Source organism: Varanus komodoensis, unplaced genomic scaffold (genome assembly GCF_004798865.1).
Source record: "Varanus komodoensis strain SLA01 unplaced genomic scaffold, ASM479886v1 scaffold29_1, whole genome shotgun sequence".
Lineage (NCBI taxonomy): Eukaryota > Metazoa > Chordata > Lepidosauria > Squamata > Varanidae > Varanus > Varanus komodoensis.
The window spans coordinates 7,541,007-7,649,427 of NW_025335759.1; the positions used below are offsets into that span (position 1 = coordinate 7,541,007).

The window sequence follows — 108,421 nt, forward strand, 5'->3', positions numbered from 1 at the left end:
ATGGTCCCTGACTACAGTCCCCAGAGTAAGGAAACTGCTCCATGGCGGTGGACAGACGTGTATCTCCACCTTGTGACTTACTGACCTCCCCTGACTTCGCCATGTGTGTGCCAAGAGTCGGGTGTCTAGGTTCCACTGTCTTGGCACAATGGAGCTGATGGCCAGTCCGTCAGACACCCTTTTGTTGTTATAGCTGTGTCCGGATTGCCTTTCCACAAAAAGTGTCAGAGACAATATAAAATATGTAAATAACACACTCTGGATTCCAGACACCCTGTTGTGTTCCCTGCCCTTCCCAGCATCTGTCCATCCCTCCCCAGCATTCAGACAGCATTCCATAGCCATTGAACATTGTCCGCACAGAGTCCTCACTGGGCTGTTTGGGATGGAGACTTTCTCTTCCTCTCCCCATCCCAAAGAATACTTGTAGTTGTGTGAACAGCACTCCCACAAGCCTGCATGGATGGAACTGTTTTGTCTGTGCAAGCCATGAAACTCACAGAACATGAACTGTAACATTTACCGATTTCTGTTGCCTCCAGCTTGCAGAAATTTCCTTTCCCTCCAGCCGAACATGTGTGGCTGGATGAGATTTGCAGTTACTGTTTTTTGTTTTGCTTTGTTTTTCTTTCTGCTTCATCAATCAATGCACATGGTGTTTTACATCAGCAAAAGCAGCAATGAAAAGAGGTCCTTGCCCCAGGGGCTGTGCCAACTGCAGATATAATACAGTGTTGGTTTTTTGAAGATGTTCTCACTGATTAATGTCTCTGCATATAAGGAAAGCAATAATTCCAGGAGGCAGGGGCATCATTCTGTTGGTCCCTCTAAACCAATATGGGGAACTCTGAGAAGCAGCAGTCAAGTGAAGCGCATCCTGATTGATTAACTTCTGACATGGAAAGAAAGGCAGCATAAGCTAAAGGTCACACATGCTGGGGATGGGTGAAAACTTTGGTTTGGGCTGTTTGATAAGAACCTACAAAAATGTACGCATTCTTCATCAATGGCCAAAAGGAACTTGAGATGTTAAAAATCTGAGGGGTTTTTTAAAAAACAGATTTTAAAAAACTGAGAAAGCAAACCTGACAGCTTGGTGTGCTTAGCTCTTCAACGATTTGCATCCATCTGGGTTTATCCATGTTTGAAGTGCAGAATTAGAGTTCCACCACTGTTTTTCTGACAGCTGCATGGCAGGCTGAAACAGCAGGGTCCATTTCCATGTTGCAAATAGCTGTACCTATTAAATTTGGCTGCTGTAGATGTGTTAGAATTTTATTTGGGTTCTTTTTGTATGTGATTTCACCATATATGAAATGGAAAAACGTTGTGATCTAACAACTTCAGATGTGGGAGAAAATTTGGAAATGTGGGTGCATGCCACACAGCCTTCACCCAACCCACTCCCTTCAGATGCCTTGGACTACGAATCCATTCCACAAGGACGGAAGAACAAGAACGCTTTGGCTCACCACAGCACCCTGAACACTGCCGTTCCCGGCGCAATCCAGCCCTTGTGGGAGATGCCAGCGTGGTTAGGTGGTTTCAGGAAGCAGATATGGATTCCTGCATCTAGGTCGTGGCTGTCAGGGTGGGACAAAGAAATAGCCGCTGCTCAGTGAAGTACTCATGATCGCGTTACTGCACTAGGCTGGGAAAAATCAATAATACATTTACAGACAGGCATCTGTCATTAGCCAAGGGGAGGGGGGCTGTGCCGAGGCAGGCTGGCCTATGGAAAGACGCCTGCCTGCCTCCTCTGCAACAACCGGGGCATGGTGCAGAGGCACAGCAAGCAGGAGAGCCCCTTCACTCTGCCTGAAATGTGCTGGAAGAAGGCTTGCCTTCGTGTGAGGAAGGGAGAGGTGCAGCGCGCTCTGTCTAGCACAGAAACCAAATCCATCAAGCAGAAGACCCGGGTCTCTGAGGCCATCAGTCCTGCGAAATAATTTAGCTGCCAGGCGCTATTTTGAGCCTGTTGCCGAGCTACCATGTTCTTAGGAGAGATCAGTTACAGGGTGCAGACAATGGAGCGTAATGCAAGACCTTAGCAGGGACAACATGAAGCTTTCCTCAGGACTCCAGAGTGGGAGACGAAGCCCAGGCTGGGACGGTGTGTGGACAGCTCTTCCCTGAAGATGAGGGGCTTCTCCCCAGAAGGTGGGCACAGCGGGCACAGTGGACCTGAATGGGCGACTGACTAGCTGGCATCCTGCAAGGTGGGGAGAAAAAGGCTGTTTGTGTGACTCTCTGGAGATAGGGATGCTCAAAGAGGCCAAGGAGGCCTGGAGAGTTCCCATTGGATCCAGCGTCCTTTGTTGGTGGAATCCATTGGTATTCTGGGCCAGCCATGGATCCAATTCCTCTTTGTTCTTTGAGATGTCCATTGGAAGCTCCTTAAATTTTAATGAAGACATCAGATCCGAGAAGAAGGCCGCCAGCGACAGGTGTGAATTTGCAGGACGAGCAAGCATTTGCCTGAGCTGTGCCGGGCTCCTTGCAGAGTCTCTGAAGCAGCTGGGAGCAGAGGCCCAGTGGCAGCTGGAACAAGCCCACCTGGAATTGGGCACAGAGAACCTGTGGAGGTGATTGCTGAGGCTTCAAGCCCCCCAGCTGTGGTGGGACCCTCCTGCTTCCAGGAGAAGGACTTGAGAGCTGGGGAGCCGTGCGAGCTTTTGCCAGGATGACTCAGGGATTCTGGAAGATTTATAAGGCCAAAGTACTGCAGACCCTTGGTGGAGAAGCACAGGAAGATGATCTCCAGGATGAGGTAGAGCCATTCTCAACTGGGCCCAGTTTCCTCTCTTGGTCAGTGAGCAAAGGGCAATGGTGGAAGATGGGTTTCTTTCACTCTCCCTCCCATAGGGAAGAAGCTTTTTATCATAGTCCAGACGAGGGCAGAAGGTCGATTTCCAGATGTTTATGGCTTCAACTTCCAGAAGCTCCTGCTGGCATGGCCAGGGGTGAAAAATGCTGGGAATTAAAGTCTCAAGCATGCAGAGATCTCTTTTGCCCATTTGTGAGCCCTAAACTATAGCCCAGGGCCAAGCCTGCCTCCTAGTTAAAAAAAATTAACAGATTGATCCATTAAGCTATTTAAATCTGAATAAACTTGCATGTGAGAGAAAAAGTAAGTCTGAAAAATTAGAACATATGCATTGTTTTGAGGTGTTGCACGTGTGTGTGTGTGTTGTAGCAAAGATAGCCTTCAAAGAGGCGTTCCCTTCTCAGAGGACTGCTTTCTCTTTCACATAAGGGACTGCCATCTATACTTCTTATAAGTGATTGTATTAAAAACAAACTTTAAAAAACCATGTGCCAGCATTTAGCAAGGGGGTTAGGGAGGGAGGCTGGTCAAAATATTTTAGAAGATTGATCAGTGCACAGCTGCATGTAGAAGGAAGACTGAGGGAAGAACATGAGGGTCTGAGGGTTGTAAATATTATGAATGAATGGAGTGAGTTCAAGAAAGAGGGCAGGGTGGGAAAAACCGGAGCTAATCCGTCTTTGGCTTCAAACCCTCCCTCTTTCTGCAGGAACCAGTGTGCAATCCATACTTCTGGAATCTGGACTTATTTAAGTGTTACCTATGTTATCAAACAAGAAGGAATGTACCTCACGCACTCCAAAAAAGGACAAAACAAAACCCAACTTGCTTATGTTAGTACATATGTCCAGCCACAAGTTTAGCTCAAAAATCCATCATTTAAATGGAAGTGCAATATATCTGGCTGTGAGTGATCTGGCTACTGACTGAGTGCTGGGGGCAACTTCAGGGGTCCCATGCACTCTCCACCCTTCTAGGTCTTTGCCCCAGGTTCAAACAGAGGGTGCCTTCAAAGAGAGGACTGTTCTCTGCAAAAGAGGACACATTGTCATCATGGCCTTTCCCCCTTCAGATTAGGTACCTCCATGGTGCCCATGAAGCACTCCCCGCCCTGCTCCTTCAAAAAATAGTTCAACTATAATCTTGCAAATGGTAGGCAGTCTTCTTTCTCTCCCTTTCTAGCTCTAAGCTTGCCCTTTCTCTCCCCTCTGCCCCTTTGCCTTGTAATTCCCCCTTCCTGCCTGCCCACCTGCCACCCAACTGCTCGGTAGCTCATGTGTGACCAGCCAGGCACATCTGGGGTGCAGGCACATCTGGGGATTTGACCCACGACAGTCATTACGTTACTAGCCACGTCCTTTGTGGGAGCCACTTTGCAGAGGTGGCGGCCACGGTAGTGTCTCAAATCCCCAGATGTGCCTGAAGGCCCCAAAAGGGGTTGGGACCCCACCTTTGCAGGCCACGCTTCACCTGGGAGCCCTCCTGGTGTCCTGCTTCAAGGAGCCCTGACCGTGTGCCTCAAAGTTCTGCCCTGAGATAACTCTGCTGTTCGGAACAGAACGAGCTCCTACACCAGGCCGGATGATTTCTCTGGCTAGTCCGATACTGTCTGTCCGCCTAGCTTATGTTCCAGGAGGACACACGCCGGAGCCCGATGACTCCAAGAGGGCCACAGGGCACCCATTCCTGCGGCCACCAGTCCAAGCACCTCCTCACTACTGCTGAAGCTGTTTCTTGTTTCAGAGAGAGAATCCCGAGCTGATGGAAGCCACAGGCTCCACCCTGCTGGCAGAAGAGGGCTCGAACCCTGTTTCGCAGCTGGCACGGCGGGTAAGGACGAGATGTTTTTCCCATTCAAGCCTTCAGAGCTGCCCTTCCCAGCCTAGGGCCCTCCAGGCATGCTGGGCTGCAGTCTGCAGCATCCCCTGCCACCATGGGTGAGGATGATGTGGGTTGTAGCCCAGCGCATCTCGCGGACAGAGGAGGGAGGCTGGAGCTGCAGCGGAAGTCCGCACGGGAGCCTGCAGAGGTGGGTGGCTGGCTGACGGATCGTCTGAGCCCCCAAGCGTGTGACAGCCAGCATGGCATCACGGGGAGCACTGGACTGGGATCCGAGAGATCCCGGTTCCAGTCCCCGCTTGGCACAACACTCACTGGGTGGCTTGGGCCAGCCACAGGCCCTCCGCCTAGCCTACCTCACAGGGTTGTGTGGTGAGGATAAAACAGAGTGAAGGAGGGTTACGTAAGTTGTTTTGAGTCCCTCAAAGGAAAACAAGGTGGGGCATCAATCTAATCAATGGAGGGACTGCAGTGCTGGAGAGGAGCCAAGAATGAAGCGGGGAGGGGGCAAGGGGGCCCTCCCCTCATGATTTTTGTGAGGGTGGAGGATTTGGAGAAACTTCCCATGTTTTTTCAGGCTGGCAGAATTCCTGTATTCAGTACAAAGTGACTCAGAGCATCACGCTTTCCTTTAATTTTGAAACAAAATCTTCGAGGGCAGCCACCTTTTCTTTTAAGCCCGGAATGCAGCCACATCATGCGCTGCGTCCTGACAAGGCACGATGCCCCATGGCGGAAGAGCGTGGTCACTCTCGTGTCAGCGGGACTCCTTATCCATTGCAGCTTTTATCCTGAGCTTTACTGAAGCTGTGTGTGGTGCAGAACTCCGTCGTCCAACTAGGTTCCCCTCCATGAGGCATGATGGACGGCTCCTAATTTCCACCTAAGGAAAAAAGGCATGAGAGAGAGATGCCCCGCAAAGCTTTCGATGTGGATTGCTTTCAAAGATGCCCTAGGTTTCCTAGAGATGTGCAGGCCCAGGAAGGGAGGGGAATAGCTGGGCACCGTTGGTCTCCCTTTCCTTCTTCTGACTTCGGCTTTCCAAGCGTGATGGTCTGCTCCAACGTGCCTCTCCTCCTGACGTGCCCCAAGTAGTACAGCCTCCATTTTGTCTTTCTCTCTCGACTTGATCCAGGACCTGCTTGCTCATTGTCCTGTTGGTCCCGGGTCTTCACAAAGCTGCCTTCACAAGCACATGCTGCTTGACAGATGGGTGCAGGAGGCATGGGTAGCGGCAGGGAGCATGGCGGCCGGGGCACCCCCAGCTCCTGCTCCATCCCAGAGCTGCTGCAGGGGCTGAGCAAGCCGCTCGTGACGCTGAAGAGGAGCAGAGGTGCTTCTCCAGGGGCCCGACGGGTGCCGCCCCGCCAACAGTGCAGAGACGTGCCTTTTGTTTCCCAGTGAAAAGCTGACTATTTCTGACCTGCCTTCCTCTCAATTCTCCCTCTTGTGCTGCAGGTCCAGGGCGCCGGAGCCAAAGGCTGGAGGACAATGTCGTCTTTGTTCAGCCGGGAAGACGAGCATCAGCTGCTGCCCTCCGAGCCGTCTGCTGACCAGTAAGAGAAAGCTTCCCCACTTCCCTTCTCCCTCACTGTTGCTCTGCCACAAGACCGGCAGACTCACGGGACTGTTGATTGTGCACGTGAGAATGGTTGCCCTCAAATGCTCGCTTGTGAGAAAGGAAGAAATTGGCTGCCCAGTTGATAAGGACAGGCCGGGTGCATTGTACTTACGTGTTGATTTCCGTTCTCTACCAATAAAAATTAAAACATACAATGCAGCATGAGAAAATGTTAATAAAACAGAACTAGACCAGAATAAAATCCAGCAACGTTGCTAATGAGTTTAATTCTGGTTTATGATGGTTATAATTATATTCATTCCTGCTTTTTCCATTTGGAAGGGACCCAAGGTGGCTTCCGCAGGCTCTGGGATTGAACCCCACCCAAGGCAGCAGTCTAAGTTCCTAATATGATCCTAAGCCTTCTTGGAACTTGTGGCGACTGCAGCCCTGTGCCCCCCAACCCTTCCCTGAAGTCTCCTCTTCTCTCACTTTCAGCCCGTTAGCAGCTACGCCAGCGGAGGAGCCCCACTCTGAGAAGAAGGTGGCGGGGCTCTGGGATGTCTTTGCCACCAAGTGGCAGCAGACCTCAGCCTTAGAAAAGATGGCCTCGACGGCCGACTCCAGAGAGCAAGTAGCCGAGAGCAGCGGCCCCCCCGGGGAAATGGCGGACGAGGATGCCAGCAGCACCGGTCATGACAATGACCTTCGAGAGGCCGAAGGGGTGGCCTTCAAGTGGAGCTTCCTGACCAACAAACTGGCTGAGATGAAGAACAAAAGCACCTCCAAGAGCAATTAGCACGGGCAGGGAAGGGATGGACAGCGGCTCTGTGCTGGTAGGGCCACTTTCCACGGGGGAACAAGCGCTTTCACTTTTTCCCAGCAACTCTCAGGCAGAAAAGTCAGGCATGAGGAGGTGGGTGTCATGAACCATCACGATGTTAGGATGCCCCACGCTGCCCTGCGATCTGTGTCTTAACTGAATGCATCCCATCTCTCCCCATCCCTCCTTTCCTTCTTGAAAGAGGAGACAGTCTGCAACCCCTCCCCTGCCTGGGGTTATTACTCATGTTCTGTGCATTTTCTAAGGAAGCCACCTTCTCAGTGGTGGTCCATCCATGCATTCACTCCACGGGTGGAGAAGGAAGAAGAGGCTGCAGGCTGATCCTTCACCCATGTGCTGTAGTAGGTAGATTTGGACTGAGAAGATGTGGCTGCAAATCCTGGCTCTGCCTTGAAGCCCATTGGATGGGTCTTAGGAAATGACCAATTCTCAGCCTAGCCTACCTCATAGGGTCATCATAAGAATAAATCCCCAAGCTCCTTGGAGAAAGCGTAGAATGCACAGGCTACTGGTGGAAATAGAGGCAACTTTGCATGGAGAACCACCTCAATGGGGCAGGAATGGCACTCTGACACTGTCAAGTGGACCCCATGGCTAGAGAATTACTCGCCGCATTTGCAGTGCAGGCTGTAGGACTGGGACCACCTTCTCTTGGGCTGTTGCTTAGCAGAAGAGAATTATATGCACAAGGTCCAAGGTTCAATCACCAGCATCTCTAGGTGTGGCTGCAAAAAGATTCCTACTCGACGCTGCAGAGGTTCCTGCAATTCAGGGCCAGCAATAATGAGCTAAAGTCAAATTGGTAAGGGTGGTCAAAATGAAAAGGAGTGTGAGGAGTTCCAAAAGGATTTCTCCTAGCTGGGAGGACTGTCATCCAAATGGTAAATATGCTTCAGTGTAAACAAGGGCAAAGCCATGCACATTGGAGCAAAGAAGTCCAACTTCAAGGATGTGGTGATGGGATCTGAGCTGGCACTGACTGACCAGGGAAGGGATCTTCTCATTATGGTGGACAGCTAGATAGAATGCCAGGCCAGCATGCAGCTGCTGTGAAAAGGGCAAACTCCGTGCAAAGCCTAATTAGGACAGGCACTGAAAATAAAACTCCCAAGATAATGCTGGCTTTGTACAAATCTTTGGGCAAGCACAGCGCTCATACTCTGTACAGCTCTAGTTCCCACAACCAAGAAAATAAACTCTGGAAGTGGAAAAAGTGCAGAAAGGGACAGCTAAAACATTTAAGGGGCTGCAGCAGGTCTCCGTGAGGAAAGTTACAACAGCTGGAATTGTTTAGCTTAGCAAAGTTGTGGGGGGGGGGCAAATCAGGAGTGTACAAAATTATGCATGAAGCAGAGAAAGTGAGAGGGACACGCTTTTTTCCTCTCTCTGGAACCCACAGGGGTCATCCCAGGAAGCTGATTGATGGAAGATTCAAGACAGGTAAAAGGAAGGACTTTAACATAATTAAGCTGTGGCATTTGCCTGCACAAGATGTCGTGATGGCCACTCACCAGGATGGCTTTCAAGGGCGCTTGTGTCGAGGTCCAGAGCATGGGCAGCAAGAGTCAAGGCAAAAGCTCCAAGACCAGGCAACAGGACCTAAGGCAAAGCCAGGTCCAGACACAATTCACAGCCCAGTAAGATTACAGAACAATCCTGGGCCAAGAACCAGGAGTGTCTGGTGCAGACAGGCAAGGGCGTGGCCACAAAGAAGCCCAAAGTCAACCATGGGTAAAACAGAGCAGGTACCTTGGGGCAGGATCACTGGAGAGAATTCAGGAGCAGCAAGACTTGGTGAGTAGGGCAGGAATTCAGGCAGGCTGCAGGCACTGGAGCCCCGTAACAGCAATCGAGACCTGGGATGCTGAGAGCTTACAGAGGCAAGAGCTTGCTATTGTATAGTTCATTCTTCCAGCTGGGGCTCATCCAGGCCCTGAGAGCTCCAGCAGGGCATGGACCAATCCTGCAACTACCAGAGTGGCTGTTCTGGTGCTTGACCAGCAGATGGAGTCCTGGAGCAGCCCAGGTCCTGACATTCCAGATGTAGTCATGGTTGCTTGTTCTGGTGGCTCTGTGCTCCCTCCAGGATCAGAAGCACTATGACTAGCTACACCAGTTGCTGGGGAACATGGGTGGGAGGGTGCTGTGGCATGCAAGCCCCACCTGTGGGTTTCTGTGGGAAGCTGGCTGGCCACTGTGTGGAATGGACCTTGGGCTGGTCCAGCAGGCCTCCTCTGATCTTAGATTGACTGATGGCCTGGCTGCATCTCCACCAGCTTCCTGTGCACTTAATTTGTGGTATCTGTTGGCCCACGCAAGCCAGAAGCACCACTGTGGTTCACAAGGAGTCTGAGCAGACTGACTGGAGACCAGCCATCGGAGCCCCAGCGGGTGGCAATAGGGGTGAGACTCCTACTCCAGAACTGCCTTATATCAGGCACACTCTTGCCCTTTAAAATGAGAGTGGATTAAGGATGCGGAGCTTCCTGCGGTGGATGGTACCCTGTTATTCCATCGTCTATGGACACCGGAGTTCCACCCCCACCCCCACCTTGGAATCAAGGCTTACTTGTACCTGGGGTTTAGTCATACTGGCAGGGAAGATTTTCCTTCCCCAGGAACAGAAATTCACCAACAGAAAGGCTATTGCTGTCCCATTACTGAGACTGCTGCTGGAGAAGCTCCACAGCAGCCCAACACAGGTCTGATTCCTGAAGCATTTCTGGCAGTCCTGGCACTGCTTTCCAGCAAGGAGGTGCCTCTGGAGAGGAGGGGCTTTACGACCCGCTTAAGACTGCATCAGCACAAAAGGTTTGGCAAACTTCCCCGGAACTTTCCACTCGTGATGGTGGACACGGGCATACCTACCTCGACCTTATTTGCAGTGCATTTCTTGGGATCTTTGTTGACAACGATAATTAAACAAAAACAGAAAACCACGGACCATCCTGATCCATTCCATGCCGAACCCATTTCTTCATTGCTTGAGAAGAGTTCAGTGCGCCGTGACTAGTTTGTTCTCCCACCCTGCCTCCCTCCTCCCCCAATATTCAGCCACGACTACAGTTGTAGCTAAGAGATGTGTTGAGCATTAAAAACTTATTTTTACATCCACAAATAGCTTCAGACTCATTATTGACTTTTACATGTGAGGGAATTTCTGCTCCTAGCAGATGCATTTACAGTGTGGTCTTGTGCACATCTATTCAGAAGCATGTCCCACTCTGCTCAGGGAGATTTATCCGGAATGTAGAGTGCATGGAATATCTTCAAAACAGGCAAAGTGCACAGCCAAGGCTGCAGTTACAACTCTGTGGTTAACCCAAATTCCACTCCAGTAAGGAAAGCCAACAGAAGTCTTAAATTCTGCCCACAAGCAGCTTTCCTAATTGTGCCATTTTCAGTATTCTACTTAATTTATTCTGCCTTTGCTGGGGATGGATTGAAGTTGGGCCTGAAAGCCCCCTGGAATTGCAATTCAACAATCCCTTTTCCTTTTTTTTAGGATGTACACTTAATATTTGCATGTGTGTGCACACACATACACACAGAGTCAAGTGTGTCTTTGCAATCACGGGGTAGTAATTTACCTACTTAAAAATGAAAACTTATTCTCAGGAAGTTGGCCTAGAATACTCTCTCTCTGCCAAGGCAGGGCAACTTTTTGGCCTACCACTTTAGTCATTCCTCACATTGGTGCTGTTAGCTTGGGGTGGTGAGTGGTAGGCAAAAACATCTGGAAAACAGGTACTGTATACAAGAAAGCAGATGCAGTCTTGACCTAAGGGGACTGTCTTGTGTTCCTGCTACCACAAGGGGGCAGTGTATGTACTGGCTTAGGAAATAAAGGGCTCCTGAACCCTTTCTTTTGAACCTTCCATATTAGGAGCAAACAGAAGGTGGATCTAACTCTGCCAGCAGGTACAGTGGCCACTTGTGAATCACTTATTGGCATAAGTTTGCATATGCCAATGTATACGTATAAATGCGAATTCAGAAATGCTGTATTTTAAATCAGAATATATCTCTCCATGTAGTAGGTGTGACCAGGTGACTGGGATGCCTTGCTCAGTCTACTATCCAGGTGCTGTTGATGGGCAATGCCCAGGTGCAGCTCTTCCTTTGGGTGGTGTTTAACTTCAGCTGGGTTTGGGCTGGACAGTTCTCCAAACAGAAGTCTCCTTCAAAACAGATGGCAGTCCCTTGGCGGTGCTTCAAATAGAGAATTGTCCCTTGTAAAAGAGGACACATGGACACTGCATGGTGCGCTTCGCTAAAGGAGGCATTTAACCCAGTGCTTTCCTGAGTACCTTCCTTGTGAAAGCATCAGAACACAAGCGATTAAGAAAAGATTTAGAGAAGAACTACTCATACAGTATTCACTACCACGGGAAATAGAAATGGCCACCAATTTGGATGGCTTAAAAGGGGCATTGGATGAATTCCTGGAGGAGGAGGAGGAGGAGGAGGAGGAGGAGGAGGAGGAGGAGGAGGAGGAGGAGGAGGAGGCTATATAAAGGCTACTGGGTGACATTCAACACTATTATCAGCTGAGGAACTTGGGCAGATGGAGGTCTTGTACTCATTCTGCTTGAAGGATCCATGGTGGTTTGCCACCATGTGAATGAAGCGCTGGACTGGATGGACCACTGATTCAGCATGTTTTCATGTTCTAACAAGCTTCACACAAGGGATTTTCTTCCATGGGAGTTTCCCCCTCTCCTTTTCCATATGTTCCATTAAATAACACAAAGGTGGTGCTGTGGTGCAGAGCAGAATTGCGGATTTACAGGCGTCCTCTGCAGCCAACAATGCTAGCATCAGAGGAAATCCTCTTCTGGTGAAGCCCTCAGACAGAGAACAATTGATTTTTGCTGGTCATTTCCCTTCAGCTACCAGAAGCTCAGAGAGAAAAGGGAAACCTCATGAGGGTGCCAGATTCCATCAGCGCCCTTGCTAAGAAAAAGGAAGCAACAGTCCTGCTGCAAGGATTGGAACTATTTCTCCTGTCCAAGAGCCTTCAAAGGTTGTGGATACGGATTCTGACTCTGATGAAACGCACAAGACTTTGCAGCTGAAACAGCAAGGCTAGAGACAAGTCAAGAATAAGCCAGGTGGCTGCTGAGAGTCAGTCCTCAATTCTGTGGGAAAGTCTAGTGAGCACACTAGTGTGGAAGGGGGCAGGCCTTGCACCATTAATCGAGCCAGCTCAGTTGAGAGCATCAGATGCTCCAGGCAACTGCCCATTAAAACAAGGAGCCCCATCTCGAAGGCATGGTCTGCTCTTTTCAGTTTTATAAGGAAGGAGGGTATTCTGTGTGGAATCCGCTTCCCGTCACCAAGCCCCATTTAAGCTTCTGTCTTTCGATATGGACTTTCTTGGGCATACAAAGCCAGCATTCCTGGTCAGCTTTAACAAAATGAAGCCTTTCCTTAGAAAGCCTTTGCCCTGTTCTGCTGGGAGAAGGGGAGGAGAAGGGCCAGGACAAGCACAGTCCTGGGAGACCCGCTACTGCCCATGCCCCAGAGATTCCCCTCCCTGGTCACAGTCCACAGACACAGGATAAGGTTACAAACATGTTCCTTTTTAGTATTAACACATGGAAACATAACCTTGCAGTAGCAAAGCAGAGCAGCTGATGCAGACTTCCACATGCATCAATAAACAGGCAGAGAAGATGGAACAAAACCAGAGCTTTCCCCGCTGGACTGAATCATGACAGGAATTTCTCAAAGGGGAAATTGGATCATTCTGTTTCAGGCCCAGTAAGACAAGCTTAAGGGAACTGCTGACAGGGCAGGGGGTTCCCCAGTGTTGTTCATCGCTCCCTCGGGGTTAGCACAGATGGGCTGAGCCCGACAAGGGCTTAGTAGTGCTAATTATCCTTCTCACATTCATAGCCTTCCACTAGGGGACCCAGGCGTTAGCCGATGGAGCGAATCAGGTTTTATTTCCACAACGGCCCTGCACAGTAGCACATGACTCAGAGACCTTCACAACCCCGCGGGCATTTGGACCCAAGTTTCCAACACAACCTGGCACACTGCCCTGACTTTCCAGCAAGCGCAGAAGGATCAAGTGCCCACCATTTGGTGGCCTCTGTCTCATGCCACCATGGAGGACAGCGAGGCGCCAGAGCTCTTGTCACAAACCGCACGTGCCTTCAGGCATAGGCCTCAGCACATCCTCACCCGCAGCCCTCCCGCCACTCTGGCTGACGGCCTGTGTGGGCCCAGGCAGGGCTATTTTGGATGGCAGCACACGGGCTCCAACGGTCTGTCCGCTTCCATGCTGAGAGGAGTGCCTGCTGAAGCCGCACCATCTCCTCCTGCCAAGCAGGGATGCTCCAACACCTTCAGACAGAACCGGGGCCCCAAGGAGGCCCACCGGGCCCTGACAAGCTTCTGGGAACCCAACTGCCCGGCTCTCCGCCTCCTTATGACAGGAGCCACTTGTGGCCATGGGCTGTGCTCATACTGTGGACTCCTTGGCCACAGTCCGGGCCTGCTGGCAGCTGTACAGCCATTTAATGACCCGGGCGTTTCTCTCGACAACGGAGACCAGGGCGGGCAGCTTCTCGCTCAGCTCTTCAGTGGACAGGTCCTCTCCATTGTGCGAGGGGCCTGCATGCTCGGAAGTGGCCGACCCCACGCTCCCTACGAGCAGGCAGGACGAGCCGGCTTCCCAGCTGCCGGGCTTGAACCGCTCCTCTCCCAGCACCTCCACCAGGTTCCGGTCCAGGCCGCAGTAGTTAAAGAACCGCTCCTTCTCCGAGAGAGGAAGGGAATAGCTCAGCCCCAGCTCCCTCTTGGAGTCTTTCAGGCCAGGGCCGGAGGAGGGAGAAACAGCGTCCGTTTCCAGCTGGGCGGTGGGCAGGGGTGTCCGGCTTGGCCCACAGCTGGAGTTGGCCAGGATGCCTACAGAACGCATGACTCGTGTCTTCTCCCTTTCTGCTGGAGCCCAGACCATGGAGGCCTCCCGCTGTTCCCCTTGCAGCTGACCATCTCCCAACACGCCCCTCGGGGAAGGGTGGCTGCTAAGGCCCTCCCTCAGCGGGCCCTGAAAGAGGCGCCGGACAAGCCCGTAGCCTTTGCCGTTCTCCTTGTTGACAGCCGAGCAGTCCTTCTTTTGCCGGTAGATGACCAGCGAGTCGGGCCGCAGCATGCGCCGGCTGCCCGCCCTCCGCGCTATGGGCGACTGAGGAGGAGGAGAAGGAGGAGGCAGCTTCTTGGGCCCGAGGCTGTCTTGGCCTACCACCAAGCCTTGTGAGAACTCACTGTGTTGGTGCAGAGTCAGCGGCCTCCGGCAGCAAGGAGAAGCCTGGAGGCTGGGGCTGAGCAACACCGGCTCTTGACGGCTGTTGATCACCTGCTGGGATTTGACGTATTTGGCTTTGTCTGCTTCCAGCCTTTCCACGGCACTCAAGGTCCGTCCCCCGCTGCTCACCTCCAGCTGCTTACGCAGGTAGTCTGGTCCTCGGAGGAGCAACCCGAGTTGGGAAGCTCCATCTCCTGGAGAAAGAGGCCTCATCTGCCACACCTTCCAGAGTTCACCAGCAGGATGTCATGCAACTGCCAAAACCTCCTTTGGAGGGACGCTTCTGGCAAAGGGGTAAAGATGTGAGGGTAAAGGCGTTACCAGTAGATAGAGATGGATGGATGGCAGAGTTTTGTCCAAAGTAGGCACTAAGGAAAGATGTTACGGTTTTGCCATGCGAGGTTGTGACTTCCCCTTCAAAATTCACTGTAGAAGTCTGGTTTTGCAGTGCTGGAAAAATTACTTATAGCTTCCTGTCAAAGTTCAGCCCCTGGAAAGACAAGCAAAAATTCTTTTTTTATGAGCAGAGAAGCAGTTGGTTGCCAAGAGTTGAGTGGTAGCCCTGGAAACAAAAAAGGTGGTTGATTAATAAAATAATACAAACCCAGAAGGATATCTATGGTAGGAAATGACTCTCAGGAACGGTTGGCGAATTCAGACAAGCAGTAATAATGCCAGCAGTGCTGAGCCGTGTGTCTTTTCCTCTTTTTAATGATCTGAGCTCCCAAATGCTTTGACACACTACAGACAGATGACTGGGCCAGGAAATTGCCGTGGTCTGACTCACTTGCATGAGCCGTGCCATGCCAAGCTGGCAAGCCATTCCTTGGAAGGAAGGCAACCCTGCTTGGTTCCTGCTATTGCACCTGCTTGGGATCATGCAGTACACCTCTGTTAGCTCAGTGTGATGTGCACTACCGCTCCCCTTTTCCCAAGCCCGCTGTGCAAGGCAGTGCACACGTCTTCCTTGCACATGGTCCCGGATTCAGCACTTCATAGCTCTAATTAAAAGAACTGGCTTGGAGGAGCACCAGAGCAAAAAAAAATTTAAAAAATTAGAAAGCTGCAAGCCTCTAAATGAAAAGTAGAGGGAACTTCCATAAAAGAGGAAATTGCCCCAGACACGTTTCAGTAGAACTGTTCCTCAGGGGTACAAGAATTCAACTTGTATCCAAAGACTTTGGGAACTTTACTCTTACTGAAGTTCTCTACATTTTTCAGTCCTAATCTGGGGCCGTCCTCTTTCTTCTTTTTCTTCCTCATTCATGTTTGGTGCCAACTCCATTTTTCCCCCTGCCTGAAAAAACACTCCCACAACTCCAGTGCTTCCTGCCCCCCCTAAAAAGCGGGGAGAAGATAGCTTTGTCATGGCTTCCACACACCAGATGCCACACCCCCATGTCTTGGGGCTGCTACATTTAGGGTGTGCTTTTCAATGTAGTACTTCACAGGGTAAATACTGTCCATATAGTCTGTGCTAATACAGTTGTAGTTCAACACAATTCACATCATTTGCTGTAAGCATTGTCTACAAAGTATGCACCAGCCAAATTTCAGTCTGCGATATTTTTTCCACAGGACAAGAATGTTTTTCTTCTTTTTCTTTATGAAATGCTTTTGTCATTACAGCCAAGGAAGGGTGCCTTAACCTTCATCTTAAAAGTGGAATGTAATGTGATTAAATTAGTGGAGGCATTTTGTTTTCTATTATTTTATTAATAAAATAAATAAACTGTATGGATATTTATACTGTCATTGTCATTCTTTTATTCCTGCCTTGGTTTTATTAATGCAAAAGATCTTAATTCAAGTAGAATGTAAATATATGTGTTATCTTGCTGGTCATATGATCTTATAAGCCTTTGATCTTGTAATGGTTGGCATTGGGGCAGAATCTGAGTATCTCCAGAGCATTTTATTTGTGTTAAGATGGTTTGGAGCAACACTAAATATTGACAGGGACGTGTGCTTTAATTTTCATTGCCATCTGCAACAAAGGAAAAAATGTTGTCCAAGCCACTTAAGACAAAAGGTTTTTAGCCCTTGAGATGTCCTCCCTCCTGGTTTCTGTTTTCCACATCCCAGGTGCCACATTTTCCTGGTTGTCTGGATCCAGATTAATGAGTGCCAAGCAGAAAGGGTCAGGTTCAAACACATCTGATGAAATGCAGGGGGCATGGTGTTATGGCAACTGAGGAATTGTATCTTTTTCAGGCAGATTGCTGATTAATAGCCCAAAACGGCCAGCTGATGAGGGCAAAAGGTGAGACTACACAGTCAACCTGAATTTCAGTTAATTGCACTTGACCCGAAACTTCTCCCCACATCTAAAATGGCATGTCTATTTTTATTTTTAACATTAAAAGTGGTTATGCAAGCATCTTATCACCCTTTGGAAGAACAACAGGATTACATTTTTGCTATTACACTGCATTTCTCTCCTACTTTTTCTCCTCTTCTGAGGGACTCAAGGCAGCTTGCCAAGCTCCCTTTTATCCTCACAACAAGAACCCTGTGAGGTAAGCTGGGCTGAGAAAGAGTGACTGGCCCAAAGTCCTACACTGAGCTTCATGGCCAAGAGGGAATTAGAACCCAGATCTCCCAGCTCCCAGTCTGACCACCACACCACACTGGCTTTCAATGCAGATTGTGGAGTCCCAGTGTGAAGGAGCTGGATGCATTTAGCCTGTGCAAAAGACTAGTAGGACCCCAAACCATAGCCAGCTTCAGATATTTGGAAGGCTGGTAAATGGGTGGCGGTGCACATTTTTCAGCATTGCTCCAGAGGCCCAAACCACAGTCAAGAAATGGCAAGGAAACAGATTTAGGCTAAACATTGGGATGAACTTCCTGATAGTGCAATATATTTGAGGGCAGAGCAGAGGCCTGGGGTGGGGGTGTGAGGTGGCAGACTGCCTTGCCTGGAGGTTTTAAGCAGCAGCTGGATAGCCACTTATCAAGGCTGCTGCAGCCATGGGTCCACTACTGTGGCAGGGGCTAGACTAGAAGACCTCTGGGGTACCCTTCCACCTCCATGATCCTGTGACCAGCTCCCCAAGCCATTCCATGCCAAAAGCACCCAATGTTCTCTTGGTCATATGGTCACCTAGATCCTGTCAAAGACTTGGAAGTGGCCAGCAGGGAAGATAAATTAATTTTAGTCCTTCAACACAGAAAGAGCCGGCATTTGAAATCAGGCTGGTATGCCTGCCCCAGGATGCAGGCGAGGGCCAAGAAGGCAGACTCCAGACAGCAGCGCCTGAAGTGGGAACAATTGCACCAGCAAAGGAAACACTGCTGGGCATATTGTCAGATGGACTCTCATTTTTGCACTGCTGAGGTTCCAAGAGGAAGCCAAGCAGGAAAAAATAGAGGAGCCAGTCAGCTTATCTTTATGTATCCAGCCATCTCCAGAACAAAGCAAATTCGATCTGCAACGGGAGAGCAGCACTGCACCCTCCAGGCAGTCAGCTGCGAGAGAGAAGCAATGCCAGGGAAAGCCGGCCTGGTGCGGGAGGAAGGAGACGGCCGCAGGAGGCTGGAAAAAGCACCGGGGGTGTCCTGCACTCTCCTTCCCTTCCGTGTGGCTTGGAATAAATCACAAAACCTCTTGAAGATGTTGTTGTTCTTTGCATGGGCTGAACCACATGGTTGGCTTCCCTCTCATAAAGGACAGCCAAGAAACTTGGGGGATGCTTTTGGAGACGATGGACAGTTTCTGATCTCAGGGAGGGATCCATTGGGTCTAGAGGGCAGGGAAGAAATACGGCAGGTCCCTCCTGGGGCCTGAGAAACGATCTGGCAGAATCCAGCATTCCCACAACCTGAACCTGGAGGAACTTGGAGTTGAAGGGATCTGAAGTCCCAGTCCTGTTACTGGAGGCTCAGTCAGCAACACAGAATGGAACGGACCACTGGGCCTTGAACTGGGCCTTGCTTCTGCGGTGGCTGCCCTGTGTGGTGAACTAGCAGATCCACAATCTGCTAACTCTTCCCGGCAGTGAGAACTTCCGAGGATCTGGTTTGGATCCACCCAGCATGGCTGCTGGTTTGGCCCTCTGGGACAGGAAGTGCTATAAAAAGGCATCCTGTTTTGAGGAGGGGCCTTCCCTGAGCAGCAGTGGGTGGTCTTTCCGGCTCCGTCTTGTCGCAGAGTGTCCTTCTGCTCTGCCTACTGTGCTGCCACACTGGCCCGCCTCTGGCAGCCTGCAGGTCTTGAGCAGGGCCAATGTCAAAGGCAGTGCGGCGCATACCCCACAAGGACCCAGTGGCAATGACCCACAACCTTGGGACTCCTCTTCCTCCCTGCAGCTTGCTGGACACTCACTGAGGTGACCATGTGGGTCTTAAGGTGGGACACGCAGGCTGTACCATGCCACAGAGGCCTGCATGAATCATCATCATCTAGTTGCAACATGAGCTGCAGGGGCCTTCAACCTTCAGCTTCCTATTCCTCCTTCCCAAAACATCACCTCCAGCTAATTTCGGAGGGTGCAACTAAGCCCTAAGCAATCCCATGTGTACAAAGAACAGGGCTGTGACCAAAAGGAGCTCTGAAAGGACAAGCCCCCCCCCACCCCACAATCTGTTTTTGCCTAGTTAATAATTCCCTACACTCAGGAAGGCCCTAAATGAGGCTGGTCACAAGGGGCCAGGCATCTTTAAAGTTAAAGGGGCCCCTCACAGTGCACTTTCTTCACTTTCCTGCTCTCTATAAGCCATTGATCTTCTTTTCAGCTGAGAACAGAAGGGACAATTGAGAACAGAATCATCCCCTAACTTAAGGGCACAAATGGGAGGACTTGAGAAGGAGAAGGACTTGATCCAAGATCCAAGAATGGCTCGACTGTGTGAGAGGGCCCGGGAGTTACAAAATGGAGGTGGTAAATGCCTCCCCCATTTTCCACACTCTGCAGAACGCACAGATGGGGAGTTTTATATTAGAACGTGAGATACAAATGGTTTTGTGACGGCCACCGAGTCACTGCAGTGGGGAGCAGTCAAAAGCCAGGAGAGTGTTAAATTGGATTCCCACCAAATTTTGGCTAAAGCTAAGCCATTTGTCTTTGGGAAATGTGACTCGCATGTCTTTGCTAACCCAAACAAATGGAAGAGTTCTTAGCAGCACACACAGGCCCCAACTAAGTGTGTATGGCCACTTGCTCATGTGCAAATAATTTGTGCGTGGTGTGAGTAGTTGTAGTAATGCTTTTGCAAGTACTCACAGCCTTATAGACTGTGAGTCCATCTGGCCTTGTCTGTATTTTGACTGGGATTTCGTCTCCAGGTTTTAAGAAGCCATCTTCTCGCTACCTGATACCAGAGGTATTTTACACTGGAGATTCTGGGCATCAGACATGAGACCAGCTGCATATAAAGTGAGTGCTCCAGCAACTGAGCAAACATGTTCCTTCCAAAGCTGCAGCTTTCCCCCATTGCATGGGCTTGTCTAGAAGTGAACCCAACCTCTCTTACACCCAGAATGAGAATCCTGCCTTTGGATCCACATGCCTTGTTGACCTTGGCTTGGCATCTCCTTCTCTTCCTTCGGCCATGCTCATGTGATGCGTCTTCATACATTGCTGGTCCTTACTTTAAAGAAAAGATCTGAAGAAATATTATGGAACAAAGGCATATCTGATCACCCGTGTGCACCCACTGCAGAGCAACTGCAGTTGAACCCTTCGCCTCCTTCCAGAGGGGATGGTGGGGCTCCCATGCTTAACCGCAAGCCCCAGAATATATCCTTCTCACAGTTTAGCTTTGCCAGTCGAAGCTTAGAATGGCACTCCGTTTGCACTAGGAAGTCTTAGGTAGGCACTTGCTTTTCTGATCTTATCCACTGTTTCATATGTATCTGTGTGTGTGAAAGCGGGGGGGGGCTCTTTTTTTTTAATTATTATTATTTTATTCATCCTGCCTTTTTCCTACAAAGGGCTCAAGGCAGCTTACATCTCCTCCTCCATCTTATCCTCACAACAACCCTGTGAGGTAGGTTGGGCTGAGAGTCTGTGACTGGCCCAGAGTCACCCAGTTGGCTCCATGGCTGAGCGGGGACTCGAACCCAAATCGTCTGAGTCCCAGTCCCACGCTCTTCACCACTACGCCACACTGGCTCTTGTGAAATTGAGTAACAGGGCTGGAATGATGGCAGGAGGAGCACAGTCCCTCAACCCTCCATCGTTAAGGAGATCGTCACAAATGCAACGCGGGGCTCCTTTGCCCTTCCCCCTTTGCACTTCCTCATTTTGCCCCTTGTGTCTTAGAAATACTTTGAATCAAGAAAGAGACTCCTTGCATCAGCTTAAAACACAAAGAAAGTGAACCAGCGGGATGTAGTGGTGGGTGCTGGACTTGCTTTTGAAATCACCGTTCTAGTTGCCGCTCAGCCATGGACCCCCTGGGTGACTTTGGACCAGTCACTGACTCTCAGCCTAACCTCTCTCATAGGGTTGTCATGAGGATAAAGCAGAGATGAGGAAGACCAAGCAAACTGCTTTGTGTTCTTTGCAAAGGGGGAAAAGGCTGGATATCAATGTAGTAACAATCACAATTAATTTTTAAAAATTAGACACCCGAGACTGGATTAAACATGTAGAAAAGGCATTGCATTTGGACAAGGATTCTGCCCTTGGATTCCTTCCAAAATGATGCCTCCTGCATCTCTCTCCATACCAACACACACCGCATGCATGCAAACAGCAAACTCCACATGTGCTAGACAGCACAGAGCCAAAACAATGCCATCTGTGAATGCAAGGGGAGGTTTCAGCAGCCGGAGGGGAGGCCCACAATTTCCATTACAAAAAAACTTCAGTGTGGGGGAAATATAAGGCGGGGCACCCAAAATACAGCCCAACAAAAACCACCTGATCAGGGGCAGCAAAATCCTTGATGCCCATCGGAGTGGGTGGTGAAACATCAGATGGCAAGGGAACAGAAGGAAGCCCCTGGAACCGTGAATAGAAGCACTCCATGCTGCAACATTTCGCTGCAGTTCTCTCTTGTAACAGAGCACAAGAGCACATGGAGCACCTCCATGTTCCTTACTTAAAACAGGAGTAGGGAAAACACAAGCACCATTGGATCCCCTCCGTTTTCCGTAACCTAGTATCCTGTTGACCAACTGGCTCAGTGACATCAGTCTCCACCCGAGTCTTTCCTGCTATAATGCCCATCTAGTGCAATGTCAGTAGGACTGACACTAATTAATTAATTAATGTAAATGACTGGTGTCACTTATGCAAATATAACCAATGCCCCCATTAATCCAAGAATCTCAGACTGTCTTCCAGGATCTTCAGAGCATCACCCGTTCCACTCAGTATTGGTCTGTTGTGCCCATACCAAATCCAAGTCAGCCAGCATTTAAGTTTGATTTTAAAAACCCATCTTCAGTCCCCAAGGAACACGGGGAAGGCAAAAGACTCTTTTCAGGGCAAGGTGTGAATTGACTCCGGGCCGGATGAGTGGCACATCTGACCCCGCTTAGTCACCCCAGATGTGATGCGGTTCTCAGAATGCAGCTCCGGCAGACGGGTGGAGCAACAGCCTGGCCGCTTGACACATCGAAATGTGCAAACCGCTGCTTGCTCCTTGTGCAACCACGCTTGAGCCAGCCGTGTTGCCAAGAGGAAGGAGACCACGTGCTGCCTGCCTGCGTTGCCTCACCTCTTTCAAGAAGCAGAGTTGCCTCTTGCCACCCCACCACGGGACGCCCTTTCCTTTCAGGAGGTTGGATGGCCTTGGGCCATCGTTTTCATGGGCAGAAGGCTGCCTCTCAGATTCTTCAGAACCAGAAAGTGAAGGAGCTGACAGTGGGGCTGTGGAGGATGGGCTAGGTCGAGATTTTGAGATGGGGAGGTGATTCTCTCCCAGCCAGTCACTTTGCCTAGCCGGACAGTTCCTCAGAATGGCCAAGAAGTGTTGGGAGGGGCTGAATGAGAAACTCTCAGGTGCAGACCAGCTCCCCCACCCCAAGATACCTCGGGGAGGATCATAACAAGCAGGGAAGTGTTGAAAAGGTGTACTGCGAATTCTGAGTTCAACTCTTAAAATCGAGAGGATTACATGGTTAAGGGGTAAACGTCATTCTCAGCCACTGCTGGTGCATTTCTGTTGCGGCTCTCCCTGTGTGCTGGACTTTCCAACTGACGCGCAGGCACGTTACGTATCTCCAGAAACTCTGTACAGATTAGTCAGTATGTTGCCTGGCTGGTACTCCATTTAACAGCTGAAACTGATGAGGAAAGTGACTGGGCAAGACTATGCTGTCACAGGTGAAGGTTCCCCCCTGCCACACACACACACACTTCCTAAACAACACACAAAAAGCTCTTTCTTCTCCAGGGTGCTTCCAGTAAGCACAACCAACAAAGAATGAGTCTCTGAGCATGCATAGAGCAGTTCGTTGAACCCCGTCTAGCAACTACTCCTGAGAAAGTCTGGGCCCCTTCCCTCTGGGACTGGCCCCCTTGGAGGCAGGCTAGCCTCTTCCTTGCATGCCATCCCTCTACTGGGTGGGCCCTTCTCTCCTAGTGCCATGTCTTGGTGTCAAGAGTTGCCCCAGCCTTGCTACCCCAAGCCCTCTCCTGATAGTTGAAAATCCTGGTTATTCTCAGAATCTGCCTGAACACCTGAAGAGAGTGGCTTGAGAGAAGCTCTCTGGAGCACCAGCTCCCCAGTCCCCCTCCTCCTCTGACAAGCTTTGATCAGTGTGACCTGGAAACACACACCAGGAACAACGGTTCCTCTGCTTCCCAGCATCTACATATCAGATAGCAGCTGGTGTGCACTCAGACACCTGCAAGAGACTGACAAAAGTAATAATAAAAATTATGACCTCGGATATGCATTTGGAGTTCCACCCTCCTAAAGTGCCATTTCAGCATAGGCGGAAAGGCAGTTGCTGGCAGTTTCTCTGAGAAAGTAGCTCTGTAGCCTTTCCTGACAACCCGCCGCAAAGCTGCCCTGCTTGGTTCAGATGATGCAACAAGCCATCATGGAGAAAAATGACTGTAAAACAAGCTATGGGTGGGTTGTGTGTGAAAAACAGGCCATCCAGCACAAATTGCATCAAGTCTGGATGACACAATAACCTACCATGGCTACTTATCCATGACGAATTGTTGCATCATGCAAACAGCTCATAAGTCTAACTGTTCTGGGAGACCCTTGCTCAAACTGAAGGAAGTGCTAATTGGCTTTTGCTTTAGAGCTGTAGCCAAAAAGGCTCCCCACTGACCCTAAACCCACCAACAGCAAGACCTGGATTCAGATACCCAGGGACTGTTTCCTCTTGTACCAAAATTAACAGCCACTTCACACATCATGTTTTGGCAATGTCCGAGTGGGGTGACCAAGGAGTCAGCATGGCTCCATGGTATAATGAAGAATTATTATATAATATAATATTATATTATATTATAATTATATATTATATATAATTATAATAATATAATTATATAATTATAATGCTTTGCTCTCAAGACATTTCCAGGACCAGCCCTGGTATCTCCACTTGGAAAAGGACCTCATGGAACACAATGTAGAAACCGGCCTCTGACTGAGACCTTTGAGCAGATCAAGCACAAACTCTATGGCCAGCCCAGGCCATTCCTGGGATCACAACACACCGGTGGGGCCCCTGCTAACCCTTATCCTGGACACCTTTGATAGCTGCATTAAAGTTGCTCCTTGTAGGATGTCCTCCTTCACAGAGGGTGGCCTTCACCTTGAAGGGCCATCATGCTCAAGCCCAATAATCACCCAAAGCATGATAAAGGCTTGGCATTCTAAGAAAATTGAGTGCCTGGACAGCAGGTGGGGCAGCAACCACAGGGCTCAACCGTGCGATGTTCTGAGTTCTTCCTTAAGTTATCATAATTATTTGTCAAATGGCATCTATTCACAGAAATCAGAATATGCACATCTTATGCAAATTGGTATACTCTTTTGTTATGTTTTATTATTTCAATTTTGGGATGGGTTCACTCTTTTCTGGCAACTTTAAAGTGGCCAGTCTAAGGAGATGGGCCATTGGGGGGCACGTTGCCATAATGCCTCCCCCCCCCCCTCCCATATTGTGGCTAGCCCTGGATTTTTAAGTTCGTAACTGTTCACATAAGAACACAGGAGCAGCCCGGCTGGATCATACCAAAGAGCCATCCAGTCCAGCATTCTGTGTACATCATTGCCAACTAGTTGTGCGTGAGAAACGCACAAGCAGCACAGCTGTGCCACAGCACTCTCTTGCTTTATGGGATCACCCCTTTGGGCTCTGGTATCACCAGAGAGGGTGGGAAATGCCTCCCCTCCACTTTTTCCACACAGCACATGATTTTGTACGCTCTGTCATGTCTCTCCTTACTTGCCCCTTTCTCTAACCTAAGCAGTCCCAGGCATTGCTGTCTTTCCTCACTGCAGCGTTTAACACCTCCAAGTGTTAAGAAAGGCAAGCATCTAAAAACATATCAATGGGATAAACACATGTTAGGAAAGACAGAGCCAGACATGCCGGGAGGGAGGGTTTCTCATTGCCCCCCTCAGAGGCAGAGTCACATCCACTGCCACAGAGGATGTGGAATGGCCCTGAAAAGAGACCCAGGTCCTGCTCCCACAAGGGTCAGACAGAGGGCATATTCTAGGGCAGCAAACAATTCCTCCTCCAAGCTACAAAGCGAGTCCCAAATTACAGCTGAACTTTTGCCTCTGCAGCTATAAATAAGCTCGCCTGGGGCAAGCCATCGTCCTCCTCCCTGGGACGCACCCTCCAAAGACGGGTCTTAACTACCGGGCAGAGTAGGCCAAATGGGATACCTACGTGCAGAGTTCAACCACCACACTAGCCGGAAAAGACTCCAAAAAGCCACATCCCAGACTCTGGGCTGCTGCTAACAATGGGAAAGGCGAACCAGCTCAGGAAAAGGTCCATAGAATTGGATTCTGGGGGTGGGGGCTATACTAGCCTGTAACAGCAAGACAACAACACACGACTGCCCAGCACTTTAAATTGACACACATATTATGATGGGCAGATGCATCTGTGTGTTAAAGTCCATTTTGTCACACAGGACAAAAGTGTCCCTTGGTCCAGTTCTGTTGACACTCCCTGCCATGGCTACCCAGGTTGCAAGCAGGATCCTTTCCAAAAATGCATACAAAGCAGTGCAGTCCCTCCCCGGGGGCAGGGTAGCAATTTTAAAATAATTTTTATTGGGAGTTTCAAAAGATCAAAACAAAAACAAAACTAGAATAAAAATGGAGGAATAAAACAAAACTGTTGCAGTTTTCTTACACAAATAGGAATGTCTGTATTACAAGGTAAACGCACATACTCTGTGCCCCTGCTTGTTTTATGTATAGAAAAATATACTGGGATTTGTGAGGACAATTAATGCATAGGCTTCAACAAATGCAGTCCAGTGCATTTGGCCATCAGGATGTCTACAAGTTTATGATGCATACATCAAGTTTATGATGTGGGATCTGTCGTGCTTCCAGCCAGATGGGCCCCAGACTCCTGGCACTACCAGCCTGAAGGCAGGTGCACCTTTTCTGTCCTTTCCGCCTGTATGGAGGGAGGATCCAGATGAGACCCTCGGGCACCATGACTCTACCTTATTCACACAATTTTACAAGGCGGTGTGGGGGAAGGGGGGATCCAGACATGGTTGTTTTCAGCCTATAACCTTCCCATGGTGTTGTCCAGCTCTGCTTCCATCTTTTCTTGTTCAGCAAAACATCCAGTAAGAAAGGAAAGACACAATAGCTGTACTGTGTCTTCTCATGAGTAGCACTAGATGCCCTTTGGCTGGAAGCACCTGGATTTTCTGCAGCAAGGAAAAAGACAGAAAAAGCCATGGGAAAACATGGGAGGGTCTTGAGGGGAAAAAACCCAGTGTCTGAACACACACAAATTCTGTGAATAAGGCTAGAGGATGCTGTGATTGATGAGAGCCGCACCTGGAAGCTCCCCCTCCCCCAGCCCATGAATATTTCCGCCAAAATGCATCTGTTAGCAGCTTTTCTCAAGCTGAGGACGTCTGGGTGTTTTGGATCACAACCGCCAGCATCCCCGACCATTGGCCATGCTTGCCGCCTCCTCAGGAAGCGGAAGCCCACAGGCTCTTTCACTGCCGCGAAGGAGGCATCCCAAGGACCACAGGTCCCCAGAAGTGGAAAGCCTGCGACCCGACCAGAGTCACACGACACACGCTCTGGAAGTGGGAAGAGGCATGCCCTGCTGCCTGCTCTCGGCTCTCCCTCTCGTGCCCGTGCGTCGGATCCCGATGCAGCAGGGCAGGCCGGCCGGCCGGCCAGCAGGCAGCCTCCCCGCGCCCCCGCACGCCCTCCAGATGTGCTGGCCCGGAGGCAGGCACGACCTTCCCCAGCGAGGTACTCACCGCCCTGCCTGGCCGAAGGCACCCAGGCTGCGCCGCAGCACCGCCTCCCGCTCAGCAAAAGGGCTCCCAGACAGACAAGCAAAGTCGCAGCCCTTCGGCTTATATATAGAATACGGGCTGTCAGGTCAGGAAGACAAGGCCCGACTCCCTCCCCTGCCTTAACCCTTTCTGAGCTGGGCGGCCCTTGCCTGCTGCAGATAACACGCTGCAGCCTCAGCATCTCCCCCAGCACTACATTCTCCCCACATGTCAGCCGGCAGCATTAACCGTTGGCTTCCCACACTCCTTTGAGCGGCGCTAGTGTCGCCCAGAACCCCAAGTGGGTTTTGTGGGTATGTTTTGTGTGCAGCGGTGTGGGGTTGTTTTGGCTTTTGCATTTCCTGTGCTGCAGTTTGGATGCAAAACTCATTTAGTCCGTTACAAGTCCATTATGCCAACTGGGAATCCCCTCAGCTCTGCCATGACCTCGCTGGGGGCCCAGGGGTCTTTAGAAGACCATCTTCAGTCCCCTACTCTGAGAGGTGGAGATAAAAATTGGCTCTTCTTGGGAGGTATTCAGGGTGATTAGGCCCAGAATCACTTTGCACTTTTTGAGGTGGGCTGTACCTGACTCCAATGCAAATTTGGGTGGTGGGTGCCCACAGAACCAAAGATAAAAGGGGTGGGGGGTACGATCAGCTTGCTCAGTGGGAAGCCCAGAACTCCAAGGCTTGCAGAAGGGCAATTAAAAAAAAAGGGGGGGGAGGAGGAGATCACCACCCCAAAGTATGATGATAATTGGAGAAAACCAGCAAACTGGGGAGGATGGAATGGCATGTTTTGGAAGCGGGCATGGCTGGCTGCTGTCCTGAACAAGAGCACTGCAGTTGCAGGGAGTAAAAGATGCTATTTATACTAATACTTGTGATGTGATTTGGAAGTGCCCATCTTCTAATCTCAAGTGCTGTCTTTAGAAAAGTCACCAGTGTTACTGGTAGCAAAGAAGCCACAGCTGGGTCTTTATTCTTCTCACAATAAAAGGAGCCAAATGGACCTCCTGTGCCAGTATGACCCAAACCCAGAACTGCCCACTGCCGTGCTCATGAACAGTCCACTTGGGGTTCAGTTCCCAGCTCATCATTAACAAGATTTCCATGGTTACTGGGTTACTTTTCTGCGGTCACACTATAAACTAGCCTTCCCCACCCTGGGCCCCTCCAGATTGTACTCCAGCTCCCAGCATCCCCCAAGCAAGTGAAAGGGGGAAAAACTGACCTTATCTGACTTAGCATGAGCAAGTGTTCAACTTTAACAAGGACCTTCCCCTCTTCGAAAGTGTCCCTGGACTGAAGGACTGTACAGTGCAAAGCCTGTTTAAAGATAAAGACGCATAAGAGGAGAGGGCATGGTGGCTCCCCCAGAGCGAAACTGCATCCCTAAAAGAGGACACCCGTTTGCAGATGCAAGTGGCGGTGTGTACAGGCACATCTGGCCACTGTGGGGGAACATCTGCAAGGCTCTGTCCTCCGTTGTGCAGAGCCATCCCTGACCTGTCCCCTTCCTTCTGGTCCTTTGACTTTATGCCAGACTTGGACTGGACTCCCCTTCAAACAGACAACAACCTCAAAAAGAGGGCTCATCTTCCATCAGCTCTCCAAAAAAAACAACAACTGTCTTTTGTAAAATAGGACACCTGATCATCACAAAATGTGCTTTCTTGATGCTCTTCTATCTTGTGGGTGTTTCCAAGCTAAGATAACCAGTCACAAGCCACTGGATACTTGCCCGTCTTTCCCACATTAGTTTAGAATGGAATAGCAGTAGAACTGGAAGGGGCCTAGCCCCCAAGTCCAGCACCCTGCTCCACTTCCGCATGTGGTCACCCCTCCAGCTGCAGGCCCACACCTTTCTTGCTTAGTAAAGGTGATACAACATGCTAGCTACCGGCAGAGCTCTGCAGGCAGGCAGTTTGTGCAGGTGGGAGGTGTAAAGAAACATAAAGGTGAAAGAAGTGGTGGGAAAACACAGGAAGGCGCCAAGTTGACCCTCCTGTGACATTCTGTGAATGAGGGGTGGGTGCTGGCACAAAAACCCCACCTCTGGAGGGACTCAGAAATCTCTTAAGGCAGAGAAAAAGTCAGAATAGCTGCCCATGTCTTTGCTTGGTGGTGCTGACAGTCCGCTTGTCTGGAGGTGCCTTCAGCCTGCAGGGATCCCTCAGAAACACAAGGCGTTCGCTTTGGCTTGTTCCTTCATCAGATGTGTAGATTTGTTCTGGCACTAGGGGGTTAAGCGCCAGAGTCTGCTCCCCCCTCGGCATCCTCCTAGTCAAGAGGAAGTTTGGGCCGTACTCTTTCCTGGGGAGATTTAAATTGCAGGAAGCCGCAGCAGAACCAACAGTAGTTGAGGGGTTATTTTGGGGCTGATCTTTGAACTGCTCTGAGGGATGCTCCTTTTGGGAGGGGGGAAATGGGAGGGCTCCCCCCCCCCCTCCTCTCCCATGTGCAGCAAGACTGATCTTGCAGGAAAGGCAGAGAGGGGTCTGCTTGGAAAATAAGTTCTTAGCCAGCAGGCTGGGAGGAGAAACAGAAGTTTAGGAAGGCTGCAGCAGCTTAGGTCACAAATCAGTCTCTTCTGCTGTTCATTCATAGAACTTTGATAGAAATATAAACAAATGATATAAATAAATTACTCAACTGTGAGCTATACGTCCATGAAAGCTTATGCCAACATTAGTTAGTCTTTCAGGAAGCCTCCCCCAACCTGAGGCTCTTTTGATATCCAGGACTACAACACCCAACACTCCCAAATCAGCATGGGAATACTGGGAGTTGAAGCTCAACACATCTGCATAGAGAGTCTCTGGCCAGGGAAGTCTGCCTCAGTTTGCCATGATATGGTGTTTTATCCTCATCATCCAGAATTCCAGTTCTGCAATTTATCCAGGACTTTGTAAAATCCCCAACATCATGCCTTGCTATAGCTGATGGATGGGGCAGGCGAGAGTTGCAGCTTCTTTGCTGTGATGGAATGCTGGAAATTCATCCCCATCGCCAACTCGGCTTCGGCAAATGGGGCGGCATAAACATATTTTAATAAATAAATAAATAAATAAACTCCTCATAGCTAACTGATTCTCTGAGCGTGGGCCCTTATGGACAAAATAAAGAAAATGTTTGTGGCAAGGGACTCTTGCTCTGTCCAGTAAGGACTGAGAAGGCTCAGTGGACATGGGATGCTGCGTGATGGCAGAGAACCTGCACAGGAAAGCCAGGTGAAAGAGTGCTTGTCAACGTGGAGGTGGAAGGGGGGCAGCCAAAAATCAGGGAGTTGTTTTCATGTATTCAGAGGATACTTTTGGTTAGCTGAAATAGCTTGTTTCTTGTAAGCCATCCAGAGACGTTTAGTACTGGGGAAGCCAGCCTGAGATGCCATGCATAACAGACTGCATATATAAGTTCTAAATAAATAAATACCCCCCAATAAATAAATAATAAATAGCATGGAGAAAGGGAACCCCAAGCCAGGCTGAAGGGCTTCTTCTCAGTGTCGTTTTGGAATTGGTAAGAATTTTTTCGAACATGTTAATAGGAAGGTTTCCCATTTCAAGACTTAATAGCTTACACGATTACTTGGTGGTGGGCATTAGTGTCACAAGGAATGCACAACGTAAGGAGGTTAAAAAATTACCCTTCCTTCACAACATGAGATTTCAGAAGGGAAGAAAGGGAGGAGGATATATTTTCCCTTTCCTGATCTTCAAAAACTTCTCCACAAGCTAAAATCAAGAGCAATGAAGTACTCCAATTTAAAGTTTGAACTTGGACTAAGGTGGGTATTCCTTTGCCAAAAAGGTATCCCCAAAAGAGACCACAGAAGAGGATAGAAATGTGCATATTCTAATTCATAGACAGCGATGCATATTCAGAAATAATTACAAGAATTTAAATAGAAACATAATACACCAAAATATTCTGAGGATAACTGCGACCAGCCATGTGCCCGTTGCTCAGGCTGCTGTCTGAGTGCTAAGAGTTGGGGGAACATCTTCACGGTCCCAATCTTTTCTCCCTTCTTAGGGTTCTTTACCTTTCCAGTGAACCCCGGGTGGGGCAGAGGACATCATCAGAGGACCACAGTTGAAAGAGGACAATGAAAGAAAGAGTCTGCTTGAGCACACTTGCTGATCAAACCAGGTGGACACATGCTCCGTCTGTTCAAAAGCACCGACTCAGCTGGAGATGGCAAGGGGGCCCAGAACTCAGCTATGCCGCAGTCCTTACGTAGATGGAAGCCCTTGATCTTCAGATGTGATAGCCCTAAATGCCTGGGCTCTCGTATTTACTTTTTCCTGTATTTTATCCTGACAATTATTGCATCCCAAAGTGGCTCGCTTCAGAATGACCCAGCGCACAGTCTTACAGACTAAAATAACATGGCCCATAAAGGAAGGGGAGCAGAAGGAGAAGGAAGTGGAGAGAGATCATTTGGCCAAGGTCAGAACAAATGGGCCAGCTCTTGCAGGCCTTTCAGTGCAGCTTGGGTCAGATTGACCTTCCCTTCCTAATGTGCTCACTTGCAGTTGTGGCTTTTTGACCAGTGCATAGGACCAGGTGTGCCTCCTCCTTGCTTCTGTACTCGCAGGGCAACAGACTGCTGCAGCTGAGCGTTCCTCTGGGCAGGGAAGCTCTCCGCAACTGCCCTGCTTGGGCTTACGGGTGGGCCAGGCTGATCACCCTCTTGAACCGATGTTGTTCCTGAGGCAGGGGAGGGAACAGTCCTTCACTGGCCCTCAAGTCCCCTGGCTCATGCCAGAAGCCAGAGTGTGCTGCCCTTCCGCTCTCCAGGCCCAGGGCGACCCAGGGATTTACAAGGTGTGACATGACTGGCATCTTGCTTCTTCACATCCAAAGATCCTGAACACATGTCAGTGGAGCTGGGGCCTCTGGGATGCTTCTCCTTCGCTTTCTCTCCTAAGCGGAAGATTCCACGGTGGCCATCTGAAATAATAAGACCAGAGCAGGCAGGGTGGGAAGTTTTGTGCTCAGAAACGATTGCAAAGGCAGCATGAGTGACACAGCCAGATGCCGCCTGGACAGCAGCTGTCCAGATAAGAAGGGCAAAGGGTAGGGAAAATAACCAACGGCCACCAGCCATCAAGAAGGCCACCCAGACAGGCAGCTCAGGGAAAGAAGAAAAACCAGGCAATGCATTTGCTATAATCATGGTAACTTCACAGAGAACAGCTGACTTGGGACAAGAAGGATATTCTGGGACTTGCCACCCCACCATTCATAACATTTGGAGCACATATAGCAACATGAGAGACTGCACTTATAAATAGCATCGCTTGGGTGACAGACCTCTCCTTGAAGGGCTGCCCAGTCCGATTCCCCACTCAGGAGCAGCCCATCTGCGCTTAGCAGCTGAACAGCAGGCGGCCCAGGAAGGCACCCACGTGGCTTGCTCAGAGGCGTTCACACGGCAGGGAGATGTGTTGTCTTGCTATTTAAATCATAATGACAATTTATACATTTGAATCTATACCTATAAATTGGCACGTGCACATTTTAGGCGAATCCTCACCATCTTTTGTCCTCTTTTTTGGTGATTCATAAATGGCCCTCTGAATCCCTATCAGCCAAGCAACCAGTTTCCATCTGTAGCAGCACAGATCTTTTGTAAAGCTCCCATGACTTCACTGCCCACTGCCCATACCGGCTGTACTGAACCGGTGCCTGGCCGAGGTAATGGGCTGGATGAGGGCCAATAAGCTGAAGCTCAATCCAGACAAGACGGAGGTCCTGTTGGTTGGCAGATCGGGCTTCGGAGAGGGTGAATTGAACCTAGTCCTGAATGGGGTTGCACTCCCTCTTAGGGACAAAGTCCGCAGCTTGGGAGTGCTCCTCGACCCAGAGCTTTCATTGGAAGCTCAGGTGACAGCAGTTGCGAGGAGCGCTTTCCCTCAGCTTCGGCTGATCCATCAGCTGCACCCCTACCTGGAGAACGACTGCCTGGAGACAGTGACACACGCATTGGTGACTTACCAACTTGACTTCTGTAATGCACTCTATGTGGGCCTGCCCTTGAAGATGGTCCGAATACTTCAATTGGTTCAAAATAGAGCTGCCAGGCTGCTGACGGGGACTGGGCGTTATGTTCACATGACTCCAGTCCTCCGTCAGCTTCACTGGCTTCCCATTGAAGTCCGGGCCCAATTCAAGGTGTTGGTGATGACCTATAAAGCCCTAAACGGCTTGGGTCCTGGTTACCTGAAGGAGCGCTTACATCCATATACGCCCGCCCGCCCCTTGAGATCTACGGGAGAGGCCCTTCTCAGGGAACCCTCCGTGAAGGAAATTAGGAGGGTAGGTACTTGGAGGAGGGCTTTCTCTGCGGTGGCGCCCAATCTATGGAATGCGCTCCCCAGAGAGATCCGCCTGGCGCTGTCGTTATTTGTTTTTTGGCACCAGGCGAAGACCTTTTTATTTAAACGTCATTTTAATTGTTAATATTATTTGCTTATTGTATCTGGCCAGGGCGACTTATTTTATATTGTTAATTCGTTTTACATTTTTAATGTATTATATTTTAATTTATGTTGTGAGCCGCCCCGAGGCTTTGGCGAATGGGGTGGCATAGAAATGTTTTAAATAAATAAATAAATAAAATAAAGACCAAACCACCACAAAATACTTTGCATTGTACATACATTGATGCTACAGCCCAGCTACTGTGAAGATTACAGCTACACTCCCAGGGAAAGCTTCGTTTGGGATGGCAGATTATATCATTGTCCTAGGTAATCAAAAAGTTGGCCGCTTCACCCCTACAGGCTCTGGCTCCACCAAAACACTGTCTCATGCCAACGTTGGTGTTCACTGTTCAAGGAGCGGAAGACATACTGCGCTAGACATCAACTCAGATATCTGACCACTGGTGCATATGTCCAGCAGGGGCACAGCTGGGTTGCTCCAGGAGTCTGGAGTCAGCACCAGGCACTCTTGGTCAGCCAGCATGGACCCCCAACAGGGCCCGTTTCTCATGCCAGGTCGCTGGCTCTCCTCACAATGCCCTAAAACAATGCTACACCCAGAAGCATGAGAAATTTGAACGGGTAGCTTACAACCGCCTGCCCTGCAGTCAGTAGGCATCTGGCTGGACTGGCTAGTAATGCAGGAGAGATTCCTCTGCCAAGAGCTACCAGGAGCCAGACCGGGGCAGCATGACAGCAGTGCAGACACAAGCCAGCCTGGGTGCGAACAGTCCTGCAAATTGTTTCACACCTAGACATTCTTCCGAGTGGCTGCTCCCTAAACCAAACAAAGCAAAGCAAACTTGTAGAAGAAAGTCACGAAGAGGGAAATGAGGCATCCCGGTGTGCACAGCAAACATGTTTGGCAAACTCAGCTTCTGGAAAGTGAGGCGCTGTGCTGGAAATGGTAAACCAGAGAAAAATAAACAAGGATTTAAAATAACTTGACTCTCTTTCAGTGTGAATCATCTTGGTTTCCAATTGTGTGTTTTTTTTTCAATATGGAAAACACTTCAAGCCAGAAATGAATAACATCTGGGTAACTGGATTCCCATCAAAGGAATTAAGGAATAGGTCTTGCACTTATGGTCAGGTTCAATATAACAATGGAAATTTGATGGTACTATTTGGGAATTTAAAATAAATTAAATATCAAAAAGTTAACTACATTTTAATATGAAATTCAAAAATAATGTAAGTAAATTATAAAATAAGCAGATTTTTATTCTGAAAAAGAATGCAAAAGCTATAACAATGAAAATAAGGTTTAGTAGGATAATATATGCTGTTCTAAAATTTTACATATGAACACCTATTTAAACACAAAGGTGTTTGATGGAGATCTATACACAACAGATTTTGTTAGAATTGCAAATGTTCCAGATTCTGCCATGTAATTCTGAGGCCAAAGAAGAAAATGCTATTCACTCCCACCCAGTGGCTGGCACACTTTGAAGGCAGCAAGCAAATTTACAGTTGCTCTCAAGACCACAATCCAAAAAGAAAAAAGGCCTAGTCAAATGGCGCATGCTACACATTGTAGGCCAGATTTTCTGCCTAAACATGCATAGGATTGTGCCCTAAATATTCTATCAGATTTATTTATTTATTTATTTAGAAAATTTCTATGCCGCCCCATTTGCCGAAGCCTCGGGGCGGCTCACAAAGATATCAATTAAAATATAATACAATAAAAATATAAAACAAGTTAACAATATAAAATAAAATAAGTCGCCCTGGCCGAAGAATAAAATAAATAAATAGTATTAACAGTTAAAATGACGTTTGAATAAAAAGGTCTTCGCCTGGCGCCAAAAAACAAATAACAACAGCGCCAGGTGGACCTCTCTGGGGAGCGCATTCCATAGATTGGGTGCCACCACAGAGAAAACCCTCCTCCGAGTACCTACCTTCCTAATTTCCTTCACGGAGGGTTCCCGGAGAAGGGCCTCTCCCGCAGATCTCAGGGGGCGGGCAGGCGTATATGGACGTAAGCGCTCCTTCAGGTAGCCAAAACCCAAGCCGTTTAGGGCCTTATAGGTCATCACTAACACCTTGAATTGGGCCCGGACTTCAATGGGAAGCCAGTGAAGCTGACAGAGTACTGGAGTCATGTGAACAGAACGCCCAGTCCCCGTCAGCAGCCTGGCAGCTCTATTTTGAACCAAATGAAGTATCCGGACCGTCTTCAAGGGTAGCCCCACGTAGAGCGCGTTACAGAAGTCAAGGCGGGAAGTCACCAACGCGTGTGTCACAGTTGCCAGGCAGTCGTACTCCAGGTAGGGGCGCAGCTGATGGATCAGCCGAAGCTGAAGGAAAGCGCTCCTTGCCACCACTGTCACCTGAGCTTCCAATGAAAGCTCCGGGTCAAGGAGCACTCCCAGGCTGCGGACCTTGTCCCTAAGAGGGAGTGCAACCCCATTCAGGACTAGGTTCAATTCACCCTCTCCAAAGCCCGATCCGCCAACCAACAGGACCTCCGTCTTGTCTGGACTGAGCTTCAGTTTATTGGCCCTCATCCAGCCCATTACCTCGGCCAGGCACCGGTTCAGCACAGCCACCGCCTCACCTGGATTGGTGGATCCAGTCAGCACTCCTACATCCCTCTGTGCATCTTAGAGATCACACAGGTGAGCAACATCTAGCCTGCAGGCTCAGGTGCCCTGTTGTGGTCCTTTGCGAAGCCCCAGCTGGCTCCTGCTGCAGGTACCCCTCTAATCGCAGTGATGCCAAGTCTGAACCTATCCCAGCTGGACTCCAAGCAGCCTAGCAGGAAGGGTAATCCAAGACATCTGGAGGGCCCCAGATTGGGGGAGGGCTGCAAGGCGGTCCCTGGATCAGGCCCTGAGTTCTTAGCACACTCACGGAAGGGCAGTGCTGGCTGTGGGTGTTCAGTGCCCTTCAGAGGACTATCTTCTCGCTGCCACTGTCACCAGGTGCTGCCGCTGCTCAGCCTCTTTCTCCTCGCATATTTCCACCTGCTGGTATGAAAGGCAGAGAACCTGGGAGCAAACGGGCTGCAGCCTCTCCCACATCTCCGTCTCACCAGCCAGAGCTACAGGCTGGGGAACAAGTGAGCGGCCACAGGGTAAGGAGAAGCAGGTCCGGGGGCTCTTGTTAGTGGGCCCCTCCTTGGTGGGGCTCTGGACACCTGCCCCCCATGCCTGCCAACCGCAGGGAGAGGAGCCAGCTTTTTGTTTTTGAGCAGCTGGCATGCATATTCTGTACATGTCTGTGTTCAGCATGCTCTTTTTATCAAAAGTTTCTGAGGTCAGTTGGCTTTGCAATGGACACAATAACCAGCCAGTCAAGGCACTGACAATCCAGTTTTTGCTGAAAACAGTTTCTCTTGATTTCAATGTGGGAGGAAGAAGGGAATTGCAAGGGTGCTCAAAACTGAATTAGTGGAGTTTTACAGCTGGCTCTCCACTCAAATAATGTCTTTTGGAACTGGATTTGCCCCATGGCCAGCTAAAGTGGGGTGCACAAACAGTGGCCTTCCAGATTTTGTGGTCTCCAGGAGTCTCCTGGCTTCACGACTGGTCAGGCTGACTAGAAAGGCTTGGCTCCCTATGGGTACCTTCCTGGAGCCAGAAGGCAGAGTGCCAATCTCCTCCTATCCTAATACGTAGAACACAGGAAGGTTGCATTCCGGCCTTTGTGTCCCTGGACAGTGCTGAAGATGAATGGCAGGGCCATCTATTTTATTCCAAGACTATTTTCCAAACAACATACCTGCAAGCGTGCTGTGAGCTGGCATGGCACCGTTTCCTCCTTTTCGCTTTGATTGGCTTTCCCCACAGAACAGGGAAAGGCCAGCCACATAGTCCCTCTGTGTCGGTCCTACAGCCTGTTCCCACACTCCATTGTTGTACAAAAACAAAAGACACAAGGCTGAAGGGTGTGTGCGACCTTTTAAAATGGTCATCGTAGAACAACATTACAGAGGATTTTCATTTGGCTTGTCCCATAGCAGGCATGTGGCCATGTGGTCCATCTGTGCTGCCCCATTTCCCCATGCCAAGGCCAATTTGCTGCAGTGGAAAACGCTGCAGCAAAAACAAGTTGATTTGCTGCTGAAATTTAGCATGCGGTCATGGGAGGAAGGGCCTGTTTTGCTGTAATACAAATTAAATAGATAGTTCTTCTACTGTTGTCTTTTAGCCGCAAGTCACTTGATTTTTCCTATCCCCATTGCTGCATTGCCAAATTTTGATGGCAAAGAGTGGGAGTGTGGCCTGGGGTGTGTGTGTCTAAATTAGCTCGCAGACCTTGAAAGCTTCTCTATAATTTTATCTTATATTCATATCCCACCAAACAATATTTCTTTCCAAGGAACTCAAGGTGGCTTACATCATTCTCTTCCTCCTGCTCTCAGTCTTCTGCCCACAACAACAACCCTGTGAGGTAGGTTGGGCTAAGAGTCTGTGACTGGCCCAAAGTCTCCCAGTTAGCTCCATGGTGGGGTGGGAACAAGATCCCAGATCACCTGAGTCCCAACCCCATGCTCTTAACCAGTACACCCCACTGACTCTCAATACAACATGCCCAAGAACTCAAAACTGGCCAAAAGCAAGATAATTTTCTAGGATGGAGGAGGTGGAAGAAAACATGGGAGTGTTACAAACCGGAGACAATGTACTCCCCACTCCCCGCAAATGCTGTGTTTGTGGTAGGGTGTTTACACAATAAAAATTCTATCTGGAAATGAAGGGCATCGTTCCGGTGTTTTCCAAGCAATGCTTCTGCATTTTTAACTCTCACAAAAATAAATAACTAAAAATCCATTAGGAAGAACAAGGCAGAACTGTTGCATGACACTTTCAAAATGTTTGGTAGCAAGCACTGGGAGCCTTCTGCCCGCAAGTACCATTACTGTCAGGTACAAATTGGTGCAAGTAGGGAAGAAAACGCTCAGGACCAACCTATTCCAACCTGGTGCCTGCCAGGTGTTGAACTACAACTCCCAGAAGCCCTCAGCCAGCTCTGGAGGTCTCCGGGTTGGGAAAGGCTGGCCTGGACAGCTTGAAGGAAATTTATAGGGAGTGTGCCACCTAGTGGCCATACATGCTGGTTTCATTCCCCACCATTCTCCTGGGTTTAGATAGTCTTGCAATCTCTGCTGAAGCTGCTATTTATGAATATAAAAATTATGAAAACATAACTCTGCTGTCCTCCTCCTATGCCTGCTGGGAGAGTTCGCTTTTGCCTCAACTGAACAAATTAAGGTGCTGATCCTATGCACTCATATGGAAGGAAGACCCATTGACCTCAAGTGAGATTTCCTTGTGAAAAAACATGCACTTGATTGCACTGTTAATCAGCAAACCACTTCACCTGCCTGTTTTGTTTTTTTTTTTTGTTTTGTTTTTTGTTTTTTTGAAGTGTAGGCCTTTTCACAGAGCCCAGAAACATTTCCTGCTCTTTTTTGGGAGGAGGGCCCTTAACAGCTGCCAACACTTGACATTGGTCCTAAAAACAGTTAGTGTTAAGGCTGTGAGCTAGGAGGTCCATGATTCAAACCCTAAAACAGCTAGAGACTTGTTAGGCAGCCTCAGACAAGCCACTGAGTCTATTCATTACACCTCTCGGCATAAGGGGATAATAATTCTGATTTGTCTTACAAGCAGAGAATATTTGTGGAGCTTCTTGAATGATTTAATGACACAATAAAAATGCGAAGTCACACAATAATCTCTCTGGATATTGGCAACAGCATCAGATCTGCTGATGTGAGGGCATTGTCATTAGAGTGACAATCATTAGCATTCTGATCACTGCAAACCACCTTTGAGAACCATTTGGGTTGAAAAGCAGTAAATTAATTATGCGCTCCTGAAGTAGAGCACACAGACATGAGAAAGGGATAAGGGTTTATTTACTGAGTCAGATTCCTTTACCTGTGTACCTTTTTGTTTAAAAGCTAGGCTCCGTATCTTGTGAGTGAGGCAGAAATGTGAATAAAATACATAAACAAAGCACTAAGGATGGACAAATGTGCCGTTTCACTTCCCCTGCATTTCAGTTGCTTAAGTCTTAAGTTCTTTCTTTGTTGTATTTGAATAAATCTGTGAAGGTTAGCAAATTCTTACAAAAAACAAAATTCTCACTCACCTGCACTGGCCAAATTCAATCAATAAAACTATTTCCAGTACAGGAAACACTATGTTGTACTTGCCTGTCATGTAGCTGTTAAGAGTAAGCAGCCTGTCAGGAAAAAAGTTGGTGTAGCCCCGTAAGAATATAGTTACTTAAAAAATGAGCAAGGTCATTTGATCTGTAAACAACCCCACCCCCCAATGCACTTTTCAAGCAGATCACTGAATGCAGGAAATATACAGAGATTCAAAGCCTTTTAATCATGAGCACTCAAAGCCCTGAACCTGACTGAATGCATCCAGTTTCTGTTTCTTGTGCATTCACTTTTTTTAAGATTACAAGTCCTTTCAGTCTTATTTATGAAGAAGCTTGCAAACTGAACAAAAAGGAAAAAAAAAAACCTGAACAGAATTCTCATCCCGATCTCCTGTCGCAACTAGCTTACCCCTTTGTCTAACAAGACCCTTGGCTGTTTCCCTGCCTCTGCTGCCTACCTACACACAAACAAAAAGAAAGACAACGGTCTTTTTCAAAAATCTAGAGTGTCAAATAGTTTAAAGCACAAATGAACATGTGAACCATGACATCTAGTGAGAATGGCCAATCTGGCAGAGACCCAGACATGGATTTTGAACCAGACAGTCCTGAGAAACACTGTGTGACTTTTAGAATGGCGACACGCCAAAAGGCGCGGTCCCCACTTCCCTTTAGACAAAGTTTATCTAACTAACCACACAGTGTAACCGTCTGTTATAACTGCAATTTCAGACTGAAAGACCGGATTGGCTGTTGCAGAGGGAAGAGCGCTGTTTGAAATTCGCAAAGAAAGCAAATGAGTCAAACAAGGAAGAGGAGGAGTAGTTTTCAAAGCCACACAGAGCAGCTCCTGCCCTGCATGTATGAAGCATGCAAAAAGCAGGGAAGAAGCTGCTAGCGGACAAATTGCCTCCCTCCCTCCCTCCCTGTAGCCTTGATTGAAACTATTTGTTTTAGATTTCATAAGGGGTGAGCAATGTTATGCCTTTATCACTTTATAAATTCTACTAAGTTCATATACAAAAACACTGATTTTTTCAGAGGCTCTCAGGGCATTGCAAGCTCCATTCACGTGATTGATAAAAAGGTTTCAGAACAGCCAATACCACCAGTATTTGGCTCTAAATATTTGTGATATAGGAGATCAACCACAGCCAGTTGATCAAACAGGCTGACAAAAGGCTCCAGCACAGGACCTGATTCTCATAATGTGGTGCAGATGGACAATATTAATTTATCCCTAAAAAATACTCATACTGAGCTCCCCTGCACCCAATGAAGTATCCACCCTGATATCACCCAAAGGTAGGGTCACCCAAATGTAATTTTGTATCACATGAAATCAACCTACTCCATAAAGAGGAAATGAACATATTTAGCTGTTCAGAACAACAAAAAGGCATATCTTTAAATTCAAGGACTCTTTCAATTCAGACTTTATTTTTTAAAAAAGTCATGAACTCAATAAATTACACAATCATTCCCCCCATCCTTTTTAATAAATTCTTCACAAAATAGATTTTGCAATTTATAAGGAAAAGCTTTGAAAATTTGCTTTCTTTCTGTTAAGTGCTGATGAGTATCTCAACTTCTGTGTTACGCTGGTGGATTGTTTTGTAGCTGCTACAATAGTTTTGATTTCAGAGATTTTACAGGAACCCAAAGCCAAACACAAGCAACAACAAAAGTCACACACACACACACACACACAAATTTCAGGGACAATTATTCAGTGGATAATTAATGGAACAATCAAGTTAGCATTCAATGCCAATGGGCTAAGCACCATGGAGGTCACCTGGGGAAGCCTCCCCAACAAGAAACCAGTGCACTTTGGGCATTGTTTTACAATGTGGTGTGTGTAAATGCATATATATAAATTTGCTCTATTTGTAGTTTTCCCATTTAAGAAGCACATGCAATAATGTATCCAAACTCTGGATATGCCAATAACTGCAAGTGCCAAAAATTTGTACACAGTAATCAGACTACTTAGGACACAGATGAGTGAGTTCATGCTTTTTCTAGTTCTCATAGACTGCCAAGCCCCTGTAGCTCATGTCCGTGCTCTTTTGTTTGAAACACATGTTAGAAAGTGTGCTGCTGATGGGTGGCAGAGCAGCACTATACAAGATCCCTAGGACTGCCTTCCTACCTGCCATATAATCTTGTCTCTAAAGGCACAGGTGGTGCTTTAAAGAGTAAAGAGACTTATCATTTACACTGCAACTGCACAGAAAGTTAAGCTATCCTTTGCAGCCAGAGGACAGACATTAATTAGATCCTCAGCTTACACAATATAGCATCATACTGGAAGCCAGACAGACAGAGATATGCAATAGACACCAACTGGAATTTTCCCCAAGTGCACCTCAGTGAAATCTCAAGTTGCTTTTGTGACATTTCCTCAAATATTACTTTAGACAAGATTTTCAACTTGAAAATTTTCCAGAGGCTTTATATATAGTTACGACTGTACTCCTAGGTTCACTTACCTAGAAGTTAAGTCCCACTGAACACCATGAGACTTGCTTCCACACTAACATTTATAAGACAGAACTGCATGACTGATAACTGGATTTTAAGCAAAGGGATATCCATTTTTCAATCCAGGGATGTATTTTAATTTGAAAGGTATCTTGCTTAGCATGGGCATACTAACTTAGGAATAAACCGACACGTGTGTTTTATGAGAAAACAAAGGTCAATTCATTTGCTGTGTACTAGACTGTAGCTGATGGCATTAGAACAATATCAACCCAAACAAAGCTGTTTTCAATGACTAAATGAACATGTACACATTCTTCCACTTTCCCTATGGAAATTCTCTATTTACTCTTGAATCAGTTTTAATTCCTATCTGTTATCAAGCCCAATATATTAAAGCAAAATAAAGTGTGGATCCATTTTCACCCTGTGCATGGAGAGCAAGGTGCAAAGTGGTATTAGCCTGCACACCAGCAGATTGGAAAGGAAAAGCAGATTACTGAATGGTTCAGGATAAGGGTTGGAAAAGGAAGGCCTCATTTCAGGAGTAAATGAACTAGCCATGATCTAGTGCACATGGAAAACAGTAGTGATGGGGACTAAGCTGGCATGTAGGAGAGGAGAGGGCTATATTGTCCTCTGGATGAGTCCCTTCTGCATCCTGTTCTCTGAACATTGTGTAAGCAGGATTGTGCTGAGCGTTCTCCATCTGCAAACCAAAATTTATGAACAAACCAGATCAAAAGAAAAAGCCTATTCCTTTCTGCAGAGGAAACCCTATCCCCAAATTAGCAGTATTTTTGAACACAAAAAGAATCTGAATAGTTGGATGAATCACAAAACTTTCAGACCCCTTTCCCTGCAAGCAAGCAAACAAGACAAGTATCTCATCCTCAAGATCACCACAAACAAGTGACTTGAAGAACCTCTACTAAAAATGAGGGCAGTAATTAATATGACTATCCTCCATACCAGGCCAACACAAGTTCTGGACAATAAAGTTTTCAGCAGAACCAGGCAGGGATTTTTTTCTCCCCTATGATTTACTTTTCAAAAACATGAAGTTAATTAAGTAAGCATTAAAGGTAACAATGGATATCAAATGCAGTATGAAATGCAAAAATGGTTAGCAAGTGACTGGTCTATCAAATGCACACTCCATTGTCCTAGAAAAATGAAGCTGAATGTTTAATGACCTGACCAAGGTGCTGGCACATGAGTGCTGGAATGTGCCATCAGACTATTTATTGCAGTCATCCAATCTAAGGGATTTTCCCAAAGTAGCTCAGTGCTTGAATCACAGGTTCCCTTTGCATCATCACATTTTGTGCCATCACCTTTTTTCTTTAAGGAAAAAAAAGTGGAGAATGATTATATGCTGGGGAATACATGGATGAGCCATTGTCATCCAAACCTATGAGAGACACTATAAATAATGGGGATATTTTGTCCATATGGAAAGTGGGGGAGGGGAGTCAAGTCACCCATACTGACATAAATATATACATGTTTACTCTACAAAGTAGAATGATTTGCATTACCAGCATGCAAATCTTCTGTTCCATGGGCATTCCAAATTCTGCAATAGGAAACTGGAATGTTTGAAATTCCATAATGTATTCCTAGAAAGCAATCACCTAACTTGTCAATTTTCCTGGCCAGGTGGATAGCGTTACAGCTGTAGCTTGGAAATATACACATATGGGTACTGAAAGAATGGCCATCTTCAGCGTAGTTTACAAAAATCTAGAGAAATGCAATGGAAAAAGACACTGAACCCTGACACCTTGAATTTGGGTTAGTCTGGTTTTTGCTTCCACAAAATGTTGCACCATTGTTACAGACACAATTCTACTACAAGGGAAAAGTCCTCCAGAGGTCACGTGTCCCAGCTGCTGTCTTTAAAAGCAATTTTGACTAACCGGAGTTCTAATTCAAAAGCATCTGGGCGGTCTTGTGGGTTAGCAGCAAGCATTTCCTTAATCAGCTGTTTCATACGAGCATTCATTGTCTTTTTTTTAACAGGAATGAGTAGTTCCATTTTCGGATTTTCCAGCAATGCCTCACCAACAGGCACAATTTCAGTCCCTTGCTTAACATAGCTCCCCAACAGTTCTTTCTTTGTCTCTGTGTCTATGAAAGTGATCCTTTCCAACATTGCCCAGATAATAATTCCCAATGCAAAGATGTCTGCTTTGGCAGTGTAGTGACCTTCCCAAACTTCAGGAGCCATGTAGAAGTCTGTGCCACAAGCAGTAGAAAGAAAACATTTATTTACGTTCACAGGCTCTTCGGGGTTTTGTCCTGAAGCCGAGCAAACCTTACTCAGCCCAAAATCAGCTACTTTCAAAGTGGGTTCTAAGTCACTAGCATCCATCCTGCTTTGAGAAATCAATATGTTATCAGGCTTGAGGTCACGGTGAATGATCTGATTCTTGTGCAAGAAAGCCAGGGCACTGCTGAGCTGAAGCATAAAGCTGGTGTTGGTCTTACGGCTGGGCTTTCGGGATAGGAGATATTCATTCATGTCACCTCCATCACAGAAATCCATCACAAACCAAAGATAGTAGGCGCTTCTGGGATCAAAGGCAATTTCACCTTTCAAGGAGGTCTCTACAAGCTATAATGAGAAGAGATTTGATATACAAGTTCAGCAAACATGTTTCAAGTAAGTAAACAGTCATTGTTTAAAAGGATACCAAGAGCTACATTTTTAAAGAAAAATGTGTGAATTATTTAAAAAAACTTTCTATTGTGATCACTCTCCTAATTTTCTTCTTTGATAAGCAATATTTTCAAACACACTCAGGCAGCACACATCTATCGCAATCATCTCACCCACTTAACCAACATTTTTCATAAAAACACAGGCTCAATTCAGATATACTAAATTGTTTTGCACTAACCAGTTTAGAATTCAAGGAAAATTTGACCCTCCAACATGCAGACAAATCATGGTTTGGAACTGCTTGCCCGCTTTCAATTTTCAATCTGTTCAGACTGTCAGTTTCTATGGCACAGGAAATTTAGGAAATCCTGGCTGTAACTATGGCTTACAACCCCATTTCAAGACAAGGCTTACATTTCTAGCTTGCTTTGCTGGCTGACTGCAAACTCTAGTTTATCTACAAAGGGCACAATAAACCAGTTAAGTTTCCTTAGCAATGGATTGGTATGACTGAAAGAAGCGGCTATATTCTAAGTTTTACTAATTTCTTGCTAAAGCTTCACTTGTCCTTTGCTAATGGAGTTTACCTAATGGAACACTGAATATACATTCTCCTCCATCTGTACAGATTTATTTATTTATTTATTTATTCGTTCATCATTCATTTATTCATTGTTGAGTTGAGTTCAGCTGAGTTGTATGCTACCCGATTACCTGTGGGCTCTCCGGGCAGCTTACAAAAAATGGATGAGTGCCATCAGGCTAACAATGTATAGCTACCAACACACACACACACACAGGCTCTTGCTTTTGTTCTCAAGGTTTTTTTTTTAAAGTGCAACCAATTTACTGACTATTCCTCAGCAATGCATGAAACATGAATTGCTGAGCAGCTCCCCACCACCACCCTGCCCCTCCAATCTACACGACATGTTCCCCACCTCAACATTTCCTTCTCTCCATGTTAGATTATGTGGGGGGGGGGGGGGGCAGGGTGGAGGCAATCAGAGTTTACATTAGAAAAATGAGAACTTAATAAAATCCATGCTATTTGAGACCCAAGATCCATCTAGTTCAACACTCCATTCACATAGTAGCAAACCAGGTTCCCTCAAGCAGGTTGGGTGCAAGACCTTCTCCTGGCAAAGCTCCTCAGCAATTGGTAAATGCAGGCATTTACCAATTGGTACAGGAGGTAGCACATAGCCAGCAGGTCTTGTAGCCACTGATAGCTTCCTCCTGCATGAATCTGTCTAATTCCTTTTTAAAGTCATCCAGATTGGCAGTCATCACCACTTCTCATGGCAGCAAATTCCATAGGTCAGCTATATGCTATATGAAGAACTTCCTTTTATCTGTTCTAAAACTCCCACCAGTCAGCTTCATGGGATGACCCCAAGTACAAGCAATATGGGAAAGGCAAAAAAACACAAACAAAAACCCCTCCCTCCCTCCGTACTTTCTCCCCATCATTCATTATTTTAAACACTTCTGTCATGTCTCCTCTTAGTCACCTTTTTTTCTAAGCTGGACAGTCCTAATTGTTGTCAATGTTCCTCATGGGGGAGCTGATCCAGTTCCCTGATCATTTCTGTTGCCCTTTCTGTACTTTTTCCAACTGAATAATGCCCTTTTTCTGGTAAGGTCACCAGAAAGGAACACAATATTCCAAGTGTGGTTGTACCAAAGATTTGTATAAGGGAAGTAAGATTTTGGCAGTTCCATTTTGTATTCCATCCCTAATTATGCCTAGCATGTAGTTTGCCAGTTTCACAGCAGCTGAACACTGAGCTAACATTTTCACTGAGCTGTCCATCACTACCCCATATCCCTTTTTTGCTCAGTCACTGCTAGTGTATACTTAAAGTTGGGATTTTTTTTGCCCCAACATGCATTACTGTACACTTGCTTATATTGAGCAAGTATTTACTTTTCTGGCAAATGTATTTGCCATTCTGATACCCTTTCTCCCAGCTTGGAGAGATCCCTTTGGAGCTCCTCACAATCCCTTTTGGTTTTAATTACCTAAAAAGTTTAGTGTCATCAGCAAACTTGGCTAATTCCCTACCTACTCTTAATTCCAGATCATATATGAATATGTTCAAAAGCATTGTCCTAATACAGAATCCTGTGGGACTCAACTGGTGACATCTCTCTATTGAAAGAAATTACCATTTATTCCCACCTTCTACCTTCTCTTTGTTAACCACTTAGTGATCCATAACAGGACTGCTGTTTCATTGCATGACTGCTCAGTTTGCTCAGGAGCCTTTGATGAGGAACTTTGTGAAAAGCCTTTTAGAAGTCCAAGTAAACAATGCATACTGGATCGCTACTGTCTACAAGCTTACTGGCACTCTCAAAGAACTCCAATAGGTTAGTGCAGGGGTTGGCAACCTTTAACACTCAAAGAGCCATTTGGACCCATTTCCCACACAAAAGAAAACACCGGGAGCCACAAAACCCTTTTGACATCTAAAGATAACACTGCATATATTGTTTTTTACCTTAATGCTATGCATATCTTCATTATGATTTAGCTGCAGCTCTTGTTCAGTCACTAAAAACTGTTATTTTTAATCTTACATTAGTAGGACTCCTTTCATATATTTTGAATAGGAGAACAGCTTCCTGGAGAGTCAAAGTCAGTGCTAAAGGGCTGCATGCATTAAACAGCAAACCCCATAAGTTCATCAGCAGTAAAAGCAAATGAATCTACCCATGTGTTCAGTAAATCAGCGTGGGTCCACAGATCGAAGGCTGTGCTGGAGATATAGGTGTGTTTTAACATTCAGATGAAGGAGATTACACTGGGACAAAGAGAATCCTTTGTGTAACATGACAGCCTGCAGGAAGCTTGTTTAGCAGAGGAATAGGGATTTACTTAACTAGCTGATTTACTTAATTAGCTAATGCTGAGTTCCTGAGTGGAGCTTCAAGCAGATCAGCGGCCGTCGGCTGGGCCGGTGCATGTTTTGAATGAAGGAGCCACAGCAGAGGGGTTCAAGAGCCACGTGCGGCTCTGGAGCCACGGGTTGCTGACCCCTGGGTTAGAGAGACAAGACTTCCCCTTGCAGAAGCCATTCTGAATTTTTTTCAGCAGGGCTTCTCCCATTATATGCTTACTGATTCTATCTTTAATCCTGCCTTCAAAGAGTTTACAGGAACAGGAACTGGCCTGTAATTTCCCAGATCGCCCTAGAACTCCCTTTAAAAAATTGTGTTACATTGGCCTATCCTCTGGTACAAGGGCTAAATTAAGGGACATGTTAAGTATTTTCATAAGAAGGTAAGCAATTTCATACTTGTGTTCTTTGATAACTCTAGGATGGATACCACCAGGACTTAGGTGACTTGCTGGCTTTCAGTTTGTCAATAAGGTTGAGAATTTCATATTTTATCACTATTATCTGCCCTAATTCCTCAGACTACATTCCAGAACACTATAAGTTCAGGGACAGGTATCTGCTCTGCATCTTATACTGTGAAAACTGATGAAAATAATTTATTCAACTTCTCCACAATATCCTTGCCTCTCCCCCCTTGTGCTCCTTTAAATCCAAATTGACTTGACCTACAGAAAAAAAAATTAAAAGAGAGTATAGTTTATTATTTTACTGAATTTTTATTCTTGGTTTTCTTTTTAAAGTGCTGCTGCACAACCCAACCATATGCTCTTTGGAAATACTGGACTTGCATTCAAGGAGCAGGACAATAAATATTATTAAAATTGATGAAATTATATCATTTTCTGAGACAGTGATGACTTTTCAAAGAGGGCCTTTGCAAAGGCTATGAAAATTATTATTACTCCATCTTCCTCCAGAATGAACCTGGCAGCACTCCTTCCTACAAAGCCATTGACATTTCTATATGTCAGAATAATGATCTGCAATGTTGCTGTGGCACAAAAATTGGTACTTAATTTAATGTTTGGAAGACCTTTTCCTTTTGAGTAGCAACATACTTTCCAGAAGTTGCTTATACACCTAGTTCTTCTTTTAAGCATGGTCAACTTTTAGTAAAATAATTCAAACTGAACTGTATTCACAATCTAAAGATTGCTCTGCTGACAACATGGACATGTCTGCTATAACTGCTTTGTGTGAGTTCTCTAAAGGTTCATACTACCTCACAGGATGATATGGCTAAACCATCGATGGTATTTTAAAACTGCAGCAAATATAGAGATGCAAATGTAATTCAAACATTTAAGAGCACTGAGTAGTATTCATGTATCCAGCCTCCTCTTTCTGGCTATATGATTTAATAGTTGTCCTTATCTGCTCCACCCCCATTTACCTCCAACCCAAAATGCCTGTTACACTACCTAGAGACTTGTAAATTTACCTGTAAATAAAGAGAGGAGCTAGAACCATGGGACATCTTCTGCACCATGCCATCTTTTTGTAAGATGCATTCCTCCAGATGAATAACGTTTGGATGTTGGCTCTTGATGCTGCTAAGTGCCCAAAATTCACGTAAGGCTAGTTCCACATTCTCTGGAGCATGGCACCGAATCTTCTTAACTGCAACACGTGCAGAGGTTTTCCTCACCACAGCTTCATACACCACACCGTAGCTGCCACGACCCACCTCCCGTATTAGATCGTACTTGGGCTGGCTACTCACCATCTTCAAGGTATCTATAAAAAATGAACACAAAAACTTAAACACAATTAAGACACGTATAGCTTATTTGTGCGAGTGCAAAGGCAAAAGGGAGGGTATTTATTTCTACGCTGGATGTTACCTTTAAAACTTAAAAAGGTTGAGACCAGGTTATCTGAACAAATATATAAGTGCAGAAGTGGGATATAAGGATATACGTATTCCTTATGAAACATCACATTTAATCTGAAATTACTACATGACCAACAGCTACCATTGCTAGAAAAAGCATTACATAGTAGTTGCTGCTTTTATTGCTGGTGCCAAATGTTTGGCATTTCTATATTATGTCTATCTTATTTTTGTAGCTGTTTATGTTTTAATTTTGGAACCATCTTGAGGGCCCTTTTTGCACAGAAAGGAATTACATAAGAACATTAAACACATGCTGTAGATGTCCACTTTACCCCCATTATGCAACTCTCTCAGTTGCTGTGCCACTTTACAATGCTTTTTCTGACAATGGTGGCTACTGCCCACGTAGTAATTCCAGCTATGTCTAATTAGTCCTCAGGAATACATGGAAGCTTTTGTTGTTTTTGCTATAACAGAGTAACTGCTACTATTCAGAAACAACATTCAAATACTAAAGTGAGACACACAAAGATGCAAGGAACTACCAAATAGTTATTAAAAGACAAAACTTTCATACAGGTATGGGAATAGGCACCATAACTTTTCTGTGATAATGACAGCAATGAATAAACTGTATTCATCATAAAGGTACCTTTTAATCTATACCCTAGAAAAAGCTCACTATGCAACCAGTTCTTAGCATTCAAACAAGATGCTGGATCTTCTCCAAGGAAAAGATCTTGGAGAATAGTAAACAACTATTATATAGTAGATACAGGATCTCCATAAACAAGCTGAAGAGGGGATAATATTAGATAACTCCCAGGTAATCCTTGTAAATTTATAACTCAGAGGCAATGTCATTGAAATCCATAATCAGTGTATATGGATAGCAACTGTGCGATCAGGATAGCAGCTCTGTTCCTATTCACTCTGACCCCTTATCATCTTGCCTTTTCCCTATCACCTATTTCATACCAGTGAATTGCAACTATTTGCTAATTGTGTATACCAGGAATTGTTGCATATGTAGTCTAAAACACTGTCCAGATTTTTACCTATTTGGCTGGAAGAATATCACCTTTCCTACTCATGCTCTTAACAGATTCTGGACATTCTAGAACTAGATAGCTAGATAACAATATTAGGATACTTGAAGGAACATCTTTTCCCTATATGCCCTCCTGCCCCTTAAGCTCTGCAGCAGAGGCCCTGCTCTGGGAACCCTCCTTGAAGGAGGTTAGGAGAGAGAACACTCAGAGGAGGGCTTTCTCTGTGGTGGTGCCCTGGCTGTGGAATGGGCTCCCCAGAGAGGTTCACCTGGCGCTGACATTATATGCTTTTCGGCACCAGGTCAAGACCTTTCTATTTACCCAATATTTTAAAGTTTAAATATTTTAATTATGTTATTATTGATAAAATGCAACTGAGGATCTATCTTGTCATGGTTTGATGTATTTATTAGGTATTTATTATATTGTAAGCCATCCAGAGACAACTCATATTGGATGGGGTAAAAATATCCTAATAATAAATAAAGGAAAGAAAAGAGATTAGAGGCAGATTCTCTAGCAGGACAATACAACAAACCATATTTTCTGAACTTCTGTGAGAAACAGCTCTTCCACATAACCTGAGCAAAGTTTATCCAGCCAAAACAGCCAGATGGAAGAAGTCAAGGTTCCTCCACCTTGAGTTCTGTGGAGGACCACCAGGAGTCTAACTTGTGTCATTTGTACATTACAAGTGAGCGATACAAAAACCCATTCCTCTTGCAGACACTGAAAGTTGTGCAGATATGTCACTGCTTCCCACCAATAGTACAATCTTATGTAAGCTTAAAGGGGCAATCTCCCTCACTTAAATATGCACAAAACTGCAGCTACCAATCTGCATTTTGGAGTCTTCAACAGACCCCAGCAGATGTGAATAGTATAAAATACGAGTACGTAACACATGGACTTAACAATCAGAGAATCGGGATTGGCCAGGGCTCCCTGCTGATAGGACTGGCAGGAAAACAAACAAACCCAACAGCCCACAGTAACTTGCTCCGCAGAACCCATCAAGTGAAGCTTATTGCAGCATGGGGTGAACACTATCACCTGCTCAGATCCACAGAATGAAGACAAAGATACAGAAGACTGAGCAAGAAACCGCTGACCGCTCAACCGAGCTCACACTCGGCGGCCAGCTGCAGTTGACAGTCCTTGAACCTGCAGCCGCGAACAGGGCTCGTGTTCTAATTCCGTGCTGTGGGAAGCGCTTCGGCCGCTGCTTTTCAGCCTCGGTTAACAGCAACGAGAAAAGACCGGCAGGCCGGATGGCTTCGAGACCTCCTCCTGCTCCCGAAGCAAGATAACAACAGTCTTATCAACTCAGCTTTAGTGCCAGTAACGTGTGAACAGGCCCTTCAGACACGCAAACTAATTCCTGTTTGGCCAGAAATATCCTGTCACGGCAACACACAGGCTGTCAGGGACTGAGGAGAGGCGGCGGCTGCAGCAGCAGCGAAGCCTACCAGGCCTCAAACCGACGGACAGCCTCCAAGAGCCAGGCCGCTCGACTTGGGTCTCCTCAGGCCCAAGCCACCGGGGCGCCCAAAGCTCCGAACTCTGCCCAGAGGACCTGTCATGAGGCGTCCTCGGTGCTTCGGACGCCGTTCTCACGCCCCGACCCAAAGCTTCCACTTGGGACTTGCAGTTGAGGCCCGAACGTGACGTATTTTGCTGTTGGTGGTGCTGGTTTTTACCTCAGAGCCGCCGCGGCGCTCTCTCCTCCTGGCCGCCATTATCAGGCTCCCTTCCCCCCTTACTTCTCCCGGGTTCGCTGACACACCCCCTTCTGGGCCAAGCGCGCGCACCTCCTCTGACAGGCGCACGCGCACAGGCACACCGAAGTCGCCCCCACTCCGCGCCTCCTGATTGGCTCCTATGGGGAGGAGAGCGGGACTCCGCCTTCTCTTCCCTATGCGAAGCGCGCCCGCCGCTTCTCATTGGCTGCTCTCCTCAGAGCCGGCGCCTCGTTGTTGGGGTTCCCCCCTCTCTTTTGCGCAAAGTTAGGCGGGCTGGCTTGCTTGCACAGCAAGAGCAACCCTGAAGTCCGCTAAGCGTTCATTGGCTTTCGTACATGTATGTATGCATCTATGCATGCATGCACGCACGCACGCCCTACAAGGAACGTTGCGGCAAACGACAGCAACAGGGGGTGCATTTCATTTTGTTTACTCGTTTATTTTCCTCCGGCTTGCATTTATTGTTTTATTTGGGGAATGGTGATCGCGATGCATCTCCAAGACGCGGCTTCCACCGTGGGGCTTGCGGATTTCTTCCCCCACCACCAAAAGCAAAAGCTCGCTCGCGCGGCAACGGGAGCCAGTTCACGAAGAGAGTCACTTTCAGAATAGGCCGGGATGGGGGGGGGGAGGGGAGGTAGATGCGCACGCTGCTTTGACTTCCCGCGCGCAAGAAACGCGACCCCACGCGCATGCAGCATCGCCAGGCAGCTCCTGCAAGTGATGGACCCGGAGCGCGTGGCGTTCGTCTCGCGAAAAAAGGACTCGTGCAGAAACGGCGGCGGCGACCTTTGCGCAGCAGCGCATCTCCCAGCCGCGGCTGCTTCGTGCGCGCATCCTCATCCCCGCGGGAGCTGAGGACCGTTTGCGGGTGGTGCACAGTAGGCCGCTCTCCTCCCCTGTTCTCCCACCCCGCAGCAGCCCGCGCTGCTGCCCCCTGCTTGCTGCCTTTCCCTCTGCAAAATACCTACCGTGACTGTCACCCAGAGGTCTTCCTGCCGGCTTCCCCGCTGGAATTGTGTGCATTTCTCATATTGGGTTTTTCTTCCTGTAATTAGATGTTGGGCAATCTCCCCCCCGCCACCACCTTTAAAAATAAATAAAATAACAATGGAATCTTCTGATGCCTCTGCCTTTCTTAAAGCAGAGAAAAAGGAAAACCTCCCCCGCGCTCGTCATACACAGTGGGTTGTTATTTTGCAACGTGAGGAAGGTTGGGGACACCTTTTGTTAGCTCCCCCCCTTCTCGCCACCACGCCGTGGGGGACATGCTTCTGTGGCTGCTGCAGACACACTAAGGTTGAAATGGGATGGTAGGATCTTTCCCACCCCTCTCCACTAAAGGATGGAGGGCTGTTGGTATCTTCCCTTAAAGGGACACCGTCTTTCCCTTTTCTCTTGTTAGATAAAATGAGAGCATTTTATCTATGTGGCATCGGTGTGTGGCGAGTGGGGGAATCTTCGATTTTGAAGGCGAGGATGGGAACATCAGATTCTCTCCTGGCTAACACTGAGCTGAAATTTTTCCAAATGCATTTCTCTGAGAAAATTCCTTTTCAAGTGTTATTTTGCTTGCTCTGGGTAGGAAAAGGTGACTTTGCAAAATTTTTCCTACCATTTTGTTTTGTGGCAGCTGCTTCATCACATAAGAATCTTCTATACCTTACCTTCTGCTGCTTTATATATAAACATAAACACCAAACAAAAGGGCCATCTATTTTGGCATTCCATTCACACAGTGGCTAACCAGCTCCTCACAGGAAACCCACAACCAGGGGGCCCTCCACCCATGTTTCCCAGCAAGTGGTTTATATAAACATGGTGTGCCTACTGGGGCAGTACAAAGCCATCAGGGCTAGTAGCTTTATCCGCCATTAATTAATCCCATCCCTTTTAAAGTCATCCACATTGGTGGCCACTGCATCTTGTAGAAAGGAATGCCATAGTTTATGCTGTGGGAAGAAGTCCTTGTTTTTATCTGCTCTGAATCTCCATCAGCTTCAAGAGATAATCCCTCTGGACAACAGAGATAAAAATTTCTCCCCATTCACTTTCTCCACAACATGCAGAATTTGGAACACCTCTATCATGTATCCCCTTTCTCAACTATTTTCTATTTCTGAACAATCTCAGATGTTTAACCTTTCCTCATAGGGGATGTGTTCATTTTAATTGTCCTTCCCTGCACTTTTTCCAGCCCCACAATAATCCTTTCTAAGTGTGCTGATCAGAACCACACTAGAACATTGCACATAGATTCGTGTAAAGCCAGTATGCTTTTGGGAGTTTTCAATTCCTTCCCTAATGATTCCTAATGTGGAGTTCACCTTTTCCATCAAGCTGTCCACCACAACCCCATAATCTCTTTCTTGATCGATCACCAGTACCTCCAATCCCATCAATTTGTGCTTGGAGTTGGGCCTCTTTGCCTCAGTATGCATCACTTTACATTTGTTTACATTGAAGCAAATGCGCTATTTTGATGCCCGCTGCCCATTTGAAGAAATCCTTTTGGAGCGCCCCACGATCCCTTTTTAACAACCCTAAATAATTTGGTGTCATCAGCAGACTTGGCCACTTCACTGCACGCTCCTAACTCCAGATTATTTTTTTGTCCTTACGTGTTCTCCAATTGTCTCCAGTATGTGGGAACCCTATGAAGCGTCCTTTCCTTCACTGCACCGCTCAGCTTAAGGCTGTAGTTTCCTTTATGGAATCAAAACATCTCAGATTTGGTTCTCCTTTTCTTCTTCTGCCTTTGACTTTCCCCATGATTATCTTTTCCAGTGAGTCTTGGCTTCTCATGATGTGCCCAAAGTACAACAGCTTCAGTTTCGTCATTTTTGCTTCCAAGCAGTGTTCTGGATTGACTTGAGTTTGGACCCATTGGTTTGTACTTCTGTTTATCCAAGGTAGTCACAAAGCTTTTCTCTAGCACCATGTTTTGAACACATCAATTTTCTTCCTGTCAGTGTTCTTAACTGTCGAGATTATAAGCCCATACATATTGATTGGAAATACAACAGTATGGATGATTTCCTGTATAAGTCCTTATACAATGGAACACCACTGTTTACATTCTTCTGTTAGGAAAAATTACCATCTATTCCTATTCTCTGCTTTCTGTTCTTTAACCAGTTACTGATCCATAAGAGGGTCTGTCATCTTATTCCATGGCTGTTACTTGCTCAGGAATCTTTGGTGAGGACTTTGCCAAAAACTTGGAACTCCAGGTAAACAAAGTCCACCTGTCCATATGTTTACTGTTACTCTCAAAGAGCTGAAAGATTTAATAAGGTGGAACTGAAGCCATGTTGATTCTTTATCAGCAGCACCTGTTCTTCTATATGTTTATTAATTTTATACTTCATAATACTTTCAACCAGTTTACCCAGAACACACATTAAACTAACCAACCTGTAATTTCCTGGACCCTAACTCCTATTTTTTAAAAAAGTGTTACATTGGCTATTTTTCAATGTACAAAGTTTGATCTAGGAACATGTGTTAAAATATCAGCAGTGCCATTTTTGAGTTCTTTAAGAACTCTTGGATGGAGGCCATCTGGGCCTGCTGATTTCTTAACTTTCCATTTGTCCATCAGATTGAAATACTTATCTTTGGTCTTGTCAGTGTTTCAGGCTTCCTTCCTGAAAGCATCACTTCAGGCACAGGAATCTGTCCTGCATCTTCTGCAATGAGGAAGGACAAAAGGAATGTATTCAGCTTTTCCACAGCCTCTTTGTTCTCCTAATCCACACACACACACACACACACACACACACACACACACACACACACGGTACTCCAGTACCTGGAAAGAGGCTGACCAACACAACAATGGAAGAAAGACAAGAAACTGTTACTGTCACTGCTAATGGTGAGCTGCACCCTGAGAAACTTGGATAATTTCTCCTCCTCCTGGACCCCTTTCCCTCTAGTTCCCCACAAAGCACACACACACAATTTCTCTGCCCACAAATAGGGTGGAAGCTCTCAAGAAATACACAGCTCTAGGTTACAGCCACCTGCCAGTTCCAAAGGGAAGGATAACACTTTTGATCAATCTGTGTATCCTGTACATTGTTTATGGCAGAGTAGTCCCACTGAAATATGCCCTGTAGAATTATTTATTTATTTATTTATTTATCGAGGGCATTTCTATCTTGTCCTATACAAGAGTCTCAGATTTACTGTGAAGCCAAGAGGACTGAAGAGGTGCCAGCACCTCCAGATCCCAGATGGTAGGAGTTAAAATCTGGAGGGCACCAGGTTGGGGAAGGCTGCAGGCCTAGAAGGTCTGTTCCCTTTAACTGAGGGTGACAATAATCTTACTAATTCCTATTTTTTTATTTTCAGCATAGGTTTGTTTACCCCATTCCACTATTCCCTGGTCCCAATCAAGCATGTTTCTAATTGAAGGATTCAAAAGAGAACCTCCCATTGCTTATCTTAATGAACAGACAGACTTATAAGGATCCTAAACAATCACCCACTCCAGCCTTCCCCAACCTGTGGTTTGAGATGGGGTAGACTACAGCCCTACCATCCTGTGACAGCAGGACACTGGCCATGATGGCTGGGGATTATGGGAGTTGTAGCCCAGGCCATCTGGAGACCACCTGGTTGTGGAAAGCTGACCTACACTGTGTATCAAATCTGTCTCTAATACTAAACATCCATGTAGGGATCCACACTTGTTACTCCCCTCTCCTTACGTAAAAAGACAAAAGATCCAGCTTTAACCCAAGAAAGGCCATCTCAGGCATTCTATTAAATGGTTCTATATTCACTTTAAACGTGTTTTCATCCTGCTTCAAGCAAAAAGGTGCTCCAGGTGGCTTGCATATAATCAATAAATCGGGACACTCCCTTGCCTGGAAGCTTACAAGATAAAAATAACAGCATGCAAGGAAAAGGGAATGGGGAGGAAAACAGGTGGTCACATTAAAACAAGTGCCTGCATATTACTAGGTGCAAATAGTCGTATCTGGTTATTCCTTAAACCCACAATGTGACCCAATGCACATGTACTCAGAATTAAGCTCAAGAAGTTCAGTGGAATACAAATCTACTTCTAATGACTACAAGATCCCTTGAACAGAGTAGGGACTTACCCTTGAATAAAGATACATAGGCTTGTGCTATGCATTTCTTTCTGGGTAGTAGAAAGCTAATGTAAGAGCTGGCCTCCAATGTTTTCCCCTCCGCTTTTCCAATGGTACAGCAGCCTGCAGTGGCTCTAGGAGATGCCCATATCAATGTACTTCTGGTTAGGTCATCAGCAAGCTACCCTGCAATTCCCCCACATCCAAACTTTGTATATTCTCAGGCGAGACATACCCTGGGCTCAGTATAGTCACAGCAGCTGTCAGCAGTGCATGATGGGGAGAGAGAAATGCTCTGGAGTGTTTTGAGAGGGGTGTGTCAGAAGGGGGCGCCTTGTACCTTCTGATATGGATTGCCTATATTCTACCAGCTACTAGAAAGAGATGGATGGATAAGGCGGATAAAACCTTGGTTAGTAATTCTTGCAGGAGGACCCTGTGAATGCTGTCCATCCAAGACAAGAGAGACCATGGGTTCAAGACCCAATTCACTCTAGATGCAAGTAAAGTCAGCATACAAATTTCCTTGTACAGGGCAAGTTGGTTCCCCACTGCAAAGTCCTCACTCTGCAGACCGGACAGGCAACATGTATACGAATGAGCTCACTGGCAGAACAATACGCCTACTAAGAACAGAGTGCGTATGTAGAGTGGGGACAAGCCATGTTGTAGACAAGATGTAGGATTTTTTCCTGCTTAAACTGGAATAGGATTGCTAAGCAGGGAAGAGAATGAAGAGAGAGACACCCAAAGGAGGAATAAGGTGCTGGTGATGGCAAAATGCGGCAAACGAGGTGTTACAGCTTTAAAGCTGCCATCCCAGCGATTAAAAGTCCAATACTGCAAGACTGGAACACACATTATTTTATGCTGCAGGAAACTGTATGTACCAAAAGCCATAGCGACAGAAGCAGCAGAATATTTCGGGAGAAATATTGTCAGAGCAACGAGTTGTTCACCCCCACATGGGTTGAAGATCACAGTGCCAGGATAAATTGCCAGTGTAGCTTGGTCCCTAGACTACTCTCCTTGCCCTCAGGGACCAAAACACCAGACATCTATTTGCAAAGCAGATCTTTATTGATACTTAATAGCTACAAGACAAAGTAACTCTAAAAGCTCTCAGGTAAGCTGAAAGACAAGCCTCTGCTCATGTCAAGAATGATCGGTGAACCCAAACTAGGGACTTGCCCAGAATTCTTCTCTGTGGGCTCTACCCCCGGGTGAGGGGCCAGCCAGCGAGACCTATGGGACCTGGATACCTAAAGGAACACCTTCTTCCGTATTTGCCCTCCCGCTCCCTGAGATCAGCAGCAGAGGCTCTCCTCCAGGAGAGACATCAGGAGGCAAAGCACCCGGAGGAGGGCCTTCTCTGCGGTGGCACCCCATCTATGGAATGCACTCCCCAGAGAGATTCGCCTGGTGCTGTCGTTATTTGTTTTTCGGCGCCAGGCTAAGACCTTTTTATTTCAACAATATTTTAATAACTTTTAACATCAGCTATATAGGTTTTAATCTGCAGCCAGGGTGGATCTGGATTTTATCTGTATTATGTTTTATTTTTCTTATTTCTGTAAGCCGTCCTGAGGCTATGCGATGGGACGGCATACAAATACTCTAAATAAATAAATATGCAAACCCTCTCAAAGCAGCTCATCTCTCCCAATGCCTTGTCATGGAGTCAGGTACCCAGCAAGGCAGTGGCCCTCCCTCCACTTCTTCAACACCTTCTGTCCCTTCCAAAACCTTTCTGCTCTCCTGGTCGGCCTGGGAACCCCGGACAGCAGCCCTGAGAATGTGGCAAAGGCCCGTGCCTCTCCCCTGGCTTCCTATCTCCGCTTTTCAAGGTCCCCTTTCCCCCCTTCAGAATCCCCACCCTGCTGACTTGGAGCTGTCCACCAAGAGTGGCAGTCGGCTTGCCCCACTACCGTGTCCTGCCTGTCCGAGAGCCCCCAATCCAGCTGCCCCCACACATGCTTGAAGGCACCCACTTCCTAGAAGTTCAGTTCACCTTCATCTCCCCTCCCATACTGTGCTTATTTTATCACTTGAACTGCATAAACAATGCACTTTGCAATGTACATCAGCTCCTTTGGTAGCAAAGTGCAACCTAAACTGAGCTGTGCATACTGCAAAGTACTTCACAGACTAAATCCTATGCGTTCCCAGCATGCCCCAGCCAGCACACACATGCACAAGATTGCACCCTATGACTAATCCTACACACAGTTGCCTGGGAGTAAGACTCATTTAATTCAATGGCACCAATGACTGAGTAGACATGGATAGGAATGTACTGTGGGGCTGCAATCCTATACGTACTTACCGGAGAGTGGGCCCTCTGCAACTCAGTGGGACTTACCTCTGAATAGACCTACATAGGGTTGCAAAATCGCTCAAAAGCTTGAGAGGGTTGGCAGATGGTTTCAAAAGGGCAAAACCTAGCAATGGCGAACCCTCAAGCCAAAAGGTGACAGGGGGTCAGGCACAGACAACTTTAGTAAATTCTAACCACTGCATTATAAGTCTTCTCTCCGCTAGGCCCTTGATGAGTGAAGAATGACAGACAAGAACGGCTGGTGGAGAGGCTACCATTCCATTGCACTGCAAGAAAAGTTTTTAGAAGATGCTTGCTTGCTTGATGAGCAGCAGAAACATTGGCCAAGGCCCCTTGATATAAACACATGAATGTTTTTTCTTCCAGGTAAGAAAGTCTGGCTAGTCACCTGCCTGTTCCTGGTTGGAATCCCCTTTTGCCACGAGGAACTCACTTGCCTAGCCTGGGGCAAGCCTTCCTCTCTCCCACAGCCCCTCCTGCATCTTGATATTACAACACTGTTACTCAGTCTAGCGAGCTGGATGGCAACAAAGCGCAGCAGCAAGGAGTGTTCCTGTCTGGTGTTCCAGCCACCTGGGCCGGCTCCTGGTTTTTGGAGAGGCCTTGGGAAGCCACCCTGAGTGGTCCCCATCTGTCAGCAAGTCTCCCTTCTCACCAGCGTCGTGACCAGCTGTTACTGCTTCTCACCCTTTCTGTCACCAAGGCTAGCACTCGCTTCCCTGATGGCCGCTGTGAGCGAGGAAGCTGCAGCATCTGGTGCGGCTCGTTCTCACGCCACTGTTTTCTGTGCCATCCCTACTAATGGTTCTAATGAAAAAAGGGCAATTCTGAAGCTTCCAAAGCAGCTGGCCCAAACACAGACTGTAGCGGATCTTCGGTTCTATGATTTGTTGTTTAGCCTAGCTGGCAAATCGTGTTTGGCACACAGAGCAGAAAATGGCCAATGTGGTTGTTGGCCATCCACTAACTGATCCAAAGAAAAAATAGCTTACCCATCCATGTCTGCCAGACAATTGGCTTTCTTACCAATTAAAAATCCTTATGTTTAAACAGAAGAGGGCTTTCTACATGGTTAGGCCAAAATACGTTGCCATCGTCCATCACAGAAGGCCATTTTATGAGCCTGTTGGCAGTCTGCCTTCGTGGAAGCAGCCTGAATCAATCCTCTGTCATACAGTGATTTCCATACTTTTCTATACAAAAGTCTGCTTTATCTCTGCAGTGCTTCTCCTACATTTGGGAAGGTCAGGCAACTTTCCCATCCTGATCCTAAAGGGATACATTCTCTAGTTACTGAGCCAAATGTCTTACTGCAGCCATGCATTCAAGTTCTTGGATATTAGAACCTGAAGGAGCACCTCTTCCCTTACATGCCCTCACGCCCCTTAAGATCTGTGGGAGAGGCTCTGCTCTGGGAACCCTCTTTAAAGGAGATAAAAAGAACATCTACCTGGAGCAGGGCCTTCTCTGCAGTGGCATCCAGATTATGGAATGTGCTCCCCAGAGAGGTGTGCCTGGCGCCAAGTTTATATTCTTTTTGGCTCCAGGTTAAAACCTTTTGGTTTAATTGCTATTTTAAAAACTAATATTTTATTGTTGAACAGTCACTGTCTTTGTTTTCTGTTTTCTGTCTTTATGTAATCTTTTGTTGAATTTGTTATTTATAAAGATCATTCTATTGTATTTTAATTGCATGTATTGTGAGCCTTCCTGAGATACCAAGGCACGTGGTGATGGCATACAAAAGTTTTTATATATATATATATATATATATATATATATATGAATGAGGTGGATAAGATCTTCTCAGTCTACATTTATTACTGCTGAAGAGAGCCCATCGGTACCCATGTTCTGAACTGTGCTGTTTTAGTCTTCCTTTAGCTGTTTTGATAGCAGAACACCGGAAGGGCAATGCCTGTAGAAAGCCCATAGTGGCCTTTTTCTTCCCCAGTCACTGCTCTTCAGAGGGATACCCATTCCAACACTGGAGGTCAGGCATTGCCAGCAGGACTAGCGGCACATGCATACTGATCCTCTGTGAATTTGTCTGAACTCCCTTTAGAAGCTATGCAAATTGGTAGCTAGCAGTACTTCTCCACCTGCAGGGAGGAACCTCAGGCCCAAGGACCAAAGCCAGCCCTCCTAGATTCCCCAGACAACCACACCCCCTTCTTATTCCTCTGGCTCCTCCATTTTTTCCCCAACCACTGACCATGTGGGGGCTTCCTGGGATTTGTGTGGCTTTGCTCCCCAATTCTGAAAGCTGGAATGCCTCTCCTAAAGCTCAGCTACTGGCAGTCAATGTTCTAAACTAAAATATGCTGGGGGTTTTGTATTTGTGGCCTTATCCCCTTTGTCTCTTCACACTTCTGTGAAATTGTATTTGATCCTTGACCTGAAAGAGTTTCCACTCTGCGTATCTATGTCTGTACTAAAACTGCATTCTAGTTGTGGGTTGGAGAAGCTAAACTCAACATCAATTTGCTTAATCTACTGTGGCTACACGTCTTAGGCATTTATCAGGGAATAAGCCCTGTTGGACACAGTGGGGCTTACTTTAGAGCAAGCAGATGTAGGATTGCACCATAAGAGTGGAAGCCTGTACAGTGACCTTCCCCAACTTGGTGCCTTCCAGATGTTTTGAACCACAGTACATTTTCTCTGACTGTAACAGGGAATAAGGCAGAAACTGTTTGCCATGGCCCTAGCAGTAAATAATTTTGTTTTAAATGGTCAACATCCAAGGGTGGTAGGAACTGTAGATCAAACAGCTATAGAGCCCCAAAATGTCTCTGTGCTCTGGGAGAAACTAGTATGGCTTACTCCAGAGGAAACAGGCTTACCACTGTACTGAAAAATACATGTTTAGGTCACAATGCTATGGAAGTTTGGACAAGAAGCACTTGGTACAGTTCCCAGTACAGCATGCTGGGAGTGGCAAACTTTTTGTCTAACCATGCCTAAGTTTGCATCCTTAATTAACACCGTTGTTAGAGTCATACATGCACACACACCCATGTGCTTGGAACTAACCTTGAAGATTCATTGTATGCACCTTTCCCACCTGCGTATTTCAACCCTTTTAGAAATACCTATTTTGTACATGAAGCCTTTTCTTCCCATCGTCCTCCATGCCATGATTTTCTTTTGCACAATGAGAATATGATACGGTGCTGTTCATGAGCTGGGTAAACATACTCAGGTGATGAAAAGAATTGACTTGCAAATTATTCTGTATCCGGAGACAGCAATAAACATCTCAGACTGAAACCTTGACCTCAGCTGAAACTGGCCAGCAAATGGTGTGTTGCAACCATTTTAAGCAGGGAACGAGAGTGCAGGGTGGCTGCGAAGTCATAAAGGGCAGGTCCCAACTCATTCACTGGGCCTTTATGAAAGCACCAGCTCAACCTCTCTCCAAACAACAGCTGAGACTCTCCCAAGCCGCAACAGATGTTCATGTTGCTTAACACTTCTGTTTTTTTCCAAAAGGCTGCTATCAAGTGATAGGGCCATGCCAGGGGGTTTCAGCCTTACTCCATGCTGCAATCCAAGAAAACGTATCTACCCTGGCAGAGACATCTATGCCCCCACCCCCACAATGTCACAAGAATCAATGCGCACAGGGACCGATGGAGTGAGTTACTGCAGCCTTGTTCCTGGAAGTTGCAAACAAACAAAAAACAAACCCTTTCCAGCCTCAGAAATAACACAGCATGCAATGTGATCTGGGCACCCATCGGTTTTCTATTCTTGGGCTCTCCAGGGAGCGACCTTCACTGAGCTCAGTCGATGCAGATTTACTCGGGAGAAAGCATTGCTGTGCTTGCTGGTGCTTCCTCCCCGGATGGCAGCCTTGGAATGAGTGTCTCTGTGAGCCGGAGGCACTGGCAGTGCTTTTCTCTTGCAATGAAAACAAGGCACCGGCAGTAATCAAGTCCATCCCCTCAGAGTGGAGCAGCCTCCAGACAGGGCTTTTGCGATGACATTGCCCTGCTCCATTCATTGACGTTTTGGGGGTGTCCAGATTTCACTGGCTTCCACTAGTATCCTTCCTGCATCTTCCCACCCCTTCCTCTGTCCAGTTCCTTACAGCACAAAAACTTTAAAAGAGAAAAATGGACTCGGAGACCTCCAGATGGGTTGGACCATAACTCCCATCATTCCAATCCAGCTTAGCCATCTGCCTGAGGATGTTGCATGACAAGGCCAGCCCTGATGGTCTTGGGCAGCCCTTGCCGACCTCAGGGTCGGATGTTGTTTTGAGAGCCACAGTCCGTTGAAACAGATCCTATTGGCCTAAAGTGGGGGCACACAGCTTTGTACAGCCAGAGAGCCAACTCCTCTTTCAGAGTAGCTCTCAGGGGCTCCATTCCAGTGGTGAGTGGGGCCAAAGATAACCAAGGGTGGAGCCTATATATATGTGTGTGTGTGTGTGTGCATATCTTAACTTGGAGCTTTCATTGCTAGCGACTAAACCTTGAGAGGTGCAGTTCAACCTTTAAGCATGGAGGCAGGATGGAAGCGCACAACACCAGGCCAACCACCAAATGAGTGATGGTTGGGTGATGGGGATGGATTTGAAGAAGGGGCTGTGGCCTTTGAAGAAGTTGAGAGGGCTGGATTGGGACCTCTCAGGTGCTAGACTCCTGTCCTGACTGGATCAGTGGCCTGGCTTAGGATAAGGCACGTCCTTGCATTGTTCCCACTGCATCATTGTTACTTGACTTGAAGAGGCTCTTTGGGGAATCCCAGCCAGAGGCAGGAGCAGAACAGCAAGGCTTAGATGGGGATGGTGCGGGTGAAGGAGGGTTTACAGGTCCAGCTGTCCTCCTGGCCTGGCTATCTCGTTTCTTTCTTACATGAGGCTGGAATGCCTCCTGAGAGTGCTGACCTGATGAACACACGGCCCTCTGGCATCAGAGCCTTCTGAGTCATGGCGCTAAATTTACGCTGTCTCCTCTCACCCCCTTCCTTGGCCCACCAATATTTACAGGCCTCAGTGGATCTGGAATAATAACCTGTTTATCACTCGGGTTCCTGGATGCAACAGAATGTGAAACCCAGGTCACATGAGCCAGCTTTTTCTGGCCTGAGCTAAGCTGTCTTCTGTCCTCAAGACTTGGGGGGAGATGTCCCCCCACCCCTTATTTATCTTCTTCTAGATGTCAGCCATGTTCACTGATGGAGAATTACAAGCTAGGTGTGGGGTGCAAGTTATAAATGATTTGAAAGAAGGGACACTTTAAAAATCCATGCAAATCATGGGCTCAGAAAATATTTATCCATTCATTAGGGCCAGTGTTAACCACAAGCAGAGATGTTTTTCACTGGATTAATCATTCAGTTCCAGGCGCTATGGCGCAAGCCCCTGCTAAACAGCTTAGCTGTGGCACATCTGAGGAATCTCCCACCAGTGGTGACAGATCCCAGAGCATGGCAGTCATTGCGCCATCCTGGGCTCATGAGCAATACCTGCACTTCTGGGATTTGGAGGGGCACAAGGCAGTTGTTAGGCAAGTGCCGAAATTCTTCCCTTCCTTCTTGTCTGGCGGCATGGGGTGGGAGCATAGTGGAGGGTTTGCTGCCTTTGGACATGTGAGGCAGTTTTCTCCGTTCAGCCCTGGCTTTTCTACCACCAGACTGGAAGGCCAAGGTGGGGTGCGTATGGGTTTGCCTTTGCTCTGTCCATCCCCTGCTGCCTGGCCCTTCTCTAAACAGGACTGGCCAAGGATTGGACTAGGAACCCTGTGCGGGCCCTCCACGCATTCTGCTATGCGCTGCAGCTGTGAGCATGTGAAAGAGCAGAGAACATTGAACTGTTGCTAAGGAATGGCTTCTTCCCACCAGCTGTTGCAAAACAAAGGCAAGCTGCATTTGGCATGTGAAATACAGACTGCGGGAAGGTCCTTTGGTCCTTCCTTCTCCTCCTCCTCTGTCCCCTATCTGTGAGGGAATAAGTTTTAGGGTGCTGACTTGTAGGGTGGCCCTATGTCCTGCTGTATGGAGGTTGGTGTGAGGGGCAATGGGATGATCCGGGAACTGGAAACAGAACCCTGTGAGGAGAGATTGGAAAAACTGGGCTCCTCCAGAAGAGAAGACTGAGGATAGATGTGATAGCACTCTACAAGTACTTGAAAGGCTGTCTCAAAAAGGAAGGGCAAGATCTCTTCTCCACCATCCCAGAGTGTGAAAACAGAACAATGGGCTCAAGTTACAGGAAGCCAGATTCCAGCTAGATATCAGGAAAAAAATCCTGACTGTTAGAGCAGTATAACAATGGAGCCCATGACCTAGGGAGGTGGTGGGCTCTCTCACAGGAGAGGCATTCAAGGTGTGACTAGACAGCCATCTGAGAGGGATGGTTTGACTTGGAGTCCTGCATTAAGCAGGAGCTGGACCTGATGGCCCTCTGGCTGCGTCCAACTCTACTATTCTATTGGTCCTGTTTCTGCTCTTGGATAAGTGTGCATAGATAGGATTAGTGTGCACAGGATTCATGCCTACGTATTCACAGGTGTGTGCGTTAGAAACACTGCATTAGAAAAACTTCCCCCTCACCCGACACAAGGGTTTAAGTGCCTGAAATCCTCCAACAGGGACCTGGTGCAGAAGGCGGATGCTTAGAGCAGCCTTCCCCTAAACCTGTTCTTCTCCTTCCTGCTGCTGGCCATGTTGACTGGGGACAATGGGAGCTGTAGTCCAAGTTGGGGCTGCTGACTTAAAAGAAGGAATTAATTCTAGGACCAAGCATCAATTGATCGATTGATTTTTGAGTATTGGTCCTTCCACACAAATATCCACTCCTTTACCCCGGGAGTATCCAGTCTTTCTGCTTTTCAGCTGCATAATTTCGGGATGTGGGGGAGATCAGTTTTGCTCTTGCTGTTATTAAGAAAGGGCCCTTAACGATTCAGAGATCTGCCAGGGAATCTGGATCTGCTCACTCTTGCTTCGAACACCAGCACTCACGCATCTCAGCAACCTGTTCAATGAGCAATCCAATGAATTGCAGGGGGAGTGTATATGCCTTTCCATGCACACGCATGTACATGCATGCGCACACGCACATGCACACACCGAGTGCATCTCAAGGGGCCTGCAGACTCTGGTTGTCCTGAGCTCTATTTTTGGCCAGCTCCCCTCTAGCCCCTTAAAGGCCTTCACTCCTTTCCCGTCTCTGCTGATGGATTTTGCAGGGAGCAGAGCAGCAGCCGGGACAAAATTAGCAGCTTTGCGTTTATCTGAACCTGCTGCCCAGCGCTGGGAGCCGTTACTAGGTGGAGTTTCTTTTATTAACACTTCTGCCCTGGGGACAGCTGGCCAAGTCAGCAGGGCCTGCTTCTAGAAAGTGAAAGAAGTCTGTGTCCCTGGGATTACCTCTACGCTTCCTCCTTTCCATTTGAGTCTTTTAAGTAACGGACTCAGCAATATGGAGAATATAGAAGTCCATTTCCACAGAATTCTTCCTTTTTCCATCTCTGAATCCATTCCATGCCAGTTTTGTGCTAATTTTTAATGGAAAATTATGTATATTTTTCTAATGGATGCATTAATGGATGTGTGTCCCATTCACTAAAGTGCATTTATGCTCATTTTAGAAATGTGCTTGGTGCTTTTTGCACATTCTTCAAATGTGTACAGCTTATCAGATCTTCCTTCCTTCTGTCCATCCGTCCGTCCTTCCCTTCTTTTTTTCCAGAAAGCCATGAAATTTCATAAGTATTGTAGCCATGTTGACATTCAGTTCTGGAAGGTCCCAGCTGGGTAAATTCATCCAAAAAACTCTCAGTGGAGCTCATTCCTCATCCAGTCATGGATATAAATCCTTGGGGATTTTTCAACACAAAGAGCGTACCCATTTTTCCCCCTGAATTGCTGTCACAACTTAAAGCATGGTGCAACTGATGTTATCCACCATTTAATTGCATCTTTGCCATCACTCCTGCACAGTACAAATTTTTCAAACAGTCCATATTTAAATCTGGGAAAATTGGAGTGATGCACGATGTGGAGAAAGGAGTGAAAATTAGTGAAGATTGTACATTAGGAGAATAGCTGTTGCCCCTGGTAGAGCCCTTGTTTTACATGAAGGTTCCCGGTTCAATTCCTGGCTTTTTCAGGAAGGGCAGGGAAAGACTCTTATCCAAAACCTCAAAGAAGAGTTGCCGGTTCAGATCAACAGCATTGCGTTAGGGTCCAAAAACAGCATATGGAAGCTAAGCAGACATCTGCTTGTGCTGACGCTATGGAAAGGGACAAAACTGGAGGAAATACCAGCCCTCAGGATAAGAACCTAAAGAAAGCCCTATTAATTTAGGCCAAAGGTCATCTAACCTAATGTCATGTTTCCAACAGTGGTCACCCAGGTGCCACTCAGGGAAACAACTGCCTTCTTGTTCTGTTTATTTACAAAACACGCGTATGGCTTTTCCACATGAGGCTGTCAGCCACTGCATGTACTTTCGCCCTTGTCATAAAACTGAGACCAAGCACTACAGGTAGAGGATCTCCTTTCTTGCTTTTCCACTACACAAACTCTTAGATGCTTTTGTACAGAAACAAAATTGGACATTGTCTAAAGGAATGACAAGCGCATCTGGAAAGGCCTTCCGTCTAACAAGATCCTTAGTCAAATAACATTTTTAAAGTATCAAAATACAGAATTAAAATCTTTACACTTCCCCCATCACCTGGTATTCTGCATCTGCAGTTGGAGGAGCCATGCAGTACCAGTGCAGAGGTGATCTTCCTCCGAGAGCTTTTCTGAACTGGAATTCAGCCCTTGGGTTGGAAGCAGTTGATGCACTAGCTTGGTGGGTGATTGAAGAGATACTCAGTGGACAGGTGCCAGTCACAATCATGATAGCCCCCTTTAGGTCACCAGGATGAACTACTTCTTTGGGCAGCCCAGAGCCGGCCCAGTTTGCTCCCAAGATCCTCATGCCCTTGACTGTAATTTCTCTTCATCGTCCAGAACACCGGTCCAGTGCATCTTTGATAAGTCCTCTGATATGGTGACTTATCAGTGGATGCCATCCCAGGCACGGAAATACTTGTTGATGAAATGAAAAGGATGCATCTTTGCTTGGACAGCCTCCATGATGTCTTGGCTTCAAGGGGTCATTGGTATCACCAGACAGCGGTCCAAAGTACAGTATCAACAGGGGAGGATTCACTATTCACCCAGCTGTTGTTTTGGCTGGATATATTCCCATCCCTTCGGTCAACGGGCATCAACTGATTGTCAGCTGAGATTCAGGACTTCTCACCCAGGGTGTCTCTAGCTCATTCTACAACAAGGGCTTGAGCAACAGGCAGACACTGAGCAAACCAACATCCCTGACACGTGAGGCCTAACTGGACATGATGCAGGAGGCACATGAAGTGCCTTTCGACAGCTCTTGTTGTGATGTCAGTGTGCCCATGCTGTGGCAATGCTTCAGATGGATGGGGTGGAATAGTGCGCTTAGCACTTTCCCTGTGGGATGTTTCCTGGTCCTAAGAAGTGATGCCGCTGAGTCACAATGTTAGCTTGTTGAAAACCCTGATCCAATTGGTTAGTAACGTTTGAATGCACAAGGAGTCCTGACTTTGATCCAACACAGTTTAGCATTTTCAGAAAGCATTCCAAGATTTGCAATAAGTTCATTTACACTTCTGCACCTTTGTGGTCTACTAAACTCCCTGCTATCTGTGCATGTTCAGTTACTTGTTGCTGTCCCTGCAGTCTTCTGAAACCTGGTGTCCTTGAGATGGGGTAGGCAACAACTGCCATCAGCCCCAGCTAGCCTGGGAATTGCTATCTGTGTTTGGAGCGATCTGGGTTGGGTGATGCTGCAGCAGCCCTTTATTTTCCAAAGGAAACTTAAAAAGTCCCATTTGTAACACACATCTGCATGGAATGATTTGCCACTAATGCTTTCTTTCTTAATCCATCTTGATTTCCTTAAAACCAAAAGTCATCACAAAACTGTGCATCAGTTTAGCAAGGCACCCAGGTTTGGAAGCTGGTCTAGGACAGAGAAAACTAAGTGTGAGCGGAGAAGAGCTTTCCTGATTTGGAGCAATGGGAAGCTGCAAGCACAGGCTGAGAGAGACCCTGTTGAAGTCAGCGGTGTTACAAGTACACAAGAGTATCATATTTTCCCCTGTGACATGTGGTATGTTGGATAGGGTGCCAGCACATCAAGACTGAAATCCATTGAAAGCTCACTCACCTGAGCTAAAGCCTAATGTAACACAATGGAAATTACTTTCAAGTAAACAGATATTGGATTACACTGTAAAGCCCCCAATCCATTTACCTAGGAGTAAGCGCCATTGAAAAGAATGGGAACTGCAAATGAGTGTGTGCAGAAAGTGAGAGAGAGAGAGAGAAGGGTAGCTGCTTGTGAACCTCCCCCACCCCAAAGGAGGCCAAACATGACACCAATTTGCACAAAATTTCCCTGTGTTAATTTATATAAAGAGTGTCAAATTTAGAAATAATTCATATAATTTAGAGCCAGTGTGGCACAGTGGTTGAAGCATTGCTCTGGGACTTGGGAGATCCAGGTTCTAATCTGCACTCAGCCATGAAGCTCATTGGGGGAGCTTGGGCTGGCTGTGGACTTACAGCCTAACCTACCTTATAGGGTTGTTGTGAGAATAAAATGGGGAGCAGAATCATAGAATAGTAGAGTTGGAAGGGGCCAAGAAGGCCATCAGGTCCAACCCCCTGCTGTTGCAGGACACCAGTTTACATTATCCCGCTCAGATGGCTATCCAGTTTCTTTTTGAATATCTCTAGTGTGGGAGAGCCCACCAGCTCTCTGGGCAGCTGGTTCCAGTGGAAGCTTTTCCTGACATCTAGCCTGAATCTGGGTTGTTGCAGCATGAATTGATTATTCCATGTCCTACACTCTGATATCAGAATATGCTAAGCCACCTTGGTTTCCTTGGAAGAAAAAGAAAGGTGAATAAATGTGGTGATGAGGGTGATGGTGATGACAGAAAAATAGAGTACATCTCACTGTGGACTCCGTGTGTCTAACTGTTCAGTCTGCTGTCTAGGTACTGTTGATGGACAACTTCAAGGCTCAGCTTTTTCTTCTGATGGTTCTTTGTCTTGAAACCAAACGTGGAACTGGCAGACCTTCAACAGAAGACTGCTCTCTGCAAAAGAGGACACATAGCCTCCCACATCCCCAGAGGGGAAATGTGTCATAAGGCTGAGAGTCTGTGTATATTTAGCCAGGAATAATCCCCACTGGACCCATGGGAATGACTTCTGAGCCACAGAGGTGGTGTATCCCCACTAGGCATCAGCCTGAGCTTTTAAAATACTATCCATGGCACTGAACCAAGGACATGACAAAGTAATTTCAGCACTATGGATGGTCCCTTTAGGGTTCTGACAGGAACCCCAGACTGGATACCCCATTCACCGTGACTGGCACTCCACGGCTTCCAAGTAACATATGGGAAGGTGCTTCAAGGCTGAAATTCTGTGCATAGTTACCTAGGAGTAAATCTTACTGAACTCAGCAGGAGGCATCTGAATGCAAACGCACAAGGGAGTACTCTACATGGTGAGTTGGGTTTTCAGCCCTCATCTGCCAGCCTGTGCTGCACTCCCAGGCTCCCACTGGCATTAGACAGTCAAGGTAATTCCCCCCAATGCCTCCCTACCAGCCACACTGAGCATGGGGCGAGTCTCCTCCCTGTGTATTCTGTTCCTGTCCTATCAGAGAAGTAGGCTCCTCCCACCCAGGATCTGCAGTGTATCTTGGCTTGTTTGCATGGAGCTGTAAACAGGGATGTTTTCACTCTAAAACGTTTTCTGGAAACTGGAAGGACTCGCTGTAACGTCTTTCACTTATTTTTCAGGGAAATCATGTGCTCCTCTTTGACATCTCTGGGGATGCTCCAGGCTGCTGACCACTTCCTGAGTTGCTCAGGGTGCGATCTGCCTGCTGTGGCTCATTGATGGACTGCAGCAAATAGGCACAACCAGTTGCTCTTGGAGTCATGGGCACACCTGCCTTTTCCAAGGCTCTCTGCTGTGATCTTGGCACTTCTTGCACAGACTGAACACACTTTGAGCCTTGGTCCAACCCATCTTGGTTCCTCAGCAGGATCATCCAAAGGACACAGGACACAAGTCCCTGGGAAATTTCCTTATACAAATGCCCTTGAACTTAACGTTTTGCAAGATAGGGACAGTCTCCCTTTAGCTCAAGACAAGGACTGCAGAGGGCAGCTGCCTGTGTTCTGAGAGTACTGTTGTAGCCCTTTAGAAACCTCTGCCCAAGTTCATTTTAAAGATCAAGTACTGTAAGAGCTGTTGCCTATCCACAGGTAGCACCTGGACAACAGGCTGAAAACATGTCACCTGGTTACACTATGGGGAGACGGACTGTGTCTCTATTGGAAGGGTAATAAATGTTTTCTTTTTTTTTTCACCACCTAATACAAATTAGCATATGCCCATTTATCCAAAGGTGTGTCTTCTTTTGCTCTCTTTTGGGGGCGGTGCACAAGTGACCTCTCAAAATCAAAAGGTAAATCTTTTCAGTGGTCTGTTTTTATTGCCAGCTTGGAACTGCAAAAACAGAGGACGCAGGCCACTGAGTACCCAGCAGGTCACAATGCCCGACTGGTGTGTAAAAGCAGTACTGATAGAAGACAAAGGCTGTAAACCTAAGCAAGATTATATGAATTTCTGGAGGGGATATGGATATAATTGAAGTATTTTATATATTATTAATTGTTATATGTGAATTAAATGGTGGTAGTATTGGTCTCCGGGGTGGTGGGGGGCAATTATTATTTACTCTTTAATTATTGTGATTTTGTTGAATTATTACTGCTGTGATATGTTGTATTTATGTTTTTTTCTGTTTAAAAAAATAAAAAGGAGGGGGACTAATGCCCAGCTGGTGGACTGTATTAGGGTTGGTGGATCGCAGACTGTAGCCACACACAGATCAGGGAACAAAGTGAGTCTGGCTTGAGATGCCCAGCAAAGTGGCTGTGAGAGGTTAAGTGTCACCCTTTAGAAGAGGACAGGAGCTGTGCTGGAAATAGCAAACAATTTTGTTGAGTGGTTCAAGCTTAACCCTTGGTGTGATGGAAGTAAGAGGAGTGGGAAAGATCATGTGGCTTGTCTGACTCCCCCAAAAGTGTGACTTGTTTACACAAGCACAGCTCCAGTTTCTTTGTCCCAAAAGACACTGGTGGGGGAAGGGTGGGAGTGAGGAAGAAAAATAATATCCATCCCTGGAAGTTGGCTTCCCAACCTTCGAACACGTTGTCCCCTCAGCCTTGTTTACAGACCTCTCCCGGAGAGACGATTGCTCACCCCCACCCCACTCCATGTGACAGTGGGTCAGCCTTGAGGAAACATGACCCTCTTCCCAACCGATTCTGCCAGCCGAAGCACATGTGACTCTGAGATAAATTATAAATAGACAAGAGGCAGACAAAGTGCAGAAACCCAAAGACTTGGCTTTCAGAGCTGACCTGCAGAGCACAGTTTGTGTGCTTTGAAGAACCCAAGCAGCCTGCCCAGCAGAAGACTTCCTGAGGAGCCTCCACTAAGGATTTAATTGGGAAGTGCCAAAGAGAACAATGGATTACCAGCCGAACATAATCCGGGACTCTAACCCCATGGAGAACCTGGAGAAACAGTTGATCTGCCCCATATGCCTGGAGATGTTCACCAAGCCTGTGGTGATCTTACCCTGCCAGCACAACCTCTGTAGGAAATGTGCCAGTGACATCTTTCAGGTCAGTACCCAACATCCTGGCATTATCCAAGGTGGGTGGCGGTATAGTTTTGCAATGCTTTGTCACTGAAAGAATAAAACTCTCCAGAGAGATGACAGTGGAACAGGTGAATGCATGCTTGGTCAGAAACAAGTCCCATGATAGGATGCATCCAGCATTTGACTAACGCTCTTGCAAGTATGCGGACACTCCTAGCGAGACATCTGTGAGGTGGAGAACCTGCGACCTTCCAGATGTTTGACTACACTTCTGATAATCCCTGAGCATTCGTCATACTGGCAGGAATCAATGGAAGCTGAAGGCCAAAAACATTTGGAGGGACAAAGGTTCTCATTTCTTGATTTCAATATTCAGCCTGGCACCTATGGGTAGAAATTTGTATTTTATATCTGTATATCTTACATAGCCAGTGCTGGGCTCTAGCAGGGGATTATCTTCTATTTTCTAACCCACCTCCCATTCTCTTGTATATTATGGTTTAGCTTTTGTGGACTAGAAAAAGTGGAATGTGGCCCATGAAGGTTATGCCACAATGACTGTGTTGGTCTTTTGGGATTCATTGCTGGCTTCTTTCAACTACAACTACAGTTCAGTGTCCTTTTTCATCTCCAAAGTTATTTGTTTTGCACTGAAACAAATTGCTTCTGCCGGATCTCCTGAATGGGCTAAGGATTATGTGAACTGAAAGGTTAACAGAATATGTTGGATTGCCACAGCTGGGGAGAAAGGGGGCACAACTTTACATAAAACGTATACAGCTGAGATTTGGATATATTATAATTTGCACAGAAATGCAGTATCTCATCCTTACAGAAAAGACTGTGACCAGATGGCCTGTGTATGTGCCTCTTGGTCTGTGGTTGTGTGCTAACTGTTGATGGACAATGTCAAAGCTTTTGCTGCTCTTGTTTTTTAGTTTAATTTATCTTTAAACCAGACCTGGGAAGGCAGCCCATCAAACAGAGGATGCCTTCCAGTAGAGGACTGTCCTCTATAAAGTAAGAGACACACAACACCCAAAAGAAATGCTGGGAAATGAATGCACTGTTTGAGAAACTGATTAGCAGAGCTGTGGAAATTTACAGAAAACAAGAAGGGCTCCAATGTAGCGAACTATAGTTAGTAGGGAGTCAAAAGCTCACAAGATGGTCATAACTGTAAAATAGTGCATTGATTTTTTTAAATAATTATGAAACTTGCAAAGGTCTCACTCCCTTGAATGCACAGAGAGGGAGGGAGGGAGGGAGGCACAGAGAGGGGAGATTTTGATTCCTGGGCAACACCTGAATCACTTTGCAAATGCTCCATTTCCCTCCTGCAAGAGGCACTCTGGCTAGTGACCAGCTAGGCATGGGTCCCTCAGGGCCTCTCCTGCCTGTGACGCAGTCTTCCCGAGCTGTGTTGACTGCTGTTGCTGGACCTCCAAGGCAACAAAATAGAGAGATACAGGAAGGAAAGTCTAGGGACAGAGATGAGAAACTGGATGTTGTTTGTTGGAAGAGAGAGCCAAATTTTCCAAAGCTCTCATAGTTTGGCAGATAGTATGGTGGGTGCACAGGGAGGGAGTCAGGGTCAGAGAGACCCCTTATCTGAAACGGATGCATTGACAAAAAGAGGAAATGCATCCCCAAAGCAAGAACACTCACCCCACTCTAAAAGTCTATATACCTCTAATTGAAAGGTATAGATTTTTAGTTTTGATTTATTCAACTTCTACTCTGGTCAACAACCAAAGCTCTCTGGGAGGTTTAGAACAGAAAACACATGTACACATCATTTTAATTGCATTAAATAATAAATGCAGTAACAATCTTACCATGGGAGAGAAGACTCAGACCCAGCGACCTCTTTGCTGGCTGCTTGTCCATGTGCCACCTTCATGTGTCCATGAACAACTTCAAGGACCCAAATGCTTTTGCTTCTTCTGGTTCTTCCACTTCAAACTGGGCTTAAACCAGGCAACGCTTCAAACCAAAAATGTCTTGGAATAAATAGACGACTTTCCTCTGTAAAGTAACACACATGACAATCCTACTTCTCATAAAATGGCCTCCTCTAGAAGGATATTATTTATTTAACATTTGTTTTTTTTATTAGACTTTTAATTTGCCCATTACTCAGAATGACTCTCTGGGTGGCTCTCACTTCTGTGTACACACACTTGATGTGTATTGCACTTTTGAAGACAAACAAATTTGATATTCAGGAAAACCATCTGGTAGGAATAAGTCTGAAGAGTTCCTTCTGGTACCAAGGTGTTCCAAGAGGCTGATGTGGATGGTATGCAGTTAATGGGATTCATGAACAAGAATATGTGGTCTTCACAAAGTGCGCATCTTGGAATCCAGCAAGCATCTGGTCTGGGCTTTTGACACTGAACTCGAACACATTAGACCAAACGCTATGGTCAGACCAGGCCGCAGACCTGGGACCAAATGGTCATTCCAGGCCAAGGTCCATCTAGTCCAGTGTTCTGTTCACAGAATGGCCAAAAAGTTGCCCACAGCTCTCTGGGGCAAAACCCACAAGAAGGATGTGAGTGTAACAGCAACTGGTGTATGTAGGCACACTGCCTCCAATACTGGAGACAGCATGGTGCCACCAGGACCAGTAGCCATGACTAGTCTTCTCCTCCATGACTTTGTCCAATCCCCTTTTGAAGTCTTCCAAATTGGTTTGTAAGTTACTAGAGATGGAGAGTTCTGAAGCCACCTTTCCCAACATGACGCCCTGATGAGGTGTTAGACTGTAAGTCTCACCATCCCCTAATAATCCCCTAGCCAGCCATGCTAGGAGCTATAATCCAAAACATCTGGAAGATGAATTCCTTGTTCTGGTTAATGCCTGTAGCACAGTGGTACAGGCCCTCAGGAAGGAACCTAGCTGGCTGACGGGTCGACAGGCCACCAAATTCCCCACTATGCTGAGATGAGAGGGATTTCTGTTTACTGTTCAGTAATGTTTTCCAAATTTGCACACACAAATATAAATTTGCATATGCAAATTTTACACAAAATTCCTTTGGCAATTCATCTCCCTTTTTTGGTTATGCTTAAGTCAACACCCTCATAACCCTCCAGAATTAAAATGCCACTGCCATATTCAGAGACAGGCTTCCTTCACTCCTAGGAAACTAATCAGATCCTGCCTGTATGTTGTTTGCACGTTTAAATGGTATTTATTTGGCCACAGCTGGAAGTAGAGGCTTCACCAGAGTCAAGCTGAGTCTGGGCTCATCAAGTAAGGCTATTCTTGTGTTCTTATGTGCGTAAATTAGAGATTAATAGTCTGTACACTGCAAATGTACTTGTACCTGTACCTATATCCTTACTTTAGCGTCTCTCTAAGGTACCATCCAGGGCTCAGAGGCTCTCTAAAAATATGCATGAACTATCCAAATAAAATTCAGACTAGATAATATGCAGAAAATTAGCATACTTTTCACCACCAGTATCCAGCCACAAAAGGGAAGGCTTGTTATTTGGCTCATTGATGTTGGCCATTTTTCTAGTGACACAAGTGCAAAGCATGCTGGGGCATTCCCACTTTATCCAAAAGAACAACTATGACTCATTCATAAGGGGCACAGCTTGATGGATGATCCTAGCAATATTTTAAATAGCTTGTCTCTCAGATCACCATTCAGTCTGTGAGAGGGTTGAGTGAGTCATGACTGGCAGTTGAGGGGGTATGGATTTTTTTTGGTACCTTGTCATAATTATTAACTTTGTTGTTGTTGGCATCTGCAGGCTGCGAACCCATACTGGCAAACGACCCGGGGAACCACCATATCAGGGGGCCGGTTTCGCTGTCCTTCCTGCCGCCATGAAGTCATCCTGGACCGGCATGGAGTCTATGGCCTCCAGAGGAATCTGCTGGTGGAGAATATCATCGATATCTACAAACAAGAATATTCCAGGTTTGTGTGAACTGCTGCTTTCCTCTCTTCTTTGGGGGAAGCCTTCTTGCCCTTAACAATAGAATGGTCTTTACAGTTTTTCTTCTGATGCCAGGAGGAAGCAGTCTCCAAGTAATTAATCCAACTGGTTTCTTCTCCTCTGTTCCAGCTGAGGTTGGCTATTGTAAAAAAATTACAGATCTAAAAAGGTCTGTTTGCCAGGTTGAGGAAAATAAACAAAAGGGAGGCATCAAAAGCAGAAACAATGCAAATAGAAATTAATTCACAGAGGTGCCAATGATAAAAAAAATCATCTGACAACTTGGTATTTGCAGTAAATGTCTAAGCACCAGGTACTGGGAACAAACAAGAAAGCTCTGGTGCTTATTTCAAAAGCTCTTAGTGAGCTTCACAGGGGGTTTTAGGGATGGGTGGTAAATTGTTTACATTAAAGATTTTATTGCAAAATTACGTACTCTTGCACTTTTGAACCAATAGTCAAACTGAAAGTTAGTTGTCCTTTGAAGTTCACACTTCTCTGAGTTTTGTGATGGAATTGTCCATTAAAAGGGGGATATAGGCATGTGTTTATGCAAATACATGAAGAAAAGTGTAGATTAATGACGATAACATTAAAATGCATTATATTAGGGAAAGTGTTTGCAAACTTGTACTAGACAAAACTGCATACAGAAATGCATGTGTTATGGAAAATGCCAACATTTGTACAAATTTTCATGCAAACTATTTGTTAAAATTCTCAGGGTTAAGGATAAGCTGAACTTAATTAGTTCATAACAAACCAGACTTAAGAGTGCAAAAAAAAAAATCACATTGAGAGAAATACAAATTGACAGATTCTCTCCTTTTATATAGATATTTGGCTGGCGAACACTGGAAATACTAGACCATCCTTCCCTAAACAAGGGTCCTCAGTTGTTGTTTGACCACAGTTCCCATCACATACAGCCATCACCTCACATTGTCAGTGGGGATGATAGAAATAGTAGTCCCACATCTTTGGAAGGCAAAATGTTTGGAAAAGTTGCTGTGGTGAAAACCAACATATATACACTAACAAATGCATTTCCTTTCGGGGACATGAAATTTGGATGGATTAGAGAAGTGTCTGAATATAGGAGGCAGTTGATTCTGCTGATACTTTGGGGGTATCATCATAAGTCCTCTCCAGAAGGAAAAAAAATAGCACTGGCTTCCCAAAATAAATTCAGCAGGCTTGCATAGACCTGACTGGCTTCTCCTTTGGCACACACAGAAGCAAGGTCTAAACATAACCTTAGCAGGGAGGTTAATATTAGCAATGAGGTGGGAGACAGTCCAATCCCTACTGTACGAAAGAGATGCCCATTACCTTCATGCCCACACCTGGGCTGAATCTGATGGAGCCGGGCTGAGTTTGAGTCCCATGGAAATCAGAAACTGATGGGGGTGGCCTGCAAGAAGGAAGTGGGCTGCAGTCATTTGAATGTATCCGGTTTAACAACCCCACACATCCACTCCACATGCAGATGTAACAAAAGAAGACGAGGGCAACTGAACCCAACTGTGCTCTCCAGATGTGGTGAACTGCAAGACCCATTGAACATGCAGGCTGGGATTCATGGGACCTGCAGTTGAATGCATGTGGAGTTCCCTAGCTTGGGGGATGGAGTTTTAACCACTTCACTCTGCTGTCTCCCTCAACAGCCTGATTTCCTTCTTTTCTGTTCTCTCCAGCCGGCCCCTGAAGAAGGGAAACCACCCAATGTGCAAGGAACACACAGACGAGAAGATCAACATCTACTGCTTAACCTGTGAGGTGCCCACCTGCTCCATGTGCAAAGTTTTTGGAGCTCACAAAGACTGTGAAGTGGCCCCCCTTCAAAGTGTCTTTCAGGGACAAAAGGTAAGAGCAAGCAAGTTGTGGTTTGGCAACTTTCTGTCCCACCTTGCCCCATGGACTCTTGCCCAGGTGGGCTGGCCTGCAGAGGAGCTAAGCATCTCCCATGGAAACTCTGCACATTGTAGGGCAGCTTTTCCTACCTGGGTGCACTACCGCTCCCAAAATCCACGTCTGTGGTCCCTCACATCCAGAGGGTGCCAGGTTGGGGAAGCTTTCTGGACCATGCTCTATCCTGGGGGCACAGCCTGCTCATGCTGTGGGACTGGCCAGGTCCATTGCTCTTCCATGTTGCCAAGTATGAAAAAGTCCCAAACTTACCTAACTCCTGTCTATAAACCTGCACAGCAGAGGGTAAAAAGGGCTACATCATGGTTCAGACATTTTAGCTGCAAACAATTTCAGGGCAGGCAGTGTGCTTTCAGAGGTGTTGAAAAAGTCTCTCTCTCTCTCTCTCTCTCTCTCTCTCTCTCTCTCTCTCTCTCTCTCTCTCTCTCACACACACACACACACACACACACACAGAGAGAGAGAGAGAGAGAGAAGAGAGAGAGACTTCCATTTTGCAAGGGTTTTTATAACCTAAATGTATCACCCAAAAACAAGACCGGGGGGGGGGGGGACACACTGATTTCAGCACATTAGGAAACGCTGGAGAGTCTGTGTGGCATGGTGGTTAACATGTTGGATGTGGGACCCAGGAGATCCGGGTGCTATTCCCCAGTCGGCCCTGAAGCTCTCTGAGAGGCTTTGGGCCAGTCACTCACCTGCAGCCTAACCCACCTCACAGGGTTGTTCTTGGGAGGAAAAATGGGAGTAGGAAAGATGGAAGAAATTTCCTGGGTTCCTTACAAGAGGGGAAAAAATGTGTGATGTAAGTGTAACATAATAATACTTGCATGTGCTGATCTATAGTTAGCAATGCACACTTAGAAATAATGAGTATAATTCAAATAGAAATGCAGTCCATCTCAACAGAATGGGGACGCTTGTGGCCACCCGTGCCTACTCCAGCTGCTGCCCAGTGTGAAGTGTCAATACAGAAAGGGCCCTCCGCTCTCCCTTCTTAGGGTTCTTCACCTTGAAACCAGCCTCTAGCTAGATAGTCCTTCAAATAAAAGACAGCTTCAAATAGAGGACTGTCCTCTCTAAAGTAGGGTACCTGGTCCTCTGTAAAGTAGGACACCTGCTCTGTCAAGCTTGCAGGCATTACAAGCCCTCTGCTGTTCCTTCAGGGCAGTCTTTATAATACATAGCAGGGCTGCTTCCTTCCTCCCTCACACACGATTCCGGCCAAGTAAGCATCCCATTGTGAGGATGGGAACATGGCCCCGGTGGCCAGACAGATTTTCTTATGCAGCACCTTCAAGCAAGGTCATGTGAACTCCACTCATCCTGCCCTTGGAACAGGTGGCAGGGAGAGAACTCACGCCAGTTGCAAGACGGCCTAGCTTGCTACACTGTGATGATTTCAGCATGAGAGCAAACCCTGGATGGATTGTCGCCATGAAGGGGATGCCCACCCTCCCAAGGAGGCTTTTTTTTCTGGTACATTTTTTCACATGTACCTTTTTTTCCAAAAGTACATGTGAAAATAAATTCCAATCCACGGTGATGCCTGAAGAGCAGTTTCAGAGTAGCTTGTCCACCAGTTTTGATCATCTAAGTTTCCAGGAGCACCATTAACCAACACCTTTGAGTGAAAGAGGGCTCAACGGGAAACAGAAGAGCCCTTCCTTGACCTCAGAAGGGTTCATGCAACCTTGTTCCTCCACATACCAATGGGGGGCTCTGGGCAGGAGGGGCCCCCACTCATTTGGGCCATGAGGTGATTGGAGATGTCTGGATGTGCTATGCTGTGCCTTTCAGGAATAGCCTCTCCCCGCAGCTTGGCTGGTACGAACACGCCGATGACTGCCGTTCCCAAGCAGTCTCTAGTGGGTTATATTTAGAGCTGCAAAGCTTGGAGCCCTAGGAAGGGCTTTCGTTCCCAAGAGAGCAGTTGTGAATGGGTGTGGGGGTCTTTCCCAGTGAATCTCAAGTGCGTTCTTCTATGTGCTTGGTGAGTCTTGTATCACTGTTACTCCTCCATAAATATCTGAAGAAACAAATCCAGGAGAGGGGGAGTCCTTGCCATTTGGGTGGTGATGTGTCCTCTTTGGAAGAGGACTATCCAATGTCCTTTATTTGAAGAGGTGCTTGATCCAATTCCAGTTTAAAGATAAAGAATGCTAAGAATTGTTGCCTGTCCACAGTTAGCACCCGGGCATCCTACTTTGCCCCAGGATGAGGTGCATTCTATTTCTATTTTAGTTATAATTACTTCTAAAGTTCCACCCAAACATAACAATTAGGACATGCAAATATTATGCAAATAGGGGTCCTCTATTGTTCTCCCCTTTCTTCCTCTCCTTGAGTATTTCCTCTTTTTCAAGGATTCCTAAGTGGCCACACTAAATGCAAAGGAAATGGGGAAGAAGTAGGTGCCCTACTAGCCCCCCACCCCCCCTTACCCCCAAGTGATAAACTGAATGAGGACCAGGACCCAGCTGGCTTGTTAACAAAGTGGGTTGGCTGGGTCCATTTGTGCGTGGAAGACACAAGTTGCACAATTGCTCTGCCGCAATTCACCTCACAATTCCCCCACCCCAAAGCTACCAGAAAAGTGGATTTAGCATTGGTGTGAAGAATGTGCTTTGTGCTCTATGCCATGATCACTGGGACAGAAGCATCATGCCAAGGTCAGATCACACAACCAGCCCATGCGCAACCATGCGCAGCATCTCATCAGCATGAGTGCACTTAAGAACTTCCCGGTACATCTGGTTTTGAGCCAGCCTGAACCAAGCCAGTGCCAACTTCCGCACGTGATGAGCAGAGAGCAAGAGGATCACGCAAGCAGGACTTTGGAGGTCTCAGGTCCACGTTGCATTGAATTTTCAGGGATAGACACAATCCATCTCCGCACCTGCAGCCAGTGTGCTCCTCTTCCTAGCAACCTCCTCTGTTGCCTAGGATATCTGCCTCGGATTTCAAATGCCCCCCAGGGCTGCCAGATGTAATACGAAAGAAGGGAGGGGCACAGAAGAGGAAAGCAAGCAATGCAGGCCACCTTCCTATTGCATGCCTGCTCTGGACGGCAGCCTTCCCCTTGGTTCCCAGTTGGGCCTCCTATTTCCACAGTCGTTCTCCTCTGCCCTCACTGTTCCCCAGTCAGGGCCACCATTTGCCCTCTGACTCAGAGGGAGAAGGGGGCCTGTGGATGCAGATCTATTTTTATCGCCTTCCTTTGCAGACTGAGCTGACCAACTGCATTTCGATGCTGGTGGCAGGGAATGACAGAATCCAGACTATCATCAACCAGTTGGAGGAGTCCTGCAGAACCACCGAGGTGAGGAATGTGACAAACAGCTGAGCCCTCCGAAATCCAAGCAGCGGAAGGGAAGCCAGCCCTGGCCAATAGGAGCTGGTGCAGGTGTTTTCGGGGAGGCATGATCCAGACTGCTATAGCAGGGCTAGGAGACATGTCCTTAATTTAGATCAGCTTTCTCCAACCCTGGGTACTTCAGATGTGCTGGACCACAACCCAGTGGCTGGGGATGATGGGAGCTGTTATCCAACCTGTCTGGAGGGCCCCAGGTTGATTGAAATCTGTGCCCTGGGTACAGGGAACTCAGTGTCCCGACACTGAAAGTAGAAGGCCAGTACAGCTGAGTGGTTAAGGGAGCAAGCGATGGATCAGGAAGGCCCCTGTTCAAATCTTGCCACCCCATGGAGTCACCAGGAGGCCTAGGCAGCTGCTCTCTCCTGGCTTCAGTCCTCCTCCTGACTCCAATCCGCAGCAGGGGGATAATGATGCCGACTCACCTTACAGTGCTATGGTAAGAATTATAATGAGATAGTGCATATGAGTAACTTCAAAAGCATATTAAAGAGAGAGAGGGCAAAGCATCTCCTTACTAGCCAACGGACATTGTAAATGGGAGAGAGGAGCATTTTGGTCATTGCTCAGATCAGAAGTGCACCGAAATAAGGCAACAAAATGAAGGAGGGAGACGTGGCAGAAACGCCTGGGCTCTGCACTGCACAAAATTCCATCAAAATTCTCCCTCTGGTGTTTCCTGGCAAGGCAAAACGCAATGGACTTCCAACAAGCTGCCCTCTTAAGTTGTTGCACTTGCTGCCATAATGCCTTTGCTGCACAGCATTTGAGGCAAGGCTGCCCCCCTTGCTTGCTTGGCGTCAGGAGGCTTTACTCCCATTGCTTTGATTGTGCTTCCTAGCATTCCCAGAGGTCCCATTTTTGGGGATGGGAGGCAGGGGAATCTTTTCATAAATCAATCAGCAAACCCAGGGAATCCCTACCAAACAGGCCATTGGTCTGTCCCAACCTTCCCTGGATGATGCCTTCCAGATAGGTTGGGCTGCAGCTCCTATTATCCATGCTGGTTGGACATGATGGAGGTTGAAGTCCACATCTGAAAGCACCAGCTTGGGGAAGTCTGGCTCGCACTGCCTTGCAGCAGCTCTACAGGTTCTCAGAGGGAATCTTTCCCACACCAAACCCAGAGATGCCAGGGACTAAACCTGCATGCAAAGCTGCTATTACCCTGCTCCAAAACCTTCTCCAAACTGAGCCATGAATGACTGGGTGGCAGATGGATGCCTGTGGGTGGTGGGATATCTCCATCTGGCTGCATCCGTGACGCTGTCCTTGCTTCTCCTGACAGGAAAACGGCCGACTGGTCAAGCAAGCCTTATGTGATAGATTCGAAGCCCTCCTTTCTGTCCTGGAGGAGAAGAGGAGCGAGTTGCTAGAACGGGTTTCCAAGGAGCAAGAAGAGAAGGTGGGGTTCATGCAGGGCCTCATCCAGCAGTACAAGGAGCAGCTGGAGAAGTCGACCAAACTGGTGGAGACAGCGATCCAGTCCATGGAGGAGGAGGCAGGGGCTGCCTTTCTCATGGTGAGCCAAATGGATATGTGCTGCTAGGGAGAAGCAAGCGGTCCACTGGTTCCACTCTCCCAGCTGGAGACTGGGGCCAGAGTACCTTGCTTCCTCCTTTTGCAATGACTGGGCAGCTGAGCATGAGCCTCCATTCTTGCCGTGTTGGCCAAATTTATTTCTTATCCCTCGAAGGGCCACCACTCCCAGCAAGCAGGGTGGAGTAGAGAATGATGGGACATGTGGTCCAACGCACTTGGAAGGGGCCTTAGAGGGACACGTGTGCTGCTTCCACATCACTGTCCTTCATCATGCAGTTAATCTATGGAATTCACTTCCACAAGATGGCCACCAGTTTGGGCAGCTTTGCAAGGAGATTGGACAAATCCATAGAGGAAGCACTAGAAATGGGTTGCTAGTGCTGGTGGCTCTGAGCTGCCTCCAGAATCAGAGGCCGTATATCTGTATAAAGTAGTTGCTAGGAGACCTGGGTGAGAGGGTATGGTAGTATGACTCTCCCGCTTGTGGGATCCTGCTACCCATTGTGTGAACAGAAGGCTAGACCTGGTAGACACTTGATCTCACCCTGCAGGACTCCTATGTTGTAAGCTCTGCCAAAGCCTTGTTTTCCCATAATGGAAGCACAACTGGAATGGTGGGCCCACGTGGTGCTTCATATAGCCATGTCCACACCCAAGAGCCTTCTATAATATTTACACACTAGCAAGAAAGGGTCCAGAGGAGAGCAACAAAAATGATCCAGGGTTTGGAAAGACTGAGAGAACAGGTCATGTTCAGCCTTGGGCAGAGAAGACTGAGGGCTGGGGGGGGTGGGCGGGGCACATGGTATCACTCTGTAAGTACCTAAAAGGATGTCACAAATAGGAAGGTCAAGATCTCTTCTTGCTGATACCAGAGGGTAGGACATGGAATAATCAATTCAACCCAGATTCAGGCTGGACATCAGAAAAAGCTTCCTCACTGTCTGAGCAATACAACAGTGGAACCAGCTACCCAGAGAGTTGGTGGGCTCTCCCACACCAGAGACATTCAAAAAGAAACTGGATGCCCATCTGAGTGGGATGGGGTAAGTTGGTGTCCTGCAACAGCAAGGGTTGGACCCGAGAGCCTTCCTGGCCCCTTCCAACTCTACCATTCTATGATAAGTACCACAGAACACAGCTCACCTGCACCATGAATCCATAGCATCCTTCTAGCAGCCTCTGTCTCCTTTATTGTTTCCTGTTCCGTGTGGCTGGTGGGGATCAGTGACAGAGTCACTTAATAGGGCAGCTTCCAGTCTCCACTGGGGTTAGAGTTTTTACATTAATCAATTAAGGCTGTAATCCTATCACGCACATGGCAGTGCTGGCAACCACCAATCGCAGAGGCTTGGCAACTCAAGCACAACTCCTTTCAGCCTGGAAGCTCACTACAGGACACTGGGGCAGTTACTGCCACTCAACCTAACCTACTGCAAAGAATTGTTGTGAGGATGCAGTGGGACAGGACAGTCAGGGACGCAACCTTGTACTCTTTGGAGGAAGGGTGGGAAATCAGCGCGATCCACCAATCCAAGCAAAATTCAAGCAGCTTTGATGGACTAATTTCAACTTTTAAACTGAACTGTTTTTATGCACTAATGATCTCTCTTTCTCTCTCCTGTGTGTCTTTCTTCTCTTCTCGTTCCAGACTGCCAAGCAGCTCATTAAAACGTAAGTCCTGGGGCATATTTTCCTAAGCTGTAGCTTCTTTGTGCAAACAGTATTATAGTTGTTCCCACAGACAAACCTGGGTCCACACAGAAGGGCCCCTCTGGTTGGAAACTTAAATACACGACTGTTTCAGAGCAGACCGGCTTTGAATGGGCTGCATAATTCCATCGATCTCTTTCTTGAGTTGCAATACTCGCGCTGACAGAAAGCCAGCAGATGAATCATCAGATGGAGCGCTGCGACAGCTCAGCTAAATTGGAGCCCTTTTACTGCATGGTTTTTCAGGCACTTTCAGTGCCTTCTTTCTTAGCACAAGACAAATTGACTTATTTCCATATATTATGGCTTTATATACTGCATTTTAGGGCACAGTTTCCCATTCAAAGCAAGGCACTAGATTTCATGAGATACAAACATTATCATAGCCAGTGGATAGGGATTATGGGAGTTGTAGTCTAGGAACAGGGCCACAGGCTCCCCAGGTCTGGTTTACAATGGATAAAACACAATGTAAGCTGTTGAAAAGCAGTGCTGAGCATAAGACATAGAAGCCAAAACCATTTTCTGTTCTATTTTCTCCCTAGGATTGTGGATGCATCAAAGGGGGCTCAACTGGGGAAAATTGAGCAAGGCTTTGAAAATATGGACTATTTTACCATAGACCTGGAAAATGCCACAGAAGCCTTGAGAGCTATTGACTTTGAGGCAGGTACGGTAATTCAGCAGTCTTTCCATGTGAAAAATGATCGTCTGAATTTGATCATCTTTCCAAGTGAATTAGAACCCACTAACATCTTTGCAAAAGGAGTTAAGTAGTGAGGTGCCAGGTGTGCTGATGACACTAACCTTTTTAGGTGGGTAAAACCAAAAGGGTTTGTGAGGTGCTCCAGTGGGGTCTCTCCAAGCTGGGAGAAGGAGCATCAAAATGGCAAATGTGATTCAATGGAAGCAAGTGTAAAGTCATGTAAGCTGGGGCAAAAAATACCAGTTTCAAGCAGACACTGCTGGGATTTGAACTAGCAATGACTGAACACAAAAGGGATCTTAGGGTAGTGTGGTAGCTCAGTGAAAATGCCAGCCCAGTGCTTAGCTACTCTGAAGAAGGCAGTCTCCATCCCAGGCATCCTTAGGAATGGAATAAAAAAACAGAACTGCCAAAACCTTACTTCCATTATGCAAATCCTTGGTATGCCTGTTCTTGGAATATTGTGTTCAGTTCTGGTGGTCTTACCTGAAAAAGGACATCATTAAGTTGGAAAAAGTACAGGGAAGGGCAACAATAATGATCAGGGGGCTGGAGCAGGTCCCCTGTGAGGAGACCAGGCAACTGGGACTGTTCAGCTTAGAAAACAGACGGCTAAGGGGAGACATGATAAAAGTGTTTGAAATAATGCATGGTGTGGAAAAGTAGAGAGAGAGAGAGATGTTTTCTTCCTCTCCCATAACTTGAACCATGAGACTGACCTCATCCCTGAGGCTGATTGGTGGGAGGGTTGGGACAGATAAAAGGAAATATTCCTTCACACAGCATATAGTTCAGCAATGGAATTCGCTGTCACAGGAAGTGGTGATGGCTGCCAATCTGGATGGCTTTAAGAGGGGATTCGACAGATTCATGCAGGAGGAGGCTCCCAGTAGCTACAAGACTTGCTAGCCATGAGCTTCCTCCTTTACCAAACATGGCTTGCCTGCATGCACCAGTTGCTGAGGAGCCTGGGAAGGAGGAGGTCTTGCACCCATCCTACTGGAGGGATCCTGTGGGCAGCTGGTTCGCTACCATGTGCATGGAGTGCTGGACTAGATGGACTTTGGGTCTGATCCAGCATGGCTTTTCTTCTTTTCTTATGTTCTAAAAATAATATCACATTTCCTGACTTCAGGCTTATAAATATAACCTTCTAGTGGGGAAAACTATGGGTAGCAGTGCTATGGAGAGATCATGTTCAGACCTCAGTCGATCCTGAACACCAAATTGCTCAGACAAAGGAAAAGTGTGATGAGATGAAATAGGTAATGATAAGGTGCGAAAACCATGCAGATACATACTTTTATGTACCAGCTATTACCAATACAACATACTGTTACATGTCAACTCTTACATAATACAAAATGCCATTGCTAGCCAACAATCACACTTCACCTTCCATCAGATATGCAACAGGGAGATATTGTTAGATGCAGTCTGTTCAATATCTGAGGAATGCTCAATAAAACTTGAGCTTGAAGATAATGCAAGGAAAGCATTCATAACAGAAGATTAGAGGAAGCAAATTGATCTGTGCTCTAATTTGCCTCTGCACCTACTGCATGGCCAGGCATATATAGATTTTTTAAAATCAGTTCTGCCTGTGCTTTGCCAATTGTCAGAGGTATCATTTGTTCTATCATCTCCTCACTGACAGGACTGGATTTTTTGTACAGGAATTTCATTCATCTGTAAATACACACTTGTACAAGTGCACATTGGTTAATGTACATTTGCACAAGCCTAGAAGGATGTGGAAAAAGCTCATCCACTGTAAAATCTGCAGATTCATAAGCAGAGCAGAGCAGAGCAGAGCAGATAGGCCTGGGCTAGCAGGACCAAGAGTCTGACCTTGTAGAAACCCTTCCTAAGTCTTGATGCCAGAAATGTCCTTAAGCAGATGCCTTCTCCATAGAAAACATGGCTCTGCAATTCCTGACTTGTTTCTTCTCCCACTCTTCCTTTTCAAGATGATGATGAAGATCCGAATGAGGAAGAAGAAACAGAAGAGGAGAATCCCCAAGTCCGGAACGTAGACGGTACGTACCAGAGGGAGCCAGCACTGAGAAAAGGGGGAAAGTAAGGGCTGCCTTGGCAAAGTGTTTCACCAGGTTGCTGAATTGTTTCCACACTTTCCTGAGGCTTGCTCTCATTGGAGGGCCAAACCACTGAAAAGGACATTCAATGACAATATGTGTGAGAGAAACAGCACTGTGGAAAGAGTGCGTCAAGTTTTCCCTTGCTCTAGCATGTATCTTGCAAGGAGACTTTGTCACAGCACGGCCACCCCTTCTGCCACTCCCCACACTGATGGCTGCTATTAACAGAGGTGGGAATATTTCCAAAGGCCATGTCAGCAGCATACCTATGGTACAGAACAGATCAGCAGGGATTAGAGTTCTCAACTAATTCTTCAGCATTTCTCCTTTAACGTATCTGACAGCTGGCTACACTCAGAGGCAGGAAACTGGGGTATAGGAGCCATTGCTCTAACCTCCTGAGGTCTCCCTTGCAACGGATGGGAAATACCTCTGCATAAGCTAGCTTCTCCCTGCCCAAGAGATATTCAGGCTTGTCCAATAAACACTTGCCATTTGCTATGAGTTCACCATTAGAAAAATCAAATGTTGTAGTTCAACATTTACATTATATGTTATTAAGAATATTTACACTTATATACTGCTTTTCAACAAAACATACACACACATACACACCAAAGTTAACTAATACATTTTGCGAGGGCTAAGTAAGGTTTGGAAAGAGACTTCCATTCACACAGAATGCGCACACACCGTTTGTCCCACTGTTGTCTCCAGGTTTTGCAAGTTTTCGCATCAAGCCAAAAGTTTGCCAGACGTGTAAATCCGAGAGAAGGTAGGAGGAGTGTGTACACCTCAAAAGCAGCAATTCTTTGACTAAATTCCATCTCACTCATACTGAGGGTTCAACTCTCATGTAGGAGGCAAGCCAAGATACATGCTTTATGATGGCACAAAAGCCATTCTTTGGTCAACGGTTTTGTCTTTTCCAGTAAATCTCTCTGTGTGTAGTTCTCATCCTGTCACACACAGGATGACAGTCTGCTCTATCTAACCTTGCCTTTTATCCTAAATTGGTTTCTTTCTCTTATGTGCCTTTTTCATCTTGCTGTGTTTCAGATCCTCAATAACAGAACAGGAAAAAAGGAACAAATTCCAAGGTGGAAGAAGAAATTCTGTCTATACAGAGATGGAAAGGATTTGGGAAGGAGGAGAAGGAGGAGGAGGAGGGATGGGGTGGGGGGAAACCCAAAATGAATGCCTGATAAGTAATGGGAGGAAGAGTGGGGCAAAGAACAGCCACAGAAGAGCTGTTTGGAATGGGGAGTTCTTGGCAATTGGGAAAGAAAAACTTGCACAAAGACACTTTTATACACGGGTGCAAAATGGAATCTTTCGTATGTTTTATATGTTGTGGGGGGTTTTGTATATAATTGTCATGGCACTTGATTTTTTGTCTTCAGCACACCCTTCCACAGACTGAAGGATGCTGATTTGGGGATATTGTTAAAGCATTTCTTTGCACTGCATAGACAGTAGGGAAGGAGAGAAGTTTAGTATTAGACCTCAGTGAACAAAAAGATGAGAAGAAAAAGGCTTTGGTTAGCTTTTGGATCTAGGAAGAAGGATGTAAGAAAGCATATCCTACACCTCATTGCCTGTTGCTGAATTTTAATGATGTATGTTGACTTTCCCCATTTTTGTTGTATATAGCTACACAATAAAATGCATTTGTTTTAAGTTAATGCCCAAGTATCTTCTTGTAGTGGTGGTGGTTATTGTTGGGCAACAACCTGAGGAACTCACTGCCACAAGATCCTGGCATGTCCACTTTTCTTAGATGGCTCCTGTTCCAGTGTGGACAGGAGATTAGCCAAAGGCATTAAGGAAAGGTGTATTATCAACAGCTCTTGGCCTCGACTGCTGAAGTTATTATTATTAATAATTATGGCTTAGATTCTATTTTTAATTCATTATTGATGCTTAGGCCCCAGGCACTGCATACTGCTAAAACTAAAATATGATGGGTAAGGATCTGTTCTGGCTTTGCTGGCAACAAGTTCCAAAGCAAACGAAGCAACACCAACAACCAGGGCATTTAAGAATGATTGTATGTTTTGGGGGATTAGTTGGCAAATGGCAACTCTAAACTGCAGGGGACCAGCAGCATCAAAGGAGCAACAAGGCCCATGCATTGTGGCCCATCTCCATTCAGAAATAAACCTGGGGGCGGCCCATGATCCTGGCCACCAACACTGCATATTGCCGCAGGAGGGCAACCCTGCTGCTCCTGGAACAGCAACAAGCAAAAAGCAACTGGTGGAACAGGGATGAAGACACATCCCTGTGTCTGTGTGAAGACACAGCTGCATTCCAACGCATCAGCCCAAGCATGACCGATGGTCAAGGATGATGCGACATATAGTCCAAGAACATCTGGAAGACCACAAGTTCCCCACCCATGCCGGAAAAGATGTTCACCAGCAGAAGTAGCTGGTCACCGCCTGCCTCACTGAAAACACCTCAAGCCAAGAACACAGGGCTGGCAGGAGGGAGAATGCGGCAGCAATTAAGCCCATGAGAATGGAAAAATGTGAATATTTTGTTGCCAAAGTGGACAAAAGGCCACCAAATCTAGAACATGTGCCTGCCCTCGCCCTGATGTGCCTGATCTGCAATTGCTATCATTATGAGGATTATTTATTTACATATTTATTTATAAATTTATAAGCCACTCCCACAACCCTATAAGGCTCTCTGGGTGGTTTACAGTATAATTCTGCTTTATAATTTATATCCTGCCCTTCCTCTTCCTGCAAAGAGACCAAGACGGCTTACACAGCCCTCATCCACTCCATTTTATCATCACAAGACCCCTGTGAGGTAGGTTAGGCTGAGAGTAAGCAACTGTCTTAGAAGTAATGGGTGCAATGAAAATAGAAACACGGTACATCTCACAATAGTATAGAAGACTGTGCTTCGAATGCCTGCCCATTCGATCTGCTAAGTATGGGTGGCAACAGTTCTGATGGCTCATTATCTTTATAATGGAAACGGACGGACACCTCTGACATAAAGGAAGCCTCACGGCCTCTCTGGGAAGCAACAGCAGGGAAAAAAGGGAAATTGAAGGATTTTTCTAACTAAGAACTGCGCAACACAGTTAGTTGGGCTCCAATAGATAGAAGCGGCTATGGGATCCTGCAAAGGACTGTCCTCTATAAAAGAGGGCACTTGATCACAATGTGACTGGATGCTTATCCAGCATCAGCATTTTGTACTTTGCAGGACGGCAGGGACTTCTCCTATGGTTATCAGGAAGGAATGTGTGTGTCCTCAAGCATGCTTTCTCCTGCCTTTGCAAAACCAGCCACATAAATTAGGAAAAGGCCAGGTTGGAAGACGGGTCAAGAAAAGGGAGACTAGGAAGCCCAAGGACAGGCGGAAATTGCTGCAAGGCTTGTCTTTCTTAGAGTCCCCTGTCGCCACTCACCCATTTATGCAGCATGACTCAAAACTGTACCTCTCTCCCTACACCTGACTGCAAACACAGCATGGGAAAGCCACTCACTTGCTCCACATGCTCACACAGACGACATTTCCCAGGAAGGCGTGCATTACGGAGGGCAACAGTGCGTGCCACCACAACACAGCTGTTCCTTGGAGTGGGTGGCTGTGGCGGCAGAGGGGCTGAGCTTGGGCCTGAAGGCCATCAAGAAGATAAAGTGTTGCAGCGAGGAAACGACTGGAATCTCTACTTCCAAATAATCTGGACCCAAAGTGTACTGCAGAGGTGGGCAGAAAGCAGATCAGAATGTACTGGTGGTTGTCTGGGTGATCTGCGGTAGATTTGGCAAGGATTTCTGATTGCCAATTGTTTTATTGTAGTAGCAACAAGATGACTTTTCCCAAATTAGGTCACTGGAACAAAGGGAGCTTGGCATAAGCAGGAATGGACTTTGGTATGTGAGGATTGTGAGCCCTGTTCTGGAAATAACAGTAGAAATTCCTGGACTCAGCATTCATCGTGTTCTTTAAATATGTGTCTTTTGCACCTGTACTAGAATGTTAACCCATCTGTGCAAAACTGCTGGTGCAAAAGCAAGCTCTCTGCAGTGTTGGTTTGTACTGTCCAGCAATGCACTATCACCACATACAGTGATTTTCACAGCTAAGATCTCATCTGCACCTACCGATGGCTCTTATGTTTGCTGTACCAATCCAATACCTCCCGCTGCACCAGCATCCCTCACAAACACATATTTCCACACATTGGGGCTCAGATGCAGAGAACTTCAGAATACTGCCAAAGCCAACAGCTGCTTCTCCTTGCACTGGGGACCAGGGGGATCCAAGTTCTAGTTCTCACTCAGCCATGAAGCTTAGGGGGTGTCACTGGGCCAGTCACTGACACTCAGCCCAAAGTACCTCACAAGGTGGTTGTTATGAAGATAAAACAGAACTGTGCAAGCTGTCTTGGGTTCCTCACAAGAGAAAAAAAGTGGGTTATAAATGCAATATTATAATAATAATCAATACCGCCCAGTCCCAATAATCATCCTGCCCAGTCCCAAATCTTTAAAGAGGGCATTTTAAGGAGACAAGAAGAGAGCGAGGAGGCATGGTGCAGGGCACAATGGTGTCATTGTCTTTGCCACTGCCCTGCCAGGTACCACAGGAATGAAAAAATGCTTTGGACCAGCCAAGCAATTGGTCCCAAAAATATATGATTAGCATTACAGAGTTTTGCAAAAACCCTAGACCGACAGAAAGAAGAACAAGGGAGTCCCAGATCAATCAAGCCAGAGCTCTCCCTAGAAGCAAACATGACTAAACTGAGGCTGTCATGCTTTGGACACATCGTGAGAAGGCAAAATTCCCTGGAGAAGACCATCATGCCAGGGCAGGTCAAAGGCAGAAGATAAAAGGGACAAGCAAATATGTGATAGAGTGATTCCATAAAGGAAGCCGCTGCCTTGAACTTGGAAGAGCTGAACCGGGCTGGCATGGGGCAGGACATTTTGGAGGGCTTTCATTCACAGGATGGCCGAAGGTTGAAGATGACTTGAGAGCACAGCACAACATCAAGCTAGATAAAGCAAATGAGTGCTTGAAACAGTGACTGAAAGGTAACACTCAAGTACTCAATGCTCTATTTCTTTTTTACAATGGAACAACTTAGTTCCTTATTGAAGTCCATATTCCCAACTGCACACGATTTTCACTGCATATTTTTCCCAGCGGCGCATTAGAACAGACCCCGCATCCCCTCCATGAAAACAAGCTAGCGACCCTCTCTTCTGCTGGAAGCCCCCTCCAGCAAAGAAGAAGGGCGGGCCTGGTTGGGGGGGCGGGGGGCTTGCCGTACCTGCTCCCCCACGAGGCCAACAGGCGCTTGCAAACTTTGCAGCCGGTCCGGCTCGCGGCGTCCTCTGCCCGCACCTCCCCCGGGCTTTGCGCACGGGTCCGCTGCGTTTCCACACGGGCTGCTGCTCGCCCAGCCGAGATAAGAGGCAGCTGCGAGCGGCGCTGGAGCAGTCGAGGAGGGGGACACGGCCGGCCAGGAAACGGGGCCCCGCCGAGCGCGCACGCCCTTGTCGCGGGCGAAGGATGGAGCTGCGCGCCGCGGGGGCAGAGAAAAGCCACCTCCTCAACGGGATGGAAGGCAGGTGAGTGCGGCTCAGGAGGCCTCCGCCCCGCGCACCAGCACCCTCCCCGCACTTCTCTGGCCGTTCTCCGCCCCGAGGTCAACACAGACTTCCGGCACTATCACCAATTCCGCCCTCGCCCCCGCAACGCAACAGCGGCAGCTTACCAGCCGCCAGATTCTCCCCTTCGACTTGCGCAGCCCGATCCTACGCTCTTACTTACTCCGGACGAAGCTCCCCTGGGTGCGGAGGATTGCAGAGCTAGGAAGCGCGGCGGCCTGATTCTGTGCCACATTTACTTGCAAGTAAGCCCTACTGGGTTCCGTGGGGCTTGATCCTCTATAAGTGCGCCTAGACGATCTTAGCCATAACAAATTATCGCAACTTTAGCGATTTAGCGCCATCCCATCCTTCCGATGTAAAATTCTTCAAGCACACTCTGCAAATCCCCAGCCCCTCTCCTTCAGCCCTTGGACTGTAAGGGCAAAGCAGGATGGCAGACATTTTCAGATTTCTCTATAGCCTAGAATACGTGCACAGCTGCACACATGCATTCAGTACCCAACACTCGGTGTGAGAGTGCTGTGAGGGCCCAGGAAGCTTTACCCATTGAATTCCTGCTGCGTGGTTCAGAACCTTGGACCGAAGGAGCAAATCTGGCTCTCATGTGGTCCCAGGCTGGCTTCCTTGTGTTTTCCAGATGAGGAAACCCTCTTTTCCTGCCCCCCCTGTTCCTCGCCCCCCACCAACCACCACGGAGTTAGTGGCTTCCTGGCACAGGAGTGGGATTTCCCCGATTCTAGAAAGTCACAGTGCTTCTGCTGGGCTTCATTCCTAGCAGGAAGAGGGTTGAGCCAAACTAAGCTGGCATTTTGGCCCCGCCAGCCTGTGGAATGCATCCCCCAGGAGTTCTCAGAGGTGCAGTTGGCCCTCAAGCTGAATGGTTCAGCACCCCTGTGAGAAGCAGGCCTTCGTCCCGATGGAAGACGGCAGCTTTCGGCCCTCCCAGGATGCGTGCTTCAAGAGCCCTTCCTCTCTATTAATTAGTAACCATGCCATCCTTGAACTCTGCTGTATAAGGATGTTTAAAAAGTATGGGGAAAGAGGTCATTTCCCCTCAGTGCCCTGCAAGTGTATCCATACGGGATGCTTTGGAAGAGAGCAGGACCAGGTCACAGTTCCTCATTCCTCAGCCTGCTACACTCTAAATGTGTCAGACTACATCACCCATCATTACCAGTCAACAGGGTCAATATGATGGGAGTTATAGTCCAACACATCTGGAAGGGTGCTGGCTTGGGCTGGGAGTGGGGGCTGTAAATTCAGTGGTTGTTCCGGTTTAGGCAGTGCAGTGTGCAAGAAATCAGTCGTGTGTAATCTAGCGTAAAATGCCTGGGAACAATGGGAGTCAACATTTTGCTAAAAACTACAGTGACCTTTCAGGAAAAAAGTAAAGGAGAGCAAAAGATGGACATGAATACTTCTTCCCCAACTGGGTGCCCTCCGGGAATTGCATTTTTCCATTCTACTCCTCATCTGGAATATGGTGCCCGACTCTGAGCACAGTGCTTTTGAGAAGATGGCGGGCTGGTCAGGGTCTGGGACAGCCAGTTCTGTGAGAGGAGGTTGAGGGAGCTGGTTTGTTATCCTGAAAACAGGCACATCCTTGTTCTCTGCTGATCCAGGGGACAGAACATATTGCAAGACAGTAGATTGCAGCCGAACATTTGAGGGACATTCCTGGCCAGAAGAGCTGTTCAGCAGCAGAACCACATTACCTAGAGGAATGGTCACTCCCCCTGCAGCCAGAGGAGGAGTGGCCTAGATGGCTGCTGGAGCTGCCCCTCCTCACACTCTAAGAGCAGTGAAACCAATTTATCATCTCTTCGCCCTGACCAGCGATCCCACAGAAACCCTCGCCATGAGGACTCAGTTCAGTGGATTGACTTTCCAGGTGTGTTCACACCCAGCCAGGAGTGTGAGGCAGAGAGAGAACGTGATGGCACATTCAAGCCAGTGGATTTTTCCGGCTTGCAAGTCAAACTGGCTGCATCCTGGAAGGCAAGTTTTACTCTAGAAATGGCTTGTGGTGAGGTTTTTACCATGCTGTCAACCTGCCTCATTCACAGGTTTGTCACTTGCATCCCACTGATGAGGTCTTCCACTCCTGATCCCGCTATACTAACCATGCCGCTGCTGCTATCATTCTCTTACCATGGACATCCCATTAAAGGGAAAGAGAGATGGAATCACTTCATAAGGCCTGCACAAGATTGTTAGCCCATGGGCCCCTCTGTCTGGAAGCACACCATGTTTTAAACAGATAGGGAGAGGGCAGGCTGCCCCCCACCAATTCATAAGCACATCTCTGCTAAAAGGAGGAACCCATACAACAATTCTCTCCATGTAATTATGCCTTCTCCTTGTTTGTGGCTCAGCCAACTGGCTGGGAATGATGGGAGTTGTAGTCCAAGACACTGGGCTGGGGAAGACCACAGGAGAGCTTTGGAGCTGGTAGCAGCTCCCTCTGAGATGATCTCTCGTGACTGTTTTCTTTTTTAAAGTTGTTCTTTATGACACAGGTCGTATTTAGGAGTCACAGGGAAGAACCTCCATGGCTCGATGGTTGGCTATGTTCCAGACCTTGCCTCCATTGAACTGAGCATGAAGGGGAACCAGCACTGCCATTCCAGCTGGGCATCTAGCAGCAGCTATGATGCTGAAAAAGTGAGAGCTCGAAGGAAGCTCTATCTCGCCTCCGTCATCTGCTTGGTCTTTATGACGGGGGAAGTTGTGGGTAAGGCTTCCAATACTTGTCACCTTGTGCATTTTCCTCCTTTCATGGCCATCAGATTAAGAGCTAGCTCCTAATTCAGCAGGGACAGGTAGATCTGTAGGGTAGGCTTTCTTCTCTCCCACTTTGGAATTTTTTAAAATTTAAGCTCTTTCTGTCATGACATTTGCCAATTTGGATAACTCTTTAGGAAAAAGGAGCCGACATGACATTCTTGCCCATCTGCATTGGCCACATGCAGGGAGAGGTCCATATTGTACCTGTAGCTTCTACAAATGAGGAGCTTATAGAAAGGAAAGAATTGGTAACCATAATTCAGCTCTAGCCTGGCTGAATACCCAGAGATTCAAATCCAGAGTTGTTGTTGTTTTCCAAAAGAACCATTTACCTAGTTGGAGGAAACTGTTTCAATCCACATTCACCTTTTCTCAGATCTCAAATTCTGTCAGGCCCAAACAAGAAGAAGAAATTTGCTGATTCGGAGCAACACTTGTCAAAATCAAACTGAAACCAAATTCTCAGCTATGCCTGACATTTAGTACTGATGAGTACAGATGTGGAAATACCATACGGCACAGCCACACTGAGATTGTGCAGTGTGAGCATACACTGCAGGGATGTTGCACGTGATACCGCTCATGTTTGAAGAGGAAGAAGACTCCATGAATCTAGAAATCCCACATGGCAGGTAGAAAGCTAGGCTGGAACTCTCCTTGGACATGCTGCTAGCTAAGCCCAGGCAGGGGTTCTGGACATCAGGAGGAGGGAACAGTTGCTGTGTCAAGCCACCAGCCTCTGCAACGCCTCTTCCTGCTTGTTCCCTTTTCCCTAGGGGGATACTATGCCCACAGCCTGGCCATTATGACAGACGCGGCTCATCTGCTGACCGACTTTGCCAGTATGATGATTAGCCTTTTCTCTCTCTGGATGTCATCTCGGCCACCCACCAAAACCATGAATTTTGGCTGGCATCGAGCAGGTAAGTTGCACTGCAATCCTAAATATGTATATTTTCTAGAGAACAAGACCCACCGATCTTTGTGGAGGGCTTTGTTCTGAGGAAATATATGTAGCACAGCACTGTCAGTGGAGAAGAGCTTGTTCTAAAGTGGATCAAAGGCAAATAGAACCTGGGATGAGTCTAGCAAACCCACCAGCTGGGAACAGAATTTTCCGAGAGTTGGTGCTGTTAGAAACACCTCCACTTTTTAGTAGAAATAATATTTAGCACTTCATGTAGCACCTTCGAAGCATGCAAAGTACATCATGCATATTAGTAATGCTTACAGCACCCCAACAAAGTAGGCCATGGATGATTGTTGCCCCAATTTTACACTGGAGGGTGGATCAGAGAACTTGTATAGAACTGTATGTATCCAGATACGTGGATCCACAAAGACACCACAAGTGAAGATCTCAAGGCTCTGTCACCTGTGTTCACAACCTTCCCAAAAGTGAACATCTTTGAAATGCACGCCTCCTCCTTCCACAGTTTAAAGCATCTTTGTGTGCCTTTTTCAAAAGTATGGCATTTTCATGCACATTTTCCAAAAGGACAAATGTTGTTGAATGCAAGTTTTTGCATCTACAAATAACACTGCAGACTTGGCAATGTGCATACGTTGATTGTATACTCCATCAAAGCCCACATTTGATCCAGAAAGCGCAGACTGGGTAAATCCTGATCAAGAATGAACCGAATTGGATTTCTTGGATTTCTCAGGCATCCAAGTCAGTGTTGCCTTACAGGCAGCTGTACTGCCCAGGTGGTGGGGCCTGTGCTGAAATGGAATGGCTGATGCCTGATACCAGTCAGTTTAAATATGTCCTGCCATCAGCACTTGCACTTCCATGGGAACATTTATGCCCCATGAAAATGGGAGACGAGATCCTGGGACTTTTGTGGGTGAAATGCTACCAGGATTTTCAGGCACTTACCTTTACCTTATGCAACACCTGCTTTGGTCATTCTGCCTACCTGTTCTCCTGGCTGCAGTGGTGAAGGGCTTCTCCTACTTCACACACTGGCTTGGTTGCTCTAAGCAGCTTAGCTGGGTTCCTGGGATGTACTGCCCCCAGAGTGAGCTAATGCATACTGTAGCAGCTTTCTATGGGGCTTTCTTGCAGGAGGGAAGGCTGCCCCCCTTCCAAGAAGGCTCCTTAGCCCAGGAGCACAGCTAAGCGGCTCAGAGTTGCCAGGCCTGCACCCAAAGCAACACCAAGCCTTTTTTTTCTTTTTTGGTAGGGAGGAATTCTTCCCACCATCAGTCTCTAGAATCTTACCCATCACTCCTGAAGATTAATCTAGTATTCTACTAGATCCACCATGCTGCCATTCTCTGAAGCTTACAGAAAGGAAGTGCAGGAACAATGTGATTGAGCGTCTTAATATTCCACTGGCTTTCAGGAGAAATATTGTCACGTGATTAGTTCCAGGCTCAGCTTCTATCTTAGGCACTTAACCCATGCTACTGGCTTTCTCCGCAGAGATTTTAGGAGCCCTGCTTTCTGTGCTGTCTATCTGGGTAGTGACTGGCGTCTTGGTCTACCTAGCAGTGCAGCGGCTGCTCTCAGGTGATTATGAAATAGAAGGAAACACCATGCTCATCACCTCTGGCTGCGCAGTGGCAGTAAACATCATGTACGTATGAATGTTCAAAATAACTTTTCAGCCTAGGAACATTCTGCACCTGACAGGAGTTCCCTCAGGTCATGGATACCTTTTGGGTGGGCAGAATGATAGCTCAGTGGCACAGCCCCTGCTTTGCATGCAGAAGGGCCCAGGATCAATCCCTGGCACGTCCAGGTAAAGGGACTGGGAAGACATCCTGGAAAGTCCTAGGCTTCACGGCCAGTTACTTTTGCTGCACAGTTCTGGCCTTGAGTGCCGGTGTTCCATCCCCAAAAGCCAGAGAGGGTCTTTATTATGTTTGGGTGCTTTAATCCTTCCCCTCCCTGTGCTCTAGTCCAGATTGTTTTGGGGGTGCATCTTCTGTTGCTACTCTGAGGACTTTGAGAAAGAGCTTGCGTGTGTGACTGAGTGTGTGCCTGCATCTCCCAGTTGTGCCCCGTTTCCCCGTCTCTCTGTGCTAGAAATGGCAGACGTTGCAAGGGAGTGGGAGACCGCAGGGCAGGGTGCAAACCCCAACAGAATGGGAGGCGCCTCTGGGCCTTCGCGCCTGGGTAGGCTCACTTCCTTGCAGCAGCTTGAGCCACCTGTGTGCAGGTGCTTTTTCTACAGCCTCCCGGTGCCCCTGTGCATGCAGGCAGGGTGGGAAATGGGCACGCACTGCCCTCCTTGCACACTCAGGCACCAAGTACCAAGAACGGCTTTATTGTAGGCCCTACAATGTAGGGGGTACGGAATGCAAGAGCAGCTCAAAACCTGCCTGGCTCACATTCGGCCCCTTCCTCTACCCCACCCCACTTTCACTCTCTTCCTGTAGAATGGGGTTTGCCCTCCACCAGCCTGGGCATGGTCACAGCCATCATGCTCATGACACGAGGGGGCAGAACACCAGCGTCCGGGCTGCCTTCATCCACGTGGTTGGGGATCTTGTGCAGAGCATTGGCGTCTTGGTGGCAGCCTACATTATCTATTTCAAGGTAAGGGGAAGAATTCTAAAAGGCAGAACTTCCCCCCACCCCAACGGATAATAGAAGGCTCCTACTCCCAACCTCTCATAATCCAGATTAATCTGATATACCACAAACATTAGACAAGAACTAGAAATATGTGCAGAACCAGTAACTCAAAATGCATCATCCCATCCACCAGCAACACATCAAGTGGCAAAACATTTTCCTGGAAGAACCAACAGGTGTGGTGGTTAGAATGTCAGCCTGGGACTTGGGAGGAGGACTCCAGGTCCCACTCAGACATGAAACCCACTGGGTGAATTCAGGCTATTCACTGACTCTCAGTCTTACCTACCTCACAGGGTTATTGTAAGGATAAAAGTGCTGATGGGAGTCATTCCAACAACACCTAGAAGGGTTTCCCCACCTCTAGTCCAAGGGTAAAACTGCTGCTATCACTGTTTTAGCTATGCAAAGTTGCTTTTGTGTCCACAATGTCAGATGCTGTGCAGAACACCAAAGAGCCTCACCCTGGAGCAGAAGTGGGGTTTGCCATCTACACTAGGAGTAGGCAACCTTTTTTGGGCCATGGCCCCATTCAGAAATTTGAGAACGCCCCCTGAGCATCACCCCAAACAGGCTACTAGGGGAGGTGTGCATGCAAGAACACAAATACATGCCCAGAAGCCTGTGAGTCAAAGTAGAAGTTACAAAGCCCTACTGGAGGTTTTAGTATCAGGAGAAATCAAGTCGACAGTGATCCAACTAACAGTAAGATAATGTATAAACTGAGGGGGGAAAGAACTAGGAGGGGTGGAGCTCCTTGATGGGAACCAGCCTGGTGCTCTTGTCCCTGTCTTGCCTACCTCCTCTGCTCTATGCATTCTTATCCTACAAGCCGGAGTACAAATATGTGGATCCTGTCTGTACCTTCCTGTTTTCCGTCTTGGTCCTCGGAACAACCTTGAGCATCCTCCGAGATGTGGTGCTTGTGCTGATGGAAGGTAATTCCTGCAGTGGGGAAAGGGCCCCGTGAGAGCTAGTTTGGGTTATGCATAAAGCAAGACGCATTTGGTACAGATTTTGCAGGTGTGCTGGGTAGTCCTAAGCATACAGGGAGTGGGCAGGCATGATAAGTCAAAGCAACCTTTGAGGAACATAAAATGCTATAATTACACATTTAATCTAATTTTAACTAGACCTCAGCCCTACCCCGTGATTTGGGCTAGATTACAATATGTCCAAGCATTTTAAATTAGATCTGTATTTCTCCAGTGAGTTGAAGTCATTTTTATGCCTCATTTTTATGTTTTACTGAATTGATGTTTGGTTTTATACTGGTCTTATGGTACATAATGTTGGGGTGGGGGTTGTATCTGTTGCCCTGATATCCCTGATTTAGGTGACCCTGTAATTGGTCAGTACTTCAAAACCAAATGATCCTTGGCTGGTTTCTCAGCTCTTGTGCTGCCTTTTCCTCATTCCAAAACATTGAAATGGGTTTGCCATGGCTTGCTTGCTAAGGGGAAAAGCTTTCCAGCTAAATTATGCCTCACTTTGTACCCCCCTTCCTTAGGCCTGCTCTGTCTGTCTCGGCCCCCACCCACCCACTCACCCAGGAAATGTGGCCCCAAATTGCTTCTCTGAAATAAAATTTGCCCCTCTGACTGAAGGGGGTTCAACACCTTTACTTAAAGGAAGGCTGGGCATTTAGAGAAGGGGGCTAAAATCCTTCTGGGGAAAGGAGACAGCTCTTTAGCGCCTGCGGGTGCAAGCCTGTGGGAACTGAGGCAGCCAAAGGCTCACAGCTTCCCTCATGTCACAGCCAGCCATGCTGGGAGTTACCACCCGTTTTTCTGTCCAGACATGAGATGACATTTTAAATATGGGGGTGGGAGGCATGCCCTTTTGCCTCCAAAGCTTGTGGCAGCTCCTTGTGGGGGGCGGGGTGTCACAATTCCTGTCAGGAAAGTGGCAGGGAGAGGGCTTCTATGCAACACAACTGCTCAGATCGATTGGCTACAGCAACGGAAGCAAAATGGCTGCCATAGCTTTGGAGGTAAAAGCCACGCTTTCTTTGGCCATGCGGAAGGACGCAACACAGCCACAGGAGGGGAGTTGTGTCGTCTCTGTACCAGCCTCTGCCCTCCCCACCCCCTGCTCTGCAGGTACCCCAAAGGGAGTGGATTTCAACACAGTGAAGAACATCCTCCTGTCCATCAGTGGGGTGAAAGACCTCCACAGCCTCCACATATGGGCCCTGACGGTGTCTCACCCAGTGCTGTCTGTCCACATCGCGATCAGTAAGTGACCCCTCTGAGGGGAGGCTTGGGCCAAAACCCACACCCCACTCTCCCTTCTGGGAAGGCTGCTTTTGCGGCGCCATGACCCACCCTCTGCTTCAGATTAACAGCGTTCTCTCGTGCTCTGTCCCAGATGGAGATGCCGATGCACAGACTGTCTTGAAGGAAGCGAGTTCTCGGCTGCAGGGAGCCTTCAACTTCCATACAACAACCATCCAGATAGAAAACTATTCCGAGGACATGAAAGATTGTCGGGAGTGCCAGAGCCCCTCTGACTGATTCTTTCCACCTGCTGAGGAGGGTTGCCTGGCAACCTGCAAACTGACATTTGGCCTGGTCAAAGCTGCTACCTCGGAGGTCCTACGGTTCTCTCACACCTGGAGACAATGAAATGCCAATTCCTAGTATGTTTGGGGAGCGCAGCAAAGAACTGCTGTTTCTCTTCCCCACCCACTCCCTCCCTTTCATTTGTTATCCCTTTCCTCTCAAGCCCAACAGGAAGTGTAATTTTATATGGATTTAAAATAAAATAATGGTATTTCTTCGCCTATTCATTGACTTGGCTGCAAGACGCTCTTCCTCTTCCACGGGGGTGGGGAATCTTGTGCTTTGTATCCTGAGTTCAGAGCTGGTTCCGAGTTCCATGGGTCTCCTGGCAGTGTCCCTTAGTGCATTCCCTCCCACATCTCTGGGTCTTACCCAGCCACAGAAGCAGAAAGTTGATTTCCCACAGTGCCCTGGAATGCCTGGCATTAGAACTAGGGAAGTTGGTGCCTTCCAGATGTTCTGGACTACAACTTCCACAGGGATGATGGGAGATACGGTCCAAAAATCTGGAGGATGCCAGGTTGACTATCCCTGCCCCAGAGCATCATGGGCGGTTTGAGATGTGGCCAACTCACTACACATGCCTTGGTTTTGGGAAGTGCATCATAGGGATGCCTTTAAAAATAACTTCCAGGGGGACGCTGGGTGAGTCTGTTGCACCACAGTCAGCGCTTTTTTTGCAGCATAAGCTTTTGTGCCTCCTGTGATGTGTGCTGTAGACCCTGAAGAACGATGCCTCAAAACATGCCAAGGTAAGGTGCTGCAAGATAAGGTGGTTTTCTTAAAGAAACAGTTAACTGCTTTGAGCACGCCTACTGAAACCCCTTGTCCCATGCAGTTCAGCCCTGCTGAAGAAACAGAGATGTGCTCCCTGCTGAGGTTCATCAAGCACACCAGCAATGGCTGGGGAGAATGGAGGTGGCCAGTACTGGAAGTAGCAAGGCCTCTCCCCACCAGGAAAAGCCCTCGCTTAGATAGTGTTCATTTGCTGCACAGAGGGAAATGGAAGCCTGTCAGTTACTTTGCAAGGCATTCCACAGCGGCCACAGATGTGTTGTCATTGACGGCACCTGTCTGCTTGCAGCCTGTGTTGATTTAGCGCAAGTGCAGACCTTGTCTTGCCTCAGAAAAAAATGTGAATTACAACAGATGCAGAAAGCACCTGGGCTATCACAGGTGTGACTCACTTACACCTGAGTCTTTTCAAGGATGTGTGCTAATTGCCTTTTCAATACACCTGGTTGACCCTAAATAGGCAGAGCCTGAATATCTTCTGCTTCTACACCCCTTTGCTACCACAGGCCTGAATCTGACTCACTGGCCCACCGCTAGAGGGCCTCAGTGGTCTACTTAAAGTATGTTGCAGTAAGTGGGAGAAAACGTCCACAAGGGTCAGTTTTTAGTTTTAGGGAAGGGAACAGTAGAATTAAATTTGGGTTAGCATCCCATTTTTTCACTCTGTGGTCTGCTGGTGGATATGCATAGCATATTGTTATTATTACATTGCATTTCTATCCCACCTTTATTTTCTTGTGAGAAGCCCCTGGGAGCTTATATAGCTCCATTTTATCCTCAGAACAACAACCTGGGAAGGTAGGCTGGGCTGAGTCTGTGACTGACCCAAAATCACCCAGTGAGCTTCATGGCTGAGTGGGACTAGAACTCCCATCTCCCAAGTCTCAGTCTAACACTCTTAACCACCACACCACTCTGGTTTTGCTGCCATGTTGGAGACAGGTGTGATGCTAAGACACTGTGTTTGCCCACCATTTCCCAATACGGGGCTTAGGTGGAACGGCAGCACTGGCTAGGGAACACTGGAAGTTGTACGACTTTTTTTTTTTCTTCGACTAAAGGATTGTGGCATTCAGGCAGTTGCTTTCAAAAGGAAGGGGTGGCACAGAGTTTTAAGAGCAGGACAGAGCTGGTGGCAAACAGAAACGTCTATTTTCTGTCAGTCAGGACTAGATGAACTTCACTGAACCACAATGAATAGGGCAGAGTTGTTACTGTTTTGGCCTACCACTGCAACTTTTCCAGGGAAGAAGGGGGTCCAAAAAGAGCTGCTTTTAGGCAGGGCCTCGGCCAGGTTGAAAGGGCAAAATATTTCTCTGGCCATGTGGGAGCAGAAGGCAGCCATTCAAAATTTCCCACCGTGCCTGCGATGTAGCAGCAGTAATGTAGCAGGGCCACTTATGAATCACCAAAAAGAGGAAATGCATCATCCAGAAAGAGGACAGAAGAATGCAGTGATCTGCATATATTGTTCTGATTTATATATAAATATGCACATTCAGAAATAAGTCTTACAATTGAAATAGAAATGTTGTGCATGATCTCAGGATAGCATGGAAGCCCAGGTGGGACTGATGTGCCCACTTGGTCAATGTGCCTTTCAGAGGCTACCTGGAGGTGGCCTTGGAATAGATAGTGCCTCCTTTGCTTTGACAAATACAGGGTTAAAAAGAAAACGTTTGTGTGTGTAGCTCCAGGAGAACTGCTCCTAGGGAAGAGAAAACAAGGAGGAACCAGGCCAAGGATGAGTGTTTGAACTCCATCTTGAAAGGGCAGTCCTTAGATAAGGCATGAAAGAAGAGTTAGATTTCGCTAAGGAGAATCAAATGTCGGTGCAAATCATTTATTACAAATGTCTAGAGGTTGGAAGATAACATGTTAGCAATAAAAATCTCTTGTTGAAAACCCTGTGCAACAAGTGCTTGTGAGCAAATATATGCAGTAATTCCATATATAAATTAAATTCTAATTTTTAAAAGGACAGGATAAGCGCTATTTGGACATAGCTGGAGATTTGCTCCAAATGTCATCCGGCTTGAGATGACATGATAGGAGGGGTTGCCATGCATTCATCCATCCTTCTGAGCCAATCACTTCCCCGGGAGATGTTAGCTTGATCCAGTGATGTTTAATGAGGGGATTTTGGTTGCCATCCATCCTGCCAACAGAAGTTGCACGAGCCCCAGGCTGCTCAATATTCCAGGGAAGCTCTGTTTGCTGCTTTAGGGACAGTGGAGGCAAGCTGCCTGAAGGAATGACAGATTTTATGGCACAGAAGGGGCCGCTTGCGAGTCAAAGCTGTTATTTATGCCGCATTTGCCAACACTGTATTTATGGTGTGGCGGCTGCCCGAGACTGTTTATGGAATGATTGCTTGGATAGGGCCTCAGGTTGGCGCAAGAGCGATTCTGAGGTCCCCTGGACTCTTCCGAGTTGTTTTTTTCCAGGCTGTGCAATGCCCAGGCTGATTCTGAAGCAGGGCTAGCCTCCCCAAGAAAAGAGCAGAGGCAGCCCCCCAAGGAAATGCTTGTGCTACTGCAGCAGCAGGTAACAAGGAATTTTGTCATCCCGGCTCGCCCTTGGGACATGCGTTTCTCTGGCCTTTTCGTCACTACCTGGTTGCTGCCAGCATCACTCCAGCACAAGGCTGCCCTCCCTTCAGACTTGTGTCACCTGCCGCTTCCTCACTGGAATTCCCGTGGTCTGTGGGCATCTTCTAAAGCAGGTACGTCAAACCTTTCTGCCAAGGGCCCAATTTGCTTTCAAAGATATTCTCAAGGACTGCATTCCAGTGATGCCAAAGGCCAAGGCGGGGGACAGGGAGTATATTCTAGCTTAATGCTCTTACGACCAGCAGCTAAGCCTCAGAAGAGGCATTTCAACCTTAAGAATGGGTGAAAAAACTGTACCAACCCAGATAACCATCCAGTGTTTGGTGGTTGGGTTAAAGAGTAGGCGTGAGCTTCTGGGAAACTTAGAAAGGCCTGATTGGGAACCTAGGAAGGCCAGTTTTGCACCCTGCTCAAGCTTGCAGGTGAACACCCCTGTGCATACTGGATTTCAAGAGTTTAAAACAACCCGCTTGGTTAAAAATGAGATTTTGCTGCCTGCACATGGAGCAGTAAATGCCGCCCTTCTTCACTCAAGTTAAGGTGCCGACTCCCCAAATTAGCCATGTTATTTTGGTATTTTGGAGAAAATCCCTCAAGCTCTCCATCTCTTCCCTTTTTGTAAAAAATACAATAACAACTTGCTATTTGCTGCTCTTTCCTGTCCAAAATGTCTTTGCTGGACCACAGTCTGCCTGGGAGACAGGCTGGCAGAGTAGTTAAAACATCTAATTAGGAATGAGATCTCCATTCAAATCCTCAGCCACCCAAGTTAGTCACTAAATCCAAGCCTACCTTGTCGGATTGTTGCGAGGACAAAAAGGAGTGGTACAAAAACCATGGGTGCTTCTTTGGGATTGAAACTAAGTTCATGGGAAGTCATTCTGAGTAGAAATATGAAGGCTCGCAAAAGAGCATTTCTAGACAAATGCATTTCTAGCTTTTCCATTTAACCCACTGTTTCTACCTCTGCTTTGCTGCAGAGCAAAGCACAGAGCTGTATACAGATTATTCTCCTTTCTGTTTTTTCCACTTCTTAACCTCTACACAGTGCTGTGTTTTAGCTGAATGATGCAACTACACTTGAGAGATTAGCATTTGTTTCTCTTGACAAATAATGGATATTCTTGCCTCAAAAGCCAAGTGAAATTGCTTTTAAAAACCAGAAACAAAATGTCTAAAGCATCTGTCAACAAACACGACTGAGGAATGACATGTACACAATAAAAAGGCTTGTGCCAAAAGGTTTAAGTTTCATTATAACCCATGCAAATTTAGGCAAATGACAACTAAATTCCCTTTCATCAAACAGCAATTCTGCTTTTCAGAAACTATATATGGTCTTCCTCAGCTTCCTCTCCCTTGGCTTAATTAGCCAATTATGAGAACTGGGTTCTTGCCAGTAAAAAATTCTGAAGGGATCAAACATTCAGATGTGGGAAATACTTCAGGGCAGGCTCTGGAAACTCCAGCAGGAAATGCTTGTGCCAAGGCATTATTCACACCACCCTTCTCTTCCTCCAGCATCATTCCTAACTTCATAAACACATCATTTTTAATTTTATTTTGCAGGCAACTGCCAGAATATTAATCAAATCCCTTCCAAAAATCCCCATTAGTCTTTTTTTGCAAACAAAATAACAGCCACATCCTACCTCCTCCTGCCACACTCCTCTCTCATTGGATCTCACTGCTACAGAGACCTAGACCTGGGCCAGCTCCATGCCGTCTAATACAGCGTAGGTCACAGCTCCCTTTCAGCCAAAA

General features: G+C 47.1%; 5 protein-coding genes across 8 annotated transcripts; 3 read left to right on the top strand and 2 right to left on the bottom strand.

Annotated features, from left to right (window-relative positions):
- Positions 1-2,683: 2,683 nt before the first annotated feature.
- CUNH1orf232 (chromosome unknown C1orf232 homolog) lies at positions 2,684-7,026 on the top strand. The gene is made up of 4 exons (XM_044434747.1): positions 2,684-2,770; positions 4,571-4,657; positions 6,125-6,222; positions 6,726-7,026. Exons 1-4 carry the CDS (start codon positions 2,684-2,686, stop codon positions 7,024-7,026), a joined length of 573 nt encoding a protein of 190 aa, XP_044290682.1.
- A 5,961-nt stretch (positions 7,027-12,987) lies between these two features.
- Positions 12,988-26,869, bottom strand: FAM110D (family with sequence similarity 110 member D). Of its 3 annotated transcripts, none has more exons than XM_044435398.1 (2): positions 26,794-26,869; positions 12,988-14,951 (listed from the first exon to the last, which is right to left on the bottom strand). In XM_044435398.1, the coding sequence occupies exon 2, from the start codon at positions 14,600-14,602 to the stop codon at positions 13,544-13,546; it is 1,059 nt and encodes a 352-aa protein (XP_044291333.1). In that variant the 5' UTR covers positions 14,603-14,951; positions 26,794-26,869; the 3' UTR covers positions 12,988-13,543. The 3 variants fall into 3 exon arrangements, with proteins under 3 accessions (XP_044291333.1, XP_044291335.1, XP_044291334.1); XM_044435400.1 differs by having other exon boundaries at positions 12,988-14,879; positions 26,794-26,859; XM_044435399.1 differs by lacking the exon at positions 26,794-26,869 and adding an exon at positions 14,994-15,272 and having other exon boundaries at positions 12,988-14,879.
- A 13,985-nt stretch (positions 26,870-40,854) lies between these two features.
- PDIK1L (PDLIM1 interacting kinase 1 like) lies at positions 40,855-52,165 on the bottom strand. The gene is made up of 3 exons (XM_044435240.1): positions 52,096-52,165; positions 48,948-49,243; positions 40,855-44,549 (listed from the first exon to the last, which is right to left on the bottom strand). Exons 2-3 carry the CDS (start codon positions 49,230-49,232, stop codon positions 43,809-43,811), a joined length of 1,026 nt encoding a protein of 341 aa, XP_044291175.1. The 5' UTR covers positions 49,233-49,243; positions 52,096-52,165; the 3' UTR covers positions 40,855-43,808.
- A 20,902-nt stretch (positions 52,166-73,067) lies between these two features.
- Positions 73,068-90,344, top strand: TRIM63 (tripartite motif containing 63). 2 transcript variants are annotated; one of them, XM_044435104.1, is made up of 9 exons: positions 73,068-73,359; positions 77,109-77,278; positions 78,995-79,163; positions 82,453-82,548; positions 83,888-84,121; positions 85,793-85,815; positions 86,400-86,524; positions 88,531-88,599; positions 89,719-90,344. In XM_044435104.1, exons 1-9 carry the CDS (start codon positions 73,201-73,203, stop codon positions 89,727-89,729), a joined length of 1,056 nt encoding a protein of 351 aa, XP_044291039.1. In that variant the 5' UTR covers positions 73,068-73,200; the 3' UTR covers positions 89,730-90,344. The 2 variants fall into 2 exon arrangements, with proteins under 2 accessions (XP_044291039.1, XP_044291038.1); XM_044435103.1 differs by lacking the exon at positions 89,719-90,344 and having other exon boundaries at positions 88,531-89,642.
- A 3,865-nt stretch (positions 90,345-94,209) lies between these two features.
- Positions 94,210-103,367, top strand: SLC30A2 (solute carrier family 30 member 2). Its single transcript, XM_044435053.1, has 8 exons — positions 94,210-94,268; positions 96,830-97,044; positions 97,874-98,020; positions 99,529-99,682; positions 100,488-100,647; positions 101,519-101,624; positions 102,789-102,923; positions 103,057-103,367. Exons 1-8 carry the CDS (start codon positions 94,210-94,212, stop codon positions 103,200-103,202), a joined length of 1,122 nt encoding a protein of 373 aa, XP_044290988.1. The 3' UTR covers positions 103,203-103,367.
- The last annotated feature ends 5,054 nt before the right edge of the window (positions 103,368-108,421 follow it).

Excerpts from the sequence above, each read along its gene's own strand:
- CUNH1orf232 (XM_044434747.1), top strand. The coding sequence starts at position 2,684 with ATGACTCAGGGATTCTGGAAGATTTATAAGGCCAAAGTACTGCAGACC. Across the intron at positions 2,771-4,570 it reads AAGATGATCTCCAGGATGAG|AGAGAGAATCCCGAGCTGAT; the intron begins GTAGAGCCATTC and ends TTCTTGTTTCAG. Across the intron at positions 6,223-6,725 it reads TCCGAGCCGTCTGCTGACCA|CCCGTTAGCAGCTACGCCAG; the intron begins GTAAGAGAAAGC and ends TCTCACTTTCAG.
- FAM110D (XM_044435398.1), bottom strand. The coding sequence starts at position 14,602 with ATGAGGCCTCTTTCTCCAGGAGATGGAGCTTCCCAACTCGGGTTGCTC.
- PDIK1L (XM_044435240.1), bottom strand. The coding sequence starts at position 49,232 with ATGGTGAGTAGCCAGCCCAAGTACGATCTAATACGGGAGGTGGGTCGT. Across the intron at positions 44,550-48,947 it reads GCTCCTCTCTTTATTTACAG|CTTGTAGAGACCTCCTTGAA; the intron begins GTAAATTTACAA and ends TTCTCATTATAG.
- TRIM63 (XM_044435103.1), top strand. The coding sequence starts at position 73,201 with ATGGATTACCAGCCGAACATAATCCGGGACTCTAACCCCATGGAGAAC. Across the intron at positions 79,164-82,452 it reads GTGTCTTTCAGGGACAAAAG|ACTGAGCTGACCAACTGCAT; the intron begins GTAAGAGCAAGC and ends CTTCCTTTGCAG. Across the intron at positions 82,549-83,887 it reads AGTCCTGCAGAACCACCGAG|GAAAACGGCCGACTGGTCAA; the intron begins GTGAGGAATGTG and ends TTCTCCTGACAG.
- SLC30A2 (XM_044435053.1), top strand. The coding sequence starts at position 94,210 with ATGGAGCTGCGCGCCGCGGGGGCAGAGAAAAGCCACCTCCTCAACGGG. Across the intron at positions 99,683-100,487 it reads GCAGTGGCAGTAAACATCAT|AATGGGGTTTGCCCTCCACC; the intron begins GTACGTATGAAT and ends CTCTTCCTGTAG. Across the intron at positions 100,648-101,518 it reads CCTACATTATCTATTTCAAG|CCGGAGTACAAATATGTGGA; the intron begins GTAAGGGGAAGA and ends TTATCCTACAAG.